We start from the raw sequence: 144,179 nt of genomic DNA on the forward strand, positions 1-144,179 counted from the left end.
GGCCTATAAAAATACCTTGACAAAGATTATTACTTTTCTTGTGACTGTAGTACTGCTCTGTTTTAAGTTAGTTCGTAGACCAATCTGAGGTTGTAAAGCCTATGCTTTGCTGTACAGAGCTATTATTTGAACTGTAATTAAGTGCTATAAATAGCTGTATCTTCTGTACGTTTCTACTCAAATTTATTGAGTTTTAAGGAGTGTTTCTGTCATCTCTAATCTAAACGAACCTTTGTGCTTACTACATTATTGTACAGTGTGTAATCCTTGAAGAATAGATAAATTTTTTAATTTCAAAACTTTACGAAAATTTTCTTTTTAAAATGTTCTGGGGGTATTATTCAAATATTGGCGTACGGCCAATCGTTTCAGTTGAAGAAATGATAAACAGCGACCAGTACAATAAAATAATGATAGAAAGAAGAAGCCAGGGTCAAACAGAGGTTTTTATCCAATAATTGAATTTTTTGACAAGATTTGGCTCCTTGCTATAACTTTTGGAAAATAAAGGAAAAATACTTTGCCCAAAACAAAGTTGTTGGAGAGGCCAGGAATCTTTCCAGATCTTATTCCCGTTCAGAATCTATTGAATATATACAGACAAAGGCTCGTAAGAATGGATGGAGAACAGAAACGCCTCTTTTGTTTATTGATACACGTGTAGTATAGTGATGAAGAAATTGTTGGAAACTGTAAGAGCCTGAAAGAATCTCTTATTTAACAAGTAAAACTGCTTTTGAAATCGAATAGGGGGCAAATTAAATGTTTATGAAGAACAAGATTATTAATAACCTCGAAAAGCTGTGTTTTTCAAAATATGTTTATGATTTAATTAACACACACACTGTTTTCACATAGCAACACACGTATAGAATGACTTTTTTCATGTATTAAAATGATATAAAAACATTTGTAACTGATTTATGAAAAAAAAATTACCACAATTTTTGAAAATTATTTTAAGATGTACTTTTGATGATTAATAATCAATGCAATTTATTAGGATATAATTTTTCAGTTTTCATTACATTTTCAATTACAAAAAGTATCTAAAAATGCTAAAGATTAAATGCTAAACAAATTGATAAAAAATAGCCCAATTTATAATGAATTATTTTTTATAATAATATTAATAATAAATCTAACTATAATAGTAAATAATTATAATGATATATCAAATTTTATAAATAATACATCAAAAATAAATTAAATTTTAAATAATAATACATCAATACTTTTTTTATAATAATACATCAAATTAAAATATATTTTCATTAAAAATTCTTGATCTTTTCTTCAATCAATAGCTTTTGATTAAAAATAAAGCTTTTGTAATTCTATCGACTTTATAGTAACTTACTTTTTTCCACTTATATCTTTTTATCGGTCACTATCTTATTTTTTCTCCCCTTTTATAGTTGTGATGAGTTCTGCAAAAATAACTTCTACAGCCGAGTCGTTAAAAAAAAAAGGAGCTAAAAAGTAAGATAATGAATGCTGACTGAAGCTTTTTTTCTGGAAGGGAAAAATGAAAAGAAAACTTATAAAGGAGTTCATAAATAGCAATTTATTGCAATAGGAAGAACGGTCTTTTTTTATTTGAAGTTCATTCTTAAAGAAAACTCGTCTTTCACTTCAATAACATTCTGGGATTTAATCCTTTCCTCATAACATACCGGCTCATCTTCGATTCAAAGGAAACATCCGAGATCTAGAAATAAAGAAATAAAAAAAGCGAATCGGAAAGATGTGCCGGTGATAACGATTTTCAATTTCGATCGCCGAGTGATTCCTACAGAGGCGCTGTGATCGGAATACCGATGCTCTTCCCTCTTCCTTTCCATCCCGACGCTCAACTCACAAATAGTTTCACGCGCTCCAGATGTTTTCTTCCTGCCGATACAGTTCAGCCTGATTGTCTTCTGTCACGTACGGAAATCTTGTGGCACAGAGTTCTTTGAAAGAAATGCTGATGCTGCCGAAGTGACAAATTATGAATTAGGTGGCAACATTATCCATTCTTCCATTTAAAGTGACGGCGTACCTTTTGAGATGGTGCCGCAGAAGTTCGAATTTAAAAAAATGCTTCATCAAGAATTTTAAAAAATAGTTTATTAATTAGTTCTGTCTAAGTTTCAATATCCGAAATATATAAATTAAAAGAAAATTTTTTAAGGATTCAACAGTTGGTATCTGATACGCCGTTAAATTAATGTGTGAAGTAATTAACAGATTTTTGTAAACATACCTGGAATTTCAAACTTTTGAAAAAAGTTTTCATTAAACGTACATTTCTTCAGAAGCTTATATAATTACTTTTTTTCCTGTAATTACCAATTACAAGGTTGTAATTTTTAAAACTTATTGAGCGCAACAGTTGGTCAATTATCAATTCTGTGTTTTCCGTTGAAATAAAAAAGTTTTCTGTTACGAAAAAACTTAACTAAAACTCTAAGGAAACTTTAATAATCGGTAATAATACTCTAAACAATGTTAAGAAAGTATAATTGTTAGAAATATTATGCATGATTTATTCTCAACAAATTAACGAACACATCAAAGAAGCATCTAAACTAAACGTTCAAGTAGTCTTGTATTGAACTTTGAAACTACAATGGGTGAAAATATGAGACAAATGTATAAAGTGCTTTTTCGTAAAAAAACAACTATGTCGGCGGAAACTTTCCAAAACAATTTGGGATCCTTGTCAATTGTGGACGTCACTTGTTTAGGTGAGTTATTTAATTTTGTGAATATTCTTAATTCTATGATTTGATTTTTCAGTGATAATAAAAAATCCTCTGAACAGAAGAAAGAAGTTTTTTTAACGATCTTTGTGTACAGATGTATGAAATTAAAGTGTTAAAAATTCAAGGATTTCAATAAATTGTGAGTGTAATAGCAGGAGCATTGTCAGCACCAAAAAATATAGACCTTTAAAATACAGTTTTAGTAGGTTCTTGAAATTCAATTGTTAAATCAGGTGAATTTTTTCGTATTTAAAATTAATATCATTCGTATAAAATGATTGAAATGCTTTTTTTTGTATTGCATAAAAAAAACTAATCTGTGTTTCCTTAGATTCGTTTTAAATAAAACATTCTTGAATAGATGCTATACCCAAGGCAAGTGTTTTTTTCTTCTTTTAAAAAAATTAATTTAAGAACATAATTTGTATTATTTATAAGAAAAGTAATAATGGGATCGGTTTAATTTCGTTAATACCTCAAAGAATTTTTTAAACTAAATTTGTTTATTATTTTTTGAATTAAATTTCATTCCTTTTGAGTAATGTTATTTAAATACGTCTTTTATCAAGAAAAAGCCACTGAAGTAATAACTAGTGTATATTTAATTTCATACTGGAATGACTTTGGTAAATGTTCAAAAACCTTTCAGTGGAGAAAATTGGAATGTGTACTCGCTTCGTCGTGGAATGTGTATTCGCTTCTCTTTTGAATGAATCTAATAACTTTAATAATGTTTTCAACTTTTCGTTTGAAATTTTTAAGCGCGTTGAACTATAAATTTGTTCGGATTTGCTGCTATATTTGTGTACATCTCAGACTTTATAGCACTATACCATGGCTCAAATAATAACTTAAGATTGAAGCAAATTATAACTGTAGATATAATGTATTAATGCTGATCCAATTGTTCTGGAAGTGTTTAAAGAGTTTTAATTAATAATTTAGGAGTAATCTGTAATCTCTTAATATTGCAAATATAATAATAGATTTTTTTGAAAAATTAAATTTAATTATAAGAAACATGTCTGAATGCAAATGAAGGTATGCATGCACTGAGATAAGAAAGTAAAGGCAAAACTACTTTGACTCCATGGGAACACCAAAAAGCTCAGTAATTTTTTCCGAAGGGTTTTGATTATCATTTCGCTAAAATTAGTAATAAAATATTGTTTTAAAATCCAGTAAATGTGATATCCGTGCGTTTATCATGATACCTTACAGTTGTTAATCATAAAAATAATTTATGCGATTAAATTTATTTTTCAATTTTGTAATATTTAGCAAATATGTGGTAATAAGAACTATCATTTGAAAACCAGAATTTCTGGTAAACAACCACCGTTACCATATGAACTGAAAAATTACCAAATGAATGATTTAGAGGTTATTTTGGTTTATTAACTGATTTATGATTTTTCTTTTACCAGAAATGTTTTTTTTCCTATTCAGTACGGTAATTTTACCATAATTCTTTTTCTTCGTGTAACATCAATACTTACTGGATACGTATTCTATTAACTTAAAACCTAGATTAACAGAATGCCTTCATAAAATCTTAAGTATTTTTTTTATTGGCTTCATGTTTCTTTCAAACAACTTTTTAACTGTCTAATTTAAAAAAAATCATTTCTTAGCCCATTTTGCTCAATGTTCTTTCAATTTTTGAGATAAGAATGTAAAAAAATACTCTTAAGTTAAGTTAGGAAATAAAATAAGAGCTTACGAAGAGTTATTATCTTTCTACTGTTCATCTAGTAAGAAAATTATTGTAAGGTATTTATCTACCAATTCTGTAACATAATAAAGCAAGCTTAAAATTTCATGAACAGTTAATTTCGTTAAGATTTTACATTATGTTCGAGGAAGTTTTTAAAGTTAATTTAAATTTATCTATTTACATCTTTGAAACACTACGTTATTAACTTTTATTTATCTGTAGCTGTTACTTTGAAAAAAATTTTGCACTTTAAGATGATTTGTCTTTCTATATTTTAAACACCACACCAAGGTAAATGGTAATCATTCAATCTGTTTTTACAAACAAAAACAAATTTTTTGTAGAAACAGATTAATGAAATTTAAAAATAGTTCCCAATAACATTAAATTTCACTTAGATGAGTTATTCATGTTTCAATAAAGGTTATAGAAAAACCGGTAAGTACACTTCACTGTTGAAATTTTCATTCTATAATTATGGTAAAATAACTGGCAGTTGTCTGTCCATCTAATTAAACGTCAAATTTACGGTGAAGAACATTTTTTTACATTTACGGTTTTGAAACCGTTTGCAACTAGTATGGTTAGGAAACCATGAGTACAAAACTATACGTTTTTTTAACCATTTACAACTGGCATAGAAATACTAACCGCTTTATGGTGCTTCCGTCTACGCATGAATGAGAGTATCGTATTTTAATAGTCCAGGGTCTCAAATAGGAGAGTAAAAGACACTGTTGAACTCTTCACGTGTTGAAGGGAATGGAGGAACTATTGTGCTGTCGAACGCTGGAACTCGAATCCTCGTTCTGTTAATCATGAGAATGACCTTCTCGACTATAATATGTACACAGCTATATGAAATAAATGGCTTCATTAGGTGAACTCAGTTGGTACGATAAAATTCAGGTTGTTTTTGGTGACAGCAGTTAATAAACGGTTTTTCTCACCACAGTTAGTAGTTTAAATACCATTATTTATGATTTTTTTTTATCTGTTTTGGTGGAATTTGGTAAAATAACAATAAAATAAATTGTTATTTAACCATTTCCTCCGAATCATTTTAACAGTGTTGTCGAAAAGGAACTTTTAAAATACAGCACAAACACACTTGGAAGCAAATAGTAATGAAATTATAATTTAATACAGAGAAGAAGATTCTTTGACATTCATTATTTTCAATTATTTTTAATCTTGTTAAGAGCTTTTGTAGTTGCTCTATTTTTAGTAGCATTCTAAAACAAAGATGACGCCCACGTCTAAGTACACTTCCTACGCTTGAAGGAGAAAAAGCGACATTCATCTTGATTAAAAAAGTTTTTTTTTTCAAACTCAAAATATGAGTTTTTGTTTCTTCTTCTTGTTCCCAACAGGAATTGTTTATTTAAGTTTTAAAAAAAAATCTTATTAGTTCTTCAAAATGAAGTCAACAAAAATATTTATCGTGCTTATCTCTTGCTAATAAAAACATATAAATGATGTTACAAATGGAAAATTGGTTAAAAAATATTAAATTGTCACATTATTGAGAAGATTTCTCTCTGCTGTTAATATTTTAAATAATAAGTTCTGTGTTTATGAAATACTTCTAACTTATGCATTTGGATTGTTGATTTGGTTTAATATTCTTCAGATTTGACATATTTAAATTAAAATGATGGCTGAATCAAGAAGCTGTGAACTGTGAATTTTTCTGCTATAAATCCTTGTTTTATGCTAAGGCCTTCAATTTTTTTAAAATATTTTTTTTCTTCTTTAAACAGCAACTTCTTAATTAGAATAATAAACCAAATTAAAATACTAATAAGTTTTTGACCCAAGAGACAATGATAGTCAAAGCAATATTATCAAAATTATTACTAGCTGTTTAAAAAAAAATTTCAAGAGCTAGCTAAACCCGCTAGTTTTACAAAAAATCCCCTAATGATTAACCACATATGAATCATGTCTAATATACACTGAAGAGCCATTACATTATGACCACCCTCCATCTATAACAATGGGCTCACCCAGGTTTTCATGGTTTCTCGCCCAGAAACAATGTTTTCATAGGGCACATTAGGACCCATAATCCGCTTAGAACAATCCCTGACGTCTGTTAGCTACTTGAACATAGTTGAAGACCAGGTTCACCCATTCATGGCAACAGTTTTTCCTGCGGGGGATGGTGTTTACCAACAGGATAATGCACCATGCCATAAGGATCGAATCGTCGAGAAACATTCCAGTGACTTTCAAGTCATGTCTTGGCCCCCAAATTCACCTGACCTTAATCCAATAGGGCATTTGTGGTCCTACTTGGAAAACCAAATTCGTGCTGCCACGCTACCCCCTCTCAATGTGAGGGAATTGCAAGACCAGTTGGTGAGCACTTGGTACCAGATACCTCAGACTACCTATCAGCACCTTGTGGAATCAATGCCATGGTGGGTGCCAGCAGTTTTGAGGGCTAAAGGTGATCCTACATATTATTAGCCGGGTGGTCATAATGTAATGGCTCTTCGGCGTATATATATTTATATTTCCTACCATCTGGAATTAGTAATTTATTTAAGGAAATTATTTGGACATGCTAAGCCTTTTTTTTAAAAATTTATTGATTTTAATATTACAAATTGCTTTATTTTAAATATAATATGCTAATTAGATATTTTTAAATGGATTAAAATTATAGATATTCTTGCAATGTTTTATTTATTCCAATTTTATAAATTATGATTTTATGTTTTATTCCCATTTACTTATCAATAGCTATGTTTATTTTATATTCTACCTATATCTATTAAATGGTTTGAACCGTGGAATTTAATTTCGGCATATTGGCTTCAATGTTATCTTATTAAACATCTTTTTCTCGTTTATGTTCTTTTTTTGTATCATTTGGTGGGTGGCCTACCTTCCGGATCTACTGCTTTTTTAGCTTCTGTCGGCACAGTGTTTCTCAACCTGGGAATGGCTACCCCGGGAGTGCCAAGTTGATAAATTGCGAGGGTCTCAAAATTACATACATTATGTATGACTCAAAACAAAAGCATATTTTAAAGAAATTGAGCGATTTGCTTATATTGATTTGTTATATTTGTTATTAGATAATGATTGATTTGTTATATTGGTGGATTTATATACTAATACGATGGGACAATTTGTTTTCCCATTACAAGCTTGTCCTTACGTGGCAAATAGATGAAAGCAAGTGGTTAAAGAAGATATATATATACTTGATTTTTAACGCCACCACGAATAAACACTTTACAAATCAATACCTTCATAAACAACCTTTATCACAAATAATATTTTTAAGTCTTCTGTATCCAAACTTGTATTCACTTCAACAGGCAAGCCAAAACTTATCTCAGTTTTGCACAGGGAGTCCCAAAACATTTATTTCTTTCTGTCTCGAACTTTCAAAAAGATCGCAAGACCAAAAGTTTAAAAACACTGGGTTAGACAATTTTTCCTTCTTTTGATTGATAATGTTTGTACTGAAATTTTCTTTTTCCCAAAAACTTAATTTGAATGCGATGCCATTATTAAACTATTCTATGCTTTGATTCTTTTTGTTGATAATGTTAAAAGATTTTTAGCAGCGTTTTTTCACAAATTTTTGTCCATTAAGAATGAAATTCTATACATCTCTTCGTTAATGTTTTATTTATCGTTCTCTGACTCTATTCCTTTATACCAAAATTAAGTAATTTCTTAGAAATTTTAGACAGAGGATACCTTTTTCATTTGGTTTTGATCACTGTTATCTTCTTTATTGCTAAAGCTTAGGAAACAAGATTTGGGAAGCCTTTTTCTTCCAAAAATAATGAAACTAACTGGCTTTTGTATTCCAATATAATGGGTGCAGTACTTCGGATTAATTACTTAATGTGTTTCATACAAGAACACTGGTATTAGCAAAATGTATCTGTAAATCAATAGAGCACGTAATAACACTAGCATCTTCATCAGTTTTTGACACTTTTATGGAATGGTGAAACAGTAATTTTAGAATTTTTCTCTACGGTAAATTATATGCAGTGCACAAAAACTAAAAAGAACAGCCCTGTTTAACTTTTGATATAATGATGGGATCTTTACGTTTTAAAACTCAAACTTAATGGTTAGAAGGGGTGACCACAAACATGCTAATTAATTAATGCAGACGATATTTTAAGTTTTAATATACGACGATATTTTTTTTTATTAAAGCAGACACAAAAACATATTTTCTCTAAATAAACATGCCATTTTTTTCGGACATCTGGATTTTTTATTCCGAAACTATAGAAAGTAGTCGAAATCTGAGAAATTTGGTGTCCGTAATTTGTTCAGGAGAGCGATCTAAATTTCATACCTTATTTTTTAATTTTACTTTTTGCATATTCCGCTATATCTCGAGAACTTTTTAAGCGAATTGAAAACTTTTTTTATTCAACTACGCAGTTCGTTTGTCCAACGATTAATTCCAAGCGATAAATAAATTTTAGTATATATTTATTATTTTTTTATGATTTATGTAATAATAGTAATAAAAAAAATTTAAAGTATAAGAATTTTTTATAACATTTCAAAGAAAGCAATTTTACATTGTAAAATACAAAATATTAAATATGAATAGTTCCTAACTTATCTAATTTTATAAAACGCGTATTTTTAATAAAAGCACCCCTTATATTTCGCGGATCAGAAAATCAAATCCTTCGAAAAACAAAGGTGTGTTTAGTTAGAGAAAAAGCGTTTTTGTGTCTGATTTCGTAACTTAAAATATCGTATGCACTAATTATAAAGGATATTTGAGGTCAACCCTTTGATCCATTAAGATTGCGTCCTAGAACACGAAGATTCGTTTATTAGATCAAAAGTTATTCAAGTTGGTCCGCTTATTTTTTTTTTGCACACTGTACCTATGGTTTCGACGGTTCGGGCATGCATGGCTAATAATTTCCTTACAGTAGTCTTTATTTTTCAAATTAACAATATTATTCAGTAAAATTAATTAATAATTACCACAAACTTTCCTTTAAATAATTCTGGTATGATTTTGCTCTTGTAAATTAAAATAACTATTATAAACCAATTGAATATTACGGTAATTGTAAACCAATGTCTTTACATTTTTGTCTCTTCTTAAATAAATATAATTGATGTCTAAAGTTTTATTACAATTGATCTTTTCAAATCAAACTTATCCAAAGTATAAAAAACTATATTCAGTAGGAGGAGCTTTTTTGGAATTATTATTTTTGCCCTAATGCTGAATTACCGTAATTACAAAGACTACGCTCTAAATAATTCCACTGTTGCCATTAAAAGTTAAACACCACTAACGTAATTTACTTAATTGCAACGTTGCTAGGGTAAGCGACACTGTTAGGGTGAAATCTTTGTAATTCAATGCTTAATTACATTGTTTAAAAGTTAATACCCAAATATCCTTCTTTATTTTATTCTTATATCGAACATGCTTGCGCATAGTCTTATGATTAATCTTCGAGGGCTATGATGTCGAAATTATATGCTCCTTTTATAACTTGCGAGTTTTTAATGGTTATTCATAACTGTAACTTTCATTTTTGTCTTTCTCCCGTCAGCACCTTCTTTGTTTGTTTTTGTAAATGGCGCAAAATACCAATAGTAAGAAAAGCCACAATGATAAAAAACGTTTTTGAATGTATTTTTTTTCTTTTAAATCTATTTTTTTACCATTTAAGAAGTCACTCCAACTCTGCATTGTTTAGGCTCATAAAAATAGACATAACTTGAAAACTATTCATTAATTTTAATCTATCTAGAAAACTTTCGACAAATTGATAAGTTTTGAAAAAGAGCTTTATTTATTTTCTATTTATTTTTAAACTTCAGACGATGCTTTTCAAAATTAAATTAAAAGGTAAACCTTTGTTTTAGGTTAAAGGCACCATGTTTTTCTTTAAACGGATGGAGAGACATTCTATAAAACAAAGCCAGTCTAGAAGGGAAGAAAAAAAATTTTTTTTGCTGGAAACTTTTCTTTATCATTTTGTTATTAAATTTCTTTGATTGTCTATTTACTATTAAAATTTATTATTATAAATTCCTGTTTGAGAATTTGTGAATTTCCGTTGAGAGTTTTATCAACTAGGTAACTGTCAGTTTATTATACTCCACATAGTTTACCCTTTCAGCAAAGTTTAACAAACTGTCAATTTCTCTTTTCATGCTGTCACTTTTTAAACAAATAAAGTTGCCGTATATAGATACCTTTGACAGGCGTCCACATATAATGTTAGAACGCTTGTCAAATGTCATTTTGTTCCTTTTTCAACTTGATTTTAAATATAGGAGATATTTTTATATCGTCCGTTTGTTCCAGTGGTAATTCGTGGCGTTATCGTGGTAATTATCACATAATTATTCGAAAATGTATTTTTATGAAATTTGTTCCTTTAATAAACCTGCAAATAATGTAGCGTAGAATTTAACAAGGTGACTAGTATAATGATAATTACGTTATTTCAAAATCTAAATAATAATGTCGAACTTTAGTAGAATGTATTAACATTTTTTTAAATGTTTTAAGGAGTAATTTTTTTGTGAAACCGTAATACTGTCAGATACGATTTTATGAAAACGTGACCGTTGCATTAACTTGAATAAATGACTGTATTATATTCATTTTAAGATTCAAGAAAGCATTTAAAGTAAAAATTTAGGGCTATCATTTTAACTGGATTGTATTTGATGTAAATAGTAAACATCGTTGAAATATAAATCTACCGAAAATTGCTTTATTTCAAGGTTAAATTTTAAAAGATATGCGTGAATCTAGTCAGAGATAATGAATAAAAAGTTTTATAAAAATAGAAATTAGTAGTAACTATCAGTTTTTGTTAATAAGAGAAATTCTAGTTGTTTAAATATCTTTATTTGATCCTAAACAAACTTTAACACATATGTAATAAAATAATGACATTCATCATCAAAAGGATAATCATGTTTGAACAAACAGATTGTTACATTTATTTAATTAACATAACGCGTTTAATTATTTTGCGAAGATAGTTAATTAACTTGCAAACATATTTGATTAGCATGTTTATGCTGCAACGATACAAAAAAGACGCACGTGTTTAAGTATCAAATGTTTCATCAACACCTAAATTGTTACATTTATTTAATTAACATTACATATTAAATTAATTTGTAAACATATTTAATTAGCATGTTCATGCTGGGGCGATACAAAAATACACCTGTTACAAATCATTTAATATTCGAATAACACATAGATTGCTATAAACACTTAATCATCATAACTTTTTTAATTTTTTAAACTTATATAATTAGAATGTTCATATGCCTGCGATACAAAAAGACACCAGAGCCAAAAGCATATAATGTTATCCCTTTTTAAATCATTTTTTGTCCTTCCTAATTATTTTGCACTTCCTAATTTTGTCCTTCAAAATTAGGAAATGTAACTTGTATGAAATGTAAGAGATTCTCGACATTCTACATTGATGTTTTACATTGCCCTCGACGTTTTACATTGCCTGAAATTTTAAATATTAAACTTAAATATTGTAACTTTAAGTATTGTAATTTGTATGGATTTTAACTGTGGAAATGTAACTCATATGAAAGGTTGCAGATCCTCACTTGACGTTTAACATTGTCTGAAACGTTATGAAGAAACAGATATAGATATGAGAAACAGATTTTGATTTGCTATCGTTAAAAGCTATTTAGCAAATAATAAACTATATCATAATTTTTACAGTTTGTTTTGTAACATTAAGGGAGTAATAAGTACTTCCAAAGCAAATTTCGCAAGCGATAAAAATATCAGAACAAATGATTATATATACAAAATGCGTTCGATTTAATAACTAAGACATTATTATTTTAAAGTTACAATGATGTTCGCCTGATTGAGTTCCCATCCACTTAAGTTTCAATATTAGTTCGTAACATTGCATGAATTTGTTATATTGAATACATAATAGCATTTATGCTTTTGGTGCGTCTGCCTAAATGCGCCATTAAACTCTAATTAATATCAATCAATTTTACTAATCTTTCTTGTGAAAGCATTGATAAAAAGTGGAACAGTATACTGCAAGTTTAAAGCGCTTCAATTATTATCAAATGAATAATATATAGATATGTTTCAATTATTCTATTTTGATTTAGAGCGTTTGATTTAAAATTAATGTGTATTGTAATTTAAAAAGAAACACGCCATATACTATAACTTCTTAGTTAGTTTATTTCGACAGAGTTGCATTTCTCTTTTCTAAGTGAGTATCATCAGTTCCGCAATTTTTATACTTCTTGGAAAAAGCAAATTGTTTTTCAATTCCAATGGAATCGCTTCGACGCTTTCTTCTTTCAAGCGAAACCATCTATAAATGGAAAAAAGTTTTGGAAACTTCCCTGCTTTCGCTAATGCCTTACAAGTTTTATTTAAAAAATATTATTTTTTTATTTATATAAATGTTTTGAAACGATCATACTTTTCTTTAGTGGGGAAATCAATAAAAATGTTTTTTTTTCCCTAACGTTTCAATAAAGATCACTTTTTTTAGAGAATATTTTTTTAAAAATCATTAATTAGAAAAAAAAACTTATTTTATGTTCCCCCATGTAACTCAACTAAATATTTGTTTTTAAAATTAATACTTCAGTTAAAAAAAAAACTTGAGAATTGAATTAACATGAGAATTTTACTTAGAAAATTGGTATTAATCTCTCACAATTTATGTTTGGACATTGATGTTTTCCCTTCCGGATAGTTTCTGTTCTTAAGATACATTAAATATTGCTTAGTTTGGTTCTATTTAACATTCCAACACTGTTAGTTTGTTTGCTGACAGAAAGTCACATGTGTGAAAGAATGCGTCTGCTCGCATTTAAACGTTTTTGTGATGTAAGATAGTCTGAAAATTTGCACTAACCTCACCGACATATATGTATGGAATATATGTCTTCCTATATGTATGGAACGACATACATGTCTTCCTATATGTATGGAATAGCATTATTTTTAAGTTTTCTTTAGTTGAGACTGGTTTAATTCTTCATTAATTTAAATTTTAGTTTATAATTCCTAATGTTGGTGAATGTGTCCTCCCTATTAAAAGGGCTGTGGCGTATGTCTGTGGCAGTAGTTTAATTCTTAACCGCAGATGGCGCCACCGGAAAACAAGAAGAGCACACTTCCCTGTATTGACATATGTATAAGACAGCAGCAACACTATCACAATCGACAGTTTTAGTTTTTGATTTTAAGAGCAACTGAAAGAAATCGTAAGCGAATTAAAATTCACAATATAAGAGACTTTATGTACTGGTATTAAATTAGAGAAATGATAAAAGTATGAAAGTCCATGTGTACTAACTCAATCGAAAACATTTGTGTCTTTTTCTCTAACAGACGTAGTATCTGTCACTTCCTTATATTGTGCATCTTCTTAAAATTCATTATCTTCCGTTACAATTGTCGTCTGAGATGTAAGGCAATTTCTTCATTTGTAATCTTTGCCGTCATATGACGGAGCTGAACGAAAATGTTAAATTTAACTTTAATTCCTTTTTAAAATAATTGAATTATGCAATATTCGATGAAAAAAAAATTTGCAGTCTCACCAAGATAACAGAAAGAAGATACGCAGATAATAGAATAATTTTACTTATCATTCTTCACGCTTCTCAGAGTAAGTTTTGAAATAACTGCGCCACTGTCGGTGAAGTGCACTTTATTAACATTAAAAAAGAAATAAAATAGTTAACCGTCATGCACCTCGTAACTGAAATACGATGGCGTGCAGGACAACAAAATATTTCTAGTTTCAGCTATTTGGACTTTATTTACCCCGATCTCCATCGCGTCTGTTAAGATATATTAAATATATTTTGTTAAAACATTTTCCGTTTCGTTTTAACGATAATAGATTATACACAAAAAGGAAATTTTTTTCTTGAGGTTTTTAAAAAGCTTTCCATCAAATAAAAATGTAACTTCTGGATGTGTGACGGTAAATTATTTATACCAGCGAAATGATTGGTGGTTAAGAGCCTTCCCTAGTGCGGTAGTTACCCACCGTGTGCTTTCGATGCTTCAGAATATAACTTCTTATTCAAAACGATTAATCGTTATATGTATATTGGGTGGCATGGAACAGCATGGGAAATGGTTGCAAAGAATGATGTTAAGGCTCATTAAAATGTTACAACAAGCTTTAAATAAACATAAAAACATTAGTATCATTTTATATGGTAGTAATGTTTTTATGTTTAATTAAAACATGAGGTGATATTTAAAAATTTTCATTTCAATCACCTTTGACCCTAATGCAGAACTGTAAGCGGGTTACAATTTTCTTGCAGCTTAAGTGTGCTACAACCTTCTGAGGTTTCTTTTAGATATGGTAATTATTATCTATATAAGATCGACCAAAGAGGAAAATTCATTTAAATTTAAAGAATAGGTTGATTATTCTTGAGCTGTAGTAAAGTCAGGAAAATGTGCCAACAACCATTCTTGAGTACCCTCAACTGTGTGTTCCGGAGAAGGATTTATCTGAAATTCCCATTTTTGGTTTCCAAAAAAATCAAGGAATCATAAAATTCCTTTCCCATTCAAAAACTTTAGATGTTTATGAGGTTTATATGAGGTGTTATGGTAAACAGAAATCCACCTTAAAGCAACCAACTTAGACATATAGTTTTTGAGGTGTGTGTTTGAGTTTTTTCAATAATTCAAGCAAATAAGTATATTTGAGGTGTAAATATTTATACTCAATTTCAACTGAAAATATAGCCGACGTATTAAAAAGGTGTAAATGAGGTTAATTGATGAGTTTATTTTTGTTGTAAAAAATAAAACATCATTTCCTACCTCAAGCGTATTATTTTACGCCTGTCAACCTCAGAAACACCTTATTATTTTGTAAGGGGCAGCAGAAGTTTACGATAAGAATATATTTGGGCTTAAATTTTGCCAAGTTATTTGATTTCAGTTAAAAGTTTCAAAATTATTTTCATACTACGCTGGTGGACAAAATTAAGAGATGGAAAGCATTTTCGCACATTTCTATGACGCTCTTATTCTTCTATGACGCTATTTCTGGACGGTTATTCATATGGAGAGAACCTGGAACCCGATACCATCCCAGCAACATTATCGAAAAGGATCATTATGCTGGTGGAGGACTCGTGGTTCGGGCAGGGATCGTGCAAGATACCCGCACACAGCTCCATGTGCTTGACAATGGTTCCGTGAATGCTCAGAGGTACAGGCAGGAGGTCCTAGAGCCTTGTGTGCGTCTTTTCAGGGGCGCTGTTGGCCCTGAGTTCATTTTTATGGACGACAGTTTCGCGACCACATAGGGCTCTCATGGTTGATGAGTATCTGGAAAAAGAGGATATTCAACGAATGGATTGGCCAGCCAAATCTGGCCAGCCAAATCCCCTGACCTGAATCCTATTGAACATGTTTGGATGTTCTTGGGAGAGCTATTGCGATGCGCCAACCTACCCCCAGAACCATTCTGGAGTTAAAAATTGCTCTGGTGGAAGAATGGGAGGATCTTCCACAATTCCTCCCTAACTCCCTTATTAACAGCATGCATACTCGTTGTGCATGCTGTCTGTCTGTCAGGGGTGACCATACACCATACCAGAGGCAACACACACTGTACAAGCCTCACTTTTAATGTCATCTTTTATCCTTAAGTTAAGACTACATTGTATTTATTGGCAATAGGTCTTGCCAGTGAATGGCACTTTCATTTTTGTTTTACATACTTTATTATCATGGAATAATCTATATCCATACCAAATTTCATTTATTTATATTCAGTATTTCTTGAGATACTTGGGAAAATGTCTTCCATCTCTTAATTTTGTCGACCAGTGACTTTAATTCGTAGAATTCTCCTTGAACATGCATACTTCCTTATTTAAATGTTTCATTTCTTTTTAAGGAAACTAGATTGGTTATTCGGTACAACTGTTTACTCACTAAGGGGAAATGTTTCAAATTAAACTAACTAGAACTATATATCAGCCAAAATATCAAAACTGCCTTCTTACTTGAACTAGCAGTTTAAACTAGGAATTTCTTCGAGTTAAAACTTAGGAATCATCGATTCTTATTCAGCCATCTGTTTATTCTGCAAATAGCATGACCTCTATCTATCAGAGTTAAGCCAAGAGCTCTTATATCAAAATCAAGACCGAGGTTGGTTAATGAATTTAGCTCAGAACTTATCTAGCATACTAATCTAATTACTCTAAGAAACTACTCGCTTAAACTAACAATAAGAGTAAACAATCTCCTGATATTTCGGTAAAGCAGCCTCGTATGAATAAAATAATGAATGTCTTGAAAATATATATTTCAAAGAAAATACTTTTTATAGAAAGTGACTTAATATTTTCGGGTGAAATAAATGCTTTAGATTTAAGCAAATAATCTCTTAATAACTTTTTTTTATCGAAAGTGACTGAATAAAAACATTTCAAGGAGATTAAAAGTTCGATAACAAACATATTTTTCTTCCTAAAAAAGTTATTGATTTAATTATAAAATTTTTAGGACTTTCATAGAGAATTCAAAATTTTCCGTACTGTTTAAAATATATTCCTTAAAATGCTAATAGATACATAATTGTTATAAATTGACTTACAGCAACTTACTCCAAATGTTTCTAGACAACTATTTACTCACTATTCAGTTTCGGTTTCATTCAGTTTTAACCTTTTTTTTTTATCTATAGACTCTTTATACTTATACAAATTAATATTTTAGTGGTTAATTATACTGAAAAAGGTCTTGGTTCATTACAGTTGTGAAAATATCCCAGTAAGCATCACAACCAGAGTGATCTATGGTCTTATTTTCTCCATATTAAAATAAAACAACTGTCGTAAGCATTCTCTGTATTGAATGTTCAATTTTGTGTTAGATTTCGTTTTACAGTTCTAACTGAATGACTTTCGTCGAATTAAAAAGGTGTTTATACAACTGGATACGACCGAATGAGGCATTTTAAAATTCAACAAATAGTTCGATAAATTTGATGTAAAATATGCAATGCGATGCATTCTACGTCACGTCATCATCTCTACCAGTGAGAACATTAGAACATTAAATTTCACGCGACAAAAGCGCAGAATGTGATTGCCACCTTAGTGGCGAGAAATGGCTTTTTAAAATATTTACTTGATTTGATAGCTTTATCCAGCATCCCGATTTCGTCATTAAGTACAGTGCGGAAGAAAAAAAACACATTGCTAACTTTTGATTTAATGATCAGGTTTTAACGTACTAGAACTCAATTTTAATAGGATGAGGGGATCACAAATATACCAATAAATTAGCACATGAGATATTTTAAGTTAAGAAATCAAATACAAAAACAAACTTTCTCTGAATAAACACGTTATCTTTTTCAACGAATCCCGATTTTTGAGACCAGAATATAAGGGATCCAAATTTTGGACTCTTAAATGTTAATTTCACTTTTTACGTGTTCAACCATATCTCGAGAATTTTTTTAACGAATTGAAAAATTTTGCTGACAATTATAATATTAGTTCATCCAAAGAGAATTCCATTCAAAAACTAATTCCCTAATAACTATTTTTAAATTTTAATAATGAGCGAAAAATTTTTGAATTGTAAGGTACGCAAATTTTTATATCATTTTAAAAAATGTAGAAAATATAATTTTTATTTATTTAAAAGATATCATTTTAATAAATATAGTTTTATATGGAAAAATACAAAATTTTAACGAAATTGGTCGAATAGTTTTTGAGAAATCAAATTTTAAATTGACTGACGTTTTAAAAACTTGATTTCTCGAGAATTATTCTACCGGTTTCGCTCAGAATTTGTATTTTGGTATATAAAATAACATTCATTAAATTGATTTCGAAAGTACATTTTGCTAATTTTTTCAAGTAGGATTAAGTGGTGTTCTTTCAGTTTTTGGAGAGCCATATTTTAGCCTATTTTGGCCATAATTTAGCCTATTTCAGCCATAAAAAAATCAAAAGCTGTTAAAAGGGTATTTTTGTGTAAGAATTGGTCATCCAAAGCTTATAAAGTGATCTCCCTCAAAGCATTAAAAATAATTAATCATTTCCATTTTTTTATTCAAATACTAGTTCAGTGTTCAGATTGTTATACTAGTTCAGTGCTCAGCTTATTGCGAAGCAGTTTTCCTTCAATACTTAAAATTGCTACACCTATGACTTAAATCTTCTAGTTCCTAACCGAATTACTTAAGGTTTTTATTTTAGCTGCAATAACAAGCTGAAAAAGTATTTTCTATCCTGGGAAAAAAGGCCTTTCTTTTTTCATCAATATCCTCATCTTACCTTCATATTTCTTTTTGAGACTCGTAACCTTCTCAGCACGTATGTTTGATTTATAGCCCATAACTATAATTTGATTTCCCGAAATCAAACCAAAATTCAAACTACCATATTTTGAAGAATGAATATTTTATCGCGTTCTCCCTTGCCTACAAATCCACTTTGAATTTCCGCATAAAGGGATATGTTTTCCTGAATATTTAATATTCTAACTTTCTAAATATAATTGAATATTCTATTTTTGTGCCCCATGGATATTTTTCATATTCTTAAATCTCCGTGAGGGTTTTCTTTTTCCTTCCTGCGGGAAGATTTTACTTTTGCGATTTTAACTTTTCGCCATAATCGTCTTTGTTGTATTCCTCATTTTTTCAAAATACATCAAAATAATTCTTTGTATTTCAATATAATAGAAACTGAAAGAAGCAATATTTGAAAACGAAAATTTTATTTTACCTTTAGAGGAATATTACAATTTGTCCAAGGGATTACTCTGTACTTTACTGTCAACTCTAAAAATTTATTTCCCAAGTGGCTTTTATTAAATTGTTTACTATTTGTATACATTTCTTATACGTTTTACAATTAATTCACCTTAAATAATACCGACTTAATAATGCTAGTCATAAAGTGTTGCTTAACCCTTAATAGCCTTAACTACGAGTCTAAATGACCCATCATGCAATACAAATGGGTGGTAGTTGCTAAGGGTTAATACGTAAGGTAATAACTATAGTTTTACTTTTTAATGAAGATTATCGCTTTCAGTTTCAAGCCTTTAATTTAGAATAATAATCATGATAAAAATATAGTAATTGCAAAGAAAATTAAAAAAGAACAAGAAATAAATATAACAAGAAAATAACTTGTACGAAATATTTAGAAGATAAGGAATACTTTATATTTTTTATTAAATTTTTTTTTTTTTTGATGTCACTCAAAAAAAGTTTGACCGAAATTTCAAAAACACAAACTGGATCATACTATGTGGTTTTTTGTCCAGTGAGCATGTACTGACAACAATCTAAAATGGTTTTATGACATTACCTTTTTATGTTCAATAGATATAATTTAACGACTCCCGGAGGTTAAGTGGTAACGCTTCGCGCTTCCGTGCCAAAGGTACTGGGTCCGATCCTCGGGTCGGGCAAGGTTGATTCAGTCTTTCATCCCCTCAGTGGGTCGATAAATCAGTACCAAGCATGCTTGGGAACTAAAGACTGGAAGATCCACGTTCGACTGACCACCTGACTGGAACATTTGCTCCTGCACCCCACAGCCCAAGGTTTACTGTAGTGATGGGTTTAATGAGATCAGGCAAACAAACATTCTGTTTCAGCTTACGAACTGCATACTATGTTAGACACAATATAAACATGAGAATGATTAATAGTCTGTGGCACTAACTCTCAAAAAATTTATGGGAGTACCACAAAATTCATACGCTGCATATGTTGCTTTTTTTTAATTTACCAATTTCGCGTTCTGCATTTTAGACGTTATAAAATTTTTTCTTCGAAATGCATTTTGCGCCTTGGAGATAAAATGTTCAGACACTGCAGAAAAGAAACAAATTTTAAAAAAGATTCTGTTCTAAGAGACAAAATTAAAAGTTATTAAGAAATTTCTCCATGTAGTTGCAGAAAGTATTTTAGAAGTTCTTCGTCATTAATTATGGTTATATTTATTTCACTTAATGATAGAAAATGGTTTTACACTCTTATAAAACATCTCAAGAATTCAAGAATTTCAATTCCGCTTAGAAATTATATTAGTATTTTTTTAATTCCAAGAATGTTCTTATTCTTGGAATATATTACTAGATTAGACAAGTAAAATGCATAGGCCTATAGAATTTTAATTTAACAACGTTTTTCATTTAATTCTTGATACTTTTAGGTAGAAATAAAGCTTGTTTTAAATTACTTTTCCAGCTTTAAGTTTAGCAATGTTTTAATATAAAAACTTAAATGAAAGTTACTTGGGAAAATGCCAATTTGAATTAAAGGCTTTTAAAATTTGTTTGTTTCTTGTCTTTTATTTACTTAGTGTTAAAACTGTTAATGATATTTAAAATTGATTGTCACTTAGTGAATGGCATTATTCACTCATTCAAAAGATTTTGAATTATACAATCATAATCTATTATCCCAATTTTTCTCATTTTTTAGTAAAGCTATTGAAAAGTTTTTAAAAAATGTAGTTATGCTTATAAGAAGTCTTTAATATTTTTTTATAATTAATTTCTAACACTAGTTATATTATTACAATGCTAACTAAAATCATCAGAAAGTAACTGAACTATATGTTGTTTTATTAACCTTAAAAAACTTGGAAATAAGTTCGTATATCTTTTATTTACGATACTTCTTTCAAACTGGACAACGCCGCTGCAATTTATCTTCCAAGCCTCCTCTAAAGTGATATCTCTTAGGTGACCGTTCCCAATAGACTATTTTGGCGACAGACCGCTTCCGGCTAGAAAACAATACCCAACTTTTCATTTTTTCTCCCAAAGAAAAGAATTGCTGCAGTAGACGAGAATTTTCGGGGCAGCTTACCTTGGCGAACTTTTTTCCCATATTCCATTTTTCTTCCCAGAAAAAGAAGTATGGGAAAAAGAAAAAATATATAGCGAATTTTTTTTCCCTTCCTTTTTGTTGTAGTTCTTTTTATGTAAAGATACCTAGCCTTTATCAGTAAAAGCAGTTCCATTTTTAGTTTTTTCTTACCATATATTTCTAAGAAGAAACTTCAAAATCGCAAAACTCTAATCAACTTCGAATACTTTCCGTATTAAAAACGTTTTGCGGAGTTTCAAAAAGGCAAAAAATAATTTAGGGCAGTAATACATACTTTTGTCAAAGTCGCCAATTTTTTCAGAAGAATTATTCTAAATATTTAAAAAAAATATCAAATAAAATAAAATAAATTAGTTAAAAAATTATTAATGTAAAATTATCGAATTAATTAATTTCAAAGTATTATACCATAGTATTATTTGATTAAAAACTTCATTCTCTTCAAAAATAAACAAATTGGAAATAACAGTCAACACGTTTCAAGCGCTCACGAACAGAAGGCTATTTTTCAAGTCCTGCAGTCCCGCAGTGGACTGATCGTTAAGATATGGATCCTATCAGATCACCGAAGTCAAGTATCACTGGCTGCGGTCAGTGTGCGGGTGGGTGACCCACTTGGATCAGTCTGCGTTGGGACCGAGGGTGTGCGGTATTGGTCCTCGTTAAACTGTGCTAGCGTAAAGTGCTCGACTTCACGTGCAGGTCGTTGGCCTAGCGAAGCAGGGGTGCCATCCCCTCTGCAGAGGATCAAAATTGTGATGGAATGTCTTCGGATTATCTTCAGGGATGCTTCCCAGACCGTCGCTAATAGCCCATTGGGCAGCTCTAGTGCAACGTAAATGAACAACAACATCAAGTCCTGCCTGACAAGGCCTTTGAGTGTTTGAAACAAATGGACAGTTACTTCCATTTTGTTTATTTAATCAAAATATATCAACACTGTTAGAAATTTTTCGGAAAACATTGTTAAATAACAATTTATTTAACGGTTATTTCACCATATTTAATCAAAACAGTCAAATAACCATAAATAAAATGGTAATCAAACTGTTAAGTTTGAGAGAAACTGCTTATTAACTGCTTTCACCCAATACGGTTAAACAACCAGAATTTTATCGTACCAACCAGAACCACCTAATGAAGCTACTTAGTTCTTTGCAACTGCTTACATATCAAAACTGAGCGGGCTTATCTGTCAATCTCCTGATCAGCAGGACTGGAGTTCGAGTCCTTGTGTTAACACCACAACATTGCCTCCATTCCCTTCAATTAATGAGCAATTTCCATTGTCCGTCACTCTCCAATGCCCATTACCTCACGAAAAGCAGAGCCCCTATGTCTACTTAAATAATATTTTTTTTCCTCACGTTTTTGACAAATGCTAGCTGCAAATGGTTAAAAAACAGTATAGTTTTGTATTCATGGTTTTATAACCATACTTTTTATAAATGGTTTCAAAACCATAAGAAATTTTTTTTTCTTTACCGTTAACTTTACTGTTAATCGGATGAACAAGCAGCTGCCAGTATTTTACCATAATTTTAGAATTAAAATTTTAACAGTGTAACCGTTTCTGTTTCTTGGGATTATTTAATTATTATGCTTTAATGTTTGATTCTTGTTATAATATATTTGATTAAAAATGATTTTGAACAAAACAACTTACATCTATATGTCAGATTATACTGAAAAGTTGTTACGGATTGACAAAAAAAAACATCTGCTTACTTTAATTGATGGCTACAAGGAATATGTTGTCAACCGTGATACACCCAAGAGTACACCATTCAAATATGCAATCAAAATTATTTCTATGTGATCAAAATTTATTTAATTTCGGATTATTAACCTTGTTTCTAGTCTAAACTTAGCTTCCAAATGTTTTACTTTGACGCCCAGAGTTTCTTATGATTTCAGTAATTTATCGACTATTTTAAATCTCCAATTAAAAATGTCGTTTTCGTGTAACTAAAAAAAAATTCGTTAGCGCATTTTACAAGTTGAGAGTTTTTAGTTCTTATAAAATTTTTAATTGGTGTCATACTTATTTAACACTTCCTAACATTTTATTCTTATTATTACTTTGAGTTATTGTAGTTTCATTAAGTTTTGAAAAGTTTTTGTGCGTGTAACATAAGATCTGCATAAAAAATGTTTAATATAATACCTGATAAAACCTTACATAGATTTATATATTAAGCATTCAAAAGTCTCATATGAATATAATATTTTTTTTCAGATCTAAATTTATAAAATTACTTCAGAAACATTAATATGCTATTTTACGAACTTCTTGAAGACTAAAATATACTGTGCATGAAATAGTTTTGTTTTATTTGTTTAGCCCTTACTTATGAATAATAATATGAAATGTTATAATTGAGAAAATACTAACTAGATAATGTAATAATAAAGAATAATAGTAACAAGGAATAATACTAACAAGGAATAATACTAACAAAGAATAAAAATAACAACTAATGAAGGGATGATAAATAAATAGCAGAGGTAAATATTCATATTGCAGTTATTTTTATTATCTTGTTTGCTTATGAAAACAAAAGCTACCTGGCTCGTTGTTAATTAATAATCCTATCATGCGATTTTTCTGTTCAACAAGCATGCACGAAACAGTAAGGCGACAATTTATCTTTTGATGACAAATATAGAAATGCATATTTTTATTACAAATACCTTTCTCACAAATTGCTTGCTACAAGTTTATGAATTATGTATTAGAAACGAGTCACTGATAAATACGTAAGGAACATTTATGCAAAATAATAAAAAGTCTATTTTAGGTATTTGAACTGAATCCAAGAAAAAATAATAAAAATTGCATTTTTCCATAAAATATGTTATTTAAGGATGAATTGAATAAAAGCATCAATATCCAGAAAAGGTTTCATTTAAATTATTTTAACATCTCTTACAGATCTCTCAAAAAATATAAATCCATTATTCTATAATATATCAAAAGTAATATTTTTTTGTCGAATTGATCTGTGAAAGGTAATAGGATACCTAACATGTTTGACATCCAAAACAAGACTATTTTCAGACGTATTATGATTTTCCATTTTTACTGTTCAGCAGTCTGGAAAAGTTGTTTCTTATCTTTCAAAATCAATATCAATCTTTTCACAAATAGATTTTAATTTAGTTTTATATATATATATATATATATATATATATATATATATATATATATATATATATATATATATATATATATATATAAATATACAAAAATAAAAATATTTATACAAAGAGTTTAATTTCAATATTGGTTTAAAATAGTTATAAAAAATTAAAATAAAGACGCTTCCATATTCTGTATTTCTTTTTGTTTTATTTTGACAAAAAGAAACTTTGGAAAATTTTCTGGGTACGTTTTTCAAATAAAAATTTTTTCTGCATTAATAGTACTTCAGTTTATTAAGTCAAAATAAATAAGAAAATATTTTAAAAAATGAAATTTTTTTATAGAGAAAGATGATTTAGATCAATAAGTTTTCGAACTTTATTTTTATCTGTCAGTTAAATGGTAATTTTCTTCGGCTGTTAAATAGTGACTGTTTGTCTGAGAGACACGTGCTCCTTTTTATTGATTTATGTAGAAGTTTTAGTGTCATTTTATGAAATGGGTTCTAAAATTTTCTACAATTATAAGTGTAAAAAAAGTGAATAATTTAATATGATTCAGCTAGAAGAATTACTCCTTTCGACAACAATGTAAATGTATGAAGAAAAAAATATCTTGGTTAAAAAAAAAACATTTAAAATAATACAGTATTTTGCATCAAATGTTTATTTTTGTTTCTGACTCATGTCAACAATAAAATGCTTATCGTTAGCTTTCCACTCATGATAAAATTTAAAAGTTATTGAACATACAAAATTAGCAAATTTTTACAACGTATTATAGTTTCTCATTAAGATCATCTGCAAAAACTACCATTAAACAAGTATTCGGAACCTCTGTTATTGCTTTTAACATGGTGTCTGCCAATGCGAAAATTCTGTAACAAAATGTTAGAGCTAAAAAATATTGATTTATTTTTAAAAAGTGGTAATTAATTGATTCTCGAAAAAGACTTTTTTCTCGATTTTTGCGAGATTACGTTAGATAGTTTTAATATCATACTATTAAAATTGAGTGTTATTTGCTTTGAATTTTTTTTCGAAACAAAAAACAAAGAAAACTTATTATAAAAATAAATTCAATTAAAATACCTGAAGATGCTAAGGCCTCTCCCTATTTAGTTCTCGTGATTTTCTATAACTGATTTTAAAGTTTCACTTAAATATCCAAACTTCTTTTTTAAGTTTGTTAAATAAAGAAAACTCATATGATGTACATGTCAAGCAAATTTAAAGATAATTTTATTTTACAATATTCAAAGATAAATTCATGAATAAAGCATTTAATTTTACAGTTAAGAATATTTTGTACTTAAAAATAGTTTTTAAATATAATTAAAAGGTTTATTGGTATATTTATTTTAAAACCGTTAGCCTTTCACCTCAACAAAAAAGATACTGAGACGAGATTATTGATAACCGATCCACGTGATTATCGATAACCGATTTTAAACTTTCACTTTAATATCCAATATCTTATTTTAAGTTTATATAATAAGAAATTTCATGTGATGCCCATGTTAAGTAAATTTAAAGATAGTTTTGTTTTACAATATTAAAAGAAGAATTCATGAATAAAACATTTAATTTCACTGTTATGAATATTTTCCACTTAAAAATATTTTTTAGATATGATTAACAGCTTTATTTGTAGATTTATTTTAATATCGTTAATCTTTCAATTTAACGGAACAAATATTGTTAAAAACATGACATGTTGCGATTCCACATTTGCGCAAAGGATTATGCTGTACAATATTATTAATATTTTAAGAGCTTTGTGGAAGAACCAGGTAAGTGACATTTGTGAAATCAAATTAGATTTCTCGGGGAAAGCTCTAATTTTAGCTTTAATAAATATATAACATTCATTTTTATTGCTAAATCCATTCATTCCAAAGATATTGAGAGGAAGAACCGGCAAAGTGATTTGGCACAAATAATTAATAAGCAATCCTAGAAAATATCTTGCTTAGCATCGAACGCTTAGGCGAGGAGAGAAAAAAAATGGTGAAAATGAAAAACTTGAAACTACTTGTGCGTCTACTAAGTAGGTGTTCTATTGTCTTCTAGATTGAAGGCTAAGAAGTTGAAAGTAAAAACTACAAATCCACTGCTTGGATTGCTGTTCAACGACGGAAATTCAACGGACGAAGTGATAACCTAAAACTTTAGCTCTCATTTACTCAAATTCACTAAAATGTCAATTAGCCGGTTCTTCCTCTAAGCTCTTCATTTATTTCCATATTTTTGAATATTCAAAGGAATTTTATTTTTTAGGGTTTTAATTTAAAAAAAGTGTCTGCGTCATCAAGTATTGTAAAAATATTTTTCATCCATTTAATTATCCAATCATAGTAAGAATGATAATTTGTTGGAAATTTTTTATCATTCTATTTTAAAAATTTTATTTTTTTACACTCTAAGGTGAAGAATAGAATTCAATTCCTTGTTAGGAAACCGCTATTTGTTCAGGGAAGAACTATTTCTTGAAAATGCTTTGCATCGCTGGAAGAAATTTTTCTTTTCTGATAATTTTTTTTCAGTTCTTTTGTTGTTGGGAAAAGAAAAGGGAGAAAAAAATTATATATAGAAGAACGTTCCTTCGCTTACTAAGCGAATAGAGAATAGAAATATTCTCGCCAACTTCTAAGGTGATTTTTCTTCCTTAGAACTTGTTGGTGGATCATAACCTTATCTAACCAGAAGCGACCGATTATAAATGCAATACACGATGCTTTTACGTTGTATCAATTTTTATATGGTCTTAAAAGACGAAATTCCATTCTTGATTAAATAGAAAATATGGAACATTTACTTCCATATTTGGTTGGTTTAGTTCAAAAATTTTAGACATTTTATAATATTATTTTATGACAACTCGAAATATATTCCAGATCTTCTCTAAAAGCATAAAACTCTCAATAATTTTGAAACTTTCTGCATTTTTAACAAAATGTTTTGTTATTTAATTGCACGAGAAATGAAACTTTTGTTAAGATGACCAGTTTTTGTTGCTTTATAGATGCTATCTCATTACATTTTCAGAAAAATTGTTAGTGGAATGAATGTCTTGTAATATTTCCAGAGAAATTCGTAATTCTAAGCAGAGCGATAATCATCTCAAATATACAGAGAAATTCATAATTATTAGCTGGATAAACGTCTCGTAATATTTTCTGGAACATTCCTTATTATCCTTGTAGCAGAAACCCTGAAGCAAGGTAGCGGGCGCTGCATCTACAGACTATTTCTCATCTCCGATTACTTAATTGTTTTAGTTATGGTTTCTAAATAACTGAGTTAGAATCATTAAATAAATTCTGATGCCTGTTGTTATCAAGTAGAATGATAAAAAAAATTCTTCTGAATTGTTTCTAGTGATTATGTTTTGACTTGTTCACGGAGAAAAAAATTCTGGTGAAATTACCGTAGTGTATGACAATTCTGTTTTTAAAAAAGAAAACATGATTCTGGTATTAAATACTAAAATATACAGTATTTAAAGCATTCAATTGGAAATTTTTCCGCTCATATACTAAAGGTTTACCGGAAATTCTGGTGTTCAAAATTATAGTTCTTATTACCGCACATTTAGTAAAAATACAAAACTGAAATGTAAATTTAACAGAATACATAGTTTTTCTAATGTGATCTAAGGTATCATGATAAAGTTGCTAAATTTTACCATATTTATTACTAGAAATAGCATGATAATAAAACCATATTTTGTTGCTAATTTTAACGGAAGTCTTTATCAAAGCGCATCGGTAAAAATTACCATGCTTTTCGGTGTTCCCGTAGAGCCAGAAACACTGAAAGTTATACCGTACCAGGTAGTTTTAACCACATTTTTTTCTCAGTGTTGTTTTTTTATTATTATTTCCTTAGTTTTCTTAATATATTAGCATGTTTTTAATTATTAAGTGAAATAAAGCTAAAACTTTATATCTGAAAAATTCTTCCTGGAGTTGAACTATTTGTTTTGACTACTATTATAATGTTTTCCAACTCCTTATTTTTCCGATCACAAAAGTTGTCTATGAATGGAAAATATATGCCTAAGAAAAATGGTAATTCAAAGTATTTGTTTAGATCAAATGTTTGTTTTTTTGACCAACCACTTTACACTGCTATAAATTTCTCACTAAGGATGGTTAAATAGCAATTCATTTAATTGTTGTTGGTTTTTTTTGCCATATTCAATCAAAGCAGGAATATTGGAAAATAACCATAAAGAAGATGAAATTCAAACTGTTAAGACTGAGATCAAAAATTATTGATTGTTTTTACATAATAAGGTTTAACAACCAGAATTTTATCCAAGCCAACTAGGCTCACCTTTATGAAGCCATTTCGTTTCTTTCATCTGGGGATAAACTACAGCTGAGAGGGTTAATCGGTTTATCTCATAACTGGCTGAGCAGGGGCTCGAATCCCAGCGTTGATACCACAATATTTCTAACAACCTTCAATTCATGAAAAGTATGTTGTTGTTGTTGTTTCTAATCCCCAAGAGGTCCATCCCAATTAGACCAATTCCATAAGTCCAAAAATGTCCAGGAAGTCTAAAAATAAATGAGGTTTTGAAAAAACCTCGTCGATCTTAAAATCGATACAGTTTAGAATATGCTCGGGCGAAGCCTGAGCAGTCCTACAATTAGTGCAAAGTCCAAAAGTCTTTTGCCCCTGAACATACGAGAGACACCTCAAGTGACCACTTGCAAAGCGAGATAAACAAGTCTGCTGGCTTCTAGGTCCCTCAAAAAGCAAGGCACTTCCAGGTCGTTTTCTGAAATACCAACTATGTGGAGGAGGAACCCTCCAGAGGTCCATAAAAAAATTTTTGCACTCTGAAAAGACCTCGTTGAAAGTGGAAGGTAGATCTGGCTGTAGAGGTTCCAAAGAAGCATCTTTAGCCAGTGAGTCCGCCATCTCGTTACCTTTGATTCCAACGTGTGATGGAATCCATTGGAAGTGTACTCCAAAGTCCGCAGAGAGCCTGAAGAGCATCCCCAAAATTGAAGCCGCAGCCCTGTCTCCAACATTCCTCCAGTTGCTAAGGTGTTGGATTGAAGATTTGCTATCCGTCAGTATCCATATATGCTTAAAGTCAGGCTCAGCAATATTCTCAACATGTCTTAGGCCATTTTCAATCGCAATAAGCTCAGATCTGAAAACTGATGAAAAGTATACTTATTTTTAGTGTCCTGCACTCTTGAGTCAGTGACTTGAGAATATAGAATACGAACCTCTTATTCAAGCATGAATGACGTAGCACACACAGAGCTCCAATGTCCGTTTAATTTTATGGTTTAGAAACTATGCTAGTTGTAATTGGCTACAAAACCGTATAGTTTTGTATTCATTGTTTTTTAACAGTACCATTTGTAAACAGTTTCAAAACCGTAAAGGTAAAAAAAATTTCCTAACCATATACTTTATGATTAATCGATTGGACAGACTGCTTCCTTTTCTTTTACTATAATTTTAGAATGAAAATTCTAACAGTGTAGCTTTAAAAAAAAGCACTGCATATCAACTTTACATCCTATGTATAAATATTTTTAATATTAATATATTATGATGGACAGAGATACCTTGTTTCTACAAAATGAATCCTAATAAAAAGCTTACATTTAACATTAATGTTTCTTTAATTTTTTAAGTTTTCATAATATATATATATATATATATATTAATTTTAATGATTGCGACAAAAAAAACTCTCTTTTTGAATAATTCTTCCTGATGTTGAATTAAATAAGGGAGGCTTCTTAAGATAAAAACTGAATCGGTAATGTAGCAAAGAACATAAAAGATAAAAAGGCAGTGAAAAAAAAAGACATAAAACTACCGTTATTTTATCGTATAAAAGTTGGATGAATACTACATATGAGATTGTTACTTTTTAAAGCTACAAAAAATGTTTATAGATTCATGTATAAATTAAACTCATACTGAAGTCCTGTTGCAGACTGTTGAATGATAATTTCAAAGCTTGAAAAAAAGCTTTTTAAAAGGAAATTTTGCAACTATAAAGCTTTTAAGTACTTTTTTTTCTAATAAATATATTACTTCTTAACAATTCTTTTTCTTTTTAAAAAAATAAAGTTCTTTTACTTCCTTTTACTACTGTTTTTTTTAATCTGATGCCCTTAATTTTCTTAACATCTTGTTTACTCTTAATGATTATGACAACGAAACACCCAAAACTTTGTTTTTCAAGAATTCTTCCTATGTTGAATTAAACAAAATGGAACTCAAAACCTAAGTTGAATCGGTAATGTAAGAAAGAACACAAAAGGTAAAAAAAAAGGGCAAAAAAGACATAAAACTATTCTTCCTTTATCGTATCAATGTTGGATGATGACTATTGAATTACACAAGCTTTTTATTTTTTGAAGCTACAAAAAATGCTTAGAGCAGATGTCATGAAACTATTGATTTTGGCATTAGTGACTTTTTTTTGTTGCTAGATGACTATTTGAATTCCCATGCAATCCAATTCTTGTACTTGCAAATAACCTTTTTCATGTTCCTTTGATCTGGATTATTTTTAATGCTATTATTTCCGTTTAGGACTCTTTCTTTTTAAGTTTGAACTGCTACTTGAAAGTTAGCAGCCCTTTTAAAGATTTTTTTCGTGTCAACTGATGGTAAGTGGCTGTAAAAGAAACACGCTTTCTAGATTTATTATTATTACTAGAATTTATATAATATTAAATTGACTTGATATATATATATATATATATATATATATATATATATATATATATATATATATATATATATATATATATATATATATATATATATATATATATATATATATATATATATATATATATATATATATATATAGATTTGTTGATTATACATTACAACAAAAAGATATAGATAATAAAAATATAATGGAAAGCTTTGTAACTCACCACAGCAGCCAATAACAGTAATACATACCTTTGAACAAAAAAATATTTCGGGTTACGTTATAGCAACTTGGCGAACATCAAAAGCTGTAGATCATGCTGCTATTTTCTGGACCCTACACTGAAAAGAATAACTTGAGAACGTAAAGATTTTATGAATATAAAACTAAAAAATTCTTTATTCCATAGTCAATGCAAGACTAAATTCTATCCTAATAAACGTTCACTAATACCACCACATAAACAGCCGTCCTTCCAAATTATTGGATTGAAGATGGTGCGTCATAAATGAATATAAGTGACGGTTAGGGTTTAGACATTTTTGGGCAGTATAAATCCCAAAAACTAAGTTAAAACTTTAAATTGAAATTAGTCCAAAAGGTGATTGACAAAATTAATTGGAAAGATTTTGCAACATTTTTAGCTCTGAAAATTTCCACTGTCAATGACAGGTTGGTTTTGTTGTTATAGATTTTCTTGAATCTGCTTATTTTGAAAAATAATAATACCTCTGAGCACCTTTCACACTAATGTGACTGAAATAGTTCTGTAGACTGAGTACAAAATTTGAAAGTTTTGCGTTTATCGTAAACAGAGATAGTAAGGTCGTGGCTCAACGAACGCATATTTTTTAAACTGTCCAAAAATTTCTATAACCGTAACCGTGACTTATATTCATTCATGACGAGCCATCTTCAATCGAATAACTTGGAGGGATGGCTGTTGATGTTGTGGTATTAGTGAACGTGGACTAGGATAGAATTTTGGTTTCGCATTGACCATGGAATAAAGAATTTTTGGTTTTATGTTTGTAAAATCTTTTCGGTCTTAAGTTATTATTGTTAGTGTAGGATCTAGCCAATAACAAGATGGCCTACAGCTTTTGCTGTTCGCCACGTTGCTATAATGAAACCCGGCGCTTTTTTCCTTCAAAGATATGTAGCATTGTTGTTGGTTGCTGATGAATTACAACCCTTTTTATTTTATTTTCACTGGTGAAAAGTTGTCCAGATTTAAGCTATATTCAACGAAATGCACAAAGATAAATTCACAAAATTTAAGATCCTGTTTCTATCATACACGCACTAGCGAAACATAGCCAAGCATCTAGCACCATTTTAAAGGTTCTATCTTTCAACAGCCATGGTAGGAGAAAGCCTGTAATTTTTAACCCTGTTTAGGAGGCATGGACGGAGTCTGAGCTGGTACTCTTTTATTCAAACTTCCGCACCACAACCAACGAAAGGACTTTCAGCCACATCAGATATAATGTCACCTTGATGCGTATACATGTCGGTTGTTTCGTCAGCCACCAGGATCAAACTCAGTACTCCCAGCTCTCTAACTAACTGTGTGACTGACGCCTGAACCGATTACTCCACAGGAGCACTCCAAATTCATTCATTAAGTACAAGGGTGGTGATTACTCTTATCAAAAAACCTTTTTTAATTTAAGTGGTGAAATGGAAATTTAATTGGACAAGAAGCTATGACTAAAAAATCACTCACTTTAAAATAAGCTATGCAACTAAATGATGTAATAAAGCTTTTTATAAACGCGTGTTAAGCGTAAAAGCATTATTTGACCGTGGTAAGTATACTTACCATGAATTTCATTAATTTTTAAATGTGGAGGGAAAGTTATTTCCATGATTTGTTTTGTTCGACCATTTGCTAATAACTTTAAAAAAAAGCAGTAAATGACTTCGTTTGCATTATGAAAAGCTCGTGGTTACTAGTAAAGGTTAGCGTCAAGTCAAAAAGAGAGACCAAAAACTGGGTATTTATTATCTCTTGTGAGTTATGCATTTTTATAGTTGTTAGACTCATCGAGTTTACTTCTAATGAAAAACTTATCTCGGCAATGCAATGGATCAGTCAAGACAACACAAAATTAAGAAGAAAAAGGTAGGCTCCAAATATTTCTTAAAATTTCAATGAAATTCGGCAAAGTTTAAGCGACTTGGTTTGATGTGCTAAGTGTAACGGGGCGATTAAAGTCTGTTTTTATATGTTTGTCGCCAAGTTCGTGTTTGTACACAGAAACATATCAAACCTTAAATCCGTGTAAAATAGTCAGAACTTTTCAAAAGAATTATCAAAGTTAAAGTAGTTTAAAAAAAATATCAGTCAAATGATTTTGAACTAAAAAAGGTAAATTAAAATAATAAACTTTATTACGTTTTATTTATAAATATATTTTTGGAAGTATTATCTAAATATCTTCTTGTCGAGAATTTCAGTCGACAAAAGAGTAGGAGGAATAAGACCATCAAAAAGCTAGTCACATCAAATTGATGGATGGCTTCTTTAAATTGCATAACATTGTCACAACCATCAAAATGCGTATCATAAACTCGTTTAATAATAGGAGGCATCAATCAAAAGGAGCTTTTGTTTTAAGATAGGGTTGAGTTTTTAAGAGCCAAACGACCATAAAGTTTACGAACTGCGATAAACGTGTCTTGTTTCTCTAATGCTTTTATGTTTTTAAAGAGCGCTTTTCTACGTGACGAGATTTTTGCAAAATTGTGCATAATAAAATGCATGCCTGTGTTAAAATTAACCGGAAAAATAAAAAATATGTTTGAAAGTCTGATAATATCAATAATTTAACGATAAATCCTCACTATAAAGTATATAAAGATATTTTTAATATTTTTTTTACTATCTGTGATTTATCTTAATAATTTAGAAGATATAATTAGGTTTTTAAAATGTTTGAGCTATCTTGAATACATGGAGAGGAAAACAAGGAATATCCTGAATAACTTTTGATCTTATGATCTGATTTTCACGTACTAGGACAATCTTAATGATGAGGGGGTGACCTCAAATATGCTTATTAATTAGTACATTCAAAGTTTTAAGTTAAGAAATCAGTCATAAAACGTAATTTAAAGAAAAAATTTTTTAAAAATAAACATACCTTTTTTTAAAACGAACATCGAGTTCTGTCCCTCTAAATATAGGGGGTAGTTCAGTAGAGCTGTTCAAAGTTTGGACCGGTATAATATTAATTTTACTTTTAACGTATTTCGTTTTATCTCGAATTTTTTCAGGGAATTAAAAAATTTTGCACACGATGACCGAGGAAAGTGCCAGAACATTCCGAGGATGGGAGAGGTACCTTTAAGTTCCAAGGAAAGTGCCAACTGCTTTCAGCGACAAACACTTGTGGAAGTAACTTTAGAAAACCTGTCTTTTCCCAACAATTATACCATTACGTGGAAGCCAAACCTCCGCGAAACGTACACTCTCCGGGGCGTTTTCAAGATTTATTATTTTATAAATTCATATATATATATATATATTAAAAATGAAGATTACCAAAATAAAAGATTTTTATTACTTTATCAAATTTGATATTTCATTAAGCAATCTATGATTTTTGATAAATAATTATTTGTCTATATCACTCTGGAATAAAATAACGGAGGGTTGAAAATAGATGAATCAACAAACCTTCTTCATGAGAACTATTAAGTGGAAGACATTAGGCATAAAAGCGAAAGAAGTATATTTATGGAGAAAAAAATAGTCAAATGTAAGAAAAATGCAGCTATCAGCAAACCCAAACTGTGAATGCGAAAGGCTAAAGGAGTGAAAAAATATTAAACGTGTTTCTTTTTGCATAGGAGAGTTAATTTACGCAATGAAAATTATTTGCAAATTGCATTTCACTAGGGAAAGCCAAAAAATAGAACACTTACATTTAATTTCACTTCAGGTGTTTTAGAAAACATTTATCATCCTTTTTTTTCAGGACAAAAGAGGGATGATTTCTTAAAATAAAATAAAAGAATGTTGCTAACCTTTTTTTTTTTGAAAAAACAAAGTAAATTTGAAACAACTTTTTTCCTTATTTTGAGGAGACGAAGAAGAGGAAAGTAAAAAATTCCGAAGTAAGCTTCCAGCTTTACCAATTTATTCTTAAATTAAAGTTTGTTATAAAAAGGGCTTTATTTTGTCATGGGAAGCTTATTTACATAATAAATTATTGTTTACGTCAACAAATGGTTGACTTTAAACTGATTTCTCCCGTTGCGCTCAAAATTTTTTAATCTAGTTGTTATTTTAGAATGAGGTTTTTCAGTAGAAGTGCACGAGTCACAGTGAGAAAAATTGAAACTTTTAAAAAGAAAAAAAGATTTAAAAAAGAGAAGTACAGTGTTATGTTGGAGAAAAACAATTTTTCATTTATCCAACCTTTTGTTCACTAATCGGTTGGAAAACTTTTGACACTAAAAATTTTTAATCAACAGCCTGAATAATCTTAAAGTAAATTTAAGTTAGCACGGTTTTTCAAAACTCTTTCGCCAAGGAAAATAAAAGGGACGCAGTTTAAGTACCTTACACTTGAAGCAAAGATATAGTTTTGAACTTCAAATGCCACCTTGGCGTAAAGAATTAACTGGACGTCAAAACAGACAAATAACTAAAATAATTTAAAAGTTATTTAACTCTTTTAAAAATCGCTAATTTGGTGACATTTGCTCACCAAGCTGAAAATTAAAATCATTGCCTTATTCACATTTTTTTTGTGAATTTTAATGCGACCAGATGATGCAGCATTGGAGTAAAATTTTAAATATTAAAAACTTAGACCACAGACGCTTTTCATTCACTCAAAACTTTAGCTTTTTCTCCATGTTGACCTCTTGCGCCATTTTCAGAATAAACATAGAGGGTGCTGGCTAAAGATAGGCTAAACTTTACCTCAAAGTCATGAGTAACAATTGCAAACTCACAGCAGTTATGAAAATACCATTTTTCGCAAAAAAGTATAATTTTATGGAACTACAGAGCCTTCAAAAAACAGCTTTAAGTCAGAAATTTTAAAGATTTTAAATTTTGCGCTGAAACATGTTTATCAAAATACACGTTAACCCTTTTACATTTTTCTTTCGGTATAGTTATATTCATTTTGTCTCCACTTTTTTGTAACTGTTTCGCCAAATAGCATTTAATAGGACTTGGGGTGGTGCTCATCCTCTTCAGAGGACTATTTTATACTAACATGTACAGATTATAAGGATTATCAGAGGATTAATTTGTGAACTATTTTATACTAAAGCCTTATGCAAAACAAAAATATCTTGTATTAAAAAGTTGAGAAAAAAATTCTTAACTATTGATATTTAAAATATAAATTTTGCATACAAAACTGTGTTTTTCCTTTTTATTATTTTAATAAAATTTTTTTATTAAATTGTGATTTTTTTACAATTCGCTGCTGTTTTCATACGAATTTGTTGTCGTGTATTCTAACTTATGTAACTGACAATATATATCTAAAGTTAGACAACTTTTATTGAAATTAAAAATTGATACAAGACAAAATAATTAAGTTATCGCAATTTAGTAGGAACATAAACATTCTATTTTCTTGAAAATGTACCATAAAAAGGAAATTACGATCGATTTTATATATTTACTTTATTTTTGCTCTTCCAACTAAATAGAACAACATCAATTTGTCTACAAAACCTCTTCGAAAGTGATACGACCACTAACTGACCAATCCCAATAGACTACTTTTGCTTCACTGAGTTTCGGGTGAGATAAAAATATGGTCGACATGATAAAAGCATGGCATCAAGACGCGGGCAATAAAGTGTATCAGAGTGACCTTTTGAAGCAAAGAATAATTTTCAAAATATTTTCTTATATTTTACGAAATAAACGAATTACGAAATTTTTAAATGCTATTTAATATTTTTCTCTATTGCCGTGAATTACTACATGAAATAATTTTTGGTAATAAACAATGTCCTTTGAAAAAGTATTTTTTAAATAAATGTTTAAATTTTTAAATAAATGTTTAAATTTTTAAATAAATGTTTAAATGTTTTAAATAAATGTTTAACAGAAGAAGATGGATGTTACAAATAATGCACTTTACATTGAGAAAAAAAAATGGTCGATATTACAGGAATATGGTAAAATTTATCGTGTTTTTGGCTCTATAGAAACGTTAAAAAGCTCGATAATTTTTATCTAAGTGCTTTGGTATTGATTTTGGTAAAATAAAAAATAAAATGTGACTTTATAATATAATAAGTTTATAATGGGTTTTCATTTCAAAAATACAAAATTATTATAAACAAATACTTAATGTATAACTCTATTCAACACAAATTAAATTATTACTTCAGACAACTCGATAAAAGAAATAATAACTATAGTGTTGCCAATTGATAGAGAAATACCCTGTTTATGGTACCACATAAAGATATATATATATATATATATATATATATATATATATATATATATATATATATATATATATATATATATATATATATATATATATATATATATATATATATACATATATATATATACATATACATATATATATATATATATATATATATATATATATATATATATATATATATATATATATATATATTATATATATATATATATATATATATATATATATATATATATATATATATATATATCTTATATAAGATATATATATATCTTTTTTTGTTATTACTTATATCTTATATCACTTCAATATAAGAAGTCGGGATAAAACGGGTTAAATAACTCTTTTTCTCAACTGTTTCTGGCGCCATTTTTTCCGTGGTATAAATACCCTTCTAACTACATTTTAAAGTTTTTTTGTGCAGAACACTTTACAATTAAAAAAGAATATACTGTTACTTGGAAAGTTTGTAATTCTGTCACTGTAAACATGAGAGCTGTTAATTGTTTTTAATTCTATTTCGTGAATAGTAAAGATTAACTCTATTTCAGGGTGCATGTCGGCTGAAATATTTAACAGTCATTCGATACATAATAGTTCCTACTAAAATAAAAGGGAGATTTTCACAATTTAAAACTTTCTATAAATATTTCCGTGTAATATTATATAATACTATTTCTATAAACTAAAAAAAGGCGTAACTTAAATTCTATTTTACTTGTAACTATATTTCAACTTGCTAGCGAAATAGTAGTTAGAGGTGAGAAAACTTAGTTCGTTATGACTGCGGGCGCTTCTGAGGTAAGAATATGAAAAACATAAAAGGTGAGAGATCAGAAAAGAAAAAAAAAACATAACTTTTCGCTTACACTTGACATATTCTAACATCGATCGTATGAAAACGCTCCACCTTCCAAACATGCCTTACCACATGCTAAAGATATATTGATTTTGTTATTACAAAATTGTTACTTTTGCTTCAGCTACGGGCAATTTTAACTATTATAATTAACATACATTTGAATTCAATATTTTTATGCCTTTTCGGTGTTATTATTTCAATAATGTCTTTTACTATCACGCACTCGAATATCTTTAGTAAGGGGAAGAATTTGAGTTTTTCTTTTAAATTTTGCTAATTATAATTTTAACTTCCTTTTATCTAAAACTTTCGCGATTACTTTCAGATTAGTTAAAAGTTTCACTTAAAACCATAGTTAAAATATCTTTCTGATAAGTATTATTGTAAAAGTTTTACTTTGGTTTACAATAAAATACTTTTGAAACATCGTTATACAAATGTTTCAGGAATAAATTCTTATCGTTAACATATATTACATCCGTAGATTTTTAGTCAGTGATGTTTAATAAAGACTCCGCATTTATGTCAATTAGTGACTTACGGTAAGATCTAGTATTTCTTAAAATCATCATAATCCCAAACTATCGCCAATAACCCATTAATGTAGCTAGATTGCTATATTTACAACAAATTTTCAACTTAATCACATCAATTTGTAACGTAAAAATCTTCAACGTATCAAATGTTAACATATAACATCGAATTTTTTGTCATATTAAGCCTATGCCTATCAGAAAAATCTAAATTGTAAAAGAAAAATATTCAGAAGTGAAGATGATTGAAAGTTTATACTTTTGAGCAAGATTAAAAATTTTGAGTTTATTGTCTGGATAATAATTGAACTGAAAAATATTTGTTTTTTGGACAGCTTTAAGAATGTGAAGAAGATATTTTTTTGTCAATTTACTAATATGGAATATTCTATTAAATTAATGGTAATGATGGATATCGTATTACTTTTCTGAAACATATCCTGCACTTGGGAAGTTAAAGATGACTTTTTCACTATTCAAATTAAAAGTTACTTTGAGCTCTTAAATCAACTCATTCGTTTTAAATTTAGTTAATTTTGGGTTTAATTTTATATCTGAATCATTTGTTCCCTAACAGTTCAACGTTTTTCGTGTGAATAGTAATTGAACTAAAAAGAAAACTTGGTTTTCGGAAAGTATTTTTTTATCAATTTACTTATATGGAATACTGTAATAAATTAATGAATGATAATCATGAATATTGTATTGCTTTTCTGAAACATATCCTGGACTTGGGGATTTTTAAATGACTTTTTCACTATTCAAACTAAATTTACTTCATATTTTTAAATCGACTCATTCGTTTTAAATTTAGTTAATTTTGGGTTAAATTTTATCTCTGAATCATGTGTTCTACGTGTATTCATTAATCAGGATGTGGTTAAAACTTCTTTTATTTTTTTAGTTATTATTATTTTAAATAATGTGCATGCAATTTTAACTTTTTTACTTCCATAAGAAATATTACTTTTTTTTGTATTTACATAACGTTATCTATTCCAAAGTAAATACTGCATACTCTTTACTTTAATTTAGAAGAACAAAAAATCATTTTTTTTCAAAAAAAATTTTCCCTTTTAGATGATAAGTTTTCAACAATTTCAACATTTAAATATGTTTGAAACTTAAAATACATTCAACTTTATCATTTACTTTGCAGAAGTTATTATTACGTTCACAATGGACGAGAAAATATTAATAATTTTTTTCCTCGTTTAATTTCCAAGAGAAACACGCTGTTACAGTATGTAACTTTTACATTTCTGCTACGTATGTGTACAAACAACAAATGAAATAACTTGTCATCCAAAAAGAGTAGACGTATAACTTAAAGTACAAAAAAATTTAAAACTTAGTCAGGAGTCTTTTTACTTTGCCCTCATAATCTAATTTTCTTTTCGCATCACTTATTTCATCAGTTTGATAGACCGTTCTTATTTGTCTAGAATTGATTGCTCGATGGCCCCTGAAACATCGATTTGTTTTCTATGCTCTATACCTATTTTAATGCTTATTTTATCTTGATATCGATATCTTTGGGGAGTTAGAGCTTTCTATTATTGTCTGTACTTAATCTCTATGTTTATTCTTACAAGTATTTCCTCAAATCCATTAATATAGTGTTTTTATTTACTTATTTTGGTACATCTTTAAACAGGGGTGATTGTGAGCCCAGATCAAAATTCCGGAAAATTTCTTGAGTTAAAAAAAAAAAAAAAACGGTTTAAATTGAAAAATTAGAAAAAAAATTAAAACATTGTTTTTTTTCTTCCTTTTTCCCAATATTTCTTAGTTTACTTAAAATATATTTAAAATTTTGCACATACCTATTACCATTTACACATACCTATGATGACCTGGAGAAGTAATTAAAATTTACAAATATGTCTTTCTTTCTGGGGTTTATGATTATAACAACTATTTACTGATAAAAATTGAATATTAATCATGAATATAAGCTTATAAAGTATCTCTCTGGCTCTCCTTTACAAACTAATAAAATAAACTGCGTTTTTTAGTTCCACCTTTGAAAATTTGATTTCCGGAAACTTCTGCGATCAATAATTTTTTGAAACGTCTGGACCTTCGATGTCCGGAAACTTCAGGATCACTGCTGGCGAAAAATCCGGAAATCCGGATTTTTTCCGGAGCACAATCAGCCCTGTTTAAAGGATTGCTAGGTTAATAAATTGTTTATAATTGTCTATTTCATTATCCTGATTGTTTTAGTCTATGACCACTAATAAGTACACTTTAAGGGTACTAAACACTAACAATTACTTTTGAAAAGTATATATGCTCGATAAGCATTGAATTTAATTTTTTGGGAACATAATCCTCATGCATTTTGAATGGCATTTGCTTATTTTGCAACTGACTCATGTTGTTGTTGTTTCTAATGCCACTTGCCACACGGGCAAGCCTGCTTGATGAAACCGAGCAAATATAAGGCAGATGTGTGCGTTTCTTGTTTTTTCAGCGGCGACATCTATGGCCAAGAATTCGACTTCTGTCACACCATATGTCGCTATCGTTTATAGGGCGGACCCATTCATACATTCACAGATCGGAATTTTGACCTGAATCAGAGAACGATTGATCTCCAATCCAGTAACCCTTAGAGGTATTGATTTGTTATGGAAACATGGGGGACTTTTGCGACTCGACAGATTTAACGTGCATCAGTCACTTTACTAAACAGGGAGTCTTTGACCGGCGGGGTTCAAACCCACGAACTCTCAGACATGGGCCAAGAGCCCTACCGACCAGGCTATCCCGGCCTGCAACTAACTCATATGGTGATGACCGATTTATTAATATGGTAGCTCCATATATTAATCTTAGGTTAACAAATGAAAAAATTCACTAAATAACAAATGAAAAAATCTCATATGGTCTTAAATAATCTGATTATTTCTTACATTGATTGATTTAGTTCAAAATGTATAGTTAGTCATCAGTTTGGTGTGCATGCTTTCTTTGTGTACTCATGCATACATCTCCAAAACTTTTTAAAGGAAATAGTCTTTTACTCTTCTGTTTTTAAATCTTATTCGGCGTATCTTTGATAAGTCACATTTAAACAAACTATTTTTGTAAAATCAGCTGATTTATTTCTCTAAAATCGCTATTAATTAATCTTCATTTTGCTAGTGAAAATAGACGTACCATTGATTATTTTCTCTGCCATTCAAGATAGTTTATTTAATTCACTATCAAGGGTAGTTGATATCATTTGCATTCCATTAGTTAACCGTTACAACCAAAAAAGTTTTGACAAATCATTTCGAATCCAGTAACAAACTAATTGCTGCATTTGAATTTTATTAAAACCAACTAAAAATTCTGCGACGACTTCTTAAATCTCCACTTTTCGAAGTCCGAAACGTTCTGTATTAGATGCGTAACATTAATGCTTCATAAACATTGAGAGTCTGCGGTGATTTTAAAACGCCATTTGCCAGTGACAAAAAGAAAGTAATTCAGTGTTTCTATCAACTATAAATGATGCTATAGGATTTTGGCCTGAATAATGCCAACATTTATAACGTATAAATCTAAGTAAAGAGAGTTGTTTCTTTAATGACGGTACTGATAATGGTGTATGTGAATCTTTTTTCAACCGAACATCATTTAATAAATAGCAAGGTCAACAACGTTTATAATGTCTACATCGATCAATGAATAGAAAGAATCGTTAAATAAGTAACAAAGGCACACTCAACTTTCGGGTTACTACTAAGTTGAGAGAACAAAATACGTACGTGCAAACACAATTAAATCGTACATTCTGCAAAATAATGCAATAATATTTCAAGTGAAACAGTTCTACCAAGTACCAAGACAACTTCGATTGACAAATATTAACATATCAAGCAATAAAGCTTTCTTTTTCTATATCAAGACTAGCACTGCCACAATAATACATGATAGATCAACTGATGTAAACACCAAATTCCAAGAATGTTTTTTAATCGCAACAGCTACCAGTAATTTATCACAGCTATTTTGTATTATTATGAATATTTGTTCTTTGAAACCAATTCCGAAGTCCAAAAGTTAGTTTCGTAAAAAAATATTTGCAAATAATTCTACAATTAAATCTACCTTTTAGGAGAAAGAATTTAAAAAAATGATTATTTAGCACCGAAGATCACATATTTGAAACCAAAATCTATAGAATCTAGTGGAATAATCTAGTGAAGCAATGCAATAAAAGTATTATGAATTTACCACTATTTAAACGTTGTAATGTCAATGTGTAGGGACTAAAATTTTTTTTATTGGTAATAAATTAAATATATGAGTAAAACCTAAACCTATTGGTATGAGAAATATTTATTACAAACGAATTTGATTCTTTCTTAAAAATATTTCTGAATGAAAATTTCCTTTTACCCATACTTCAATCAATACAAAATTATTTCAAAATTATTCGTTGTTAAAAAATATATTTTTTGTAATTAATTTTGACATTTTTACTGGCTGTGACTATGTTTTCCTTTCATGAGAATACTTATAAATTCCAAACAAAATCCATATTTCCTAATGATTTATTGCTCAATACCAGATTATTTTTCCTCTCAGAATTATTTTAGTAAATTTAAGCCTTCGAACATATTTCATTTATAATGACTTGCGACATAATTCAGTACTTTGCTACAATATAAAAAAGAATTGCTAAGATTATTCAAATTTCTTCCTGTTTGTTTGCAACAACAAAGTTAAAAGGAAAAAAAAACAATGAAGGTACACATTTAAAATTCAGTAAGAGACAGAAGAAATAAGTTAGGCTTAGGTAATGCAATAAAATAAAATAAAGAATTATTTTGCTATATAAAGCTACTTTCTTTATGATTAATGAGTTGTTCAAACAAATGTTTCTGAAAAAGAATTTTTTTTTAAAAATTAAAAATTAATTAGAAGTTTTGAAAGGAAAAATACATTTTGCAAATATTTTTTTAAACATTTTTTTAATGATCTATTATTGTTATGAATTTCGATTTCTTTAATTCTAAAAACAATTATTTACGTTCAGAAAGAAAACACACACAGGTACATGTGTTTTCATAAAAATATAATGCGTAATGATGTTCATAGATTATACGGCATGCTTTAAATTCGATTTTTTTTTCTCTTTTCGAACTTCTCAAGTGTAAAATTATTCTGTTCAGAGAAATTCTTTTTATTCAGTTCAGAGAAAATTTATTCTTATTAAATATAATTAAAATTAGAAGCAGTTTTGCTTTTATAAAAACTCACATGTACTATTTTTGTTTTTATGCTCATTTTGACACTTTTCTGTTAGACTAGCAAATCTGATTAACAGCTAAGTCCTTTTTACAACAATATTTTTTTTGGATCTGTAACAGTACACGGAAAAAAATTCTCTTAAAATTACTATACTGTATGATAATGGCATTTCTAGTAAAAGAAAATAATTCTTCTAATAAAACCAAAATATACGATATTTATACCAACCATTCGATAATTTTCCTTTTATATGCCTACGATTTACTGGAAATTATGTTTTTCGAAAGTATAGTTCTTATTACCATATATATAGTCACAAATACAAACTGATGAGTAAATTCAACCGACTAAATATTTTTATGCCATAATTTAAGGCATATGCTCTGACTATAAAATAACCTAATTTTAGCACCAATTTTAAAACAATATTGCTGATTTTAGCAAATTTATTTCTTAATTGCATCGGTAAAAATTACTGTGTATTTCGGTGTTTCCACTGAACACAGTAAATTTCAGCTAATTTGGTAGTTTCAATCTTATTTTTTTTCTCAGTGCACTAGTCAAAGCATGATCACTAGAAACAATTCTAATAAATATTTTTTTGTCATTCCACCTGTACATATCAGAATTAACTGTATCAATTTTCTGCACAGTCTTCATAAATTTGTCCTGAGTTTGTCCGCTGCCCAAACTCAGTCATTCAGATACTATAATGTAACTAAAAAGTTAGGTAATCTGAGATCTGAAAAATAATCAGCAGATCTGCAGCACCGTCTGTCTTGCTGCACGATTTTATCTACCAGGACAATAATGAATTTCTCAGAAAATGTTGCTAAGTGTTTATATTTATTCTAGGAACAATTATAAATGTTCCAGAAAATGTTGTGAGGTGATCATATTCGCTCTGCCAAGAATTAAAAAATTCTCAGGAAATATTGCTAACAAAATAAGCTCAGGAAATATTCTAATAATGACAATTTCTCTGAAAAAGCAGCGAAATAAGACTGTAAAGCAACAAAAAAGAGGTGATTTTAGCAGGTTTCTATTTCCGTGCAATTAAATAACCAAAAATATTGTAAAAAGTATGAGTTTCAAAATTATCTAAAGACATACACTTTTAGAGAACTGAAATAAAGTTCGATTTATCATAAAATGATATTTAAAAAAGGGTCTAAGCTTTCTAAACTAAACAAACAAACCTCGGAGAAAGAAGTAAATATTTTTATGTTTTCCTAATTTAAATTTTTCCTATTTTTTATGTTATTTATGTTCATCTATTTAATCAAGAATAAAATTTCCTCTTCTAAGATTATATAAGAATTGATATAGCGTAAAGGCGTCGTGTGCTGCATTTATAATAGTTCGCTTCTGGTTAGTTTGGTTATGATCCACCTGCAAAATCCACGGAAGAAAAATCACCTTAGGAGATGGTGAGAATATTTCTATTCTCTATTCGCTTAGTAAGCGAAGGAACTTTCTTCCATACTCAATTTTTTTCTCTCTCTTTACTTTTCTGAACAACAAAAGAACTGGAAAAAATTACTTCCAGCGATACAAAGCGTTTTCAGACAATAGTTCTCCCGTGAACAAATAGCGGCTCCCTAACAAGCTCTGGAATTGAATTTTTTTCAATGTTTTCTTCACCTTCAAGTGCGGAGAACTAAAATATTTGAAATTGAATGATGACAAATTCCCGAAAAATTAAAGTTTGTACAATGAATTGGAAAACGAAATGGATGAAAAAAATTTCTACAATATTTGACAATGAAGACGCTTTTATAATTAAAACCTTAAAATATTTCATTCCTTTGAATATTCAAAAGCACGAAAATAAATATTTTCCTTAATTTTTGTTGCTAATTTTTTTTTCCTTTTTTGAAACTATAAACTACTTATTACTTGATTAAAAACTAATTCGCTTCAAAAGTATGTAAATCGGCAATAACAGTCGACATGTTTCATTCACTCAAAAACAGAAGTCCAATTTTCAAGACTTTCCAGACGTGAATGAGAAGAAACAAAAGTGATTTGAAATATAAAACGTAATGTTGCCAACGAAGCATGGAAAAATAAAGGTGAGAAACAAAACTTGAGAAACCACTGTAGCTGAGAGTGAAGAAATGTGAAAAACAGAACAAACAAAAAAAAAACATAATAGCCGAGAGGGGCAAATTATTGTGAAATGCATTTCCATGGGCTATATAGAGGTGGAGCGGAAATAGATCACTTTACATGTGACTAAAACAAGATTCCAGGGGATCAAAATGAGCTGATGTGACTGGGGTGAAAATAATTTTGCCATTGTCGAAATTGAATTTACGTCAAAGATTAAACCAATGTGCAGCAACTGATGATTTCTCGAACCTAGTTTGTCCAATGCAACCAAAATCGCAATGACAAGGAATGTGGTAAATCGACAGGAGGTGTTGGGTAAATGCCTCACTAATTATCACAGCTAATAGGATCTTTAAGAGACTTAAATTTGACCTTTTGACAGGCCTAAAAATAAATTTAAAGCCAAAACGAGGGAGGATATTATCAATCAAGCAATTTTTTAACAAACGGGAGAAGGAAAAAAAACGGTAAAGTAACAAGTTTTCTGTAAGGATTAATGGAAGAGGAGAGTTTGGATCTGGTGAGTTTAGCAAGAACTACTAAATCAATTATAGAAGGGTTAAATCCACGGTCATAGCAAGCTGGCGAAGGAATTTAAGTTTGGCATTTAAAGAAGAAGATAAACTACATAAATATATATGTTGTTAAAAATGAAGTAGTTGACATCCCCAAGGCTGTTTGTGTCCCAGGAAAGCTGGTTAAATCCATCTTATGACTAGTTTGTTTTCGGGAAAAATAAAAATCTTGCTTGCTAAGACTTATCAAAATTTAAATTGTATGCAACTAACTGCTTCCTTCGCTTGAAAATAGCCGTTAATAAATCTTAGTAACCAGAAGGGCTTAGTCCTTACGAAAACAAGTTAGAAATTAGATGATTTTACTACCAGTTATTTCGCTTTTCCGGAATACAAACAGCCCTGCACCCCAGCAACACCCTCATGAAATAAAAGCTTTCCATGGTCTAAAATAATGTGATTATTAATATTTGAAATTAAGAATGGTTTATAAAACGTAATGCAAGTTAATCCTCTACGTAAATGTGAAATTGTAACATGTCAAGTTTCTAACAATATATTTCCCATTGAAGTGAAAGGCTAATGGTATTGAAATAAATCTACAAATAAACTTTTTAATTAAATTTATTTTAAAAAATTTTTTTCCAGTGGAATAATATTCATAGAAGTAAAATTAAATGCTTTGTTCCTGAACTCATTTTTATTAGTAATGTAAAAATAAAAATGTATTTTTTAAATTTATTTTACAAGTGCATCATATGAAATTTCAATTTTATAAACTTCCTAGTGTTCATTTTAGAATAAAAGGTTGGAAAAAAAAGCAAACTTTAAAATCGGTTTTCGATAATGAAGTAGATATGATAAAATAGGAAGAGTGCTTAGCATCTTCAGCTATTGAATTTAATTTCATAATAAAAATTTTTTTGTTTTTTGGTTCGATAAAAAAGTAAAGTAAATAATACTCAATTTTTAAGAGTGCGATATCAAAATGGTTGGGCATATTTTTCTGAAGTTATCTCCTTTTCATTTATTGAAAAGAGTTTGCAAAAGTTCTTTTGTTGATCTCAAAATTAACTTTTATTTTACTTCCTTCAATTTACACAGCTGTTTAATAAAATAGATTTGAATAACTTCTTTCATAAGTGGTTTCTGAAATGACTTCGATGTTTTATCTGGTAGATGTAAAAAAGTATATTTTGATATTTCAGGCTTCCGTAATTTATATTATGATTTGATGTTCAACCTTGTTAAATTAAACCCGTTTTCTGATTAAACAACTTGATTGGGTTCAAATCTATGCAGTAGGAAATAAAAGCCGACAAGCTCTAAAAAATAAGCACCCATTCTCAAGACTTGACAGAGTGAATGTGAAAAAACGCTATTATTTCCATCTACGTATTTTTCAAGTCAATGAATTTTTTTAATAAAGTAATATCGAACCGCTTCAATTTTTTGGACTAATTTATTTAAATCCTCAATAAATAAAAAAAAAATTTTCTTCTTCTCTTTTCATTAATCTTTATCATTTGTTTTTCAAAATGTTTCTTAAGTAGCGTTATCTTTCGCTTAATTAATCTTTAAGGATAACTATTTAATACTAAAACACTGAAATTAAAAATAGTTTTAGACAAAAATTAATATTGTGTAAATATTTCACATGCGCTTTCCAGCAAGGAACGCTCTTAACAGAAATTTTGTTAAAGATACTACTGTTTAATAGAAGTTTTTCTTCAATTTCTATGACCTACTAGGTAACAGAGAAGAATTTTATAAACCACTTAGACACTGAACTATTGATAATATAGTTTTTTCCGCTGTTGCTAAGGAACAGACTTGTTTGAAAAAATATTCCACGTTTCACTAAAACTTATTGGATGCTTTTGTTTTCTGTTTATCATAAAATAAAATAACATTTAAGTAACTTAACACAGCAACTTATCAAAAAGGTACCTAACTTTTACAACAAATTATAACTACACATTTTACTTTGTAAAGTAATCACATTCATGAAATCTTTAATTGCTAACTTTAAAAAAAACCCACATTTTTCGAAATTTTCATTTAAAACTCCTGAAAGTTAAATGTTATGTTCATTATAATATAATATTTCACAGCAATTAGTTTAGAATATGATTTATGTAGCGTTTTGTTTTTATTTTGCCCTTATTATTTTAAGTTATCACATTATACGCAGTTTACTCACTTTGTTTGATGTGCTTTTCCTCATTTACAATTGTATTTCTTAAAATATTTTTACAATAAATTTATGCATATTAGTCAAAACTGCTCACAATTTTTAAATCTTATAATGAATTAATACTTTTTCACTTAGTAAATTTTCCTTAAACTTAATAACAAAACTAATAAAAATATTCTACATTAGACTGGAAGTAAACATTTTTAAAAAGAAGAACAAAGATGAATTAACAAATAGTTGCAAAAAAACATCTTTTTAATAAAAAATATATATCTATACAATACAACATATGAAAAGTAAGGAAAGAAAATATTTTTCGTTATTTTTGAAATAAAAATAACTTATTATAAGAATCACAAAATCTATTCATGTTTATTTGCCGTTTAAAATTCATAAGTAAATATATACAAATATGAACATATTAATACTAAACTAATATGAACATTAAAATACTAAACTAATAAAATTTAATTTGGATTTTTTTAAATAAACACAATAATAATCTAAGAATCTTATTTTGCATTTGCCAAATAAAATCAAAAATAATCAAATATTGTGCTGAATGCAAAAATTACATAGAAAGTATTTTAAACCGTATATTATTTATTTTACTATTTTATAATAAATGAAGATTTATTTTCATAAAATCTTCATTTACATAGAGAGAAATATTAATTATCTTAAAATTTACGTCAAGATCCTCAAATCTTGTTTAATTTTTAATGTTTGTATAAAAGAAAAAATAGCATAAAATATTATTATACTACAATTTAATGTAAAAATAATATAGAAAATTAATTTTCTATTAGCTCTATCAAGAAAATTGGATTCTCCCAATAGATTATGATCAGTATTGACTTTAATTAAGTTCAACACGTGATACATTCGTATTTTAGTGCATATAAATCTCAAATTAACCAATGGATTAAAATAAATGGATATAGTCATAAAAATTCACTTTTAACCAGTGGAACAAATAAAAATTTTATGCACTTAAGAAAAAAAAAGAGGATAAAAGTGATCAGACATATAATTTATTTTTAATAATGAACGCTAACAGTTTTGAAAATTCAAGTTAGGTATGTATTTATTTAAAAATATTTAAATAATAATATAATTTATAATCTTATTTAATATTTACAAAAATTTAATCTATTTTATAGATTTAATTATTTCGAAAAAAAAGAATCACTCCTCTTTTTCTATTATTTACAAATTTTCCAGAATATTAGAACATTTTTACGCTGCGATTCTTTTGTTCTAATTGATAGAGTATTAAACTACTGGTCAAATTGAACGTTGAGTCATAATTTCTGAGAGATCTTTCAACTATGAATCATATTATCATCGAGGTTCAAATAATTGAGAATTTAGATTCGAACCAAGTTCAATCAGTGTTTGAACTCCCGATCACAATTCTAAAAAAGCTCAGAATGTGGCAGTTATTCAGCCAAAATCTGGAACAGTTCTAAAAATGCCGTCAGTCCTTCCAATCTTGAATCTACTTCATGGCAATGCACCAATTAAGAGCTTGTTTAAGCTTCTAAGAAATAGTTTTAAATAATTTTCACAACATATACACATAACTACACAATATACAGAGCTTAAACTCTAGATAAACAAAAATTTTTTTTTGACTGTAACTGTAACTGAATTGCTATTTCTGAACCACCTGAGAAATCAACTTTGGAAGGATCATATGTGCATTTTTATTTTTGTGCTTATTGAACAATGATTTACATTATATTTATGAGCCCAAAATAATAAAAAAAGTGTACATTTAAATCCGAGACTTTTGACTGCCTCTGTTAAAAGCTAGCCATTTTATTAAGCTGTTTAATTAATTTTTTTAAAAAAAGGAATTCCAACGCTCTTTAGTTCTTACATTAGTTGGTTTCACTTTATTGAATTGAGAGAAAAAAAATCTTTAGTTGAAGAAAATAGAATTATGCGAAAAAAAAATTACTAAAATACTTAAACCTTCTTCTAACAAAAGACCGGAAATAAGAAGTTTTTCTTCGGAAACATCTTAGCAAACAATGGTTGTTGGAACCTTATTTTTCTTCCGGCTGCAGAGAAAAAACTCTATATAAAAAGTTGTTTTCTTGAAGGAGGATTAAATTTATAAAGAGCGAGAAGACGGTTTTTTTAATTTTATTTAATTTTGTTTTTACACCCTATTTTGCTGTGGTAGTTTTTGTTAGTTTTCTTAAAAAACGGATTAGTTTCGATAAAACATTTTTAAAGTTGTGTTTGATCTGAAGATATAGCAATAAATATAGAAAATATTAGTAATTTTTTCTTGTTTGATAAAAAAAGCTCAAGCATTTTGCGAACAAAGTTATAAACTATTAGTTATATCAAGCATTAGTTTTATTTATTTAATAGTGATGGAATATTATTGATATTTTTAACTACAAGAATTATCCGATTGGAAATTAGCCACATGCAACAGCGTCACAACTGCAGCAACGATAGTAGCGCCACCTTGCAGAGTGATAAAATATAATGTGCAGTGTCACAGAGGAAAGAGTTCACATGACAGTATTTGTTGTTGTTGCACGCCCCCATTGGCCAGCAGTGCTAAACCAGGTCCATGACGTTATACATCCTCAAAAATCCAACACCGTCAATGTATCATCTGCTAAATCCTGTTTGGTGAGCCCCAGGCACGCGAGGATGTGGTGAGGCGAAGCCTGGTCTGAAGAACAGTTGGTACAAATTTCAAAGCTGTTGGATCCTTCCGAAAATTTCATTGATTTAAGGTAACCACTTCGAAAGCGGGCAAGAATAGTTTGTTCCTGTCTATTAAAACCTTGGGCCAGGGAGCCACCAGGTCGAGAACACTGATACCATGGGTGCTTATGAGAGTATTTAAAGTGTTTTATTTCTTGTGCGGGATATACATGTAAAAAATATACAAATCCGGGATCCGCTCTTAAATAATGGGACCACTGCAACAAAGGACGAATCATTGAAAAGAAAGATTTCCGATATAACATGGAGATTCTCTGTGTAATTTAGTGAAAATTTAGTCAAATAATTTACTGTGCAAGTCGAATTTTATGAAACTCATATTCATTGCCGAGCGATGGAGACGAGTTTGAAAAACCTGACTTATTCGATAGATTATTTCCCTTGAACTCCGCAATGTTCTGACGTATAAAAGTAAAAAATTGCGTTGAAACAGAAAGAAACACTTATGTCTTATATTGGTATTTAATACAAATTTCATAAACCATTTACCCAATCGCATACTTAGGTCATTTTGAACCGTGGATAAATATTAGAAGTTAAAATCAGCACCTTCTAGAAGGGAGAAGGACTCCGGATGGATAAATTACGTAGCTAACATAAACTGCGCAGTGGGATTCATAAGAAAGGAGTCGCAACATTCAAACTACCATAACTACTAAGTGCGGAGGCCTTCTCTCTTCTAGAAGGTATTGGTTAAATACTGCTCTGTAATTTACCCCACTTGCAAGTAGTTTTCTAAATGACCAGGTTTTTCCTAGAAGTTTTATATACTTAGTTTGTAACTTGTACTTTTCGTACCTAGTGGGTAGCATAAGAGCACTCAGTTTATTTCGTCAATTCAGCTTTAGGGTGGTTTCAGCCATTCTCTACAGTTCTTTACAAGAAGAATCGAATAATTGAACGACTTTTAAAATTACTGAATGATCAAAATTTGTCCTATTTTGCTGGGGAGTAAAGCTCTAGTCAATGATGTAGCAAACATCTAGTAATTTAAAGATCATATCTTTCTAGTTTCAATATGCTTGTTTACTTTACTATATTAAAATATTGTGATGATAATGAACATAGTAATGTATTCTCATTTTCATCTGAATTCTTTTCAATTTTTGATTCATTATTTATACAAATCATGTATTGAATCTACAATACGTCACAACAATACAAATGCAAAAATTTATAAGCTAAAGAATCAAATTTCATTTTTGCAAATGGGTCGTTTGAATGAACTTATTTTCATCATGAGTAACCAAACAGCGATAGAAAAGAATAAAAATAGTTACTGTAAAAAAAACTGAATTACTAATTTTAAAAACAGTTAAATTATAAAAGTATCATTAACGTTTTTCTCAATTTTACAAAATTGTAAAATTTAGTCGAAACATTTTTTAAAATATTTATTCAAAACTTTATTATTGCTGCAAAAATTGTGTTCTGCGCAGAACAATTTAAAATTAATATTTAAATATAAATAAGTAAATATAAATATGTAAACATACATATGTAAATATAAATATGTAAATATAAAAATATAAATATGTAAATATAAAGATATAAATATAAATATGTAAATATAAAGATATAAATATGTAAATAAAAACAATATTTTTCTTTGTTTATAATATTTGTTACAAAATTGTGGACACAAATCAGCAAAGCTTGCTGGCATTTTTAAAGATTGAGATAAAAGATTAAAAAAAGGCTTTAGTGATTTTTATCTAACTACTAAACCACACCTGAATCATTAAGCGAACAAAACAACACAAACGCCAAACAAATAGAACGAAATAACAACTTTTATTTGGAGTTTTAAAACATTGTTGGACAATGAGTTTCGAATCGTATAAAACTTTCTTATTCTTTGGGGGGGGGGGAAAGGAATCTGGAAAAAGATATAATGTGAAACTTATTGATTTTAACATTAGTAAAGTTACCACCTGATGGTTATCTTTTTCTAATCTTCTAATATTTCCGTTCTCTTTATTTTAAAAACATTCTTCTTATTACTTTTAGTTTGCATATAATCTGCGTTCTTTTCATGGTTTGTATGATAAAGAATCGTTGACAAATGAAGGAAAATTTTATTTTTAAAACAAACACTTTCCTAAGTGTATTTCCCACTGAAGTTCACAACAACCATTCACTGTTGAAAATAAGGTTCAACGTTTCACCAAATAATTAGTACCAAATTAGTTACAACCAATATAATAAAAAACTTCAAAGTTGTGGTTCTGTAAGAAGTACTACTGTTGTAGTTAAACGATGAACTAAATCCAAGATTTTTTTCTTTATACCCATTTTTCAGAGAAATGTCGAACCAGGTTCAAAGTTTAACTGTTGACAAAATTACAGTGATTTTATTGTAAAGAAGTTCTCAACAACCATTCACTGTTAAAAATAAAGTTCAACGTTTCACCAAATAATTAGTACCAAATTAGCTACCGTCATTCGGGGCTACTTTGTGCAGTTTTTGAACTTTGACACGTAAAAAAACCATGTTAATTCAAACTTTAGTAAAATTTATCGATATTATATTCATAACTGGACTAAGACGAGTGACTTTGATCAATATTGGCATTGTTTGTATGTAATATTTACGAATAATAAGTCAAAACATACCTTGCACAAAGTAACCCCCAAATGGGGCTACTTTGTGCAGCGATAGGAATTCAGTTTAATAATCATGTTTTTAGTAAAATATTGATATAAAATTGTTAAAAAAGTTAATTATTGACATTTTTAAAGACAAAAACATCAAGATATGTAAAGATATTACTTTTAAAATAATTTTCAGCGTTAAAAAACCATATTTTTTTTGAAGAATTGTTTCTTAAAAAGAATGTTTATTTCAAAACATTTGAGCTTAAACAAAAGGAAACCATATACATTTTTAAACATTGAAATGGATGAAATTTTGAAAATAATAATTATTACATATTCATTAACATTTATAATATTGTTAAATTTGAACATAACATCCTTGAATGAACATGACAGAACTTGCTCTTCAGTTTCTGTCAAAATCCCCTGATGTCCTATAAAATATATTTTTATGTGTTAAATCGTTTGATTAATTTATTAGAAAAATCTTTGTAGAAGAAAAATAATAGTTTAACAGGAAGTTTCACGTGTTTCTTGCGAATTTTATTAGAGATAGTATTTATGTAGATTTTGTACTTCCGAGAAGCTTCTGCAATCGACATGCCACCAGCAACTGCTTGCAAACATTGTTACAGCTTTTCTAAAGTGTAATCACAGTAGTTTCTCGTTCCACGTATTTTTTTATAACGTCTGACCATTTTTCTGTCGAAAAAAAAAACGAATGAAACTTAGCACAAAGTAGCCCCAAAGCGCATTTTTTTTCATTTTCCATTTATTCGTTATTAATTTTCAAATTTTTTTAACGCTAATATGATATAATTGTTTGTTAATGTATAAATAAAGAATTTTGCACTTACGACAATTGTTTTATCAACGTCTTTGCATTTCACAGCTAAAGTTTCCACGCACACTTTTCGACATCCGACGTCCTCGGAAAATTGTTGACATTGGATGAACGAAACACACTCTGAGATTGTTTTAAAATTCGAAATTTTTTTGTAGTAATAGAAGAGACTTCTATCTTCAAATTCCACACATTTTTAAAGTGAAATAAACATAATACTGAATAGCAGCACTTGAAAAATGCCAAATTCGAATTTGCACAAAGTAGCCCCCGCTGCACAAAGTAGCCCCGAATGACGGTACAACCAATATAATAAAAAGCTTCAAAATCTATCAGTGTCATGGTGCTGTAAGAAGTACTACTGTTGTAGTTAAACGTTGAACTAAATCCAAGGTTTTCTTCTTTATACCCATTTTTCAGAGAAATGTCGAACCAGGTTCAAAGTTTAACTATTGACAAAATTGCAGTGATTTTATTGTAAATGCTACTATACAAATTACGGTAAAAATGGATTTTATGGAATTTTTTACCATAATTTGATCCGTAATATTTTACTATGTACTTATTATAATAAGGACACGTGATTAATTTAGAACTTCTTTTCGTCATCAGCTAAATTTAAATGGATTATACAGATAAGGTATAGCGAAATATTTATGTTACAGGATAATCTAAAAAAATTGTGGTTGCATAATTTTTTTTTCAAAACATTTTCTTAGTCCATTTTAAATTCCTTTTGTTTTCTTTTATAAGCAAAATATTCGGAATAGAAAAAAGTTCTTTGAAAATTGAAAACACTTCTTGCGATCGTAGAAAAAGATTCTTACATATTTCTCATGCATATATTTAGTGCAGTTTGTAGTTCTATTTTTGCAGAGCAAAATTTTATGAATACTTCTTTTGTATGTTTTTATAAAGGCGGGAAATCGATAACCCGTATATTCTTTAATGACAATATTGAAATTTGAAACCATTTTAACAATAATTAACTTTCGTGCTTTTCTAATATCATCGGAAGAATATTCTGAAGAGCGTTTTTTTTTTAATTAAAATGATAAAGGAAAATAAAATTCCATCGAAAAACTACTTAAAACTAGTAAATACATTGAGGTACTTTCTGCATTAATAGCTTTAGGTCACCTATTAAAATTAATTAAAGTACTTACATTAAAGCCTTATCTTCAAATTGTTTTTCTTAATAAGTAAATTAAATTTGGGAAATTTATTGTACAACGAAGAATAGTTATTTGAATTTTTTAATGAAGCTTCAAGTTTGAGAATAAAACTAAGAAAACGTGAATTAATATTGACTAATGAAATGAAATTTTATATTTTAGCTTCTAAAGCAGTTAAAAAATATGAAATTAATGCATATACAAGTTACGATTTAGCCATAATTATTACGATTTCGTAGTTACGGTAGCGTAGTAAAAATTACGGTTTTTGAGAATTTTTATAATAATCTGCTAAAAATAATTTTTCACATTAAGTACGAAGAACTAGAAAATTTTGTTGTTAAAGCTAGTATTCGAGAAAAAAATAACACTTATGCATAAAAGAGAAAAATTTCGTTAGATGAACTTAGGAGGATTTCATGATGAAGGAACAATTTAAAACTACGCTGAAAAAAATTTTTGGTTCACATTTGCCACTACGTTTGTTATTTAAGTAAACTAAATACCTTTTTAAAATCAGATCTGTAATTTTCGGGCAAAAAATTGTATAATATTGTCAAAATAGCATTTGTTTGAAAGAATTATTGCGAATATATCGCTGAAAACAAAATGTTTTCGCAATGGAGCCATAAATTGATTTCAATGCTCTTAAAAATATATGATGAAAATATGTGTGCTTGAAAATATATATGATGCCAGCAAATAAACCAAAAAGGGAATAAACAAAACTATAACAATGAAAGAGTTTAAAAAACGTGGCTAAATGCAATGTAAGAAATTTTAGTTAATATCAAGACCAAGAATGGTTGCAACTGTAAACCAAAATATTTTACAGTGCATAACTTTACACAGGTTTTGTTTTATGAGAATGGATATAACCTAATATATATATACTAGGAGGCTCCGCCCCCTGCTCGCTAACGCTCGCCAACCCCCGAGAATTGCTACGCAATCCTATGTGGTTCACGCCGTGAACCATGGCTCACTGCGCTCGCTCGCCAATGAACACAATGTTCTAGCACAAGGAGATAATACGAGTATATTATCATCAAAGACATAGTATTTTATCATCAAAGACATAGTATTGTACTTATGTAGATGAATTCTACCAATGTTCTTATTGGCTTTTAAAAAAGTATATAAGCTATTTAGATTGTACATGATGGAAAAATCAAAACATTAGCTAAATAAGAAACATATAATCAAAATAAATTATCAAATATTGCTTCACTAATATTCTGCATTTTAAAGCGTGAAAATTCAATGCATAAATAAACGCGAAATATAAAAAAATTCAATGCATTCAATACAAACACTTAAGCGTTTTTTAGACGTTTAGGTAGCTCCCAGTAGAAAAATATCAATTCAACAGCGGCCTTTTAAAGCATTCTCACTTCAATTAATTAATTAATTCCTAATTGAGTTTAAATTAAATATTGTCATGTTTTTAGTGCATGAATCTGAATTGAACAACCTGATAATGCTCACTTTGGTTATTGTTATCTGGTTGCTCACTACGTGCTCTTGCGCGCCGAATCCAATCAATTAAAAATGAAAACTGTTGCCAGCGCGAGAAAAGAAATATCATCGGTTTTATTGATACATACATACGTACGCATTAGCGTATTATATAATACTAGTGGGCTGCGCCCCCTGCTCGCTGACGCTCGCCAACCCCCGAAAATTGCTACGCAATCTTATATGGTTTGCTTCGCAAACCAAGCTCGCTTCGCTCGCTACTAACTTAGATGCATTGCAAATTCACAAAATTCTAAGAATTCAAAACAATCATTCAAATCCATATAACGACTTTTTTTTTTTTAAATTTACATCTTTTAAGTAAATACTAAGTCAGTAAGATAAATTTGAATTCAAATAAATGACATGTAATTCGTTAAACCTATTAGTAATGTGCTATAGTATAAAATCTTAAGATAAAATTTCTAAAACTGATCTCTTTAAAAAGGTTAAAATATTGGCTATAATTAAGTCTATTAAAAGTTGAAATAAGTGAATTACAATGGAAAAACCTGTATAAACAAAACATTGAATTTCGGAAGAAATCACATTTGGTGAGAATGCTCTCTCTTGTCAAAAAATACAAAATAAACTGACCTCAAATAAAACTCAAAGGACTTCGAATCAAATAATTTAGGAAACTACTATCACGTTTAATACAAAAGGAAGATTTATTAACTAAACAATAAAATTACAGCATCGCTGTTCCAAAAAAGAAATATCACACTCACTCAAAAAAAAAAAAAAATAACAATTTACAATCTAAATAGTCACTATAGCAACCACAAAACTCTTCTCGCTACCATCTATAAACTGATATATAATAAATAAATTATTTAACAAAAAATACGATGCGCATAAGCACATAATATTTTACACTCTGGTTATTTCAGTTTCCGTTTTTAAAAGCGCTATATGTTGAGCCACCTCACCATGTGACATTCTTAGCCGCAATGATTGGTCGATTTTCTAGCGTTGCCATTCGGGGAGTTGTAATGAGGCTTTTTTTTATCGCCGTGTAAGAGAAATATATATATAGATATTTTTGGTCGCATGTCTGTTTAGGCAGTGGGGGTGCGATAGTTCCTGCTTTTCAGTGGCGCCATCTATGGCCAGGAATTCGACTTCTGCCACGCCATTCAAACAGTCACAACCCGTTTATAGGGCGGGTCACATTCACACTCAAAGGACAAAGCACATAGAACACACACACAGAGAAAGAAACATCCATGCCTTGCCCGGGATTCAAACCCAGGATCTTTCTAATGCAAGGACAGTTCCCTGCCCCCTACACAGGCCGGTCGGCACCTAATGTATTTACAATTAGTAATAAAATATTTCAGCATATTTATATATATTTTCCAGCAAGAATACTATTTATTATCATGCGCCATATGCAGAATAAAACAATGAAATTTCTTAAGAGTTTTCCCATTGAAATGTAATTTTTTAGTATTCTGTAAAAAATTCCGGATCAAATTCCGGAAAAAAATACCGGTTCCCTGAGTGTATCATCAGTAAAAGGATTTTTACCGTGAAATTTCATACCGTATATTTTACAGTAATAATTAACTACAATGATTTTATGTAAAAATTAAGGTTTATCACATGTTTTGTTCTGTAAAATATTATCATAAAAATTACCGGCACCCTTTGTAATCGTAACTTCTACAGTGTAGTTACATAGTGAAAACGCAGAGCTTATATTGTTCTGCATCTTGTCCAATCCAAATAAAACCTCAAACTTCTGTCATTGATTTTCCGAAAGTTTTCTCATTTCACGAAAGATAATTACGCAACTAAAGAGCATGAAAAAAAATAAAGATTTATCCCGTTTCGTAAATTGGCTTCGCGGTTAAGCTTTTAAAACTCAACTTTCTCCTAAAATAAAAGTCTTACATGATGAATTCCTTCCATTAACGGAAAATATGCAGCTCATCAAGATGCTAGTGAAGATTAACTTGTTCTTTAAGGAGACTGTTAATCACTTTAATGAGAAAGATGTCATTAAAACACAAAAAAATATTGAAAATAACATTCTTTAAAAAGTTTTACTTTTGACTAGTAATTTAACAACCAACTAACTCAGTGTTAAAAAATAAAATTGATGTATATGTGATCCTGGAAATATAGAATACGTGTTATGTTGTTAAAATTGAATTTTTTAATTTTTTTTTATTTTCTCAGTTCAAAAAATCCTATTATAAACTGGTAGACTTCCTTTAAACTTTGATTTATGCTTGGTAATTAATAAACAAATGGGATTATTAAAGTGATGCTTTCGAACTTTTATTCATTTTTGACTAAAATTTTAAATATCGCCTGCTTTTCAAATTTGCATTTTCAGTTTCTTGATCCTACACTGTTAGAATATCCATTCTAAAATTATGGCAAAATAACCGGCAGTAGTCCGTCCATTCGATTAATCGTAAAGTTTACATTAAAGAACATTTTAATCTTTACGGTTTGGAAACCGTTTGCAATTAGTACGGTTTCAAAACTGTAAAAAAGACATTTAACTGGACATAAAAACTAGGCTTTTCTGAAAGTAAAGAGTACTGCCAACACTGGGATTCGAATCCTAGTTCTGTCGGGCCATAAGACCGACAGATTAGCCCTCTCGGTTATAATAAGTACGCAGATGCAAGGAACTACACCGAAGAGCCATTACCTTATGACCACCCTCCATCCATAACAATGGGCTCGCCCAGGTTTTCATGGTTTCATGGGGCACATTAGGACTTACTTGAACATAGTTGCAAACCAGGTTCACCCATTCATGGCAGCAGTTTTTCTTGCGGGGGATGGTGTTTACCAACAGGATAATGCACCACGCCATAAGGGTCGAATCGTCATGGATTAGTTCGAGGAATATTCCAGTGACTTTCAAGTCATGTCTTGGCCCCCAAACTCACCTGACCTTAATCCAATAGAGCATTTGTGGTCCTACTTGGAAAACCAAATTCGTGCTGCCACGCTACCCCCTCGCAATGTGAGGGAGTTGCAGGACCAGTTGGTGAGCGCTTGGTACCAGAAACCTCAGGCTACCTATCAGCACCTTGTGGAATCAATGCCACGACGAGTGCTAGAGAAGAGGCTAAAGAAGATCCTACATGTTATTAGCAAGGTAGTCATAATGTAATGGCTCTTCGGTGTAAGTGGCTTCCTTAGGTGGGCTTAGTTGGTGCTTTAAAATTCTGGTTGTTTAACCGTATTAGGTGAAAGCAGTTAATAAACGGTTTTTCTCACAGTTAACAGATTGATTACTATCTTATTTATGGTTATTTGGCTGTTTTATTTGGCTATATTAAAATAACAATTAACGAAATTGTTATTTACTGTAGGTTTTAATAACACTGTAGGTTTTAATATTGAATCAAAACTTAATTTATTGCTTTTCAATGGAAGTATTCTCTTGAGAAACTGGACATTTTGTTTTATTGTTCAACATGCAATTTTAGTGATTTTATGACTTAACTAAAATTATTTGAGTGATGGAATATTCTTTAAAAATAAATCTTTAGTTGGAAAAAAAAACGGGTTTAACATTTTTAAAAACATTCTCAATGGTATGACAGTTAATTTAACTTTTTAAATTTACAATGGATCTGAGTGATATTTTAATTGAGTTGCTGTGATAGATAACACTTACGAATATTTTAAAAAAAGATACAATGCCTTGACAGACATTGTATGCTATATAACACTTTAAAAAAAAAAACAATTTTTATACAATGTCTTTCACGAATAGGCGAAGCGTGAGGGGGCACACTTTTCGTTTTTTTAAGAAAATGCTCGTTTATTTTAAGTTTTATGCTTAAATAGATTACATGGGAAAAATAAATCTGCACATGTACATGAAACTTAAAACGAACGAACAGTTTTCTAATAGTAAAAAGTGTGCCCTCCTCACGCTACTTCGATGCTTTCAAGGAAGTTGCGGCCTATTGAAATATTAAATCTAAGGACCCCACTAAAATAAAAATTATCTGGAAAGTTGATTTTAAAAAAATATATATTTTTGAACATTATATGATAATTGTGTGAAGAAGTTTAGGTACAGTTCAAATTTTCTAAACTTTTAAGAACTGCAAGAATTTCACAAGATTTAGTTTTGACTATGATGAACAGAAATATTTTGATCACAAAATTTTATAAGTAATTTATGGAAAGTATACATTTCGTGTTATATTGAATTTATCGTAAAGTTTTTCGATATCAACTTGGCATATAGGTTTGGAAATGCACATCAAAAAAGGCGTTTATTTTAGAGATTCTATTCCATTTTGGGTCATGAGGAAGGGACTTATGATCTTGATACAAATAAAGGAAGAAGAAAAATTCTTGGTACAAAGAATCTTCCTAAAGAGGAGTGGAAAAAATCTTGTTACAAATAAAATCAACTTCCTAAAAAGAAGGGGGGAAATCTTGGTAGAAAAAATCTTACTAGAAAGATGGAAATGGTCTTGCTCGAAAAAAGGGAAAAATCTGGCAAAAAAAGGGAATAAAAATTAATGACTTAAAAAAGGAATAACTTTTTTTTTACCAAGAAAAATGATTTAAAAACAGGAAAAAAAAATACATTTTAGTGCAAATAAGGGGAAGATAATTTAGAAATCATAACTAAATCTATTTATTTTTTTCCCACATCATAAAAAATCCTCAGAATTGATTGGATTTTGTTGGAACATCAATAGAAAAAATAACTCATCAAATTGCGGAAGATTTAATTTTTTCTACTTATAATTGCATAATGGTAGTCAAATAAATAAATCCCACGTTTTGCTCCCTCTCATTCAATAAATACAATCAAAGTTTATTCTTATTTAAAGGAAAAACTTGATATAACCGTGGTTTAGAATTTAGGCAAATGCAAAACAAAAAAAATTTCATTACGAAAAATTAAGCTTTTTTGTGTCTTTTTCAGTTTTAGCGGTCAACTGAATTTCTTGCATTATTTCGGGTTCGACCTTTACATACAGTCTTGCGTCTTGCCTCTCTCACGTGACCGTGAGAGAGGCACCATTTAAATCACTTACTGTCTACAGGCAATCTTCTTTTTCAATCGTCAGCAGAAGCTGGGAATATATTTTACCCATAACATCACGCTAAGAAAAAGGCAATTTAGAAGGTGGTGAGATTTCTTTCTGTGCAATAAACTTCTTTCCACACAAATCTATTCTTTGGAGAACTTCAGAATAGAGGAGAAAAAGTCATGAAAAAGAAAAATGCCTGTTATCCAAAGTGGAAAAGGGAATCTTTTGGCAGCTATTCTCCCGTGGAAAGACGGCTTCTTAACAAGGCCTGCGAGTAAATTTTTGCTTGTTTTTTCTTTTTATTCATTCTCGACGAAAAGAACTTCAAAATTATTAAAACTTTATTCTTAAAAGGGTGTGAAGCCGGAACTATGAAAATTTGCATAAATCTGTTGTTCTCTGCAAAACTTAATTGACTTCGAGGAAAAAGCATATTGCCATTTCTTTTTAACCTCAAGAGGCCAAACTATAATTATATTAGAAAATGTTTCGGAGCAAAAACAATGAAAAGTATAGTTCTTCAATTGTGGCTTCATTATAACCAGTTTAAAATAAATACAGGAATTAATGAGGAAGAACTAGTCTTATTTGTACTTTTATTATTTATCTTATTTCTACATTTTATTTTTATTATGCGTCTTAAATTTGATTTGTTAATGTATTTTTAATTATATTTTATTCTAAGTTTTTTCAAACTTTAAAACACTTTTTTTTTACAAAATTTCTTGACATTGTTGGACAAAATAAAATTCTAAAGAATCATTTTAAAACTTTTTAATTTTTTCAAATTTGTTTGTCTTAGGTAATTCTTCTAATAACTTGTTTCTTCCCATTTGTTTCATTCAATTGTTTCCTTCGTTTTCTATTACCTAAAATATTCTCTTGGTACTATTTCTTTATCTTTAAAAAGTAATGTTTCTTAAATTATTTTTCATCCAATCATCTCACTGGGTAAAAAAACGATAACTGTTCCTGCTAATTGACAGCAGTACTTAATATGAGTCTGTCAGAAATCAATGCTGCTAAATTTAGGACACATTAATTGAAATTCCAGTGATGTATATAATTGTGTTAAATTTTATCATTACCCTCAGAAAAGACAAAAATAAAAAACACTTCTGCCATTTTATAATTATTTATATATATATATATATATATATATATATATATATATATATATATATATATATATATATATATATATATATATATATATATATATATATATATATATAATCTCAACTCTAATGATTCAGGGGGTGCTATGCTGCTTTGGTTTTTTTTTCTTGTGGAAAAAAAGTATTCTTATTTGTTTTGTACATACAGTATGCTAGGCAATGCAAAGATTAGATTTTAAGTACCATTAGTAGAATTGGAATGACAAATTGGATTTAGGATGTTGTAAAGAACGGTAGAGTGTTTTTGAAATTATTTAATAATAGTTAGGTTTGTGAATGCGTGCCGATCTACGAATATACAAAAAATCATATGATATAGTTAAGTCGAGTCGATAATAGTTCATTTTCGTAGGTATAATATTCATACAATTTTTTGTCGAAATATTAAAGAACGTAGATTGATAGCGAGCTACTGAAAAAGGGTTAGTGGATGTATGTTAGTGGATGCACTAGTGTATGAATTTTTTTAAAGTGTATAATATACACTACATGCACATCAAGTCAATAATAGATTATTATCATCGATATTTAAATATTTTTCTTACATATGAACACCAATTGCTCAAAATTTTATTTTCTTCTAATTTATTTTTTACCACATACTAGCATTTTGCATTTTTGTTATCAATTTTGGACTATTTCAAAAATAAATGGCACTTATTTCCCATGATGTATGACCCATGATGCGCATACAATATATTCCCATGATCAATCGAAGTCTTTCAGATGTTTAATGTATAGTGCAATAATTTATTCGTGACTGATGATTCGTGATTTCTTAAGTATAAGATAAGTATTCAGATCTACTATAATACGTTTGTGCAACCTCTTTTGAGTAGCGCTGTCAAGTAAGCATACAATTATTTTCAACTGATATATCTGCTACTGAAAACAAATTTCTATAATTATATTTAAATTTTGTGCGCATGATACAGATTTCAGTGTCATCTGGCACTTTATTGCGCCTTTACTGCAGAGAACCTATTTTGTTAATTCATATAACTTTATTAAAGAGATGGCTTAGCAAACTTTACAAAGGCTTTATGACTTTATAATGTATGGTTTTTAATGGAATTTTTTTAAAAGAAGATTTTTTTTTTAAATTGGGAGGTTAAATGAGAAAATTTGCTTTAATTTGCTATGTAAAACTATATCCCACACATGACTTGGTTTTAATGAGTTAAACTAATTTATTAAAATTGCTTAAAATGGGTTTATAACTTTCTGAGATATTTGTACCAGAAATTTCAATTTTCTTCAAAAAGCTGTCATTCACGTAAGAAAATCGGGTACGTGACATGCCTTTCTTAATTCATTTACTGAAATCTCTCATCACGTTTTTCTGATTTATGGTCTACATTTGAAAAAATTTAATTTTCCGACAATTCAATATTTATTACTGGTAATAAGGAAAAATTCCTAGCGCTTTCTAACTCTCTTCCCCCAAATTTTTTTCCTTTTTCTGTTTCGCTTTTACGTGCGAGAAAGTCGAAAGTCTTTCATGAATATTTAATTCTCCAACCTTTAATGTAATTGAATCGGAAACTTTCAGAAAAAGGTGTTTTTGCTTCTGAAATAATCCGTTTATCCTTCGACCTTCTTTCTCTTACTGGCGTAGTTTTAGTTCTGCATTCTTTCTGATTTCATGACCAATTTTTTTCTGCATCTAGAACCGCGTTAGCGGAGCTATGTGTATTTATATGAATAAATTCGTAAATATTCATAGTTGCTTTTACGTGAAATACAAAATGAAAATAAGCAGACGCTTGTTTTTGAAAGAAAATTCAAACCAAGTGTATAGTTGATAAATTCCACAATCTAAGTAAAAATTGGTAAAAAACTAATAGGTTGTAACATGTAAACATATTGTAACTTGAAATTCTACAATTTAAGTAAAAACTAGTAAAAAACTAACACGTTGTAACATATAAACATATTGTAACTTAAAATTCTACAATTTAAGTAAAAACTAGTAAGAAACGAATACGTTGTAACATGTAAACATATTGTAACTTGAAATTCTACAATCTAAGTAAAAACTAGTAAGAAACTAATACGTTGTAACATGTAATTTAAATCCCGATATTTGTGCTGCTATGTTGCAAAATTTAAAAATTTATTTCAAATATTGAGGACAACAACATTGCTTACTTGTGAAATAAATACTTAAGCAGATTGGTTTTTATTGGATGAATACTTAAACAGATTGGCGACTCAAAACTGATTGTTTTTGACTTTCAACTAGATGTTTATCTGTAGAATTAAAAAGAATAATATTATACAGAAAATTAATCTCTCTACTGGGTAGTAAAGTCGCGGTGGCTCAGGGGGTAGAGCGTTTGACCTCCTAATGAAGTGACCCAAGTTCGAATTGCAAAAAGTATGGTCGATAAGAAATTTTTTAAGGCTTTCGTAATTTTCCTCTCAATGAAACTCAAATGTGGGTTAGTTCCATCAAAAAGTCCTTTACGAAACTTAGATTGTTTCAATGCCTGATCCAGGAATTTCTTTGTACTCTGGATTAGGTTCAAAATTACATGGCTACAGAGTTGAACATTGTTATAAACCCACAATTGGTTCGGCTGTTGCAAAATAAAACCAAAATATATTGGCTCGTTGAAGAGCTTTAGTTTGGAGCTAGTTATACAGCATCAGATAGTTTAATTTAAAGCATTAGGATAAATGCAAAATATGAAATCTGGTTTTCTTAAGATCTGAATCTGAAGATGTTAAATACAATTCCCAACAAAAATAGGAAATTTAATATCACAAATAGGCTAAACTTTGCGAAGATATAAAGCTTAGTTTGCAAGCAGTAAATTCAATAAAAATATATTTTTGAGAATACTTATTTGCGGATCAAAGGATATAATAATTTTTATTTATTTATTTATTTTTACATATCATATTAACTGGGCCAAACTCAGTTTTGAATTTTTAATTTCAAAGTAAAATTTTTAAAAAATATAACTGTTGCCATGCCCGAAGATTTTATTCAGTTAATGAACTCACTCTGAGTCAGTGTTATTTCTAGAGATGCTTAACTCACCAATGTGCAATTTTCTTTTAAACTAAATAATTTTTAAGTCGCAGCTTTAGGTTCATTATTAGATATTTTTAAAGTCGTTATCTTCTTTTTGTTTGAATTAAAAAATTACTTGTTCAACGTATGTTTGAGCAAAAGGAGTGAAGTTTCACTTTTCAAACCAAAGAAGCTTATTTCATTCTACACATTTAAAAGTATGATATCTAAAAAAGATTTAATAGGTTTAATAGTTCACATGGATGTCAAATAATAATATAAAGTAGCGTAGAGAATCCTATACTAAATTTTTCAGAGCTTACGTTAATTCTGAAAATACTTTTGGAACCTGGAAACAAGAAATTTTTTTGAGGCTTCAAAACAAAATAAATCTTTTTACATAATTCAATAATTCTTCTCCCGACTCAAATCTTTTAAATATTTATGCGTCGTGGTGGAAACTAGCTTTACGGTATCAAATAGAGAAACATAAATTTTGCTACCAGAGAAAAAAGTTTAGCCACAAAGCAAAGCAAGTTAGCTTCACTGAATTACAAAAATCAACATATAATTTATAAAAACGTTGTTGTCACTCTGCCTGCTAAATTAAAAATTGCATTTGCTTCAAATGAAATTTAATTAATTGTACTGCACTTTAATTTTAAAAAAAATACAAAATTTAAAATATTAAGCGAAAATACAGAATTTACTAGCTAAGCAAGAATAAGCATATTTAATCTCATTAAAAAAGCTTCTGAAAAAAAGCATATGCTGGTTGCTTATACTTTATGATTGTGAATAATTGAAATTTACGATTAATTTTAAAATTATATCCTTTTTATTTTCTGTAACCTAGCTAGAAAAATTGCATCACTTATATTATCAATATATTTATTTATATTTCAATACATTTATTTATATTTCAGTTTATCAATATATTTATTTATATTTCCTATTAATGTTTGATATACAGTTAAAAAAACGAATCATAATTTGGAAAAATAATCCTCCCTAGTACTGTTAAAAAACCTAAGTAATCTGAACGCAATTTTATTTTCGTTTAACACTTTTTCTCGTAGAAAAATTGTTGATAGCCAGAAATTTTTTTGGTTCAGTGTACAAAAAACGAACCACTCTGAATAACTCGTGATCTAATGATCGGATTTTCATGTTCTAGAATTCAATCTTAATGACACAAGAGGGTGACCTCAAATGGGCTAATTAATAATTGCAAACGATATTTTAATTTCCGAAATCAGACGCAAAAATGTATTTTCTCTGAATAAACATACCTTTTCTCGACGGATTCGAATTTCTGACCCCCAAAACATAGGGGAAATTGAATTTTAAATATCTGACTTTTATCTAAATTTAAATTATCAGAAACTATTTGACCAATTTTCCAAAATTTTGTATTTTGCCATGTAAAATAATGTTCTTTAAAATTATTTTAAAAAATTCCGTGCATTACAATTCAAAAATTTCTCCGCAAACATTAAATAAAATAATAAAAAATCATCAATATTTGCTAAAAGTTATTTTTTGCATGAAATTATCTTTAAATAAACGAATTTTATAATTGCGCGAAAATTTTTTTTTTTTAATTTGATTAAAAAATTCTCGACATATGGCGAAATACAAAAAAAGAAAAATTATGATTAAAGGGTTCAATGCTTGGACCTCTCTTCTGACTAAACTATGGGGACCATATTTCCTAGATTCCTCCCTATGTATTGGGTCTCAGAAATCCGAGTCTCACAAATGAAAAAAATAATTAAAAAGGCAAAAAAACAGTTTATTCAGAGAAAGTACGTTTTTGTGCCTGATATTGTAATTTAAAATGTCGTTTGCATGTCGTTAAAATGTTATTTAGTATATTTAAGGTCATCCTCTTGAACTATCAAGATTGCGATCTAGAACATGAAGATCGTATCATTAGATCAAAAGTTATTCAAGGTGGGTGTTTTTTTTGAGCTCTTAATTTAATTGTTCTATTCAAACAGGGTTGCTACAAATATGTAGTAAACAAAGAGAATCTTGCTTAATTTTGAGTATTTTTAAGTTAACAAATATGGTTATACTTATATTAACAAATAAAATATTAAGCAGCATCTTTTTTAGAGAGAACAAAAACAGTTTATTTTTCATCCATTTTATATAAAAATGTTTTAAAAATTAATTAACGGTCAGACTGAGAAGCCACTGGTCATGCTGCCCCCGGTTCTAATTCCCAGAAATTCAAATTATCAGTAAATGAATAGTCCCTAACTGACACTGTGGAGCACGGGAAGAGATCAAAACTTGGTGAGTTATCGATAGACAATAAAGACAAAATTAAACCCAACCGGCATCAATAATATTAAATAATCAGGCTGCAACGTAATCACCAAGAGGAGCGTTAGAATTTAATATAACCCTGCAGCCGAAATATTTTTTTTTGTTAGAGAAATAAAGTAGCTTGAATAAAAATAAAGTTGAAAATAGATTTTGGTATTCGATTAGTCTCGACACTGAATTAATGAACAATTTATACATTTGTATTGAATTAAAAAGTTACCTGTTACATTGCTTGCTGAGAAAAAGAATAAAAGTATTTATATTAGCAAATTATAAAATGTGATAAAAATTAAATAATTGATTTGATTTAATTATAATAGGATTAAGTACATTAAAAAAATTACGTTTATAAAATAAAAGAAATTTATGAAATTTGTGAAGAAATTATAAAGGAAGTAAAAGAAATTTCAAAAGCTGGAAAATATGTAATGCCCATAATGGCATCACAAGTTTTATTTTTGTTCAACATTTATTTCTCATTTTCATTTTTAAAAATAATACATGATGAAACATTTAAATAAAATATGAAAAGTGGCGTGCAGCTGTTGCCAAAACATGTCTCAATGAGAAATGTATTATTCTTTTATTTTACCCACTTGGCGAAGAAAAGAATAAAAGAAGTTGCTAAAATTCAATTTCTATGTGGTCGTAAAACCAAAAATTGGTTTTAACTTCCATGAAGTTAATCCCTGCTGACAGCTAACGGAAAGAAAAATTCTCGAAATCACGAAAGCAATTTCATGCGAACACATTTTAATTAAAACAAGTTTGTCCTAACTGATTTTCATCGAAACAATTTTTAGGGAAGCCAAATATTATAATTTAATTTTGTTATTTATCTTCCAAGATTCCGCTTCAGTGCAATTCATTATTCAGTTCAATAACTAGTGAATGAAAAGCTAATTTTAAGCACGCTTCTTTTAAAATATTCAGTGTATCGGGTGATATATGTACTATTTATTCACACTTGTTAGCGATAAGAGTGTCGAAATAATTAGCATATATAAATTATTATTCTCAAAGGATTTGCCAGATTGCGTGGGTTGGAAATATTCGAAAGTTTTTCGCATCATAATGGGAATATTTTTTAAAAATATCGTGCTATGTTCACTAAACTAATAGTTGGTAATGATTTGTTTTAATTAAAAGAAAAAGTTCTGTTTTAATTATAAGTAAAAACAAAATTATTTAATATTTGTGAAAACATTTTGTGTGAATATTCAGCAGTATTGTCAGATCAGGGGTTTTGCCCCTAAGTTTAGGGGGATTTTTTTTATCTTCAGTGGGTATTTTAGGAGAATTTGTTTTAGGGGTTCGTTTTAGGGTTATTTGTGAATTTTACTAGTTTCATTTTGGTTGCGTTCTAATATCAAATTTTATAACTGAATGTGTGAGATGGTAATATGAAAATCAATATGTTAAACCAAAACAAAAGATTAAGATTTAATTTTAAAACTTAATCCCTTTGTTGAATATAGTAAGTTATTACTTAACTCGATCAACCTGTATGGTTGGTGAATTTGAATTCAAATTATTTACAATTTTTAATGTGCATGGTTTAAAAATAATGCCAAAGGATAAAGAAAAAAAGAAGTAGGGGAGAGTGGGGTCAATTGTAACATTTTTTACTTAACTATTTTTAACTAGCAAAAAATCCAATATATTATTAGTATTAATTGACAGACGAGTAAAGTAGACTATCCTCTACTAGAAAAAAAATACCTTATTTGAAATGTTATTATATTAGTTATTAACAATTTTTGATAGTCGTGCACTTGTTACAATTGTCCCCACTTACGGGGTCAATTGTAACAGTTCATAAATTCAACTAAAACGTAGTTAATTATACATATTATCATAGTTGTGATATATTTTTTTATTGATCAAAATAGTAGTGATATTTCAGGAGTAAAAATAATAATGAGCAGAGACCTAAAGTGTTAAACTTTAAGGGGTTAGAAATTTTAATTTATGCTGCGAAAGGTGACAAATAAAATAATGCACATGCAACATAATATAAATGATATGGGAAACTATTGGTGGTTCTTTAAGAGTTAAGTAATGGTTTGTAAACATCAGAAATGGGACCTAAGGGGTTAAACAATTGCAATTGAAATTATAAATTTTATTTTCAGCTGTTACAATCGTCCCCTTACTTATTGTTACAATCGTCCCCAAGACGCTATTTCAGCTTCATTTGTTAAAAACAATGCTAGTTAATTAGCAAAACTAATCTTTTTTTTGAAATGTTAATTAAGGTGTCCACTTACATATTCGGTTAATAATTTTTATTTGTTTAAACAAAATTACTTCGTTACAATATAATATTCTAATACCAAAAAAAGTACTTACGTAGCGTGAAAATATCTTTTGTGATGTAACTCTTTCAAAAGTACATTAAAATGGTTGCCAGCAGGGGTGTACATGTAGATTTATTAAATACACCTCGTGAGCCACCTAGGAACCAAATCTAGAACCCGACACTCGAAATTTTTGCTCTGTTACAATCGTACCCTATTACAATTGACCCCACTCTTTCCTACGTACAAAAGTACAGAAAAGATTGGGAACACGAAAAGCAGTTTAAAGGTAAATTAATAGTACAATTGTTCATCCTTTTTTTTTTAGTCATAAGCACATAATTAATTTGTTGATAATAAAATATTGAAAGGTATTAAAGCCATGTTTTCTATACATTATTTAACTTTTGTACTATTTTTTAATATCTATACATTAAGATAAGAATTTTGAGTTTTTTTAAAAATTTTTAGAGGATTTTACAAAGCCATCTGGGGGTGAACGGTTATCGGCACCTGGCAACGCTGATATTCAGTATTGTGATGTAATGTTAAAAAATTTATTAAAAACAAGTAACAAAAAAGGTTTTCTAGTTTCATATTGTTTTTTTTTATTAGTAAAGATTCAATAATTAATTACTTTAATCTAACTAAAATCGGATTTCAATGAATTTAGTATATCATTAACGATGTTATTTAATGCTTTATTACGAAAAATGTTTTTAAAAAAACGTAACTATTTATTTTGTGAGTTTATTTCAAATACGGAAAATATTCAGAACTCACAACATTTATTTATATATTATTATTATTTTAAGTTTAGTTCAAGCATGTATAAATAACCAAAAATGATTATTAATTATTATTTCAAGAATGCAAATCGTTCAGAGACCATAACCTTTTTTAGTTTCTTTCTAAACTACAGGATGTGTCACGATTCCTGCCGGAGTTTGGAAGGTTTACAGCAAACAAAAAATTACCAATGCACCAATAAATTTTATTTCACCAGATTAAGAAACTTTGCAAGTTTTTTTCCTCAAAAATGTTCAATAGGGGAATCTTTTGTGAAGCGCCAGACTTAAAGTTTTAAGTCAAATATTTGCCACATTCGCAGCAACGTACCACGATCAATGCTAAAGAATGCGATTGTGCATTATTATATTACGTCACATGTGAATTACATTATGTGTCATCTGTTTCTACGTCTATCTTATGTTTTGAAAGCTCTTCAAAATGGTGAACGGAAAAAAAAGCATAGTTAAAAACAGCCTGGAAAAAAAACTGAAAAAAAACCCTATACTATTAACATACTATTTAACCAAATGATTATGATTCTTCAATAATTTTAAAGTAATTCTAAATCTCAATAAAAAGCTTATTGCATTGCGACATAACAATACACAAATAATACTTTTTCAACTAGTTTTTTTTAAAAGTAAACTGAATAAAAAAATGCTTAATCATTTTTATTAATATTTTTAAATTTGTCGAAAGATTAAAGCCTTAAGAGACAAGTGTTGGTAGATAAGTTATTTATATGAATATTATGAAATTGCATTTATAGTTAAAAATATCTAAAATATAAAAATTTCGTTTTAGTCAGCTTCAAATTAAGTTTTGTATACTATTTTTTTTAAAATGTAATTGCACTAGTATAATTATTACATTAAGGCCTGGTAGGCAGGGCGCTGGGCCCATGTCCGAGAGTTCGTGGGTTCGAACGCAGCCAGCCGAAGACTCCCCGTGTAGTTGGTGACTGATGCATGTAAAAATTCTGTCGAGTCGCTAAGTCCTCCATGTTCCCATAACAAATCAATACCTCTGGGGATACTGGATTGGAGATCGATCGTCCTCTGATTCAGGTCAAAATTACGATCTGTGGATGAATGAACAGGTGTGACGTATGATGTGGCAGAAGTCGAATTCTTGGCCATAGATGGCGCCACTGAAAAACAAGAATCGCACACTCTGCCTTAAATTTGCTCGGTTTCACCTAGCAGGCTTGTCCGTGTGGCAAGTGGCATTAGAAACAACCATAATTATTACATTATATTTGGATTCAATGGCTCGAATCGAACCAGACGTTAAATATTTATTACAATTAATGAAGTGTTTTTTTTAGAGCATTTTTTCTGTGATTCTTCACCCAGGTGTTTTATTCGTAATTACTTCAATGCATAGAATGTCAATATATTTTGTTACGTGGTTCCCTTACTGAGCGACCTTCTTGTAAAGACTTAAATAACAGCATCATTAAGACTTAAGGCTCTTTCAGATATCTGCCGTACATAAATCTAATTAAACTTATTTAAGTACAAACAAATTTCCGTGAATTAAGTTTAAAATGCGTTACAGAACTACCATTTACAAAACGTTTCGAATCAGAGTAATCGCTCTTTCGTACGAAATTATTTATTTCCACTTACTCTTTTAAAATAAATGAAAATAACATAGAAAGATAGTTTAAGTCTGACAAAGTAATTGAATAAACAACCTAGATATAAAACTTAAAAATACATCGAATAGCATTTGTATCCAACAGACGTTTGCCTTATTTTGATTTATCTGAAAGATTAACATCCGTTCGGCAATTTCTCACAATTTTTACGTTTAATGTGGAGTAATTGAAATTTCATTGGATAAGAATCTAACAGCTATTGATTGTGACATTTAAAATATTGCTCGAAATCGAGGAAATGATTTCTTGTTACTAAAAGTGCATCTTTTATCTTATTTGCCGAAACTCCATTTATTTTATTTCCGTTCTAAATCGGTTCAAGTTTTAGTTTAAAATATTAAGTGGAAATTTTAACAGCTTCACTTACGGAAATTACTTCCGAAGATTGAGTAAGTCGAGCATAAATGCTTCCGGCAGTAAAAATAACTTCATTTAAAAAATGACATTACTGCATCTAATATTTTAAATAAACGTTTTAGCACATAGTTACATTGCAATTCCTTTTTAGATTATTTGAAAATTCGAACTTCACTTGTTATGTCAACTGAAATAATGGAATTTCGCTCATATTAAAAGCAGTTGTTGTTTATCTGCAAAATTTAAATTCCAGTAATAAATTCTTTTGAATACAATTTAGTAGTTCACTTTTAATCTCAAGCAATTTGTTACTTTAAATGCGAGCCATAACATAAATATGATAATTATAAAAAGTTGATAAATAAGATATTAGATAAGAATGAAAAGTTTAATTAGGGTTATTTCTGTTTATGTTTTATTTTTATACTTTTAAATACATTTGCAAAAACGTTAACTGAATTATTCTAAAATGTGTTTTTCCTTTTATGGGCGTAGGCAAAACAAAATTATTTAAGGCTAAGAGTTGCAGTAAACCCAAACCTTTCAAAATTACTCAATCTGGCGTAAAATATCCTCAGAGGTAGACGGATCATTAGTTGGAGTCAGCTTGGCGTCAAGTTACCAGTGGGAGGTTATCGTGGTTTTCCTCTCCATGTAACGCAAATGCTGGTTAGTTTCATCAAAAACTCCTCCACGAAGGCAAATTTCTCCCAATACTTGACTCAGGAGTTCCCTTGTCTTCTGGATTGGGTTCAAAATAAGAAGGCTACAGAGTTAAACATTGGTAGTCGTAAACCCAAAATTGAGTTGGCTGTTCAACGACGGTTATAAAATAAAGTTCCCAATGTGGGCAGATCATGGGTTAAGAGTACCAACAGTGGAAGGTATTCCTCTCCATTGCATCGCAAATGCGGGTGAGTTTCATCAAAAAGTCCTTGGTTATTCTTGATCCAGAAGTTCTCTTGTCTTCTGGGTTGGATTCAAAATTACAAGGCTACGGAGTTGAGCATTAATAATTGTAAACTCAGTTCGGCTATTTAACACCGGTTATAAAGTAAAATTACTCATACTTTAAAGTTTAAACAGTTTATAAATTATGACATTATTTGGTTACGTAATTTACTAGCTTTATTTAATTTAAAATTTTACTTTCATTTTTAAGTGTATTAAAATGTTAAGGTGTTAAAACTTTATTGAAAAGAATATTTGTTCCATTGCCACCCTGTAAACCTTTGTGTCATATTTATTTGCACATTTTAAAACGTCGTTTACAAAACTAATGAACAATGCTGATTATGACAGTATAAGAAATAAATGAGTATATTCAAATAAAAATATACGTTTATTTAATCCATATGCGCTCCTATACCACTTAGCCGATTCCAGTGAAATTTGGTAAATTGATAGTGAGAAGCATTGAGAAAATGAAGATATCGATATTAGATAACATACACGCTCGCATTCTACTCCGAACAATTAGAGCTTAATGTGTGGAAAATGAATTTTCTCCTATTATTAGTTGCATACGAAGTGGAGAAAATATTTGATCTCTTATTAGTTTAAACATTATTACAGCTGTGGATGTTAAAAATTTCTCAGATAAATCTAATTTGTAGCTACTCAAAAAGATGCTAATAAAGTAGATTCGGAATTTAACAGTGAAATATTTTTTCGGTCTATAAATTTATGTTTTTACAATATTTCTAATTATTAGTAATAGCATAAGCATATTGTTACGTTTTTCCAAACTTGTCTTTTTTGGCAATTATGATTGCGAAATTCGTGAAACAGAACTACATATTAAGGATACTAAAAATTTATATTGTGTATTTCAAAGCATTTTCTGAGTAATTACTATGACTTACGTCATGAGTGGAATCGAATCAATATTTCAAATGCTTTCATTTAACCCAAAAAATAAGATACCATTTACAGTGATTCTGTTTGTGATTAGCAGTTTTAATGCAGTTAAGTCACCCAGTCTGTTAGTAGATCTACACTACGAATGGTAGATCTACACTACGTTGGAAGATCTACACTACAAAAAGAGCTTCCTAAGTTTCAGAAACACAACAAGCATCGGGAAGTAAGACTGAGACTGAAAACTCTAGCCTGTTTGTCTGCAACAATCATCCATCGTGGTTAGCAACAATATGATCAAGAAATAATATTGCACAGGCAATTTCAACATATGAAATTATAGTAACTCTTTTATTTGTTGTCAAATAGCGCATTCAGCCTTAAAATCACTGTTGAATATGCAAATTATTGACACAACAACAGACAATAACTAGAAAACTCTAAAATGGTTGAGTATTCCAATCATGATAGTGCATTATATTTGACAAATGTACTATGTACTAAAATGAGTTCATCATACACTAAGATTTGCAAGTATATAAGGAGCTCTTTTGTTGTGCACTAGTTTTAGTGTCGGAGGATTTTTTTAGAGATTTTAAAACTAATATCCCGTTTAACACCTTCTAATGAATTATTTTACCTTTTATAACCCGAGGGGACTTTTAAATCCCACTAATATTATTACCATAAAGAATTGAAACGGAACAAAATATCGCATCGGAACTTGTCTGTCCCTGTAAAATTACTACCGTTAATCATTTCCAGTTGACAACACTTGATTATTTGAATTTGAACATCATTTATAAAACTATTTAGTTATTGATATTTCATTCAAAGAATCCACTTTATGATTCTTCAATTTCATTACACAATTCTCAGCTTTCTAGCTCGATTAATTTTGCTCGTCTTTCACATTTTCAACTAGTTATAAAACTAAATATCAAGCGTTTAACTTTAATTTATATTTTTTAATGTGGTGTAAATCCCAAATTACAAATTTTATGAAAACTTAGGAAATAGTATTTTAAAAAAACATTTGCTAAAGTGTAAAATAGACATTATTTAATTGGACAAAAAAGTTTTGCACACATATTTTTCGCACCTTGGTAATTAAAGAGTTAATACGTGTCAAGAGTTTAAGGAGACACATATAGATTGACTTTGAAGTGAAGCATGCGTGTTCAACCACAACATGATGAATCCGCTGTACGGTTTGTAAAGGATTCATTATATAGTGAGAATAGTATAATGGCAATCGATGAATCACACGATGTATCACATTGCTAAACTTTTGTATAATCAAAGCAACTACTAAAAAATTGATTCGCAATCTTCGCCCAAACATTAAACAGAATAATAAAAGGTCATCAATGGTACAATGCTGGTTTCAATTCAGTAGCCGAAAATAAATGACGAGCCAAATATTTTAATATAATCTGAATGAAAATTCCTTTTGGTTTTGCAAAAATGTTTGTTAAATCAGGATAACATCAGAATAAAATTTTTCATCATTATTATTAACTTCAGATTATTAACTTCATTAACTTCTATTATTAATTAACTTCAGATTATTAACTTGAACTCGTTTTTCTAATTATATAGTTTGTAAAGAATTTCATTTCCATATAAATGACATTTCTGAAAACTCTCGTGATGATATTCCAAAATGTTATAACTTGACTAACAAAATTTACAAGAAACGCTGCAACCAGAGGAAACGATGACACCATAACATCTCTTTAACTTAACTTCATCCTAAAAATGCGTTGAATTTCGTGTTGATTATAATCAGTTAAATGAGTTTTTTCGTTTATTTGAATATAACTGTTTCTAAGAAATTTCTGTATCAACATGCTCGAGAAACTCCAGTTATGCTTGATTTATTCATCTAATTTGATCCTTTGTCACGTATATTGTACTTCATTTGGGAAAAGATTTAAGTGTCAAAAGTTTCATTATTATTTTTTACTTTCTTTTGTATCTCTCCTTCCTTCTTAAACTGTGACAGATGTTGTGATCATTAATATCTTAAAAGATTTTATCCTCACTTGTCGAAAAGAAAGCTCTGAAAACACAACAGATGTTTGGGCACATTATCTTTCTGTCGCAATTCGTGAAAAAATGTGTCATTATGAGTTTAAGTTTTTTTTTCTTTATGTACTTTCAAAATCAGGCTCTTAGCTAGAATTTTACAGAAAAAATATTTCCTTTTTTTCGAAAGAATCTTATTCCATCTTCCTCATTATTGTTATGCATATTTCTTTGAGATCTTAAGTTTTATATTTCAAAATTTTATTTAAGTAGTTTTTCTTCGATTTTTTAAGCGCAAAATAAAACCCATTTGAAATAATATGTTTTTTGCATGATATTTGAATTATGTATAATTCATAGCTTAAAATCAATATATAAAGGATTCTGCGTATGGTAAATTTGTAAAAGAATCATATTCAGAGGGAATACAAAATGAATTTACAAATGTTTAATCATATATGCTGTTCATTAGATTTAAATATGGGTATACACTTTTCAGTGTTCTACAGCTGTGTAACATACAGTTGCAAGCTATCTCACATTTTTTTCTGACAGATGCAATCAAATGATTGAATATGTTTACAATTTTCTGACCGATTTTATGAATTTAATACTAGTTGAATACGAATCTCTAATATAAATGTGTTTATATCTAACAAATCGAATTTTTGAAATCATTGATTTTAAAATAAAATATTCGAAGTAAAATCAACTATTTAACATGATTGTTTACAAATATAAAAAGATGCAGACCTTTTTTTTATTTAAAAAAAGAGGTCATTTGTTGTTTCATCTTAAAAAAGGCCTCTAAAACTAGTAGTTCTGTTAAATGGTTAGTCTCTTAAATAATTATAAAGGAAAGGTTGATAAAAGAAAAGGTTTTGTACTTTCTTAATTTTTTTTTTATAATAATGTGCAACTATAGAAATTAAATATCGCGTACATTAGACAACATACATTTTTGCAAGTTAAAACAAATTCCAAGTTGCTTATTTTCTTGACGAACTACTTTATATGATAAATGGATACAGTCCATAGCTTAAGCTTTTTAAAATTATAAAATCAATTAAAAATAAAATAGTTTTAAATTTATGTTGCTTTTAACATTTAGAAACAGTTAGAATATAAAATAAACTAGTTTAATTCGATATATGTAAAATAAAGTGCTTAGTTTAATCCGTATCGAATGACAATTTATAATTGATTCCCTGAAATAAGAAACGACTATTTCGAAGCAAATAGCGGATTCCTTCAAACAAAATACTTTGAATATGCTCTTTTACCCATTATGTTTCTTTTTAAAGCGTTTATATGTAAATTTTAATGGATTCCATTTATTTGAAGTCTTTTCTATACCGTATCTGCTTCCATTATGTGTTATACTTTTTTTTATTTTACTATTACTGGTACTTTTATAATTCAGAGAAGTTATTTATAGTTTATAGAGAAATATTAGCCAATAACGGAAAACTAATAATCCTCTTTGACTAACATATACTAAATGACTAGAAACTGGCAAATTATTTAAAAATATAACAATTTGATAACAGAGAACTTATCAAAATATTTTTGCAGTTTTCTGGCAAAACAATAATATTTTGCTTAAGTAATCGCATAAGTTTTCACATTTTTCTAAAATTTGCATAATTATGTTTGTTTTCTATGTTTGCATAATTTTATTGATTTTTCTATACAATTGCTACTTCGGTCGATAAAGTTTTTTCTATGCCCATGTCAGACAATCTGTTTACACAGTGAAAAATATTAGAACTCTAGTTTTGCCAGTACTTTTTCTGCAAATTGAGAAATTCCAATAGAGTTTTGGCATATATATATATATATATATATATATATATATATATACAACAAAATAAATAAATACAAGAAAACGCGAAGAAAGTTAAGAAAAACAATAATTGCGGAAAATTAATAAATAAAACAAAACATTTTTGCGGATATAATCGTGTGGGCTGATGAAAAGATTATATCTTTTATTTTCCGGATTTTTTAAAAAAATTTCATCCTTTTTTTTTCCAGTTGTTTGTTATTTTTATTTTGCATTTTTATTTCCCTCCCTTTTTCATATGTCTATAATTTTCCTTTGTTTTATCTTCATTTTGAACTTAATTAAAAATCGGTGCAATACGTTGTAAATGCTACCCAGAGATCGCTAATAAGAAAAGGGATGGCTGTGCAATGTAGTTCTTTTCAACTGAATATGGTTCAATTATGAAAAAGATGTTTAACCTTTATTTACTCTTAAGTTTTTAGAGAAGATTGGAAAACAAAGCTACATTACTTTCAATTTTTTTTAACTTTATTACCGTTGTTGAACAGCCGACCGAACTCTGAGTTTACGACTAAAAACGTTCAACAGCGTATCCTTGTAATTTTGAACCCAACCCAGAAGAAAAGGAACTGCTAGATGATGTACTGGAACACACTAGCTTTTATGGAGGACTTTTTGATTGAACTCACCAGCATTTGCGTTACATGGAGAAGGAAACTACGAAAACCTCCATGGTTAGCCCGATGGGAAGGAGATTCTAACCCATGATTCATTCTAACACCCAGGATATTTTACTTCAGCGCTTTGCTCGCTGCGAGCCGAGAGCAGAATTCGGATTGACCAGCCATCGCTGGGTTGTTGTTGTTGTTAATTTACGTCGCACTAGAGCTGCACAATGGGCTATTGGCGACGGTCTGGGAAACATCCCGGAGGATGATCCGAAGACATGCCATCACAATTTTGATCCTCTGCGGAGGGGATGGCACCCCCGCTTCGGTAGCCCGACGACCTGCGCGCGAAGTCGAGCACTTTACGGTAGCACAGTTTAACGAGGACCAATACCGCACACCCTCGGTCCCTACGCAGACTGATCCAAGTGGGTCACCCACCCGCACACTGACCGCAGCCAGTGATGCTTGACTTCGGTGATCTAATGAGAACCGTGTCTTAACGATCAGTCCACTGCGGGACCAGCCATCGCTGGGATTCGAAGCTGTGTCACTTCGTTGGAAGACCAACGCTCTATCCTTTGAGCCGCCGCAGTTTATGACTCTCAAATGACATGATTAGGAATCGAACCTGCGAAAATTGTTTATGAATAAGCTAACACATTATCCTCTGCATCATAACGTCACAAAATACAGCCGGATTTAAAATCAGATGAAATTCTCAACAAAATAAACAAAAAAAGGACTAAGTATTTTTAAATTTTCAATCCCCAAGACATTTGAGTACGTTTAATATTACGCATCCCAAATACTATTTCACCTCATGAAACGATATCCTTGCAAATCTAATACAAAAACAATGGGATATTCTAGAATTCCAAATCTCTGCTAACGTTTTCTCCATCATCGCTTGGAATAAGCATTGAATATTCCATTTCTTGAAACGCCTACACGGTTTTGATTTTTCAGTATGTACTTTCGGATGAAGTATTTTGTGAGATCAAATAAGGATTTGAAAGGATAATAAAATAGCTTTTTGGCACAACCGTAGAGAAACGAATGTAAAGAGAATAAAATATTTCTTCCTTATTTTGGAGTATTCAAACAGATAAATTTTAATCTAAATATATAAAGTTTCTCAAGTGTCATGCGGGTGTTTATTACGGAGATATTTTATATTACGTCACGTGGCATAGAATTTTTTTTTAAATAACTGGTGTATTTTAGTCGAATTATGCGATAAAAAATACGCTTACAGCGCAAATGCTTTAATTAACATGAGTGAAAGGATTTCTTCCTCTCTGTTAATATATTTTAATTGAAAAAAGAATATAGTACCATGTGTAATATACTGGATTTAAAATATGCTATGTCTTATGAAAAGTTTAACTTAAAGTGTTACAATTTAAAAATTATAATTTTTTTAAAATAATAATAAAATATTGTTTAAGATTAAGGAAATTTTTATTTGTATAATTTATGTTTATAATATTTAATAATAACTAATAATTCACATATTTGTAATGAATTAATCTTTACTAAAAAAAATTGTCTATTAAGCAGGATTTTTTTTAAGTTTCTGCCATCATGAATTGAGAGGAATAAAATAATATATTAAGAAAATTATAAAATGATTCCGTGTGTTTTAAATGGTAACCTTTGACCGCTTACTCAAAAGGGTACACTAAATAAACTGTAGTGTCATAGCCCTCTGAATTTGGTGTTCAACAACCCAAAGAAAATTGCGTGAAGAATTATTGTACACTCTAATTATTGTAGTTAAATTTCAACACAAATAATTGAGAATGCTTTAACTATCGCGCATATTACACAATTCGTGAATTTTCGCAGCCAAAAAAAAATTTTGGCGTAGTTAGTACGAAGAATATAGTAAGGAAAAGTTCAGTTCTTCGAATACTTAACTAAAGAAGGTTACTGCTCAAAGTGGCATGCTTTACCAGAAAAACAACATACAGGGCGAGGCGAGCAACTATAATGGATATTGTAATAGAATATCAAATTATGTGAATTAATTGTTGTTCTGTACGTTGTTACACATAGAAAGAAACACAATGTTCACCGTTACAAAATGTTTGTTTTTAGTTGCGTAAAAATGGCTGTTTTTAAACAACATTCAACTGTAAATAATTTTTTAAATTTTTAATTTGTATCAGTTCTGTTAAGCCTAACACAAATTTGTTTTAATATTCTCTTAGTTTTCTGTTTGTTTAGTTATAATACGGATTTTATTTTGCAAATTAGTGTGTGTATACTTCCTAAACTAACTGTTCTTACTTTAAATTGCATCGTAAAAATATCTTTACTTATTGTTATTTTAAATTTTAACTTTATATAACCCTAAATACAACGTATAACACATATATCAAACCCATAATCAAATATGGTAGTGAGGTCTTGATTTCTGCGGCAAAGAGTAGTATTGACAAACTGGAAAAGGCGCAAAATAAAGCACTTAGGGTTATTGTTGAAGCCGTAATAACTACCCCAGTCACACCACTGCAACTGTATACTTCCAACGCTCCCATCAACATCGAAAATCAAAAGCAGGCAGTCGGAAGTTACATCAAAATGTTGACCTCACACAGAGCAGAGTGGATTCTAAATCAGGAACCTAGTACTCTCAAAACTCACGTTTCACCAGTAGAAATATGTCAAAACATACTTCAAGATCTTACATTCTTACTGAAAGCACATATGAAATTATCAACCCACTTGAATATGTAGACATCGAAAACAACTTGAGTGTAGGGAACTTTAGGAAAAACGACAGTATCGAGGCAGAGCTGAGGGCAACTGCGTTGCAAATGATCTGCGAAAAATACCCGGAAAGCGACTGTCTACATGTATATACCGATGGATCTCAGATACAAGATAGATCTGGAGCTGGTGTTTTTTGTAGACTATTTTCCCAAAGCGCCCCCGTGGGTCATTATATAACCAATTTTGATGCAGAGATCCAAGCAATTTATCTGGCATTACAGAACCTGAAAACAAGATCTGATGAGTTCCTAAGGGTGGTTCTATTGGTAGACTCCATTTCTGCAATTTAAGCAATCACAGAAAACCAATGTTTTAAAACTGAGCTGTTAAACGAAATTCAGCTCGATATAAACCTCCTCAAGGAAATGAATAAAACTATAGTTATACAGTGGATCCCTTCACATATTGGTATCGAAGGCAATGAGAACGCAGATTATCTGGAAAAAACGGAACAACTATGCCTCCAGAAATAACAACCGTCACACCTGATACTCTTAAAAAATACGTTATGAAAAAACAACGAAATAAATAATTATGATTTAACTATAAAATCAAAAGGCAAAATATGGGAAAATATTTAAGACAATTGGTAATTTCTCTGTTACCAACTCCGTAAAGAAGCAGTAACCCATTTTAGGCTTAAAACAGGCCACGATTGCTTCTCAGAACAATTATATAACATAAAAATTCTCCCCAGTAAGACATGCCCAATTTGTGACGCAGGTGTATTAAACTCTAATCTCCTCTTGTTGTGTAAGGGACTAGATAAGAACTCCCAGAAAAGTGGGAATGTCTCTAAATTGTATTGGGACGCAAGAACTCTCATAAATTGTCACTAACTTTACCTTTTTAATGTTAATGTTCAAAATTTTGTTGAAATGTTTATTGATTCAAATGTTTATTGTTCTTGTTTGTTCACTTTACCTAAATTGTTGAATTGTTTCTTTGTTATTTTTCTGCTCCTTTGTGATGCATTGAGCTGTCAAATTTTCTGGATTGAATTCCTAATAAAGCCATATGAAACACATTTTAACTTTATTTCATATCAAAATTGAGGGTAACTGCTTTACGCTAAAAGTAGCGAAAAGGAACATTTCTGTTATTTCACAGCTGAAACTCCATAAAATTATCTGGGCGTTAGACTAAAATACTTTTGGTGAAACAATTTTTTAACCAATTTTGGTGTTAGGAGTCAATAAAAAATTTTACAGTAGTGGTTGCGTCATCCAATTCAGCCGAATGTGGTTATTAAATGATACGAAAAATATTTAACCCTGAAATAATATTCTTTCTAATTTATCATTTTCTTCATTAAAAAGATTTCAGGCTAATAGTATGTGCATTAACGAATTTAGAACAATAAAAATAATAGGTTTAAACGAAAAAAACAATAAAAGAACTTTAAAAACAATGCCATTTTCTCCATTTTACTTACCTTCATCGATCTTCCGTCTAGTACTTTGAAATTAATTAACCATCTTAAGGAAGCTAAATTGGATAAGTTATCACTTCAATTAACTTTTAATTTTTAAATGCCGGTACTTTACTCAACTTAGTTTCCTGCTTGCATTTCGAGTTTGAGTTTAATCATCTTTTCCAGAAAGCTGCTTGCTCAGATAACGAATTTTACCGTGAATGAAAATTTAGAGCATGATGTATAATTTAGGTTTTTAATTACGTCTAATATAAAGAGTGGTTATAAAGGAAGATTAATAAAAATGACAGTCTTTTTGAATATTATTACTTAATGTGGTAAAAAAAAAGTAATTTTTACTTTGCATGGGATTTACGAGAGAAATTTAATAATTAAAGTTTTACTTTAAAATGGTCGTAAAATAAAAACTACTGGACCAAATGTGATGGAACTTGGTGATAGTTTAAAGAAGGTTATGGAAATTTATTTTCCGCGAAAAAAGAAAAATAAATAAATAAATAAAAATAAATTTTAAGAACTCAGCACCAAGGGGGAAATGACATTGAATGCAATATTGTTAAACAAACAAGATATCTTTTAAAAATTCGTTTAATCGTTTCTTAAACGTGTTACAAAGCATGTTCCTTGTGTGGCTTCTCCCATTTTCCGAACGCAAGTTAAATTATATTACAGTATTCTGCACAGTCTTGGAATATCAGGAAGAATGTTACTGACAAGCCGGTGTATCGCATTTTTAAATTCCATCAAATTTTTTCTAAAATTATCACCATAAGTAGCGCTTTTGATATAACCCCATAGCCAAAACTCACAGGTGTTGAAATCTGGCGACCGGGGTGGCAAGAAGTGGGGAAATTTTGGCTTTAATCTGTTCATTTATAAAATGTTGCTTCAGTAACTGTACGACACGTGTACCAATGTGCGGTAGGCCCCATTCTACAAAAGAATCTATAATGCCACGTTGCTGGAGTTCACAGATCACACATTGACGCTAAGAGAGCAGCAGTTACAGGTGCATTTAGCAGGTCCAGCTGTCGACTGCTCTTCCAAGAAAAACGGTACAATTATGAAACTAGCTGTCATACTACCAAGCGGTGACTTAAGAAGAATGCCATGGAACTGGGTAGATAACACGAGGGATTTGTTTGATCCAGATCCTGCAGTAATGGGTGTTGACATTGCTATTTGGGTAAAAATAGGCCTGATTTGTCCACAATATATTCCATGGCTATGTTCGTAAGCTTCCATGTGGGCAAGAAATTCCAATGCGAAAGATTGTCTTGCTGCAGAAATATGTTTGATTTTGTATGAGTAGAACTGCAGCACTTTGCGGGCAATTTTATATATCTTACTGCATGGTGCGTGGATTTGACGTGAGAGAGCCCATACCGTGTGTTCAGTGCAGTTAATATCACTTATTATATTTATAATCTATCTTAATTCTCTTACTGCTTCAGCAAAAGCAAAGAGTTGTGCTTCACATGTTGAGAGTCCAAAATTATTTTTTTCTTGCTTTTCCACAAGATCACAGAATAACCTAATATAACATAATAGAATAACTACACACCTTGAAAAGAACAAACCAACCTCGCCGTTTCCCCAGTTTGTTTCTTCACTACAGTTAAAAAATCCAAATTCTTTATCATGAAACGAAACTTTATCTTTTGAGCCGTTTAAGTATTTCAAAACCTTCCTTGCCAAAATATAATGCCTTTTCTCAGGACGTTTATTAAATTGTAATAAATAATTATTTACAAAAAAAAAAAAAAAATTGGACGTGTTCTGATTTTTTAAATATAAAAGTTCACAGACAATTTCCTTATTTGGCTGTTTGAATAAATCATCTGTTGGATTAAAACAACTATCCACACCTTTAATTATAGGAAGATTAGTTCTCTTACATTTTTCTAGATTATAATTGTTAATTAATGATTCAATATACAGAATTTGTGATAAACTGATTCCGTTTTCATGTTTCAAAACTTATATCGCAAAAACTTTAGAATTTTCAGTAGTTTCATTTAAGTCAAATAATTGTTAACGTTTAAAGATTACATCCGTGTGGTTGGGTGGCGCAGTTGGTTTGTCGTCGGCCTTCTGAGCCCGAGTCTGCCGGTTCGATCCCCGGCCCAGACACCGGATTTTCGGGATGCAGAAAATCCTCAGCGGCCATGTCATATGATTATGCGGCATGTAAAAGATCCCTGGAGTACCTCATTGGCTCTTGGCATTTCCGGCAAAATTAAATTCCTAGTGCACTTTAGCATCCAAATAGAGTCTCGGTGCTGCCATCTAGTGTGGCAGAAACTAGACGTCCAAATTAACATGACCAACGGTATCTCACCCATTGTAGTGATCCTGAAAGAATGGATACCACCTCTGGAGAACGCACTAGGTCTGCTCATCGGCAAGACCGATTGTGAAGCTCATTGGAAATAAAAAAAATAAAAAAAGATTACATCCTCGCATAATTAAGAACTGTCTTCAGCGTTAACACAACTATCTAAAAAAATCGGTTTCGTCACTTTTAGTAAATACACTATAAACAGATGTAAGTTGGTTGAGGCCTACCTATTTCGGTTCTATTTTTTTAAATTTAATATGCCAATTTCTATCAGACTGAGGTAGACGATATAAACTGTAAACCTTGTTCTTACCATATTCTTCTTCAATAAGGAAATCCATGAGGAATTTCCATGCATACAGTTTCTTCAATGCCTCGATGTAAATAAAGAGTTTTAATATCAAAAATTTCATAAAGCAAGTTTTGCAGATAATTCTTACCCTAAGTGGTTCAATGCTTACAAGTGAATATAATTTAGAATAATCGACATTTTTAATATTATATCCTGCTGCAACTAATCAAGCTTTAAAAATTTCTTTGTCATTTACGTTTTTATTTGTATACACCCATTTACTCTTGATTATTTTTCTTTATTTGGTCAATCAACTAACTCGTAAACCTTATGATTATTCATAGAAGGAAGTTCGTTTCTCATAGCGTTTTTCCATTCCAAACATATATCGCTATTTATCGCTTGATTAAAATTCATTGGATTGGGCGAGCCTTTCAAGTCTAAGCCCACGGATATTAGTTTTTAATCCTTTCTGCACGTCTCATAACGAAAGTGTCGTTTTCATCTTTTTACAAGTCAGCTGTTTCCACAAATCAGCATGATTAATCCGATTGCGGAAAAAAATTTTAAGTTTCACTTTCGATTAGAGGTTGTAATTCGTTAAGCTGGGTGGTCAAATCCCTTTTATTCCAATCATAAGATTCGTTTCTGTTTGTTAAAAATGTACTATCTTTTATTGATGCATCAAATTTAATGATTCTCATCTTCATTATCATATTTCTTAATTATCATAAATCCGTACTTAATTATCATAAATCCTGTATGAGCGACTGTCTATAGAATAACCGACGGAAATTCATTGCTTACCAGGAACTGAACATTTTTTATATCGGAATTGTTTAAGAATATGGAAATAAGTTACCCATCCTAAAGTTTTTAAGTAACTTACTTATGGCTCTTTTTCTGACCATAATTTAATCAGAAGTTTTTCTTTGTTTTTGAGCAGAGTGAGAAATGTGAATGCTACAGTTTATGGCTTTGGCCCAAAATTTTAATGGTAATTCGTCGTGCTCTCATAATAATGTTCTAACTCTTTATACGAGAACTCTTATAGTTCATTCGGCTTTGCTGCTGCATTCAGAATTTTAATGAGCAGTATTTTGATGAATTATACACCAGATTTTTCTAAGAATTTATCCGAATCATTATTCATAAATTCAAATCCATTTTCTGTTCTAAAACATTTGGTTTTGTTATTCATTAAGTTTTTATATATTTCTTTTAAATTATCAATTCATATTCAACACTTCATATTTATGCTTAGGAAAATAGATTCCAGAATGCCATAAACAAATACCAAAAAAATTTAGAATTACCCAAAAAGTCAGAATTAATTGGCCATACTAAATCAGCATGAACTAATTCTAAAATAGAACTACTTTGATCAACATTTATTTTAGGATGATTTTTACGAGTTAATTCAGTTGTACCACACAATATACAGTTGAAAATTTCGAAATTTTTAACATTCATGCCAATTATATTTTGCATTTGAGACATATTGCTGGTTCAAAACTAAAACGACACATCTGCAAGCGTATTATGCCTGCAGATGTGTCGTTTTAGTTTTGAAGCAGCGATATATTGTGGATTTAAAAGACATAGTCTTTTGTGCCAAATATTATAAACATCAGAAATTTTTACTACATTGCATTCATAGCATCAGTAGAAATTATGTCAAAGTTCCATATTAATTTCAAAACGGTCATTTACTATAGCTTTGAAAACAATATCATTATACTTACCTAAAACTGAAATATTATTATTCTCACCCAATTCTAATTTATAAGCGTTATCCATTAATTCATTGTAATTAAATTATTTTTTAAATCTGGAACAAATACAACATCTTTAATAGTAAGAATATTTTTACTGTCGTTAGCAAAAGTTAACGACACTGTCATTTTACAAAGTTTACTGTCGTGTTTTACCTTTTACAGTTCCTATTCCCTCAAACTTTAATGCTGAGTTCTTACCTGCCAAGTAAACTAATCCATTTTTTTTTAAATTTTAATTTCTCAAAATGGTTTTTATTTTTTGTCATGTGTGAAGACACAACCGAATCAAGGAGACTAATTTCATTATCTGTAGCATTATTATTGTAAAAATTTAAACTACTCAATAATACTTATTTTGCTTCTTAATTAAAGGTAAAATTACCTTACCTGTAATTTCTTTTGACGCTTCTTCAAGTTTCTACTTCTCGGGGAGAAGACGGACAGCTTTTCTTTCGCTTTAAAAGATCGCTACTCATGAAAAATTGTCATTATTAAAAACAAACAAGGTCTGTTATTGTAGGAATTAACTCCTGTCCATTTTTTGAAAACATCTAATATTTAAACATAAACGTAACAGACAAGATTAAACGAAGCATTTATATTTTGAAAATGAACAGAACATTTCAACCTCCTCATTTGGAAGCGATCATTCAACTTCTGCTTTACTTACAAACTGCGGTTACGTCACAGTTACGGTTAAACTTTTAAAGTCAAATAATTCCATGGTGTTTCTTGACAGCAATGATTAGAAAATTCTTGTTTCGCTGTAAGCGCAAAATAATTGGAGTAAGTTTTACTTTGAATATCATCACTGCTAGCCAAATCAGCGTTTGAGTACTATCTTCTGTTTCAAAATCAGTTGAAACGAGTTTATTTGTGAAATAATTTTAAGCAATATGATTTTGCTTACAAATTAGGCGAGTTAAATTTATTTTCAGGTTTAATTTGGAATGCTTCACTTCTTCAAAAGTTATTCTGCTTTTTTAGCATGCTTTCTTCCTCTCTGATTATTTCAAGAACTTCGTCCAGGAGAGTCCACAAGCCCAAACAATGTAGTCGCTATACGTTTTCTGAGTCATTAATTTCGGTATTATTTATTTCAATCCTGTCGTGATTTTTCAATTCTCTATTTTTCCTGTGAATCTTCGTTTAATTTTTTCCTATAGATTTTTGACATTGTTTTCATTATCAAATTGTAAGCTCTGTTCATTCGATAAGGAAAGTTTCATAAAAGCCAAGGCATCAGCATTATTATTATTATCAGCATCGAACGTCCACTGCTTTTTTCTTTTGTTTTCGTACCGTTAAAGCAATCTTCATTAGGAGCATATTTTATTTTTCAGTGCCAATACTTGGCTGATTTTAATAGACCATGAATAGAAATTACTGCTGATCGGTAATGTAACGGATGACAAGTTTCTTTCCATGTTGAAACTCAAACGTTGGCTATGCTGTTACATAATCAGGAAATTACGACGCCATTATGTCGTAGATCTAATCGCAGCTCTCCTGCCATCTGTAGTGATGTTGACTAGTTGTTGAACAAAATATCTACAACTAAATAGTTCCATAGGTGCTGTCAACTAGTAATGATAAACGGAGAGTCATATTACAGAGACAGACAAGTTCTAATGGTACATTTTGTTCTGTTTCAATGCTATAGGGAAATAGTATTCATGGGACTTCAAGTTCCATCGGTGCATTAAGAGTTAATGATTTCTTAGATAACTTATTCGAGTGCATTAGCAATTGGGCATCAATCCGTGCATTTGTCATTTTGATCTTTTTTATCATATATAACTATAAAAATAGTTTGAAACTTCAAGTAAGGTTAAAAGAAAAAAGATAATTTACCATTTTTCTGTATCAATTTTTTGTTGAAAATAGAAACTTATAATGTAATAGAAACTCTGAAACGATGGTTCAGAGGTAAGGATTAAAGATCAGTGGATCTGATCCTTACTATACTGTAGTAAATGCGCTGAGCTACCAATGTGAAGAACGGGGGTTCAATCTCAGGTGTTAGTTTGATGTCCACTCAGTTTCTGAATGATGAAAGGAATCTTGTCTGAGAATTAAAGGTAAACGCTGTGCATTGTTGGCCACATCGTCACCGTTATGTCGTCGGTACCTACCTGTCCATAACGGATTGTTGTCAATCTTATCATACCAGAGTTTTAAAGTAACGTATTTTTAAAAAAAAATTTATTAACACATTCGCTGCCACTAAAAATGATATTTCCATCCTCTGAAGCCGGAGCATGTAACTTACAGAGAAGCCAACTGCTACGGACAAGCCAAAATAATTTAAAAAACGGTAAATAACTGCAATTTAAAATTTGCAAACATTTGAATAATTTCGTTAATTTTTAAAAGGTTTAACATGTCATAATTGTAATGAAGTGGTGAAATATATAAGCCTACTAATTATTTAGAAATAGTGGTGGATAAAAATCGACTAAATTGAATTTATTAAAACAAAGAATCACAATTGGGTATAATATAGCCTACGTCACAGGTTGTGTTGTTCCTACTAAATTTAACCCAAGAACGGCATTTTCTGCGAGCCTAACTTCAAGCCACAAGTAAACAAACGAAGTGTTCGATCGTTTAAATAGCTGCTCGCCAGATTTTATTGCATTATAAAGAAAAGTTATTGAAACTAAATACAACTAAATAAACAACAACAACTAAAAAAATAACAACAACTACTAATAACAATAACTAAATAAACAACAACTAAATTCCATTCGTTTAGCATTGCGTCATATGTTGTTCCTACTAAATCGAAGTAGTTGTGTTTTTTTCATGTTATACCCAATTGATAAACAACCACTTTAAAATATATATTTGCTGTGCGGAGCAAGTTGGCATCTCTGAACTTATCATAGTCGATCGACGCGCCAGCGAGTGGTCGGCATACCAGGAGGGGCCGCTCTCAAGCGCGTTGGTGGCAGCGAACGCGTTAAAATTGATAATCTAATCAGAAATAAGGATTTTGAATTTTTGCTAAAAAAATGCATGTGCAAGTTTTAAAATAATGATGTCATTCAGCACTTTACAAATAAATTTATATCTTTAGTCTTATTTACATTCATACAGGCACGTTATTCATGATTAATGTCCATATGGCGATACTATTTATATAAATATAACAGTATGAAACGATAAGTTTGTGTAACACACGTTTTAAATAAAAAATAATAGCGTGTTCTGAATATCTTATCTCGTGTACTTTCTTAGGTATTTATATTTTTCCTTTGTTATCACAAAATCAACTATTATGGTAAATGAAGTTAAATAATTGAACTTTCAACAATTAGGTGAAAAAACTGATTCTCTGCTTAATTTCAACTCAGAAAAAAATACAGAAAAAAACACTAAATAAACTATATACTTCGGAATACAGAAAATAAATTTACTTCAATAAAAAAAAATTATTTATTTTATCTTTTTTAAGTATAATCTATATATATATATTTCTATAATCTATATATATATATGATTGCCACTAAAAATGTCACATACCAAATCAAGCTGAGATGGTTCAACATATAGCGCTTTTAAAAACGGAAACTGAAATCACCAGAGAGAGCATTCTCACCAAGTGTGATCTGCTGATGACAACCTAAACAATATGGAAATGAATGGGGGGAAACTGGATCCTACCACGTGATTTTTCAGCCAATAAAAATGCTCCGACGACAATGGAAAACGGTGTCAGACCATTATGATTTGATGTTATATAAAGAAACGTTTTCCTATAATAAAAATTTTTTTTTAAAGTTTTTATATGGATTTGAATGATTGTTTTGAATTCTTAGAATTTTGTGCATTTGCAATGTACCTAAGTTAGTAGCGAGCGAAGCAAACCATATAAGATTGCGTAGCAATTTTCGAGGGTTGGCGGGCGTTAGCGAGCAGGGAGCGCAGCCCACTAGTAATTAATAAAAACTTTAAATTTTATTTTTAACATGAGATCTTACTGAAAACAGTTCGATACATATACTTCGATAAAAAAAGCATGATTTGTTTTATCTTTTTCTAGGTACAATAAATAATAATTGTTTTACATTTTTTTCTTTAACGTGAAATGTTAAATGATATAAATTCCATCTTGTTTTGTATTGCCTGTTTAGTGATAAGAAAATAAAAACTGCATCGTTAAAAGCTAATTACAGTAATTCTAATCAAATACTGCAAGTTAGCAAAATTATTTTGCAGTTTCGAGTTTGGAAGATTAATCAATTTTCAGCTATATTTTTTTTAAAATTATAAAATGCGCCAAAGCTGAAAGTACTGATATTCAAACGCAATGTTGTAATATTCGAGTATTATGCTATTTTACCCTCTTTAATATTCATTATCAACTGACATTACCCAGTGTAAAAGTTTCGCATTGTCTACCTGACATTTTAGTGTGTAACTGAACTACAATTTTCTCTCCAAACCTCGATAGTAACATTTTCGTGTTCAACATTAAAGGATATCTGATTTAAGCAATGTCTTTTGGGTATGCAGGACGATATTGATCCCCGCAAAACTGAACGAGATAGCGAGGCGTGTGTATCTGTCCCCTAAATGGAAATGCATCGAGGAAAACCAAATCCATGATTAATCCTCTCTAGAGGTATTCGTGATGTATGTCCTACCATCTCTCGACAGAAACTAAAGTATTTAAGAGCCACAAATATAGATGAGAATATAACAAAGAATCTCTAGATTTTATTACGAAGAATTATTATCATATTTGTAATATTAAGTTACGATACGATTGCGATAATATTACGAAGAATTATTAATATATATGTATGTTAACGTATAAACGTAAAGAATAAGTTCTATCAAGACGTGCTGTAGTTATTTCGTAATTTGTAATGAATTCTCTTATGTGTAAATTTTGCATCAAGAAAGTGTAAAATGTAATGGAAAAATATGGGTATAAAGAAAGAAAATTTACTATTATTTTCTAATCAAAAATTTTGCATATTTGAAAAATTGTTGCTCAACCAAAACCATGTAACAGTAATGTTTAAGCAATAAGTTAGCCGTGTTTGGAAGATATTATCTTTGATGCAAAAAAAGACTAGGTTGTTTTATGCCGCATTTCCTAATCATAGAGTTTTGCTATGTTAAATATAATATTTCTTACTTATTTTGACATAAATTAAAACGACACACTTAAAAAAAGAATGAAAAGTTTGTTTAATAAAAATTCTGCATCAAAGGGTTAAAAAGTGTTTTCCTGAACCGCGTACGCGAGGTTAAAAAAAAACATTGCAAATAATTCAAGAACAAAAAAAATGATTTTTATCAAATGTTGATTATTTTATGAACTATTTACAACGCAGAAAGCTAATTACAAACACATAGCTTAGGTACATTATGAATATTACTCTTAGACGACTTAACATTCGTCTAATGGACTTATGTTAAGATATCAACATCTTCTAAGTTTTTAAAAGAAATTAACTGGTCATCTTTTTAAATTAATAATTAAATTTCTTATTATTTTTTAAAGTTAAAAGTTTTTATGAACTTTTAAGAATTATTAATAAAAGGAATTTTAAACATTAATAGTATTTCTAAAGTGTTACAAAAGTTTTTTTTTCGTGTTGTGTAAGAGAGTGTCGGAACCAACTACCGCGGTTTTGCCAACATATATAAATGTAAAACTTTATTCTGATAACTAACTTGCAAACATTTTTTTTGTAATAATCTAAAAATAGTTTTTAAAATAAATCAATTAGTATTAATCAATAAATAATTTTAATAACTAACTAATACTTATGTTTAATTACAAAATTGATTTAATTAAAAATCAGTTTTACAACTGATTCAAGGGATTTACTAAATCAAATAATTAAATTAGTTAGTTTAAGTAATTAAATAAAACTTCATACGAAATAATATGTTTAATTGATTGCAGGTCTTGCTACAGCATTAGGCACTGGTGTATACGCCTTGATTGCTATTGCTGCTCATGATCACGCCGGTCCTTCTGTTGTTCTAGCAGTTCTCATGGCAGCAGTGACTTCATGCTTGGGAGGTAAATTTATTTTCATTTATTTTCTTATTTGTTCTAAAAAATTACTACAGAAAAATATGAATGGATGAACTCTGATAGCATAAAGATTCTTTAAAATATATAAAAGATTCGATCGAGGAAAGTAAATACGGTATATCCCAGTGTTTAAGTTGACTTTTCAAACCCCCAAAATTTCACGAAATCTGGGGGTTATAGTTGGATATCTGCTTATACACTGGTAAAAGTTACTTATAAACTGGTGATAAAGTTGGATATTTGCTTATACACTGGTAAAAGTTACTTATACACTGGTGATAAAGTTGGATATTTGCTTATACACTGATAAAAGTTACTTATACATTGGTGATAAAGTTGGATATTTGCTGATTATGAAATATCGATACAAACAATGAGATTGATATGAATAACTCTGTATCAATTTATCCTTTTCAAAAATTATTTTTAATATGTTACGTACTGTTACATACATATATACACCGAAGAGCCATTACATTATGACCACCCTGCTAAAAACACGTAGGACCACCTTTTGCCCTCAAAACTGCTAGCACCCGCCGTGGCATTGATTCCACAAGGTGCTGATAGGTAGTCTGAGGTATCTGCTCCAAGCACTCACCAACTGGTGTTGCAATTCCCTCTCATTGAGAGGGGGTAGCGTGGCAGCACGATTTTGGTTTTCCAAGTAGGATCACAAATGCTCTATCGGATTAAGGTCAGGTGAATTTGGGGGCCAAGACATGACTTGAAAGTCACTGGAATGTTCCTCGACGATTCTACCCTTATGACATGGTGCATTGTCCTGTTGGTAAACACCATCCCCCGCAGGAAAAACTGGGTGAACCTGGTCTGCAACTATGTTCAAGTAGCTTACAGACGTCAGGGATTGTTCTATGAGGATTATGGATCCTAATGCGCCCCATGAAAACATTGTTCCTGGGTGAGAAACCATGAAAACCTGGGCGAGCCCATTGTTGTAGATGGAGGGTGGTCATAATGTAATGGCTTTTTGGTGTGTATGTCATATACTGTCATATTAATTAAGCATTTTTTCACATACGTTGTTCTGCTGCTTAAGGGCAATGACTCGGCAGAGGAAGGGGAGGGACCTTGTCGTATATATTATCCGGTCAATGGTTTCTTCCACGCCTAAATGTACTCTGCCTGTTTGAAATCTGAATGAAACATCAAAAGTCCATTATGGATCCAGCTTTTATTTCAAAATGCCTCTTTAAATTGACATCTTTCGGTAATCAGGATGGACTGATACGTTCAGAAAAGGTCACGATGACTTTAGAGCCTTCAGAAGGACATACGTGTTCCCTTCCCCACACTCTCTGTCATAAAAAAAACTATCTCCAAATATATATATTTAACTAATCACTTTATCCGAATTCCTTCGTTTCCTGCATGCGCCATAAAGCTCAAATAGCGTTTGAGTAGGGGAAACAGTAACGCTGCGCAAAATCTCTCTATTTTATCTCTTTTAGTTGTCACAATCTACAACATCTTGCCTTGTCACAATATACATTAGAAAGTTAAAGATTATTTCAAAAGAGGCCTACAAATTAGATTAAAAAATAGTAGTCTTATAATGTAGTTCCTTACATCCTTCTAAGCCATTGAGGTATACCATATTCGTCTACTTCGGTCGATGCGCAGTAAATATTTTAACACTCTACGTGGACCTTATTTACACAATGACTTTTTTCATAAACCACTGTGTCTATAAAATTAGAGTTTGAGCTAATAGTAATAAAACTTTTTCATATTCGAAATCAGCGCACAAAACCATTTCGTAATCGGTTTACAAATTCTACACAACAAACAAAACTTTCTATTCAGCAGTTGAAACCGTATATTTTATAAATAAGCTGCAGTAAATCTGAGAAAGTGTGGATAAAGCTGAGAAGAAAGTAACTTTTACATTAAAAATTCTTACATCAAATTTAATTAAACCAAATTTCAAAAGAGCCGGTACCAACTTGAGTTATAAATAAAGCTGAACAAAATGAAAAAGCACCAATAATGTCCCATAAATAGGAATCGTATGTCTGCCATGGCCATAAATAAGGTTATAGCTATGAGTTATAGCCCATGTAAACATTTCATTCCTTTACAAAGCTGACCATAAGAAAATGCAGCAACGTGCACTATGATTATGCAAAAAATTTGTTTTATTTTTACATAAATTCAAACACTAACATGCAGTAATATTCTGATAAATCACACGCCAACTCTTTCAATTTCTCTATATGAGCCCATACCAAAATAAATATCCATTGATTAAGAAAATTAATTCAATTTCACGCATTTAAATAAATTTTAGAAAAAAGCTTTTTGATGAAGCTTTTTATCAATTTTTGATGAAATGAAACGAAACAAATTTGTGAAAAACAGTAAAGCAAAATATTAGAGATTGATTAAAACATATGTTTAATTCGTTATTTCGTAACAAGCAATTAAAATTAGATGCATTGAATTATTAAAATAACTAGAAACTGTTAATTTATCAAACAGTTTTAACTAACTTCAACCTCTTTAGGTATTGATTTATTTTAAAATAAATATGGTGAAAGTACTTTATTTTGTGCTTTTAGTTTTTAACTTTAAAACCATTTTAACGAACCGCTAATGTAAATATCAAAGAAAAATGTTTAACCGTAAGAATGGGTTCTTTCACAAATCTAAAAGCTTACGCGCAAGTTTACCCTCTTCCTTCACAAACATAAGAAGCTTAGACAGAGTTTTGTCAAACGTGCAAGGTGTATTTACTAATCCTCTGTTTAAACAATGGAAATAAATAGAGGCAAGGATGAAATCCTTAATGAAGTTTGCTATTCCTATTCATTTTCTGTTTACTTATTTTAATACCTTATAGCTGTAAGGATTTCTTGGATTTTAATGCTTAGCTTATAGAAAATATGCTTTTAGGCAACCAATCGCGTAAAAAAATCCGGGTAAATGTTTTCAAAGATGTACAGTGCAAAAAAAAATAAATAAATAAAGGGACCACTCTCAATAACTTTCGATCTAGGATCAAATCTACACTTTCTAAGACTCAATCTTAATGGCTTGAGGGCGTGACCTCAAATATGCTAATTAATTGGTGCTGAAGATATTTTAAATTACAAAATAATACGAATGTTAAAAAATTCTTATATTTAAAATACTATTTCTAAGCCCAATGGCTCAGGGGATAGAACTTTCGCCTTCCAATGAGGTGAACCGGGTTCGAATCCCGGCGATGGCTGGCCAACATGAATTCCGCATCCGGCTTGCACCAACCACAGTGCTGATGTGAAATATCATCAGTGGTAGACGGATCATGGGTTAGAGACACCTTGCCATCAGGCTAACCGTGGGAGGTTCTCGTGGTATCCCTCTCCATGTAACGCAAATGCGGGTAAATTCCATCAAAAAGTCCTCCACAAAGGCAAATTTCTCTCAATAATTGATCCAGGAGTTCCCTTGTCTTCTGGATTGGGTTCAAAATTACAAGGCTACGGAGTTGAACATTAGAAGTCGTAAACCCGAAAATTGGGTCGACTGTTCAACGACGTTTATTAAAAAAATAATATTTCTCAGAAACTATCCAATCTATTTCGTTCAAGCTTTGCATTTTGTTATGCATAATTACATCCTTTAAAATTTTGTAAAAAATTTTATACTTTACACTTCAAAATTTTTTCGATTGGTATTAAATAAAATAATAAATATTTACTAAAATTTATTTTTTGCTTGAAATTATCTTTGGATAAACTAATTTATAATTGTGTTCAAAAAAATTTCAATCAATTCCTCTCAAATGTTAAACTAAACACTTGTAATAATTGATGTAATTCATCCCTAACTCTCGTAATACATGAAATGAAATTCACTAGACCGTTCTGTTTGGCGAAACATTTAAGGAATGTTTGATAATTTCGTGATTCCTAGGACGATGTGTATGAAGCATTACTGATTAATTAAAATACTCGCTACAGATTACCCAGTTCAATACATTTAGACGTGAAACGCGTTAGTTTAGTAGTACATGGAAGTACTCTTTTCTGCAACTTTAAATTCTTAGATTTATTCGAAAATGTAATCCTTTATTTATGATTTGAAGAACTCATTCCCTCATTGCATATCAGTCTTCATGTTTGTCTAGTATTTCATCACAGAAATTGAAACAATATGCAGCTTGACAAGATATACCAACATAACTTCTTAGAAGTCCGTATTTTTTGCAACTATAATTTATTAGATATATTCTTAAAAATATTTATTCCAAAAAGTACACTTTAAATTATGTGAAAAATTCACCCCATCATTGCATCTTCATCTCCATCTTCGTCTTCATCTTTGTGAGTCACTCTTCATAACAAGGCAGTGCTTCTGAGATTTGCAAAGTTGGCCAACCCCTAATAATTTAAACTAATCACATGCATCTTTATAATAAAAATGAATATAATAATTGTGATATTCCATTTTTAATTTTAAAAGGAATTTATCATATTAGGAACCTTTCTTTGCTCAAAGTAAACCAGATCAACAATAGAAATGTTCCGCTATTTAAATACATATACTTATATCTAATAATATGTGAAAAGTATCATTCTGTGTTATTAGTATCTATTGTCTACAACTAGTTTAAAATATAGTACTATAATTGTTTTAAATGCAATTTTATTATATTCATGATTGTTATAGGTTTATGCTATTCAGAAGTGGTAACAAGATTTCCAAAGGGAGGTTCTGCCTACAGTTATGTGTATTCAACTATGGGAGAGTTGTTTGCTTTCATTATTGGATGGGGCATGGTACTGGATTATACTGTAGGAGCAGCACTTGCTTCAAAAGTTTGCAGCCAGTACTTGAACGCTGTACTAGACTCGAAAATATCTAATTTTCTACAAGGACATGTTGGACAGTTGAGTTTTACTGGTCTGGACAAGTTTTTAGATTTACCGGCGGTGGCAGTGAATTTCTGGATTTGTATTATGCTGTTCTCATCTATTAAGGTAAAAAAAAATTAAATTAGATTAAGTATGTTTAGTTATGTATGTTAATTATAAAAGCTATTGAGGTGAGAACGAAATTAAGTAACTTTAATCAAGATTACCAGTTTCCATGTTTTACAAGCTTTCAATGTATTTTAAATATCTCGTGTGCGCAACACTGTCCCCATCCCTGAAGTAGACTCGCAGCTTGCTGACCACATAAAATTATTAGACTCATGTCTTTTTTTAAGCTTACGGCTATTGTTTACATTCTAGCCGAGCCTTTTAGATTCAGCCTTTGCTAACGTTTTGGTCTAAAGCAAATGGGTTTAATAGGAAAATTGTTGGGCCAAATCTTAAGATTCTTAAAAAGACTGTGGATGAAAATAAAATTGATGCTGCTAGTGCGCTAATTTAAAAAAAAAACGCACTTGAAAATATATTTTACTTTTAATATAAGTTGATTTACGTTTGATGTCAAAAGGAAGTACGCTTGAATAAAATAGTTCATCGGTATCTTTAAGCTGAATTTTAACTAGAAAGCGTGTTTGTTACTAGCTATAGCTCAAAAAGGTAAATTAGATGCCCGACCCCCCCAAATATGGGTATGCGGGAAAAATTTTCATCTTGTCGCCGTGACAGTTTCCCGCACAGCCGGAGGTGGACAGAGAGTATCTGCCACACGCATTGACCGAGAGGCCCGGCGAAGCCCCTCCGTGGCATTTATTTAAAAACAGGAAAAAAAAACATAGTACTATTTTGGCAACAGCCCGGAGGTTAACGGGCAAAAATACAAAAGTAACAAGTTCCCCTCTAGAATTAGACGTTTTATATGTATAGTTGTGATTATTCCGACTATTAACTATGAGGTGAAATTAACCATCTAAAGATTGATGTTCACAATAAAATATATGAAAAAATCAAGAAAAAAAAATTTTTTTTTTAAAGTTAAAGTTTAAAATTTGTCCAACGGACCCTTATAAAAATTTGAAATTTAATAAATTTAACGATATCAACCATGTGAGACCCAGAATTTACCGTGTGAGAGCTGTCAAAGTATAATGGAATTTGTACAAGCTTCATGAAAAATATCTTTGGTCAAACCTCATGACCGAAAACTGTTGGTTAAAAATTTAAAGTTTAAAATACAGAAAAAATAATAAAAAGATTGTAAGGGACAATTGATAAAAGGAAAAAAACATGAAGTTAAAGGCTAAAATTATACAATTGACCAAAAGGGTCTAAAAATTAAATTTCCCAGCACTTAGGTAAAGTGCTCTTACCGTCGTGTTAACCATGGGATGTTTTCGAAGCTTTTTTGTCCGTGTAACGCAAATACGCGTCAGTTCCATAGATTGAATCTCTTATTAAAGAAAATTTGCCCTTTTTTGCTACTTGATTTAAGAATCACTTTATCTTTTGAAGCTTTAAAATTACAAGAAAACGGAGATTGAATTGTAACATTAAGGATAACGAAATCACCATATTAATTTTTGCTCCAACTTTGGTGATAAGATAAAATTTCTCACCGAGTATCGAAAAGTTTAAGAAATTGTATTAAGATCAATCTTATTGGTAAAAAAAACATATGTAGTTATCGAATGATTGTTTTAATAAACCCTGAAGGTTTAAATATTTTTCATTTAATATACCGTCATTTTGTTAAAACACCTTGCGTTTAACACAAGCTACACTAATAAGTGTAATTGAAAATTTAATTAATTATAAGGTCAAGCAGATATCTCCACAGTATAATAAAGTTTCAAGCTAATCATTCTATCCAAAAAGAATTTAAATTATAAGTTTGATCGAAAATTAATAGATTTTTATGTTGTAATCAACCGAAACCGGCCGGGTAATAAATCAAAATCTTATCGGACACACGAAACCGTCAGCTTATAGCTGAGTGGCCGGATCCGGCTGGGTGAAAAATTCAACTTTCATTGGTTACCGGATGCCAGGACCTATCAAAATTTTAGAATCTGGTTCATCTCTAATTTTTAGAATTTACTGCACGGATTTTTTCACCAAAAAACTAATTTGGATAGAAAAATAACTGAATTTTTAGCATTAATATATTTCAATTGTAATTGTTAGTGATTGATAAAAATTCAAATGGAAAAAAATGGAACGATTCACACAACTTTCTTCTAAGCCTACAATCTTAATGATTGTTGTTATTTAAAGAACGAGAATAGCTGTCATCATAGATAATCAAAATCATCTTTAACAGTTAACGCACGAGTTTTTTTTTTAACATAAGAATGTATATATACAATCTTTGAAGTCCTTCTTTGACCAGTGGCCCAATTCAATTTATTAAAAAAATGAATTAAGATTCAATTTAATCAACATACATTCCTTTTAATCTTTAAAAAAATACTATAATCCCAACTTCTACCTGCACCCAATCAGAGAACACCATTAATCAGACAAGATAGAAGAACCTATACTAATCAAGATATACAATAATCAATCGTGCAATACAAATGTAAGAGAGTTGTCTTACTCTCAACAAAATACATTAATTTTTTCATGGGAAACTTTTAAGTGAGGAAATGGAAGAAACAACCATGCAATACGAATGTGAGGGTTGTCCTACAATCAATAAAAATCACACTTTTTTTTTTATTGGAGAGACTTTTGTATGCTCAAATAAAAACAAAATGGTGGTAAAACTTCAGCGGTTTCAACTTGTTAGAAACTATGTGTTTTTAAATTTCATGACATATTTCATAGATTGATAAAATATACCGTCCCATAACTTAATGCAGAAATTATTTCTTTTACTATACCCTTAAATTTGTCGCACAGAAATGTGAAATTGTATTAAATATTAAATTTATGTAAATAAATTTTTGTTTTGATTAAAGAAACATAAATTGGCTAATTTTAATTTATTTGAAATCAAATAGTAATACGTTATACTATAATAAATAATCATTTTTGCTACAGTATAATCTCGATATCTCAAAGTTGAAGCGACCCGAAACAATTTCGAGATAGCGAGTTTGATAACAAGTTAAGAACCAAATACGTTCAACAAAAGACATTCTAAAAAGGAGAGTCATGATATATCAGAATAAGTTCGAATAAATATGTTTGTATAGTAGTTGACAATAAGTCTAAATACAGCAATGATAATTTAATTTTTAAGAGAAGCACAAAAATGATTATGCACTTAAGTAGGGAAAAAAATTGATTTAAGTAAATTTACATTAATAGAGTTTATTAAAAAACTCTACCATCATTTCTCATCATATCATCAAACTCTACCAACCTGCCGACATTTTTTCGAAATTGCTCATCAATCAACTTTTCTATTCGAAAAATAGCTGCCAAGTCATCGGTTTCCATGTTTTCGGAGCATTTCATGAAACGTTTTAATATGTGGACAGCATTTTTTCTTGGGATGCTTTAATGTTGAGTGCTGGTACATGGCGATTTTTCCGAAGAAATTTAATTTTTACTTCGAAAAGTATTCGACTTAACAAGGTTTTAAAGAGAAACTCTTCGACATAGGAATTCAAATTAACATTAGGTGGATATGTAATGACATGGGGAAAAGTTTTGTTGTTGACATAATAAGGTTTTCAGATATCGAGAGAGTACTGATATTAATAAAACATTGTGAAAACTAAACAAATTTCCTAAATATTACAATAAAATAAAAATGTGGTGATCTGCTTGAAGTAAGGGAAGTGACATGTACGTTATTGTAATGTCTCAAAATAAATAACAAACTTAGAAATAATAGAATAATTAAGGTAGCGAAACTATTAAAATACCAGCACAAACTTTATAATAAATATATTTTTATTTTATGTTGTCTAATTATATCTCCTTCAATGCTGCAAGTTTTGTTATGTTTCTTTTCTTCCATTTATAAACATGGCTAAACTGAGCATTAATTATTCGTCCTAAAGGAGTGTCCTAATTTTTATGATGACCTTAATATTAAGTGTATTATTAATCTATTATAGGAATCCGTTGCTTTTATATAATGTGCTATAGAAAGGTTGATAGAGTTTGAAATATATTAAAATATAAGTATTCCATTCAAAGTGAAGAAGTTGTAAGGGTTCACATTCCCTTTAATACTTCATACCTGCATATATCAAGGTTTTTTTACAGTTGCTCTTCTAAAGAGTATATCGCTTAAAAAATAACTATAGAAAAAGAAGAGGCAGTTGCTATATTAAGTTTTATTTCGCGATTTTGTAAAGTTAGTATGTTAGGAGGAGCAAGCACTAAACGAATTCACAGTACTTTCAATATGTTTAAACGGTAGTTTCACTTCAATTATATATTTCCTTATTTTTTAATAATTCATAAAATGATTATTAACTATGGAGCCACTTACTTCCATAATTTCGGTACATACATATCTGCAAATGTAATAAATATTATGTGGCAAACAAATATTATCTAACTAAGACGAATTAAAATCTGGTTAGGGTGCTACAACTTGTAAAAGATTAAGATCCCCAGATCTTAGGTAATGTTTCTGCAACATGCATTTTTGTATGGAATAATAACGGCTCTAATTTGATTGTTTACGTTAATAATAAATTGCACGATATAACTTCATTAATGCTTCTTTCTTGGCATTTAACGAATAATAAATAAAATTAGAATGAGGCATTTTTTAACCAATTTGAGTAAACTTTTATTTGAATATATTTTTGTATTTATAGCATAACAAAACGGCAAATACGAAGAAGGTGATATGATACGCTTTCAAATATTAGAAATGAATTAAATATTGACGGCTGCTCTTTTAAAAAATTTATTTTGTGTAAAAAGAGCTCAATGATTATTTTAATTTCTCCGAAATAAATATCATAAAGTTAATATTATTATTTAATTATGATATTTAACTTAGAATATAAAGGATTCGAAATAGAACTACACCAAATCTTTCCGGGTGAATAAAAGGAGGCACCACATGATAGTTGTAACATCTGATAATTAAATCGCGAATTTAACATGTCAAGTTAATCTATATAAAAAACGCTAATACGTATGTATCAATAAAACCGATGATATTTCTTTTCTCGCGTTGGCAACAGTTTTCATTTTTAATTGATAGGCTTCGGCGAGCAAGAGCACGTAGTGAGCATCATATGTCTAATCGGGCGAATTCTCACCGAATTATCAAAAAAATTCTCGCAAAATTATCTTCATCGAAGCCGATGCTTTACATCCGGCATTCAGTACTATTTCATACTGTCTTACAACACATGGTTTTAGCCCTCTGGTGGGAAAGACTTTAAAACAAAACTTACAACAGTTACTTTTCTCAACAACTGAAATTTAGAATAGCGTGATTAAGAAAAAATATGTGAACTGTTTGCAATTTCAAATTAATATTGAAATGCACAGGTTTAAAATTTTCTACAGTGAAAAATTTTCGGAACTTCAGTGTTCAAAAAAGTATACAAAAGCTAGACGTTAAGAACGTATCCAAAGAGCGAGCAAAGAGAGCATCTGATTGAAAGCAATCCGAAATGAACTGCGAAAGTAGTTCCTGGGGTTGGCGAGCAGGGGGCGAAGCCTCCTAGTGATTATATATTTTTAAACTGATTGAAAACAACTTCTTTTATTTAAAATACAAAATAGGCATTGTTCATTTCCTTCATGATCATTGCATCATCAAGAATTTTTTTTATCATGTTTATTTTTCAACTGAATTATTATTACTGAAGTGGTAAATTTATCATGCGAATTTCAGTGATTTCATAAAATATAGTATTTACTCTGTTATATTTTATAAGTTGAGAATATAACATTGCGAATTAGGAATAAAATGCATCGTATCTTATTACAACAGAAAAATTTCATATTTTAGCTTTACATAGTTACTTTTAGTATTAAAAAATGAATTTATAAAATTATTATTTTTATTTTAGATTGTATGCATGTTTAACAACATATTTGCAGTGGGGAACTTATTTATTGTGTTATATTGTATAAGTTGAGAATATAACGTTGTGCATTATGAATAAAATGCATCGTATCTTATTACAACAGAAAAATGTCATATTTTGGTTTTGCGTAGTTACTTTTATTATTAAAAATTGTATTTATGAGATAATTATTCTTTGTTTTAGATTCTATGCACGCTTAATAACATATTTGTAGTGGTGAACTTATTGGTGATATCAGGCACTGTCGTTGTTGGCATTTTCAATATGGATTCTGAAAACTGGATTGCTGGCCTTGGCTTTTTTCCAAATGGAATTTCTGGAGTAAGATAAATTGTTGTTCATTACTATATTGAAATAATAATATTTCTTTAATTTGCTCTCTACAGTAGCATTATATAAATACTTTTGATCTATATCATATGCTTAGTCAATTATTGAATATATCCAGATAAGACGGTACATAACGTACACTGAACTTTCCACAAAGCATAAATTAATAGGAATCGAGTTTAATATAAAATTTTGAAGAATTTTTTGAGTGGTTCCAGCGTTATTTTTAACCCAAAAGATCGAAGGTTTTAGAATTTATTTAAACAATATGCAAGTCAATTTCAGTCTCTATCAGAATCTTCTATCTCACACTATTAGTGGCTAATAGCTTAAACTCTATCCATGATATGCTAATGTTCTTTCTATTATTGATTGATTGATAAAGAGCGGTGATATTTGAGACCAATCATCTCAAATATTAAATAAGTTATATGGTCTGCAAGTTGTTTTTTTTTTTGTGTTTGGCGTCAGAATTTTTGGAACTATTTTTGACAACATGTAACGCTGATTTCAAGAACGCAAAATGTTCTCTTGTATCAGCTTCGTTTTTGGAGATTCATCATAGTTAAATTTCAAAAATGTTAATTCAATAAAAGAGAAAGATGTCCTAAACTGATTTCGACTGTATTTTGTATTCTGAATTCAAAGATTAAAATAACTTTTCTTTATCATTCCAGTTTTAAAACGCTGAGTTTATTTATTAACGCTGATCTCTAGTTTTATTATGCCAAATCTACTCGAAATATAATAACTACGACGTTTGTTTTAAACTAGAGCTAATAGTTTTTTTTCTTTTTATCTTGAAATCGACATACCAATATTTTGCCAAAATCAGTTTTAAAAAATCCCAAACATCAAATATACAATTTTTTGCAGGACATTGAAAATAGCATATTTTGCCAAATCTACTCGAAATAAATAGTTGCGACGTTTGTTTTAAACTAGAGCAAATAGTTTTGTTTTCTTTTTATCTTAAAATCGACGTGCCAAAATTCTGCCAAAATCAGTTTGAAAAAATCCTTAACATCAAATACACAATTTTTTGCAGGACATTGAAAATAGCATATTTTATAATATAGCTAACGCTGTATCTCTTAAAGTAAAGCAAATGGTGGAAAATAGTTAAATATTACAGAAAATAGTTTAATAGAGAAAATAGCTAAATATTAGAAATCAGCGTTCATGAGATTATTAACAAAGCCAATTTAAAAAATACTGCCACACAATTGCATGCTGGCTTGCGATATTAATTTTTATTCAAAATTATTTTCTATCTACGTTTAAGGAACTTTGTTTTGTTAATTATAGCCAAAATAATTTGTACAGTTTTATATCATTATCATTTTAATATTATTATTTCAAAACGGGAAACATTTTATCTAAATATTACCTATCTTACTACATTTTAGAAGTGAAGTTATTTGAAGGGCGATTTCACAGAAGCCTAATTATAATTGTATTCATTTTTTTATACAAATACAAATGAAATGATTTTTACGCATTCTCATTTTGTACAAAGATATTACAGACACAGATACGTAATTATCGAACATTTTTTGACAAATATATCAATCTCATGGGTAGAACAAAACCGTGGTACTTTAAACGTTGAAAATTAAGTAGCTTATTTATAAATTAGTTTTCAAACATAAAAGTGCCAAATTAGCACGTGAAAGAATTATCCAAATCATTTGTAAAATATCTACAATATTTTGAGAAAAAATAAAATGCTTCAACTTTAAATAAAGAAATATTAGTTTCATGAAACGTACATACTGATTAAAATTCACTTTAATTATACTTAAGCCATAATTTATCAAAGTATTTCTTATAACTGGCAATAAAATTATTGAGAGTATCTATAAAATTCAATATGAAACATCTGAGCCTTAATATTTCACGACAGGAAATTAACATCAGATTGTATTATTTATTCTAAATTATACAAGATGAATTTTTATTATTCTAATTATAGTTAACAACTGTACTGGATTTTCTATTGGAATATTGTATTTAACCAATTTCACATGATCTCTTGATTTAATTAAAAATTAAAATTTTTTTTGTATATTTTAGTAAGTTTGCTGAAATTGGGAAAGTTTAAAAAAAATCCAGGTCAATATAGCTTAAATTTTTGCCCATTCTATTGGTTGCTTAAGTTTCTTTAATAAGAATTACTGTTAAATAATGTTGTTAGTTTCATTATTAGTGATCAGTTTGAAGATTATCTTTTTTTTCTCCAAATATTCGAGAAAACGATTCCTTTTTTGATCAGAACTCTCTGAAATGAGTTTCATATCTTTAAAATTATGAACTCAAAAATGAACATAAAACTAATAATTCTAATCCAATTTAAAATTTATCAAAATGAAAAATATTGCAGTACATTTGAATTTAGAGTTATTAGCGTAATGTAGTGTTTGTATTTTATAGACTATCAAAGTTCCTAAAATCCTCTACGGTTAAAATATTATAGTTATTATGTAATAGAATTTTATCTATATTATTCAGGAAAATCTACACAATTTTTTTTCCTTTTCATGTTGCCAACTATACCCAATTTCCTAACATCAATAAAGCGCTAATTTAACAAAAATGTTTTTTTTTTCAGATAATATCTGCATCATCACTTTGCTTCTTTGCATTTGTCGGCTATGACATTCTAGCCATCTGCACTAAAGCATCTCCACATCGCTCCCATACATTTCCATCAACTGTCAGTTCTATCTTCGTCATTGGTCTTCTAAGTTGCTTCAGTATATCTATTATTCTGACCCTACTTGTGCCATTTTCGATGATTGAGGCTGAGGCACCATTGTTACAGGCATTTGACGTACGACAAGTTGATGGAATGAAGTATTTTATCGCCATCGGTGCATTGTTTGGACTTATCTCTTCAGTGGTTGCTTCTTTGGTTTCACTAGTCAAACTTTTTGAATCATTAGGAGCAGACGGACTTCTCTTTAAATTTCTGAGTAGAACTCAAAGCCATTCCTTACTGGCCGCTGGAGTCCTGTCTTCCATTCTGTCTTTACTCTGCAGTACCAAAACTTTAGTGCATGTTCTAGGAATGGGCACTTTGACCGCTTACATGTCTATTGCCCTTTGTGTTCTGTGCACTAGATATGGAGTAGGATCGCGATTCCGAGCAGATGCGCTCGAACGAACAACTCTGGATTCGTTGGAACTGTATGAGGAAGACTCGCCAAATGATGTTAAAACAACAGATAAATGCAGCGAAAAACTGTGCCAAACGGAAAAAGATCATATGAATGATCACACAAAACCAATTTACGGTACCTTGAGTACAAAATCTGTGTCAGTGGATTTCATCGATGAATCGTACATGACGTGCTTATCAGAACTATCACCACATTGGACCAAACAGGAACCAAATCACAGATCTGCAGCCACCGTAGCAGGTCTCATTGGAGCTGCTTTACTTGTAATGCTGCTGATGGGAGTCATGACTTTACACATTCCTAAATTATTGCCCCAAAACCACCTGTGGACAGAGCTTTTCGCTTGTGTACTGTTTTTACTTATTATTGGATGCGCGGCAGCTATTTTCAGACAACCAAAACACAAACCCCAAATTAACAACAAAGTGCCATGCATCCCTTTTCTTCCATTAATCTCTATTTGGATGAATGTACATTTGATCGTTGGTCTTCCATACACTGCATGGCTCTTGTTTTTCATCTGGTCTCTTATAGGCGAGTATAACACTATTCTATTAGCATGCTCATAGCATACCATAGCAGTAATTAGGAAATAAATTAATGCAGAGATATTCTACTGCCTGTAATATATATTCTGGTTTTATGTTATATTTTATTCTATTAATGTTTGATAATTTTGTAATGATTATAAAAATTTGGAACTTTTTAAAAAATGTATTTTGATAATTTTGCAAGTTTAACTATTTCAAAAATATATTAATTTATATTAACTTTACCTGAAATCCTTTTACATTCAAGACTTCCATTAAGATATATTTAATTTTGTACTCGATCAAAAATTTTATTGTTAGTTCTATTAATTTTTTTCGTTTAACTACTTTTCTTATCAGAGTAAATATTTTCGCCATTGAATAGCTAAATAGAAAATAAGTGACACTTAAGTGAATTTTGGAAAATCAGATTTCATATGCAAAAGAGCATATGGAAAAAAACTGTTTGCAAAACATATTTTCTTATTAAAACCACCTAACTTAGTGACTCAGTGAAACAAATAAATATTAATTAATAATTTATAATCGACAATTGGGTATAATATGAAAAAAGCACAACTACTTCCACTTACTAGGAATAACATTTACCTTTTAGTTTAATTAATAAACTGAGTTTTAAGTATGTTTACTAAATTCATAAACTTCGGTAAAACAACAATATAAATTATTTCCAAAGGAACTAGACTAATACAATTCCAACCTGGCGAGTAGCGACTTATAAACAAGACACTTCGTTTGATGCTTTTACTTGTTGCTAGAAATAAGGTTCGCAGAAAATGCTGTTTACTAGTTAAATTTAGTAGGAATAACACGATCTGCGACGTAGGCTATAGTATACCCAATTGGATATTTGCAAGCGACCTCACGCGTATGTCAGCTTATCTAGTTCGACACAGGTATCCAATTAAATATGACTAAAAAATTGAATCAGCGTGATAATAGGCCGAAGTTGTAAAGTTAACAAGCCACGTGATTAGTTGCAAGTACTCAATTATATGTTTGAGCCTTTGAATACCAAAATATTCCTTTATAAACAAGTTTTTTCAGTGAAAAGTTAATACAAACCATAACTTTTATTCACTAAAAGACCACGGTTTATCAGTTTCTAAGCTTCTTACAAAATGACAATTTATACATAAAAAAAAGCTCCAAACTTTGCTGACTTGTACCTTACTTTATTTTTGTTGATAAATTATTTCTTTGCATAACTATTTCTTAGCTTAACTGTTTTGTTTTAAAACATTGTTAAATATCACTTATTTGCTAATTCTTCCTTAAACATTAGTTTTAAAGCGGAGCACAGTCTCAATTTTTCCTCAAAAGAAAAATGCTTTATTTTTTTTTTAAAAAAAGAAATATTCTATACGAAAAATTTAAAATAACGCGTGAAAGAAGTGACAAATATTTGCGAATTAATAAAAAAAAATTTTATTTCTCAGAGCTTTGTTCTAATTTCTTAATTTTTCATAGCACGATGTTATGTTATAATCATTTATTAAAATGCTATGACTGTATACAGTTTCCTACTATTTTGAAGTGATATCATCATCTAATTATTCTTATCATCATCTTACTCGTTTACTCGTTTCATTTTCATATCAGAATGCATTTGTTTACGATCAAAATTCCTGCATTTCTTTAATTCTGATCTTCATTATCGTAACTATTTTTCATTTTGGATTAAAACTTCTTAATTTTTAATCAATTAGCTCATTTAAAACTCTTGTATGCTTTTAACTCATGTTCTTACTCATTAGGCTCTCTGCTGTACCTCAGTTATGGAATTTGGAACAGTTCCGAACGGAATTTTCAGGATCCGCAGGGCGTCAACCTGCTAAACGTTAACGAAGACGGCTGTGAATGTGATAAAGATAATCTCGAAGAAGGAAAACACGAACATTAAGGAAGTATCATAGATGCTTAAGTATCATAGAAACATTCATCATAGAAACATTCCAAACAACAAATATAGTTTTTATAAATATGTTTTGAAAGACATTGATTAAAGTTTACATGAGCAGACCGATTTTTTATTACCCAATTTAAAGACACTTTTCCTTTTTCTTATTTTGACAAAAACGTACCTGAAATTAAAATATTTCGAAATTTATAGTCTGATAACTTTATTCCAGTATATAGCACTGGATAGAAATATGCATAAAAGTTGATAATAAAATCAGAGTCTATAGTAAACGGCACCTTGCCATGTGTATATGTTCTTATATTATATCTTGTTGTGATATGTATGTACATAAGTACATAGATATACTCCATTTAATATATATTAATGCGAATTATAGAGGGGGCTGTAAATTTTGGTTATAAATATGCCTAAATGACTCAGAAATACAGTAGTGTATAGTGTATATGCATTATTTATAACATAGATTATGTTTCTGATGATGTTTCTTATGTCCAGGCAATTAGACTACTCTATCATAATTTTTAATACCGTCTTGTTTTTTAACATTATTTTAAAAAGTTGTAATTTTTGTATATCAGCTCATGCATTTAAAAATATGCTATTTATTTTATATGTAATATAGTATAGACCGATTTTGACTAGTGTGAAAGAAAACCCATATATAAAATAATGTATATATTAGGATATTCGAGGATGATGGTATAGAATATCAAAAATAAAATTTTTCTTTTTTCTAATTTTGTTTCAAAAACTTGAAAGCCCAAACAATTTCTAGAAAATAAACGATAGCACTAGGCTCAATAAAAAATAAATGGCTAAAAATCTGGTTTTTATTCTTAATTAAAATATATGCACGCTTCTTTCAAGATGCTGATATACTAATTTAAAAACTTTAAAAATTAAATTCAGTAATTTCATAATAATTTACACATTTAAAAAAGTTGCACTATAGGAGCAGTACTGCATTTTATAGGTACTTAGGTTGTTTTGTGTTAATACCAGAGAACTATTATATGTATCATTAAAAATATAGGGCAATTCCATCATTTTATTTCAAGCGAGATGTATATGATAAATTTATATTTTAAACAAAAAAAAATTGTGTATGTGTATCGATGTTATAAATAGCTTTGTATCAAGCACGGGCACAAAGAAATGATTTTATTAATATTTATGAAAATGATATATGTAAAAAATTAAAATATCTGAATGTCCCTGCCGTGGAATTATTATTTATAACGTATGACGTCACTCCAATTCAACACAATGATGACTTTAATAAAACTAAATGGACAAAATTACTTAGACTAGGAAAACAGAGTCTAAGTTTTAATTTGGTCTTTCTATTAACAATATACACCGAAGAGCCATTACGTTATGACCCCCCTCCATCTATAACAATGGGCTCGCCCAAGTTTCTCGCCCAGGAACAATGTTTTCATGGTGCACATTAGGACCCATAATCCTCATAGAACAATCCCTGACGTCTGTAAGCTACTTGAACATAGTTGCAGACCAAGTTCACCCATTCATGGCAACAGTTTTTCCTGCGGGGGATGGTGTTTACCAACAGGATAATGCACCAACTCATAAGGGTCGAAACGTCGAGGAACATTTCAGTGACTTTCAAGTCATGTCTTGGCCCCCAAATTTATCTGACCTTAATCCAATAGAGCATTTGTGGTCCTACTTGGAAAACCGAATTCGTGCTGCCACGCTACCCCCTCGCAATGTGAGGGAATTGCAGGACCAGTTAGTGAGCGCTTGGTACCAGATACCTCAGACTATCTATCAGCACCTTGTGAAATTAATGCCACGACGGGTGCTATCAGTTTTGAGGGCTAAAGGTGGTCCAGTATGTTATTAACTGGGTGGTCATAATGGAATGGCTCTTCGGTATATATCTAATTAACATAACAATGAAGCCAGTTACTGAGATCATCTTCAGAACTATACTTTAAAAAATCTTTATATGAAGTTAATTGTTTTTCGAAAGCAACGGAACGTCTGCGATTAATTTAATTTCTTGTTTGTTCGATTAACCTATGTGATGTTTGTAAAATTTGCAACACTTAGAAGAAATTGAGAGAAATAAATGAAATTTATTTTACATACTGACAACGGTACATGAGCAATCACTTTGACATTCTAATCATTTGCATATCTTACCTAACATTACATTTATGCAAGTTTGGGTCAATTTGCATAATTACTTCATGGTGTCGCGAATTTCATAAATATTGGTGTAGTTCTAAACTTCCGATTACCAGATGAGGACATTTTCTCTCCATGTTTATAAAGTAACAACTAAGCTCTTCACAAAATTTCTAAATAGTTTATACCTTTCACGCAACGCCACACAAAACTGATACGCAACCAGTCACGCAAATTAAAATTGTTAATCACAAAGATATATACTTACAATTCAAATCTTTTCCTTCTTTAATAGAGCCATGAATAAGAAAAGTAAAAAATATACATGTATTTGGGATGATTAGGATATGTATAAATCTTATTTTTCAACAAATAAAGACTTTTCGGCTCTTCCAATAACAGTTGTTGGAATTACATGAAATGGTACGCATAGTAAAAGCTCTGGTGGCACTCGCATTAAATGTAAGATATTTAAAAAAATACTAACTTTGTACAACACATTTCTTACTCGTTAACACTAATCTTCGATCTGGAAAAATCACAAAACGTACAGTCGTCATACGCAAACCTTAACTCAAACGAAGCAACATTTTAGATTCTAACCGTACCGTCTAAGTTTAGGTAGGTTTTTTGCTTCAGCAGTTTTGTAATTATCAAAAATGTAATTGGTAATAACAATGGTAATGGTAATTGGTAACAGCCACCACAATGATATTGTTTTGATTTTTATTCAGATTTTTTTAGCGAATCAATCACAGTGCAACATAAAGGAAATCATATCTAAACCACAAAATATTTTCCAGATTTTTACACTAAATTAATTTGCAAAATAATGCACTCACTAATATATTTCGAATTAAATTATTGAATAGTAAAGGGAGACTAACTTATTTGTTCCTTTCCTTCTTTTTTCAAACATATAGAGTGGTAGGATATAGTTTTTATTATTAAGATTTATTTTGTAGAAACAAATAGTTTCGTCAACCATCATACAATAATTATATAAATATTTATATTGGATCTGAAGTCGTAGCACAGCGTTTTTTTAAAGCTAAAGTGGTAGATAGTTGGAAAAATAACCACTTTTTTCATATAGGTGTTTTTCACCATAGACCATTTTTTATAACCGGACATCAATGGGTTAAATCTGTTATAATTCGTGAAAATATTAATTGACTTCCATGCATAAAAGTATTACTCACAAATTCTATGTAAATAAGTAATAGAATTACATTTAGGGAGAATATTTTAAAAAAATAAGTAGAAAATTTGCAAAGAAAATGAAATTTGCGAATAGTATTAAAACTATTCATAAATGCGAATTTCTATGTATTATATAATGAATGATATTTTTAATTTTACATATTTTAATAGACCGATTCCTAAGTAGCTGAATACGGAAATAATTAGAAGAAAGCTAGAAATTATTAGCCCTATCTTGAAATCAGCTTCAGACGCCACATTGAATCTTCTGCAGAGGATGTGATATTAACTTATAAGTTAATATCACCCCTCAGCTTATAAGGGGTAAGATGTGATATTAACTTATATCTAGCAAATGAGATTTTGTTTCTTGTAAACTTACTTAAGATAAATCGAATGATACCATAAGAACTTGTAAGGGTGCAGCTATAGCTTTCGCGATTGATTAATACAAAAGAAATTATCTTCTTGTCTTTGTACCAATTACTTATTGTTTTGTTGATACCATTAGTATCTGAAGACTTTTCCACTTTTTCAAAAAATTTTACATCATCTAGTAAGGTTACCTATAATATCACTAGATGCTATTGATATTATAGGTAACCTATTTTTAATTACAGTATGTAGTTACTTATGCTTAAATTATTCAAAATCCAATGCGGTTAAAACCTGATTTTTTTAAATGCTAGCGTTTGCTTTTGTTCCTATTGTTTTTCTTCGAACTATGATGTATGTATTAAAAGTAAAAAAAAAATTATTTATACCTTTTTGAGTGTTTGAAATTAGTATTTATACAGTTGAAGTTTTGTTCGAGACTTAGCACAAGTATATAGGACTAATAGTTAAATAATTTTAAGATTTTTAATCATAAAATACATAAATTTTTGATTTATACAAGGGTTATTTTTTTAAGGTCTGATTAGTCATCTGCACAGTTGAAATCTGATAAAGCTTTGCACACGTGTGTTGCGGAATACTCAAATAAGTGTAACTGTTGACTGTGAAATGCCCTCATAAACATGGGTACAGCAATTAAATCACTCGCTAAGAATAATGTGTGAGCTACTAGTTGATTACTTCATGGTTCTCAACGCAGTCAAAATTCATCGACTAATGAATAGTGAGTATCGTGAAACTTAAGTGACAGCCAAGTGTGACAGTGTTGCAGGTACTTTGAAGCATGGCATACTGACGTTCATGAAGCAGGCGGTCAGGAAATGGAACTAGTGTTAATCGATAATCTTGTTCAGGGGGCGATTCGAGAATAATTCATGATTTGTGTAGAGTGATTTGTTGTCTGATTTTCATCTCTTTGCTTACATTAAACTCTTGCTAGCGGAAAATTTCTTTTGGCACAGGGAGATGAACTGCATACAAGCGCAGAGAGTTGACTTAAAGCAAAGGCGGCTCCCTTTTATGAAGATAGTGTTGGAAAGTACGCTACGTAAATATCTGAATCGAAGCTGCGACCGTGTAGTTAAGTTAGTAAGTGTTGCTGGAAAGTTATTAAGTGCTGCTAATAAAAAAAAATTTACCTTCACTATTGTTTTCGTTTTTTTTATTTGACCGATCAAACCTTGAAAAAAAATCTGTTTTATTGATTTGATTTTGGCCTCTTCTTGTTCAGAGTAAAAAAAATGCTTAGAGATAACAACACTTCAGTTGTTTCCTCAAAAATAATCCATCCTTTTTGCAAATTCAATATAACGCTAAAGCTCATCTTGGAAGAGGGACAAATTGCAGATATTCATTGTGGGCCTGGATAAAGACTTTAAAAATAATATCCAGCATTTTCCTAATTATTTCCGTAGTGAGCTTTTTTTCTTATATTGATACGGAAACTGGTCTAAAATAAAATATTGAGAAATAGTTTTGTATTTATAGAGCTTGTAATTGTTCTTCTGTAGCTACGTAGTTTGAAATCTTTATAATAGCCTAATTGAATGTACAGTATGCTTGTTATGATATTTTGTCTAGAAATGCCATTTAAAAATGCAAAAAAATCAACTATGACAAAAACAAATTTATTTATGTATAAAAATTTTAATGTGTATATATCTCTGTTATACCTGTAGATGTATTTTATACTTTATACATGTTAAATGTATGAAATATTTTATTTGTTGTGCACTAAAGAGTTTAAAAATCACCGATTTACCCTGAGTTGTAGAACTATTTGTTTTACAAATATTCTTAGGCAATTATGAAGAAAAAATGAAACCAATTAAAAAATATTTTAAAATATACTTACATATTTTTTAATCTCTTCCTAAAATCTGATAAAAAAAATTGAAAACTCTCTGTAAATAAACACATTATTCTTTGATCAACAACGAAAGTAAGTGGTTTTAACTTAGCACTACATTATATATAGTATGCTGTTTTGTAAATAAACAAAGAAAAACTACTCACAGCACTTTTCATAAATTGTTTCGACTTACTCAAGATATTAAAAAATATTTAAAGTTAACAATGAATATTCGATGATGAGTTTAAAATGGTTTCTGGTTTTCCTTATTTGAAATTAACTTGCTTAAGTGAGCGCATAAAATATCTGAAGCATCCTTTATAAACATTGAAAAAAAATGGTGGCACAAGTGTTATCTCATGAGGCAGAAATGATCTCAGGAACGTTTCAGATTTATTAATCCATAAGTCATCAATTACAATTGAAAAGAAAATTTTGATATTTCTTAGAGATTTATTCATTTGCTCCTTAACTTTGCAGTACTTTAGTATGGTATGAAATGTATAATAATTGTGCATTCGATGATAAAAACATATTTTGTAGAACTAATTGCGCATTATATAAACTTAATTTTAAGATATTAGGGTTCATTATATTCCATCTAAGGTTATGTATGAATGTTTCAAATTTATGCTATTATTTCTTTGAATTTTGAAATAAAAATTGCTACAAGTTTATAAAATTTAAAATTTTTTAAGTAGTTTTTATGAATTAAACGTCTTTTTCCAACTGTCTTTGTTTTTCATCTCTCTGAGGTGTCATCTGGGTTTGCGACTGTCAATGTTCAATTCAGTCGCCTTCTAATTTTGAACGCAATTCAGAAAACAATGAAACTTCTCGATCAAGTATTGAGAAAAAGTTTCCTTCGTGGAAGACTTTTTGATGAAACCAGCTCGCATTTGCGTTACAAAGAGAGGAAAAACTCCCACGGTTAGCCTGACAACAAGGGGACTCTAACCCATGATCCAGCTACCACTGAGGTTATTTTTCGTCAGCACTGTGGTTCGGTGCGAGCCTTGTGAGGAATTTGTATCGACAAGCTATCGCTGGGATTCGAACCCGGTTCACCTCATTGGAAAGATAACGTTCTATACCCGGAAACTCTGTACTACTTCTTGTACAAAATTGGGATTGAAATAAAATAGGTGGTATGATATAACTGAAGCATGTTATGATTGGATTCGTTGGTTTTGCATGAAAGGCTGCAAATATAAGAGTAATTTTCCGGGCACGAATATGCGATGGAGAATATTCCAGAATTCCTAAAGGAATATTCAATCACTAACTTCCAACAAATGATAAAGTGTCGTAGAATAAATGCTGGCAATTTTCAATTAAATATAAAATTTTGGTGTATTAATGTCTAAAAATTTTTAAATCCTTTAATCCTCGATAAAATTTTTTTATTAGAATTGAAAATAGCTCCCGAATCTCAAGCAAGTGCAATAATATTATCCCAATATGCCGACCGGCTGTGTTGGGGGCAGGGAACTGTCCTTGCATCAGAAAGGTTCTGGGTTCGAATCCCGGGCAAGGCATGAATATTTTTTCCTTCTCTGTACTATCTGTCCTCACTGTGGGAGCGATGTTGGCCCACCTAATATGGTGCCCCTAAGAGAGAGGTCAACAAAATCGCCCTGTAAATGCCTGAATTGACGGATGTTAACACAGGGGGGCATTGGAAAAAAAAAATATTATCCCAATATTTTATCATGTTCATAACATATACTAACAATAATATAAAATTATAATTCAATAAAATGCACATTTTCGTTCCAAGCCGCGCCTTAGTAGAAAATGACGTTTTCTTAGATGCTTTTTAAAACTTTTTATTTAGGTTTCAGAAAAATATTGTATGCTCCATTTTCTGTCTTCTTTGTTTCCAAGTTCTATGAAAGAAAAAATCTTGTGCTACCATTTTTTTCATAAAAAAATCCAGTCCAGGATTAATCAATATCTCAAAAGCAAAATGTTTAGTACTTTTAAAGTATTAATTGAGCAGTTAAGCTCAGTTTTTTATTAATTCAAGCAGTTTTCTAGATGTGTCCTATTTGTTTTTATTATTTTTTTAAAAAAAAAGGTTTATGCGAAGAAACGAAGTTATATAATAAGTAAAATATAGTATGGAATTCATGCACGTTTGATATATGATATATTTTATTAAATAATCGTAATACATTCAACGTACACCTTATCAATAAGTAGTTGTAATAAGTATTGGTAATAAGTTTTTATAAAGTTACTATATCACTTAAATTTTAACACATCACTCCGTAAGGTTTTACATCTAGATATGTTGTTTTAAGAATTTAAATTACTTTGTTGCAGTTACGATAATGTAAGCTGGATCACCAGTTTCGGAAGGGACGATTAATGTTCTTACAATTTTGATTGTATATTTAAGAAGAAAAATTATTAATGGAATTTAAATTGTAATATCATGTTACTCTCAGAAGATCATTTAATTTTATGGTGTACCACACAATGTTATGTCTTAATGTGTATTCTGCAAAGAATAAAGCGTATGTCTTCCGTGTCTTTAATTATAAATGTCTATGTTACTATGATGGTAATTATACATTTTATACCATTCATACTTCAAAATGAAATCTATTATATCGTGTGTAAGCTACCAAAAGAGACGAAATCAAACGCGTAATACTGTGAGTAAAACTGGACTGGAAATTTTAGTTGTACAGATTTTTAAATATGGGACTTTATATTTTTTAAACTATGCTAATAAGAGTAAGACTAACTTTGCAAATTTAGTTTTTATTCCCAAAAAAGTAACAAGTGCTTAAGCAAGCTAGGCACATGTTCTACTTTTTACTAACTATTGACTTTGCAACTTTTGGCAGTTTACTTAAGAGTAAAATTAATAGAATAAAAAGAAAAAAAGTGAGTAGAATAAAAAACAACCTTTACTCTGAGGGCTCATCTTTTGACACCGGAGGGTACGTCCTTGCAACTTCACGAATGAAAGCACTGTAGTAGAGATGCCAACTTGCTCCGGACAGCGAATAACTATTTTGAGTGGTAGCCTTTAAATGTATGATTCTTGGTTTCAAAATCCGATTTATAAGGGTTTTATTCACCCCTACTTTTAAATAATTCGAAGGCTTATCTGATACTCCACTTTGTTATAGTAAAATCGTGTTGAGTCTCTTAAAACTTTTCAAAATTTACCAAAGATCCCCAAAGTTTAGAGTGCAGTTCTCTACTACCATTTAAACTTATTTGTCGTATCCGGAGCAGTTGGCATCTCTGCTGTAGGCATCATCTGCCATCGAATGGTTTCCAGATCTTCACCACATATACTCCCCGAAGTAGCCGTTGAATTATCCTTCCGTGTGGCTAGTATGATTTTTTTTAAATCTTTTAATTGCACTCCAGGTGCTCTCAATGGAATTAGTGTGGGCACCGGTATCTAAAAACATTTATTCGTTCCCCTTTCAATCACGCCAAGCACTCAGGCTTATCCCTTCCATACTTCATATTTCAAAACTTGCTCTCATCAATTTCCACAACAACTTTCATTCCTCTTATCTTGACGCTTTCCTTTACAATTGCAACCATACATACCTCTCGACGAAACATATACCAATCAACCACAATGTTCTTATTAATTTTAACTTCATACGCAACAAATTCATTTATACATCTTACAAACCAATACCTTGTCTCACACAAAACTTAATTTACTCATAGAAAACCACGTACCTCTCTTAACACTCCGACAAGCATCAAGCGCAAACACATTCAATCGCCACTTTCGACATCTTCATTCAAAACCATCCACCGTATCCTTTCGCTCAATCAAATTCATTTGTTCTCCACATTTAGGGCATTCATACGTTTTCAAAATTAAATTTTGATTCATACACCATTCAATTATCGCTCTCTTACCTTTTGCATTCAATGAAGTTAAAAATTAACTCGTCCATTCGCCCGCCATTTCAAACCGGTACAGCACAAAAAATATTAAAAAATGAAAAATGGGAAAAATATACTTGAGGGTGCCCCTTGGCGAAATTGGCGACTTATGTTTGGCACCATACTTGTTTGCCCGGAACGTAGTGGTAACCCACAAACAGGACATTTATATCTATTACTAATTAAGCCTTCATTCATACACCAGTCAATCACTGTTTTTTTTTCATTGTTATTAAAATCGTACAGAAACTTAAGATTTATCTGATTGACAGTATTCATTTTTAGTACCAGAAGCAAAAATAGCCTTACCAGCCGGTATCCAAAGTAGAACTAACGGATCTCTGAAATTACATTTAAAAATTCATTTAAAAACAACGCTAAATTCTAAACTAATCAGAATCACGATTAAAATCTAAACCAATTAGAATCACCATTGGTTTTCAACATCGCCCAGCTTGGCGATCAATCTCGATCACAACTTGGCGGGAGCACCCTCAACTATAGTCTACCCGAAATAATTACAGTAATAAATGAAATAACGGTTAAAAAATAAATAATAAAGATGATTCTAACAGAAAGAGACCAGAAGCATAAATGGCGAAAAAATTAACCCTCTTACCTCTTTTCTAACGAAATCCAACTTTCGCGTAGGTATACATATCATATAAGCAATCAGGTTTAAGAATTTTGGTGGTGTGATCGGATGCTCAAAATAATCTCCATGAAATATCTTCCGGAAACCTAGTTTGGCGAGGTTTAAAAAAATCACCACGGGTTGGGCTATTCTAGGATCCACCCAAATTTTGATTTAGTGTAATTAGAATAAGAGAAAATAAATATATATATATATATGTATATATATTATACCACATTAATTACATCCAAAAACAACTTACAATCTCTTCTAAATCAACGCCAGTCTCGTTCTGTTTTAAAAATTTTAATATAAAAATATAATTTACATGTTATGTTCATGATGCTGCATTGTATGCTTTATTATTTTTCTTGCTTTTGACAGCCTTGCTTTCTTAAAAGTCCTGACATGCCGTCGCTAAATTTGCTTCCTTCACTTGACAAAATTTTCTCCTTTTTGAATATAAAGCAAGCTCTTTTCGCATCTATTTTGTTAAACAATGTTGATTGCCCTTTTAAGTTTCTTTGGCTTGTAGAAATTATGCAATAAAATGTCAACAGGCAAAAAAAAACGAGTGAATAGCTCAAACTATCTCAAAATTACATTCTTGATAATGCATCAGCACCTTTATGCAACTCGGCAGGGCAATGCATAATAATAAAATTCAAACGCTGTAGTATCAACCACCACCTTGTAAGATTTGGACTCTTTGGCGTCTCCTCTGTTAAATACTTTAAAGCATAGATTCTCAACCTTTTTAGCGTTGCCGCCCCCTTAAGGAGCAAAAACCATTTCAACGCCCCCCTTTGTGGAAATCCAGTTATTCAGAGGATGGGACTTAGTGAGGTGTGCTGAATTATAAGAGTCAACTTTTTTAAGCAATTTTTTACGCTTTAAATTTGTTTGTTTTTTTCTAAAAAATAATGTGTACATTAACTATATAATTTTCTCACGGTAATTAATCGCACTTTATTTGTTATGCTAAAGATAAATACGTTTAATGAAAAAAATACAACAAAGAAACATATGCTTGAAAAGAATAATTTATTCTTAATTAGATAATCAAAAAAACACCCAAAATAATTGTTTAACCCTAAAAAGTAGTATTAACGAAACATTAAAGAAACTATGTTAGTGAGATGATTGTATTTAATGGTTCAGAACCAGTTTCTTCACTCTCGGTTCAATACTGTTAGTGAGATAAAGACGCAAAACCCCTTGTTGCACAATTTCGAGTCGATTTCTCTTTTTTGTGACAAGATTCGTAACAACACTGAATCCACGTTCGACAAGTTAGGAGGAAGAGGCGATTGATGTTACCTTTAAGCAAAAATTCTCTGAGACGATCACCACTTCAAAGTTTCATTAGTTAAAAGTTCGACCAATTCCTCGTAAATCTGTGCTTCTGCTGTTTCAATATTCACAAAAGGGTTTATAACCCATAAACCCATTGAGGGACTTCCAGAAAACAAAACATCTTTAAAACGGTCAGAAAAGTCCATGTGTAAAGAGTCAAGGTGTTGACTATATTCTTTTGCATCATCAGAGCAAAATTCGCCTGCTTGGCTGAACTTATTCCTACCAAAATTCTGCTTCCGCAAAATGAGTTTTTTTAGAAAGGCAAAAATGACTGATTTTGTAGGGATCAAATTGAGCTAGTCACTTTGAAGTGGTAAATTTAAGCCATTAAATTTTACAGATAAATCAGCCAAAGTCTTTCTTAAATTATAGCAATCCGCCTCTCAGAGCTACATCTCTGTTTTCAGGGAACTCTAGACCAGAGTCGAAAAGATTTCAATACCTATTGAGACAGAAGCTTTTGGAAAGCCAGCAAATCTCAGTGTATAGTAGCAAATGATTGAATTTTTCATTGTTTTCTTGCACAGCTGTCTGAATAATCAATCGTAGAGCATTACTGTGAATTTTGCTCTCAGCCGATATGACTTGACTTGACCTTGTGGCTCATCTTTCCTTCGGTTTGACTCCTCCCCCGAAATCAATTGTTTTTCAGCATATTAATTTATGCAATTTCTGAATGAATGCAATAAATCATTGCATATTGCAATTATTGATGCAAACGCTCGATGAGATTTTTTTCCCTACTAAATGCTGTCTGTGAACACAGTGAACAGCTAAAATATCTGGTACCTCCCTTTCCAAAAGGGCGATAAGCCCACAATGTCGACCCACCACTGCGGAAGGCTATCAGTGACAATGGACATAATATTCGCAAGAGGAATGTTTTTCTCCTTAAAATAATCTTTGACAGTATTAAAAATAGATTTACCTTAGATATCTATAATCAAGCTTCTTGCAAAAAGCATCTCTTGAATAATTTTTCCTACCTTTACAAACCGGACCTATGCTTAAAGTAAAGCCTACATTACCTGGCAAGGTTGATTCATCAACTTAAAAGGAAAATTCGTTGGATATCAAAAGTTTGCATAAAGAGTTGCTTCAGCCATCTCATCATTTCGTCGCCGCACTGTATCGTTACTTATGGGATATTTTTTTATTACATTAGATGCGGCTGGTTGGTGTAAAACTGTTTCTAGAACTTCCTTGACAATCGGCAGTATAAACTCTGCTCCGATGGTATGAGCTTTCCCAGATTAAGCAATAAGTTTTGCAATATTATAAGAAGCTATCAAATCATCATCTCATTTTTGTGATAAGGCTGCTAGTAACCCTGAGACCGAAGGTGCCTTCAGAAACGTGAAAAAAGATGTTCGTGAAAAATGACAAATCTTTATTTTGTTTGTCAGGATGAGTTTTTTGCGAATGCTCCTGCTAAGGGTAAGATATCATTACCTCATTAGATAAAAATTTATTACAAAGTAAACACATGGGTAGTTGATAGTTCAACAGTGATTGAACAAATCCGATAGTTCAACAGTGATCTTTTTGTCAACCAACATTGTCGGTAGCAGCAAAATATAAGCGATGAAAAAAAAATCAACCAATTACCCAAAATTAATAAATAATTTAGGATAAAGAACAAATTCGCGCATGTACCTGACCAAATAAACTATGAGATCTAATCGAAACTGGGGGAGAAACCGTAAGGAAGCTAGCGAAGACCATTATATGAAACACGGAACACGGATCAAATCAAGCATTCATACTGAAAGCTCATGCACTTTAATTTCGACCAAATGGCTTGAATAAGTCAGAGCTGATTCATGCGCTGAGCTGTGTTTTTTCGGATCGGAGAATAGGTGTTCTATAAGTTCGTTTTATTGCTAGTACAAATGGTGTATCGGATAATTTTTATTTATTATATTAATTTAATATTTTTTTCCTTAATATTAGTTTTAGATTAATTTTATTTATTAACGAAATCTTAATTTAATTTTATTTATTAACGAAATCTTAATTTAATTTTATTTGAAAGTTTTAAAATTAAATTTGGATGACAAAACATGCTCATCACCCCCCTACCGCCCAAAACATATCCAACGCCCCCCTACCGCCCAAAACAAGTTCACCGCCCACAGGGGGGCGGTATTGCCCCCGTTGAGGACCAATGCTTTAAAGGATCATGACTTTTACCACTTCCACGGGTGGTATATGAAGTTCTATTTTGAGCTCTACCACTAACACTGGTTGTATCGGTTTCGTGAATACACGTTTAACGCATTGAATGCCTCTGTTCCTCTATGTTCAATTCTTAATTTTCTTTTTAAATTCCAAATTTGCCTCCAACTCCAACCGGCGTTGATTGTTGATTTCGATTGTTGTTCTTTCGCTTCTTCTTTTTCACCAATCCTTCTAGAAGTAACTTCATTTCTTTCTTTTCATAAGTTTTATCATTTACATTTCCCATTCCATCCCGTATCCTGAATTTAGTCATCTCTTCAGTTACTTCCAATTTCAGTGCCAAAGCTACCAAATCACATTTCCGCTTTTTCAATAAAAACATGATTCTTTCTCTAGTCTTATTTTTTTTAAATTCCACTAATATCGGTTTTTACCCCACTTCTGACACCAATTGTCAGGAAATTGCCGAAATGTCTGGGTCTAGACAAGCAGAATCAGCAAAAATTTATTTAAAATTTTGATTTGGTATAATTGGAAATACAGTCAATTAAAAAAATATATTAATTTAGCAAACCACTCTAACTACATTCAAAAACAACTTACAATCTCTTTTAAACCGGCTCCAGCCTCATTCTGTTCTAATTACTTCCAAAAGCAAATTACGATTTCTTCAAACTTACGCCAGTCTCATTCTGTTCTAAACATTTTAATATCAAAATAAAATTTACACGCAAATTCATGATACTGCGTTGTACGCTTTATTATTTTTCTTGCATTTGCTAGCTTTGATTAGTTAAGAGTCCTGACATTCTGTAATCAACAATCAATTTGCATATATAAGTCTTTCATTTTTGGCAGACACGTTTGTTCGAAGTTGCCTTAAGAATAATTTAATTAACAACAGAAAGCAGATTCTCCAAAGAATTTTGTCTTCATTATTAATTGGAAAGTCAATTGTAAATGACGTGGTTACTAATAATGGAAGTGGATATGGTTTAAAATTCTAGTCTAAAAGTAGTTGACTAAGAGAGGCAATGGAAAAAGTAAACAGAATAATAATAAGTTATGCAAAGGAATAATTATTAGTAGCAGTACAGTCTCACAAATCGTTTAAATGATTCTATACAATTGTCAGACACAAACTTATCTTTGTAAATAAAATTCTCATTACTTCGAAACCATTTATCCGATCGTCTGAAAAACATTCATTCAATTTAATTCAGCGTGAAGAAAGACATAGGAGACAATGTCTCACTTGCCTGTCTAGAAGAAATTCAATTTCCCTCTTCAAACCACCCCCATTTCCCTCAAAAAAGAGGGAAACATTGGAGGAGAGTAAAATGTTTCAGATATTATTTGTAAGAGCATAACGAAATTTTCTATGAAAGAAAATATTGCATATTAATTTTTCGGAAGAAAAAGTCTTAATTTTTCTGGACTATTGTTAAATAAATGAATAAAACCTACCTGTATGACCTTAATGCACAAAACAAAAAACGGGCCACTTTTGATCTAATGACTGGATCCTAACATTTCAGGAACCAGTCTTAAAGATAGGGATACCTTCAAATATGTTAATTAATTAATGCCGACGATTTTTTAAGTTACGGAATCAGACTCAAAAACGTACTTTTTCTGAATAAATATACCTTTTTTCGACGGATTTGGATTTTTGTCGGTAGCCAAAATCCACAAAATATAGTCCCATTAGCTTATTCAGGAGAAAGGTCCAAAATCTGGACCCGCCTTAATGTTAATTTTACTTTTTTCGTATTTCATCGCTTCTTGAGATTTTTTTAAGTGAATTGAGAAAGTTTTGCACATAATTATAAAATTCGTTTATCTAAAGATAATTCCATGCAAAATATAACTTTTAGTAAATTACTTTTTATTTATTTATAGTCGAAAAACTTTTCAATTGTAAGGTAAACAATTTTTGCATCATTTTAAAGAATGCAATATTATGGTAATATAAAAATTTACGTAAATTACGTTCCCGAAAACACATTTTAAATTAATTTTTATATTCTCAACTGAAATTTCCTTGCTACATTTTTACTAGAATAATAGTTTCTTTTCATTAATCACTATTAGCTACTCAGATTTTAATTGCTTTTGTACATTTCAACATATGCATTGTTTTGCTTGTAATCACCATCTTATCCGATTTTATCTTTGTGTTTTATGATCATAAATTTGTCGTATGTAAATACTTTAAATGCTGAAGTGTTTTAAAACCATGTGCTTTTCTCGACATGTCTTTAATAAACCCTACATTAAATTCAATTCAACTATATAATGTTCAGAAAAATCTTGCTCATTTTTCAACATGTATTATATTTTTTTTCAAACTTTTAATAACTTTTGCACAAATTCCTTTTAGGAAAATTTATAGCTACTGCATTTAGCTGTACTGTACTGCAGTATAGCTATTGTAGTATAGCAACTGTCTTAAAGTTTGAGAAAATGTTTGAGGTAGTTGATGGCCACTTGATTGATACAATCTTCTTGAAATGAAGAAGAAAACATTAGATTAATGATTAGATGTATGATTACTGGAACAAAAACTGTATATTTTTGATCGAAGTATATAAAAATTTTCAATAGCAAGTTTTTATCAGGAAAATTTTTGAAGACGTTGTCCCCCTCCCTTGTGTGTAGTCGCGCATTTTTCAAGACTAAGACTTTCTATCTGATCTCAACTTTCAATGTAGAATAAAATAAATTATATTGCATATCAATAGATCTATAGATAGATTTTGCATAGAATTAGCTACATTAACCTTTATTTTCCAGCCCTTAGAAACACTGTGATTAGTAAGGAAAGTTTTGCGCTATGAATGTTTTATAGTGTTAACATAAGAGTTACGTGGAACCACAACATTTTGAAAAATCTTTCTTATATCTTAAACTTGTAACACAATTTGTATTCTAAATAGTTTCAAACTTTTCTTACTTAACAGTGATATGTAAGTAACAATGCTAGCAAAATATTATCTTTACAAAATTTTCTTTGAGTAATAAACTTGTTTATGAAACAAGATAAAATTCTGAATAGTTTAAAAACCTTCTTTATAAAAGACTTACCTTTTACTGCTTTTCGCAACTTGAAATGAAAGGAAGATGTAAAAGAGCTGGGAAGAAAATCTGTGATTTCGAAAAAGTATCTAAAGAGAAAAAATTTTTACCATTTTCGTTTAGCAGTAAAAAATGCTGGATTTAGGGAAAAGTCTGGGAAAGATTTCTTTCTAAATACGTTACTCACATTTTTCATTTTTAGTAGGGAAAAAATTTCGTCAAATTAGAGAAATATCCCTTACTATGATAGGTAAGGTAAAAAATTTACACACTTTTATATCCTTGAGGCAACCAACTAACAATTTGATATTATTTTTTATTTTCATGGAATAAAATTTTCCTCCAGGTCATCACTCTAATAAGAACACTTAACATTATCTTCAGGAAAAATTTTCAAGCATGCAAATCTATTTATTTTCGATTACAGGAGACTACATTTTTTCTCTCCTCAAAACCGTGAAAAAATTGCACAATTTCTTATCACCAAATGACAATAAAATTAAAATTTTATTAAAGTAGTTGTGATATTTATTTTTAATTCACCCTAAACTATGTCATTTGTCTTTTATGAACCTGTTTCCATTTTGTAATATCATCTTTAAGAAAATTCAGATCTCTATGAGACGTAAGCTTTCACTAAACCCAGAAAATTAAATTATTTTTAGACATATGTAGCTCAGAAGAAAATAAACGCGATAAAATAGTTTTTTAAAAAATTCAATTAATTAAACTTTACTTATTTTCATTATTAAATAAATAAATTATAAATCTTAATTTTTTTGTATATTTGCACAATTTGGTCATGAAACAAAATCAGATTAAAGTCAAAAAATAAGATATTTATATGTCATAAAACGGTCCAAAAGGTTACTTTAATCGAATTTCTCACCTTTCTTAGAATTTTTTTACTGTAAATAAAACTCCAATAAACAAGAGTAATTCAAAATAAAAAATATCAAAATATTTTTTTAAGTGATGAAATCGCACCAAATCTTAACCAATATAATAAACACTGGGTTTAAAGTGATATTTTAAGGAATTTGTTCAAATTAGCTTTACCGTTTTTATTTTATTTTATATTTTATAACCGTCGTTGAACAGCCGACCCAATTTTGGGTTTACGACTAACAACGTTGAACTCCGTAGCCTTGTAATTTTGAACACAATCCAGAAAAGAGAACTCCTGGATCAAGTTGTTGGGAGAAATTTGCGTCCGTGAAGGACTTTTTGATGAAACTAACCCGCATTTGCGTTACATGGAGAAGTAGTTTGCAATTTATACGTTGCGTAGATTTGTGCGTGAGAAAACATAGACTATGGTTTGTTTTTACTTTTCGTTCATGAACTGTTCGACTGTTCGCATCAATGACCCACTTGGCGTTTTATTACTAAGTGCTTCATAAGGTTGCTGACGATTTTTTTTGTTGCCAAATGCACTTGACTTGCACCGTCTTTCATTCCAAAAACAAAGTAGTACTCGCTTAGTGCTTTTCATTCAACAAAATCTCCGAATTTTAATGATAAACAATCATGCTGTAGTAAATGTTGTGTTGTCATGTTGTACTATTATGTGTTCAATAAATTACTATCGTAGTAAAATGATATCTTTTTCCAAAAAATTTCAAAATTTTCTCTTAGAACATTTATTTACTGATCTCTTCATATATTTGACATGATTTTCTTCTTATTTCGGTGAGCTTATGCTTGAATGCAAAATTTTCTTTTTCAGAAAATAAAATACTTTACAACTACAATACAGCTTCTTAAAAGCGTATCGAGAAAAAACTTTTTGCCAACTGTGGATGATTGCTAACTCATTTTTTAAAAAGCTTTACAATAACTTTGACGACCCGTGGCTGAATGATAGCGCTTCGCGTTCACGTGCCACAGGCTCTGAGTTTGATCCTCAGACCAGGTAAGGTTCACCAAGCCTTTTCATCCCTTTAGTATGTCGGTAAAATGCGTACCCAGCATGACTGGCGACTTAACACTGGGGGTCCCATGTTTGGCAGACCACCCATCCAGAACATCTGCGCCTTAGCCTAAGGTCAAAAAAACTGAGATAGGCACAGTAGGTCTTGGTCCCCCATGAGCTATATCGCCACTGAGTTTAGTTTGGTGGTTAAACACTAACTTCAAATAATGTTAAATGATTATAAAAATATGCACATCTGGTATACAAACTAAATGTAATTATAAAAAATTATATGGCTTACTTTAAACCATTTCTAAATATTCATTAATATTATGTTGAGCATCATTTTCATTTCATGACTAGATTCAGCCAATTAGATAGATAATATTTTTTTCTTATACTTAATAAAAACTACAGATTGGCCTTAATGTTAGTAGAAATATTTAATGCTCGAGAGTTAGAAAGAGTCAATGCACCGAATTCATTTCACTTTGCTGTAGATTAAATTTGAGACATTATTTATCCCTGAAAGTTTCCTACAGCGTAGAGTTAATAATGAAAGAAAACTCCATATTGAAATACAACTGACGATTTAAAATCAATAGGTTTTAATACAAAATATTAAATTTAAATCTGATCTGTAGCGATGAAGTTTCATACAACGCCAATGTCAGATCTGAATAATTAATCATCTATGAATTACATAATTCCTGAAAAAGGTTCATATATTTCATACAAGAATCAAAATTAACAGACGTGTGTAACAAAATTAAAATTTTTATCAGCCTTGATAATGGAAACACCCTTAATCTTCGACTTAACTTTTGGGCCAGATGTAATTCATTTTCATTTACGTATCTAAATCAAGCGCGATTATTAAATTGCGCTAATACGGCGATTTTAACGAGAAAAGTCATCAAATTATTCGCAGCTTAATGGAATAGTTTAATAGTAGAAGGTTGTAAGCAACGTATTTAAACCAAGTTGAGGTTTCTTATGGAAAGGTCATAGTAAAATGTCATATTTAAACGACATTTAACTATGTAACATTAATTTATATTGCTAGGTCATTAAATTCCAGTGGATAATGATTAGATTTTAATGGATAAAAGTACTAGAGCTTTGAGTGTTCTTAAAGTGAAAAAAAAAGTCTTAAATGCGTTTGACAACAAACGATCTACTGCAGACCAAGAAAGCTCATCTTGTGATAGTATATTAAAACGCCAAGAAAGCGAACGCTTAGACATGAATAGTTCTGTTGAATTTTCGGTATTTAGCATAAATTTTGTTTATTTTAAGCTTGCGAACAAGAAATACTAAATGCAAGGCATTTACTTTCATGCATATACTTTAAATCTTATTTATTCCAAATTACTAGAACTAAGAACCTTCATTAACCCATCTTGATACTTAATCGTTTTACGTTTGTCTGTCACCTGACATAAAACAAAAACAAAGTGAAATTGGCTATAATATGAAAAAAGCACAACTACTTCCACTTACTAGGAATAACATTTACCTTTTAGTTTAATTAATAAACTGAGTTTTAAATATGTTTACTAAATTCATAAACTTCGGTAAAACAACAATATAAATTATTTCCAAAGGAACTAGACTAATACAATTCCAACCTGGCGAGTAGCGACTTATAAACAAGACATTTCGTTTGATGCTTTTACTTGTTGCTAGAAATCAGGTTCGCAGAAAATGCTGTTTACTAGTTAAATTTAGTAGGAATAACACGATCTGTGACGTAGGCTATAGTATACCCAATTAAGAACTTTCATACCTATCGGATATTTAAATCGTATTTTTTGAAAATATGTCAGTTTTAAGAGTGAAAAGCATCGTCAAACAATACCCTATCTCTTATAAAAGTTTTAATGATGAACAAGGCAGTCCATTTCTCGTGAGTATTAACGATTATAGTCATTACAAACTTGTTTAAAGTATTTTGTTACTTTAGTAAGTATAGTAAACTGGGTAAATTGATTTTTAAGTAATAATTTTCTGTTGTTTAAATGTAACAAAAACCTTTTTTAAAGTAGTGAACAAATTCAACAATAAAAAATAAACCGAAAGTAATGTAAAAGTTTATCTCTAGTTTTGAATCGATATTCTTGTTTAGATAGCGTACTTTTTTTTTCTGCGATGAAGAGTTATTAAGTTTTCTTTTCCATTACTTCACCTTATTCTTAACAGAGTCAGCCTTTTCGAAATCGATAAAATCGAAATCGAATACAAACTTACTTATCAATCTCTCAAGAGGGTAATCTCCACTTGAAAAATTGCCAAAACTAAAAATGAAATATTAAACTAATGTCAGTTTATCGATTGGCGTTTATATTTTCGCTCAGAAATTTCCACTACATTTGACACTTTTACTACAAGTAAAATGTAACAAAAGAAAAGAAACTTAACGCTTTTTTTTTCTAAAGAAAATTTTGAATTCATGCTTTGCTTCACTACATAATGACATATGGAAATGTTTTACTGGAACTATCTGATGCATTGTGTAAAGTCTTAAAATGCTTCTTCGAGAGCATGATCTGTCAAACGCAAACTTCGCGAATATTGGATTTTTCTTTCAAGACAAGGAATTTCCAAGGTATAGATTGCATTAATCATAATAAAAAATGTAAAAAAGTAAGGAAAAACTATTCTAGAAATTAAATAAAATACTAGATTTTAAGGAGTTATAAAACATTTCAAGTAATAAATTACATTTTACAGTTACGAAATAGCATTAGCAGTTTTTAACATAATTTTTTCCTAAGAGAAACAATATGTTTTATTGCTTGAATGTATCAATAAAAAGCAACAAAAATATTAAAAAGGGTTTGAAAAGCAACAAAAATATTGAAAGGGTTTGTACAAAAATAGTCCAAAACATTTCGAAAAAGTGGTTGGTGTTATGTGATACCGCAAGAGTTGACCTCTAGATCAGGTCAGATTTTCGGAACTAATGGTAATGAAGATCGTAGTTAAAAATTTAGTTTATGGCAGTTTCTCTAAAAAATTAAAAATAAATATTTACAGAAAAATGAAAGATATTGAAATACAATACATTAATGTTATCCGCAAAATATACAGATACACTCACGGGTGAAGTAATAGTAGTGAATTGGAGTCACTGTTATTCCCCTGTTCAGCATCATATCGATAACCAGCATAATCGCGAGGGGAAAAAATGCTTAATTTATTTTACCAACAAATAATAAAAAGTAATTATATATTTTTTCTCTCTATTTTTTGATCCTAAATGTTAGGTATTATCATTACAGCTATAAAAAATGTCTTAAGGGAATGAGCTTTTTTCTTACTTTCTAATATCAAGATTCTAACATTATTAACTGCAAAATATGTATTGATGAGTAGTAATAGTAATGAATTGTAGACATTGAGATTCTCCTGTTCAGCATTTTATCAATAACATGCATAATAACAATGTAAAAAACGCCTTATTTTACCAATTATTCTAACAAAAAAAATTATGGTAATTTTTTTTCTAAATTTTTTATTTCTGAATGTTTGATATTAACATATTGCAGTTATAAAATTTGCTTTAATGAGTAAAAGATTTTTCTTAATTTCAAATAACTAGTGGGCTGCGCGCCCTGCTTGCCAACCCCCGAAAATTGCTACGCAATCTTATACGGTTTGCGAAGAAATCCATATAAGATTGCGCAGCGCTTTCGAAAAAAGTGCTTTCGACAAAATACTAAAATAGAGATCTATCGACAAAGACTACTCGCTTCTGTCTAGCTTAATAGTATGAGATTGCCGCAGCTGATGCTCTCTGGTTATTTCAGTTTCCGTTTTTAAAAGCGCTATATGTTGAGCCACCTCAGCTAGATTTGGCATTTTTAGCGGCAATCATTGGTCGATTCGCCGTGTAAGAGAAATAGTAACGTAAACAAAACAAAGCAAACGTTGCCACCGGCGGAAAAGAAATACAGCCAAAATTTGGGAGCCACGTAAGAGAATTATATATATTAGATATTGTTAACTACAAAATGTACTATACACTGACAGGTACAATTATAATGGTGAAATAAGGTCACTGAGTTTCCCTGTTCAACATCATATCAATAACTTGCAATAATCACTGGAAAAAACGTATAATATATTTTATCAATTCATTTTAACGAAAGGAGTTAAACATTTTTTTCTAAATATTTTGTTACTGAATGTTTAATGTTATTATAGTTACAAAATGTGCCGTAATGTAGATGATATTTTTCTTAGTTTCTATCATCTTAATGCTAACTACAAGATTCTAATATTGTTGTTAACTACATAATGTACTATGCACTGACAGGTGCAATAATTATAGTGAATTGTAGTCACTGAGATTTCCCTGTTTTTCATCATATCAATAACGATTATATATTTCATCAATTAATTTTAACAAAAGGAATTATTACAAAAAATATTCTAAATGTTTTGTTACTGATACAGTTATAAAATGTGTCTTAATGTAGATCAGATTTTTCTTAATTTTTATTATCAAGGTACTTAATGTTAACTAGAAGATTCTAATATTATTGTTAATTGCGAAATATACTATGCACTGATAGGTGAATAGAATAGAATTGAATAAAAGGTTTTATGGCACAAGGTCCAAAGATGGACGATACTGTGCCAAACAAACGGTTTTCTCTTTTCAACAAAAAAGGAAGATAAAGCATATTTGCTTTGCTAAAATACATTATATTGTTAAAACTATGCATGACACGCAAAACATTCAGGAGTCAATAAAATCAGATAAAGATGTAAATTGATTAAAATGGCATAAAACAGGTTAAAACGATACGTTACGATAATATATACAAGACGAATAAAATTGGGTAAAAGCGGTTATATGTGAGGTTTAATGGCACGAGGTCCAAAGATGGACAATGCTGCGCCAAATAAACGGTTTTCTCTTTTCAACAAATGGAAGATAAAGCATATTTGCTTTGCTAAAATACATTATATTGTTAAAACTATGCATGACACGCAAAACATTCAGGAGTCAATAAAATTAGATAAAGATGTAAATTGATTAAAATGGCATAAAACAGGTTAAAACGATACGTTGCGATAATATATACAAGACGAATAAAATTGGGTAAAAGCGGTTATATGTGAGGTTTAATGGCACAAGGTCCAAAGATGGACGATGCTGCGCCAAACAAACGGTTTTCTCTTTTCAACAAATGGAAGATAAAGCATATTTGCTTTGCTAAAATACATTATATTGTTAAAACTATGCATGACACGCAAAACACTCAGCAGTCAATAAAATCAGGTAAAGGTGTAAATTGATTAAAATGGCATAAAACAGGTTAAAACGAATATATATGACGAATATATATAAACGAATATTTTTGAATATATATATAAGACGAATAAAATTGGGTAAAAGCGGTTATATACAATATAAAATACCAATCGTGCGTAGAAATGTAAAGATGTTAGGATGATGCGCTTTATTTAACAAATCCTTTATACATAAAATAGAACTACCGAAAAAGATACGACGATGATTGTTAAAACATGAACACTGACAGGTGCAATAATAATAGTGAATTGTAGTCACTGAGATTCCCCTGTTCAACATCATAATCAATAACTTGCATAATCACAGGAAAAAAACATATAATATATCTTACTAATTAGTTTTAACAAAGGGAACTATGAATATTTTTTCCAAACAATATATGTAACTGAATATTCGATTTTTTTAATTACAGTCATAAGAAATACCTTAATGAAAATGAGATTTTACTTCATTTCTATTAACAAGGTACTAAATACCTTATAAATATTCCGAACACTAATTATCTAGAAGAAAAAAATTCCATAATTGTTAGATGAAAAATCTTGGCAGCCAACTGTAACAAGCAATGAAAGAGAAATGTTAATTAATGAACTTATAAAAATTTAGATGTTTCTGATATCTTGTGGCATGCCATTCTTAAAATGTTTTCATAAAAGAAAACTTGGAATATCTATTCAACTTATCAAGTTTGACTTCTGACATTTTGAATTCTATCCTCCTTTTCCTTGTCTTCCATTTAATACATTAATTTACAGCTTAGTTCCAAAGACTATTCAAGATTTGTAGGAGCAAACAAAGCGTTTTCAGACTTTCCTATTCTTGGTAATATAATTAGCTTATTTGTTGAGAGGAGAAAATAAGCATTGTAATGTCTTTAATTCTATTCAGAACCAAAATGCTTATGCATAAGGATTGTCACATTGTGTAAAGAAAAGAGTCTTAGATTATATTCCTACTGTTCACATTAAATATAAGTACTGTTTTATGTACTGCATTATTATGCAAATTAGGCAACAGGCTGAATGATTTATTTATACTTTCTATTAAAATAATTAAATGGTTGCATGAATATTCTTCTTCTTGAGAATAGGATGTTTTTATATTTGAGAGATTTTATGAAATTAACTTTTTTAACTGAAGCTGAATTAGCTTGCATCCTTCTTTTTATTAAATGAACTAAAACTGGATTTGGTTCGTTCATAACGATTTCGTTCTAGTTCACGGATAGCGTCTAGAGATTTCTGGTCGAGGTGTTTTTCCGCTATAGAATTATGAGAACAGATATATCCTGTTTTTATCTTTCCGTTTCATATGCAAGCTTAACTAGTTGCTTTGCACTATTTTGATAGCATTATAGTTTTTCGTGCTCATCTGACATCTGTTCGCCATTGTTCTAATGCTATGCTTTCGAAGATAAACTAATGTAGTAGTGGAATTTAAATTATTCGAAGGATAATTTCTTCTGAGAAATTTTTCTTCGGTATTAGATAAAATTCATATATTAATGGTTTATGTATCAGTATTTTTTGTTTCGACATTCTATTTTCAGCTCTGCGTAATGCTTTAGGTTCTTATAGAAACTAATACTGGATGAAAATTCGTTTTTCATAATATCTCTTCTTTGTAATATGATCTAGTTATAATAAATTAAATAGGTAAGTGTGTTCAAATCAATTATCACAAAAACATTTAAATTATATCATAAATGGCTAAAAATGCATTATTTTTCTTAATTATAATATATGTTATGATACTATTACTTACAATACTAGAAATTGCCTGCCAAATAGTAAATATTCGATACCACTAATATTTCGCCTGTTGCTGCGATTAGCTAATTCCTTGATCATTTTAGTCTTTTTGTAAACAATGCAGATAATTTAAATGCAGATAAACATTTTTCATATTTTTAAAAATCAGGATTCTGTATCATTGTCCGAGATCTACTTTTGATTCAAATCTTATTAAAAATGTGTTAGGTCAAAGGTTAATACTTAAATTCACTTTCTGGACGTTTCCTTATTTTCGGGGGTAAATTTAAAATGATTGATAATTCACCTAGATAAAATTCAGATAAAAAAATTATTGAATTATTGAAGCAAAGACTCAGAATTATTGAAGACAAAGAATTATTGAAGCAAAGACTCAGAATTATTGAAGACAAAGAATTATTGAAGCAAAGACATTTAATAATGCAATAAATGAAGTGAACTGTCTATTCAGCACAACTTTTGGAAGTAAAAATATTACAATCCCCTCATTGATAAATACATTCCAAAAAGGTGACCGTGTTCATATTTAAGAATTGCACTGTTGTGATCAAATAGACATATAAGTAGGGAGTTTAGGACAGCGAACTTTTCCAACTATTAAGTTAGATTAATGTATTAGATTAAGGTAGATCCTCATTTCTCTAAAGCACCCAAATTTGTTTTGATTCCAAAATAACTAAACCGATTAATTTTTTTTTGCGACATTTTGAACTTTGAATTTGGCAACGGATTTAAACTTTGAGTGAGGCCCTCAACATCTCAAGAATACAAATAGACCTATCGTATCCTGAAATTCACATAGATTTTTTTAAAAACAAAACGTGACTTATTCTGGCTTCAAGCTTACATACAAGTTATAAATGATTAATTCATACAGATGTGAATTCAAGTTAAGTTCAAAAGGTTTCACTATTTTTTTAAATAGGGATTTAACTCATTCCTTTTAGGCGTGTAGAATTCAGTAGTACCACAAATAAAATATTACTGTGCTTAACACATACAAATTCCGTACTCTATTTAACAAACTCTAAGGTGCAATATACAAATTGTGGTAAGTAAATAAATAAAACAAATAAAAGTAATATCTCAATCGATAATTATTTATTTTCACAGTTTATGTTTTTCTGTTACTGCACTAGTTATAAAAGAAAGGATAAATACTTGTTTCAATTAAATAAATTGTACATAATTGTAGCTATTCAAGTAATAGTTATGTTAAATATAATTACTTAGAACAGCGGCTCCTAAAAAGTGCTCCGCGGAATCCTAACCAGTATTTTGAAACCTGTATTTAAATTTTATAAGATCAACAATCTTTTCTGATAACATTTGTTTGAAAAAAATATGAAAAAGATAAGCATTTATAAAAAATTGCACTAATACTTCCTAACAAACTTTCAGTTCTAAGAAAATAACCTATTCAACAATAAAGAAGTGTTTTTCTCATATAACCATTCTCAATATTTATAACAGTTCTCTTCCGCTCTATTTTCTCTTAAAATCATAATTCAGTTTATTTCATTCCTTTTTAGCTTAAACACTCACCAAAACAAATTCAGAACTAGTCTAGATGCTGCCCCCGACCTGCAAATTCAACTGTCTATAGCATCGAATATTCAGGCTATTTTTGATAAAACGCTGAAAAAATTTCATTTTATTTCTGAACATCAAATATTTTCAAAATGATTAATAGTTTTTCGTTAGATAATATGTTTACAACAAGTAATGAACTTTATTTACGTCGTCTGAATTCCGCCAAAAGAAGGTTGATCAATTTAGAGTTTCGCACCCAGAAAAAATTGAGAACTGCTGACCTAGAAAATTATAAGTTTGATGTGCAGAATTATTTTACCAATTCAGTGGGGAGGGAGGGCTGTTAATGCAAGATATAATATTTTATCGAAATATTTTTTTCCAAATGAAAAATAGAATGGGTACAAAGCATTGAAAGTTTATTTAAGTAAGTAAACTTACAATTAAATTATTCTTAGAAGTATTGGTTCATACTTCAAATTTATATATGAGCAGTTTATTTTGAAACTGGGGCAATTCTATTTTTTTGAAAAAAATGGAGATAATGGTAGTTACAGATAAAACTTGTTATGATCATTTTATGCGTAAACAACTTATAGTAAAAAAGAAATCAGATTCTAGTATTTGGGATATGGAAGTTGTAGCTCTTAACAGTATTGAAAATATGTTCATTTCGAAAGTGGTGCAAGTCTATCTTAGATTGAAATTATTTTTGACCGAATATATTACGGCAAAATTTAGCTACGGTTGCTGTATGGTGAAGTAAATGTGGCCGTTTGAAATCATGTCTGAAATCTAGTGTATTTCGTCATTTAAGGGCATCCTCAGGATTTTTCTATTATTCTTAATCGTTTCTGGAGTGTTGTCAATTAGACGTCCGAGTTAACCCCAGTCGCGCCTAATATTAGATAACATCAGAAAAATCTAATGTTATCCTGCAGAACCTTCTAATATTAGAAAGATGCAAAAGGTCGCTGCTTGCTCTGCATTATATAATATTAGATTCTACGCAAACTAATATTATCTAGCTTTCACAGTAATATTATTTTGCATTAGTTTTCATGTTATATTTTTAGATTTCGTATTTTCTGATATTATCTTGCATTGCCTTTTATTTTTGGAGTAAGCAAGAGGAAGATTTTAACGGTTGTAGAATGATTCGTCTATGTAATTTTACTTTATTTTCTGAATTGATGTGAAGCAGTAAAACAATAATTTTATAATGTCATTCCATGCATTATTTACTTAACAATACAGAAATACTAAATAAAATTATTTTACCAAATTCTCCTATCATCCATTCTCCTGCCTCTTACTCCAAAATATATCTTATGTTCAGCTGATTTTTTTGAATATTTCAAGTTACTTAAGAAATACTATATCGCAACTTTTATCGATATTTTCAAGTCCTTAATTTTAAAATGTACTCATAATTTTTTTTTAGAAATGAGCTTACTTTATCAAAATCTTAAATTTAATTTGCTAGTTTATAAAACAAGTATCTAAAAGTCGTAACATAAGGCATTTGTAATTTCAAAATTATCATTAATTATTTATATTTTAAAATTATATAATAAAAACAACACTACATAATTACAGCATTAAATTTACATTTGATTTAACTGGAAATTCTACCTTTTTTTAAAAAAACTTTCCTTAAAATATAACAATATATGTCATTCATTTCCAATAAGATTTTTAAAAAATTACGTCTCGAATTTTTAAATAGCTATTTTTTGTAATGATTGAGACAATAAAGAAAGTTTAAAAATACTCAAATTATTTACTTGTATAAATTTTCTTTCACTTCTTTTTTTACCGATATTAAATGGAAAAATACTTAAGTAACCTTATCCTTTCAGAATCTGAAATTTTACTGAACAAAACACTTGTAACAAAACCCAAAGACAATCGTATAAATATTTTCAAGGAGTGAAACCAGGAAAGTCTTTAATATGAATTTTAGTTAAAAAATTTGCCAACAATTCTTTGAAATGTAAAAATTATTTTACATTGGCACATCAGAAATTTTTAAAGATTCGATAATTAGTTAAAGGTACTAAGTACTAACCAACATTTTCAGCCGAAAAATTTAGGTAACGTTTAAATTTCGAAACCAAAAAAAAAGTAAATATTGTATTTCATCAAAATTAAATTTGCGCAATCATTTTAATTGCATACAAGAATGAGACGAAAAAACATAACATCTTTTTTTACTATAAGTTACCTTTAGTATTAATGATCCAAATTTGTTACTTCTTTGTTAACGCTATTATCACAAAATTTTTGCTCAAAATCAATCAATTCTATTGCTTGTATTTCAATGATATGAGATTATGCATTACGAACATAGTTAAAACAAATGAGGCGGGCTCATTCACGAAAGCAAAATTTCTCCCAATACTTGATCCAGGAGTTCCCTTGTCTTCTGGATTTTTTCGAAATTACAAGGCTACGAAGTTGAACATTAGTAGTCGTAAACCCATACTTGGGCCGGTTGTTCAACGACGGTTATAAAATAACATTTTCATTAACTTATATATTACTTTTTATCAAGCGTTTCGTTCAATTATTGAATGAGTATAAAAAATTTATAAAGTATAAAAATTTGCAGTGATCAGTTACTTATTTGTGTGTCTAACTTGATTTGTCAAATTACTTTTTTTAGCTTAGGATTTTTATTTATTTTTTTAATTTTCGTTCACATCAGCTTGAAGTATCCGTCTTTTCTTTCACAGGTTAACGATAGAAAAAAGTTTTGATTTACTAATTCCCCCCCCCTTTTTTTTGTTTAGACGCATTAAGGCCAAGTGACAAGATTGCAAAATTTGGCCTTTATCTGACGTATATCTCGGGTTCTAAGTACAGTCACTGGAAAAAATGACTGTAATCCTATGTACCTCAGGCTTGGGTGGGTTCGGATTAAAACTCTTCGAGCTCAGACCTCTAAACGCGAGCCCAAAGTCATCCAATCCCCTAGTCACATTTCGAATCAGGTAGAAATGAGTTTCCAAAAGGTTTTAATTTTTGTTTAAAAAACGAATCTTTGATCTTTCGAATAAGTTAAAAATAAATAAATAAGCAAACCATAAAAAAATATATAAGTGCAAAATAAGTATAACACCGTAAATTAGTTAAAATAAAATCATGCATCATTGGCACATAAATGATTCATCCTATGCTGCTGAGTAAGATATAAAAATACACGAACAGGAGGTTGATTAAACAACTTATCCCGAAATGCAGAGAATCGATAAATTTGATAAATCTGTACTAGAAAGACAAGTGCTAAGTTATTTCCAGTTTCTGAAAGAAATAGTTTGCGGTACAAGCTTCATAAATTGTTGTTGGCACTATCAAACGATCATTTGTCACTATTATTACAGGAAACGCCTATTTCCTGACATTATTAGGAAGATGCGTGACACCAATAGGGGAATCCTGCAGTTATGGTTTAATATTACTCAAAATGAGAACAAAAACTCATCATTATCTCTAGAAATATTTTCTGAAAGAAGAATCCGTACTGCAACTAATTTCTATCTTTATTTATTGTTTGTTTTCTTCTCTTTTACACGAATGTAACATTTTAATTACGAAAAATATTACAATTCGCTATTCTTGGATTAGGGTTGATTAAGAATTCGGAGGTACCTATGACCAAATTGATTCGGGTAGTATCGTATGGGTTACGAGTCATTATCAAATCATGTTATACTTAAGATTCACTCAACGTTTCTCAAGATAGCTACAGTTTTTTTGTATGGCAAATATATTGTTGCACTAAAATTATTCAGTTTAATAATTCTAAACTTTTTTAGTGGATTAACACTGATCTAGCTCCACATATTAAGTTTCTGCGTCAATTGTATTAAAATTTAAATCGAATCATTTGACTTGGTTTACCATCAAATCTTTATTCATGAACTTGTTTCTTTTTAGTTTGTACATAAATTTTGGTCAGTTAAAAGCCTGTTAAATAAAATATTTTTCGCCAAAGAGATTGATATGGAAATTACAGCAAAAATTATATCTTAGTATATTGCTTTCGAAATTTAAATATTTATTTTGTATCCATTATTTTAATTTAATTGCTTACGTTGATAAAACTGCTTTATTTCCAATTTATTATGAAAGCAAAAGTATTAACCAATAAATAATT

General features: G+C 29.8%; 1 protein-coding gene across 1 annotated transcript; it reads left to right on the plus strand.

Annotated features, from left to right (window-relative positions):
- Positions 1 to 1,783: 1,783 nt before the first annotated feature.
- On the plus strand, positions 1,784 to 113,493 carry LOC107443084 (putative cationic amino acid transporter). Its single transcript, XM_016056833.4, has 6 exons — positions 1,784 to 2,732; positions 95,663 to 95,782; positions 100,475 to 100,785; positions 106,878 to 107,015; positions 109,636 to 110,740; positions 112,515 to 113,493. Exons 1-6 carry the CDS (start codon positions 2,615 to 2,617, stop codon positions 112,658 to 112,660), a joined length of 1,938 nt encoding a protein of 645 aa, XP_015912319.3. The 5' UTR covers positions 1,784 to 2,614; the 3' UTR covers positions 112,661 to 113,493.
- The last annotated feature ends 30,686 nt before the right edge of the window (positions 113,494 to 144,179 follow it).

The sequence above is a fragment of the Parasteatoda tepidariorum genome, chromosome 9 (assembly GCF_982258835.1).
Source record: "Parasteatoda tepidariorum strain Cologne lab strain chromosome 9, Ptep-v5.0, whole genome shotgun sequence".
NCBI lineage: Eukaryota > Metazoa > Arthropoda > Arachnida > Araneae > Theridiidae > Parasteatoda > Parasteatoda tepidariorum.

Bases quoted from the DNA above. Each gene is read 5' to 3' on its own strand.
- LOC107443084 (XM_016056833.4), top strand. From the start codon at position 2,615: ATGGGTGAAAATATGAGACAAATGTATAAAGTGCTTTTTCGTAAAAAA. The intron at 95,783-100,474 runs GTAAATTTATTT...TGATTGTTATAG, and splicing joins AGTGACTTCATGCTTGGGAG to GTTTATGCTATTCAGAAGTG. The intron at 100,786-106,877 runs GTAAAAAAAAAT...TCTTTGTTTTAG, and splicing joins TGCTGTTCTCATCTATTAAG to ATTCTATGCACGCTTAATAA.